Source organism: Ictalurus punctatus, chromosome 26 (assembly GCF_001660625.3).
Source record: "Ictalurus punctatus breed USDA103 chromosome 26, Coco_2.0, whole genome shotgun sequence".
Lineage (NCBI taxonomy): Eukaryota > Metazoa > Chordata > Actinopteri > Siluriformes > Ictaluridae > Ictalurus > Ictalurus punctatus.
This window is the reverse complement of record NC_030441.2, coordinates 15,345,451-15,455,005: the sequence shown is the minus strand read 5'-3', so window position 1 is coordinate 15,455,005 and position 109,555 is coordinate 15,345,451. Positions and strand designations below refer to the sequence as shown.

Here is a 109,555-nt window from a genome sequence, read left to right as displayed (position 1 = left end):
TTCAGGAGACACGGATGTGAGATATTAGATGAGTCTTTTCACCCTGAATCCAAAACAGGTAAGGTGATGATGGGACTGTCTATAGGATTATCTCCATTCCATCATGAGAACATCCTCATCATGAAAAGATATATATGCATACTAGGAGTACAATGCAATGGGACCATCTGTATCTAAATCTTTAGTGCTTCAAATATTTGTATATGTGCTTTCCTTCATATGAATATCTAAAGTGGAAGTGGTGTAAGCTGAGAAGGGTCTCAACCTCAGCATCGCTTGAGTTCGTAACTGGGGCCATCAGAGATAGGGCTACGTTCTCAGCATACACTATTGAAATGCATACATTAGTCTCATTGCATATCAATATTTATTTGTGCAAAGTTTTTTTTTTTTTTTTTTAATGATTAAATTCCTTTCATCAACATGGTGGTCTGTTTTCACATCGGTTAGCCGTCTCCTATATTACCTACAATGCTGTTCGACTACCGGCGGATAGTGGTGCAGTGGGAAAGAGATCGATGCGGCAGCGCTTTAGTCTGCTCAGCACTCTCGCCTCCTCGTTTGTACGCTCTGCTCAAAGAGCTCAACTTCCAAAGCGTTCTTGCTAATACTATCTCGTAGCTCGCTGACTCGCCAAGCAGAGACTCTGCTGTAACTCAGTGCAATTGCGTTGTATATTTGCGTTGCATCCTGGAACCTTCGCTGTCTCCATTATGTCTACGTTGGATTTCTTATTAATATGATGTTGAACGTTAAAACTGGACAATGGGCACAGTAAGTGTCTGATATAACAGGTAGTGCAAAAATATAACAATAACGATATAATTAAATAAATAAAATGCTGTGAATATAAACATAACATACTATGACATAGTATTCAGCAGATTAGCTTATACCATATGTGGACAAAGCAGTTATTGCGGAAGTAGTTTAGTATGAGTGTGTGTGTGTGTGTGTGTGTGTGTGTGTGTGTGTGTGTGTGTGTGTGTGTTGGTCCAGTCTCTGATGGCTTGGGGGAAGAAGCGGTTACATAGTCTGGCCGTGAGGTTCCGAATGCTTCGTTACCTTTTTCCAGACGGCAGGAGGGTGAAGAGTTTGTGTGAGGGGTATGTGGGGTCATCCACAATTCTGGTAGCTTTGAGCAGCGTGTGGTGTAAATGTCTATGATGGAGGCAAAAAAAACCCCCCAATGATCAACACCTGACCGTTATCCCTTTAGTTTGAGGTTGTTGAAAAGCTAGTAATGGCCCCATGTGACGTCGGAGAGACGTCAGAGAGCCTTTTAGAATACCTTTGACCAAAGAAGAACATGCTGAAATCATTCTCATGGCTGGATCGGGAAGTTGTCTCAAGGTCGCGATGAACTTTAACCTGAAACATGGCAAACACGTCACACACAGAAGACTGTTGCCAAACTTGCAGACTTACCGAGAAGAGGACATCCACGAACATCCACCAACGAAGACACAACCAACGTGGTGCTGATAAACATAGTACCCTATGTTTTTTCTCGGATTTTCTCTGTAGACTGATGTGCTGAAGTCAACAATTTGCCGTTACACCTGTCACCAAGTGTGTTGTCATTACATCTGAGAACAGACCGCTCACTTCTGTTCACGGAGACGTCCAAACATTACAGAATGAATTCCAGCACACAGGAAAACACTGAATTATTCGTCTTCAGGATTGTTTGTTTTTTCCTGGAACGCTGTTGTAGCTGCTGTACTGCGCTGAAACGATTCATTTTTCCATCAGACAAATTTGTTTGGCTCTCATATAAATTATACCTCTGTCCAGACTCCTCAGCTGTAATCTGCATGGATTTACTTTCCAAGTGCATGAGATTGTTATGTGAATATTCACAATGTTCCGTGCAGTATGAACGAAATGCTCACATTCTTTTGTACGCTTTTGTGCTTTCTACTCACGCCTGGATTGTATAAAGCAACAACACTGCAAAAAAAAAACCCCAAAAAACAAAAAGACATTCTCAACCAGTCAGAATGACACAAAGTAACGGTTCGATGAGGCTGAGTACAAGTGTAAAGGTTTGCACGGGTCAAAACACTGACAGGCAAGAGTAAACCAGGATAATCCATAAACAAAGGACAGAGAAATGTAGTGAGGGTCAAAACCAGGAAGAACAATGATATACAAAATTTTGGACTTTAAAAACAACACTTTAAAATAAATGCAAGACTTTAAGACTTTGTAAAGAGACAAAGTAACAGCAAGGAATAAATAGACCAAAGAAATCCAGAGTGAGACACAGAACAGGTGGACACAGTCAGGTAACACGCTAATGACAGGATGGGGAGGAGAGAGGACTACAGCATGGCAATGTAAACTAAAGCATGTGAGGTGAACTAAAAGCAAAATGATAAGAAAGAACTGCTGAAAGAGGGAGATCGTGACACTTAAAGGTTTTGACTATTCTGCTACATTCTCATTGGTAGAGGGTTAACTGAAGAAAAGATTTGCCCTAAGCAGTTGCCATATTGGTAACAATGAGCAGTTACAACCAAAATCGGAAAGAACATAGCAGCATGAAAATTTGTACACATGGGTTTTTCATTTATTTATTTATTCATTTATTTATTTTTGTGGTCAGTAATAATTCCTGTATAACACTTAAGACTGAAATGACAGGTCACCGGGAATGAGCTCAGCTCCACCAAAAGAAACATGAGCTCCCCTGAGAGCAGTAAAAGCTAAAGTGTGGGTGGGTTGTGAAAGCGATAATTAATGAACATTCTCTCATTTCTAACAATACATTTCTACTCCTCGGGCATTTGGTATAAAAATAAAAATGAAATGAAATTGAATCAATCTCCAACAGCTCTCACAAGTCTCTCTGCGTTCTGTTTTACCAAGGCAAGAGCTGCAAGAGTTTGTAAAATACAGCTGCATGTAAATATAGTTTGCTTGCATTTTATAGTCCGATTTTCAACATTTTATAGCACTTCCATAAACAAGTCTAACAATTATACTAAGAACCTTTGATAAAGCCCATATTCCTGAATCATTACAACTGTGCTTATAATTCTTTGTAAGTTGGTAATAATTCCTTGTGAGCATGTTTATAAACTCTAATAATGCCTCATAAAGCTCTAATGATATGCTACAAATAATTCCTTATAAAAACTTATAATAGAGGTTCCAAAACTTTTTGGGCTAATGACCTCAAATGGATTATGAATTATCTGCAACTGCAAGATTTTAGCCCCTCTACATTTTTTATAGCAGATTTATAATTTAGGAATTAGTACATTCATATTCAATACTTGAGTGTCAAATTTAAGAGCATACATACTATATATATAAATGAAATATTTCAAGCCTTTTTGATTTCTAATCCAGTAAAAACTTCTTGTAGATGTAAGTTATTTCTGCTAAAGACAGCAATACTAGCTTCTGAGGCCAATGGTGTACTTACGTCCATCCATCCATCCATCTTCTATACCGCTTTATCCTTTTCAGGGTCACGGGGAAACCTGGAGCCTATCCCAGGGAGCATCAGGCACAAGGCGGGGTACACCCTGGACAGGGTGCCAATCCATCACAGGGCACACTCACATACACATTCACACACCCATTCACACACTACAGACAATTTGGACATGCCAATCAGCCTACCATGCATGTCTTTGGACTGGGGGAGGAAACCGGAGTACCCGGAGGAAACCCCCGCAGCACGGGGAGAACATGCAAACTCCACACACACAGGGCCACGGTGGGAATCGAAGCCCCGACCCTGGAGGTGTGAGGCGAGCGTGCTAATCAACGTCATCAATAGGCACTGTTTGTCCAAATATGTCAAAACAGCCGACATGGATTTCCATGGAATGTCCTTATTTTTTCACATGATTTTATAATATATTACACTTATAAAAATTTGTGAACGTGATAGAAAGTGTTACCCATGTGAGTATATGAACCCTGGATAACAGCCATAGGCTATGAGAATCACCTGGGCACATGTCCACCATATGTAGGTAAGGACTTGGATGTAGGTAAGGTAACCTGAAGTCCAAATCTGATCTCATCTTCTGGTTCAGTAACATATTACTTTAGTATAATTTATACTAAACAGCATTATCTCATATCCTAATCAGATTTGACTGAGCTTGAGAGAAGCAATCTCAGGTTTAATTAAGCAGGGCAGCCCAATTTTCTCTGTACCTAACCAGGCATTAAAGGGGAAGGCTTTCATTTAGTTGGGAAACGCCTCCAAATGTGTGCCGCATATTACAGATCTATCTGGAGTAGCGTGTGATACAGAAGCTCTATGAAAGCCCGCTTCTACAGCAGCGACAGTTCAGTCATTTACGGGCCTTCATGACAAATATTTTCGTGCTAAGAACAGGATTAAATAAGATCGTCGAGGACGTCAATAAGGTATTTAGTATCCTGTTTAACTTTCCAAAAGCAAACCAAGACCAACCCTTTCAGACGTCTGTTTTTGATTTTATTCAGATATACAGTGGGGTCCAAAGTCTGAGACAACATTGAACATTTGAGAACGTAATAGAAGGTTTTTAGAATTTGTAAATGTTTAATAGAAAGAAAGTAAATGTTTAATATCATGAATATTTAATATTCAAGATTCTGCACTATTTCTACTGTAAGTCCCTATTTTGTTATGTTGATCATGTTAACTGATCAGATTTTTCCTCATGTCTAATCGCTTCTGTTAAAGCATGTGTTCAGATGACACTCTGATCGATTTGATCTAAAACGTAAGGATCGTGAGGTTTTGCAAAACGTGCGGCGGCCATGCCAGCTCGAGTGCACACTGTCAGTAAAGCCAAAAAAGGCATGGACCAACTACTAAGAAACTCTGAAATTCATGTAAATATTTAAAAGATTATACTTTTCACTCAAGTTGTTGTCGGTAATATAATTTCTAATGAAAATTGTTGTGCTATATTAAAAATTAATGCAAAATAGAGTAATAAAGTATTTTCAATAGTGGTTGTAGAGGTTTTTTTATTTTTAAAATTTTTTTTTAAGTACCATATATTGTAATTTCACAGAAGTAACCAGATCAATGAATAGATAAATATATAAGTGGTGCAATTTCATAACCTGTGAGTATGCTGGTCTTTGTTAATTGCATGAATGTCACTTAATGGATCATCATGATGCAGCGTATATAAACTATGAGCATAAATGAGTTTATTTGTGCTTCATAAATGAAACCTTGCTTTATTCCTTCCATCCACGCTGAAAAAAAAAACCCAATTGAAACCATCACAGACATTCTAATGGTTTCCATTACAAATACCATTACAAACCATCAGCTAACCATTAAAACCATTACCATTATTGGTTCTTAATAGTATCCATTAGACATAACATGCCACCATAAGATGGCAACAAATTACCCTTATAGACCCACAGGGAGCATTACAGTTTCCATTAGAACCAATACAATTCCCAATAAAACCATTACACATTCTATTAGGCTTTCTTTCTTTTTTCTCAGCAGGGATTATACAGGAACATGAGTCAAATATAATAGTTAAAGTCCATAAGGATAAAGAAAGCTGAACCATCCATGAAGATACAGGCCATCAAAGTTACGTAAGTCTTTTCGTAAAATGAGTGTACATAATTTCCATATTTTCTCATTCATCAATTTCATCTTTGGCTGTATATGTTTGATTAAATGTGCCTAGATTTGAGAGTAATATTTTAATAACCTGAAAACAGCTTGATTTGCTGTTAAATCAGCATTAGTACATTAGTACTAATGTTTGACAATATCTAGGACATTCTGCAGTGTGTAGGGAACACCCTCAAAACACACACACACACACACACACACACACACACACACACACACACACACACTAGTGATGTTGTGTAAAGCTTGATGATCAATGAGCTGAATGAAAGCAGTCAATATTTATGGTAGAAGTCACAAACATGGCCGTTAGAATGCAGCTGCACTTTATAGTCAATTTCTCAAGGTGTTAGTCGGGAATGGTGAAGTCTAGTAATTTTTAAAAGATAAATAGTTTTAGGACATATAAGGGATTAAAAAAAAAAAAAAAAAACCTGACATTTTGATTCGACCATCTGATCACCAGCCACCGGAGCTTGTTCCACCACAGAACTGCTGATTTATAGAATCTGATTGCTCAGCAGGTGTTGATTCATTTTCTATAACAACGACTCTGACAATAGTTCCAGCTGCAAGGCAAATCACAGGTTTCTATCAATGTATTTATTCTAATATGTTATCATATAAAACATTAACATCAACTTTGAGAGACAAGGGGAGTTTAGTGAGGAATCTGTTTGTGGCTGCTGTAAATAAAGTGATACCAGAACTAACATGAAATGCAACTATAAATGGTTAAATGTACAATGCGTCAACCTTTAATACATCATTTAAAAAGGTCATCGTTGAGAGTATAAGAAGAATAAAACATTTTGCGATGTGTAACCTGTCATCGAACATCTAAAAATACATTTTCTTTTTTTTTCTGTCTTTAATTAATTTATTCATTTTCAAATGGTTCATTTACATGTGATTCATTTACATGTGATTCATTTACATGTGATTCATTTTCATGAGATTCATATTCATGAGATTCATATTCAAGTGATACATTTACATATGATTCATTTACATGTGATTCATTTTCATGAGATTCATATTCATGAGATTCATGTTCAAGTGATACATTTTCATGTGATTCATTTACGTGTGATTCATTTACATGTGATTCATTTACTAATTTGCTTCTCTTTAAATCCAGTTTTAAACTGTGATATTACAAAGGTCTTTCCAGATTATTACTTGCTACACTGTATGAGATAATCCCACATACATTTTCATTGAAATCGTGTTTGTCGAAATTCGAAATTCTACAAGCTTTGACAGCTGAGACAATGATTTGTCTGATGTCAGGTATTGGGCAGATCTCTTCGTCTTGGAGGTTTAATGAGTAAAGGACAATCGAGGACAAAATAGCATTATATCGCTCACATTTCCAACATCATTCTGGATTTGTTCAGTGTTGCAGTGAAGGCCAGGTGTAAACTGAGCAGGCTAGGTATACAATAACTCTCCACTATTCGATGCAGAGGAGTCCCGAATTGAGTCCTAGTTGCACTCAAGATTACTTCCTCGTACCATCATGGGAAGACTTGTCTTGCTACTCTTGCCCTAAGATTTCTCAGTAGAGGTCTGGCTCCAGATTTATCTAAAAGTATGTTGTGTTGTTCTTTAATTAATAATAACTCTAATCACTGGCAAACCGCTGATGTATAAGAGGAATAAAACACTTTGCTGTTGGTGGAAAATGTTCAACTTCACTGTGAGTAGTAACTTTGCTTTGTGTCAGGCCGCATCACGCCACCCAGTCGTTGATTATCATAACGGTATTCCTTCATTAGCAAAAACAATTGCTAATTGTTTCATTCTTGCTACCGTTATATACAATCAGACAATCAGTTCTCTCTGCCCTGAAATTGTGAAATTCAGCTATCACAAGTAAAAGGTCCAGGTTGATGGTGTTGAAGCAAAGTTATGTAAACTCAATCTATAACTTCTTCTAAATGACCGGAATTCTTGGTACGAATAAATAACCTGTAACGGCATCTGTGGCCAAGGTTCGATTAGCTCTGTGGCCTCCGTATGATGAACTGGGATATATTCATCAGTTGGAGGAACTGGAGTAAAGACTATGTGTGTGTGTGTGTGTGTGTGTGTGTGTGTGTGTGTGTGTGTGTGTGTGTGATGTTGGGAGGGAGGGAGTTGAAGCAGAGTGATGTCCATGCTGCTGAGTATAAGGAACAATTTCTTGAAATGGCTTGATGAGTTCTCAGGTTTGGATCGATACATCACCTGCAGCCCATCTGTATGTTGCATTTGCTCATGTCATGGCCAATGTGGTGACTCTCATCATAAGGCCAACAAAAGTGGGGGATGAAAAGAAAGAAAGGGAGGAAAAAGGAGCTAAGAGAGAGAGAGAGAGAGAGAAAAGCAGGGATATTAATCAAAAGCTACCCCCAGACTCTGCTATCAATTTGGTATCAGCACTCCCAAATTGCTTAGCTGTAGCCACTGAGGCAGGCTTTCTCTCTTACTCCTTTTTGTAGTGCAACAAAGCATTCATGTATCTCATAATGGCAGTTTCTTTTCTTTCTTTTGTACCAGACGTGGCTCCACTCAGTTGCAATACAAGTTCTTCTCTGTACGCGTCTACGAGTGCTGCATGGCGGGAATGATTGTCTAGCAATTGCAGAGCCAAGTGGGAGGTCAAGCCTTGAAATTGGGACACACCGCCAGTGCTATTTAATTATATCTAAATGAATGTCAGGTATATAGACACTTTGATGGTGGTAATCATTGCTTCTGCCATGGCGGGACGGTCAATACCAGACTGTTGCCGTTTTGCTTCGGTTGGATAAAATAACCTCTCCATCCATGTGCTGAGACAAACATTCTTAAGGCTTCAAGCAGTACAGTACATGTTAGCGATATTGCTTCTTTCAGAATCAGTAGTGTTTAGCCAGCGTACAGCGCTATGCACTAGAATTTTTATCACAAACACTGCAATTGCAAACCCCCAGCAGCGCTCCTACTTTCCCCACAGACTCATTACCCACCTGCTAGTTGGCAGAAGCTGCTGGAGCATCCTGCTTCCCCCACTTGTTTTCCCTTGCACTCAGGCTCTTCAACATCCACCTGTGTAGAAGTGACCTCATCAAGATCAAAATCTGGCCCAAATCATGCACATCATTTTCCTGTTTTCCTCTAAGGTTCATGCATATTTGTGCATTTAGTACATTTTGGGAAACAGAACCAACTAAAAGCATTAGATAGATAAACAGACAGACAGACACATAGACAGACACATAGATAGATAGATAGATAGATAGATAGATAGATAGACAGGTAGATAGATAGACAGACAGACAGATAGACAAACAGACCGGTAGATAGATAGACAGATAAATAGATAGATAGATAGATAGATAGATAGATAGACAGACAGACATACATACAGACAGACAGGTAGATAGATAGATAGATAGATAGATAGATAGACAGACAGACAGACAGATAGATAGATAGAACCAACCCAGACCCATTTTTAGCTGAGGTCATTTGTGACCTCGAGTGATGTAACTGCTGTTGAGGAAGTGTCAGAGTCAGTGCTGTCATTACTACATCTGAGGTTTTTTTTTCTACCAATGTTGTTTACCAAAGTGATTGAGAAGGATAATAAATAGGGACTTGAACTGCTTTATTTGGCACCATGCGTTATTTTCTCATCTGAAAAAATACTCTAATTGTTCTGGATTATGTGTTATTCCTTGCTTGCCAGTAGCATTAGTGTGAGCAAATGCATGGTATGTTCTGCAAACCCTCCCTGTATGATAATTAACATTGGTCACATACTGTAAATAGAAACATTGTTCAATGTGAGCTTTCGGTAAGAAAGATATTTTTCCTGCCCATATGCTTCACCATTTTCTGACATTGTCATAACTTTATCATCAGCTGTCAATGGTACTAAATTGGCTGCTGGTGAGCAGATAGAGTATGCATTCTGAGACTGCTAATCTCAATCACAACCATAGATTTCTTTAATGAGGTGTTATTTTTTCAGAAATGAAATTGTATTGTCTATAACTAATTTAAGCCATTTTAAATAAGTCATAGGACAACCCCAGGCTAATATCGTATTTTTCTTAGGCTGTGGGGGGAGTCTAGCATTAAAGTAAAACAAGAGCTCACTTTTTTTTTGTAGGGCAGTCTGAAGTAACTCGAGTTTCTTGACTCCCAAAAAGAGGTGATGTACTTTAGTTGGAAAGTAGGTCCATTTACACAGTGCTTTAGACTCTTTTCACTCCTTATTCAAGGTGAAGGAGTCTCCTAAACTCATAATTGCCACAAGTCTGTGAAATTACCATCAAAATTACAGTCCACTTTTGCCTAATACATAGCTGTCGCTCTACTGTCTTGCCTCTAATGTCAATGACTTTTTCTTTAGTCAAAGACTTTTCCAGACACCAAGTTATCCATAAGAGTTTGGTACGATCCCAATTCCAAAAAAAAAAGTTGGGACGCTGTGTAAAATGTAAATAAATGTAAATAAAAACAAAAACGCAATTTTCTTTTTTGAGATTTTGAGATTTGCAAATCTTATAAACTCATATGTTATTGACAGTAGAACATAGAAAACATAGTAAAAAGTTTAAACTGAGTAAATGTACAATTTTAAGAAAAAAATAAGGTCATTTTGAATGTGATGGCCGCAACATGTCTCAAAAATTTGGGACGGGCACCACAAAAGGCTGGAAAAGTAAGTGTTGCTAAAATGAACAGCTGGAGGTTAATTGGTAACAGATCAGTAACATGAGCATGAAACCTGTTTCCGAGCCCTGATACACTCCAAAGAAAGCTTTGCCCAATTGAAAACATTGGTCTGGGACTCTCTTCCGCCAAATCATTCGGCAGGAGCTATCCGATCTCTGTGCTGCACTGGTTGGTTCAATGTGTGTCATACTACTTCGTGTTTCAGGTTTGATGATGATTGGGAAAGGGTCGTTATGTTGAGCAGAGGAGATGGAATGCTTTCATCATATATAAAACCAGACTTTTGCAGAACTGGAGCGCTGTAATTAGCTCATCTTTGTGCTACGAGTGCTTGTACTGAGTTGTCTTTGGAAAATTGTAAAACTGGCTAATGCTGAACAAGGCTAATACAATAGATACTTTATAATTTAATTTGCTTCTCTCATTGTCCTTGTGATGACACAGTAATGAATAGTTTGGAGGGTGGATATGTTAGAGAGCTGGCACTGTTACAGCTGAGCCCATCTCCAAAGTTGTACACCAGTGGAGAAACACAGCCTGAGGGCCAATTAGTTGCAAGCCTTTACTAGTGCACTTCATAAAATTGATGCAACATTGTGCTCTTCATTAGTAGGCAAAAAGGGAGTGGGGGGTTTATGGCGGAGCTGTGTAGCTGTGAGTGTGGATGGACTCGGGTGACCCAGAGATGAAATTACTAATATGAGGACGTATGAGGACCCATGCACAACCTCAGTAATTGAGTTAATTTAAATGGTCGGAGCAAATGTGTTGCCTTGGGTCATTTCATTGGCCCTAACTTAATTGTGTACCAATATCTGACTAATTTGCTTGCAAATTCTACAGCATGGTGATAAGAGATCTGCAGAATTAGGTCACCAAGCAAAGCTGCTGACACTGACGATGCAAATTAGCTGTACTTTTACATTTTACTTCAAATTAAAATGTTAATACTCTTTGAATATGTGGCAAGCTAGACCTGTTTGATTTCTCACCGTCGTCTTCAGATTTATCCTTACGTAAAATATTCTCCCACAGTCAGTCAATAAACATTTATACAAGAATGAATGCTATACTTTGTTGTCCCTTTTGGCCAAGCTGAGCGGGAAGGCAACAAAGTTTAATTGCCTTTTGATTGCAGTTCATCATGTTCCGCCTTGTCATTTTCAAATTATTGTCTGCAGCTGGAATTAAACTTTGAGCCAACAGTGCACTTGAAGATTAACCAACATAACCAATTACACAAATGCTAACAGCAGCCATTCCCTAGTATTAGCATAAATCATGCTAATGTAATATTAACTCACACAACACTGAATTAGGGAACTAATCCAGGTTATTAGGTAACAGTGTTCCTTCTAATACCTTTCAGGTTTTAATAGAATTTTTCGACTCCAATTTTTCCCCCTCAATATTTCCACCGTGGAAGTTGTAGATTAGCATCAACCCTGTATCCCTATTGGCATGCTAGCTGTACTAAATAGTATACGGATGTATGAAACAGTATGTACTAATCAGTATATGTGTGTGTAGTATGAATACAACTTCTGGACATACTATATCCGCCATGTTGGCATTGTCATGTGACCTTCAACATCATCATAAACACAAAAATCTTAAAGGAACCACCAGTTAAAGCAACCGCACTAACGGCAAAATGCACATCAGGAAAGGTAACTGAATTAGTAATGTAATGTGGGCGGGGTTAACAGGCTGAGGTAAATTCGTTACCGTTAGCTTGGCCGGCTAAGGCATGATAGAGATCACAAAAAAGGTTTCAAACGCTGTGACAGCTATTTTCTTGTTTCAACCTTCAACAAATTAACGATTTATTCGGGTATTGTTAAACAAGCCCTGTCTAACCAAGATTTCATACTTAAAAAGAGTCGACGCACTATTTTCCCATTATTTCCCACTATTTTAACATCGGTTGCATACTGCAAAACGTCACCGGAAGCAGTACGCCATCCGGGTATTTCTCACCTACTGTTTCTTGCCTTTGGAGAATTCGGACATACTACTGTACCCCTCTGGTGTACTGTTTTTCGCAGACTGTGTAGCAGGTTAGTACGCCATTTCAGACGCAACCATAGTATGTTCAAATGTGTATCCCAAAGGTACTCGGATGGTCTACTATTTCCGGTAAATTTTTGAAGTGTGGATCCGTGGAGACTTTTTCAGCTATTATTGCCCATAACTCCTTGCCTTGCGCGAAGGGAGGAGGACGAATTTTGTGCCGGTTTGCTTCGCCGAATTCAAGGACAGATTTTAGGGAGGTGTAAATGCAATATGGAAAAAATTAATAAAGGGAATGATAAATTAAATTGGCGCACGGTGGTTTAGTGGTTAGCACGTTCGCCTCACACCGCCAGGGTCGGGGGTTCAATTCCCACAGCTCTGTGTGTGCGGAGTTTGCATGGGGGGTCTCCCCGTGCTACAGGGGTTTCCTCCGGGTACTCCGGTTTCCTCCCCCAGCCCAAAGACATGCATGGTAGGCTGACTGGCGTGTCTAAAGTGTCCGTAGTGTATGAATGGGTGTGTGAGTGTGTATGTGATTGTGCCCTGCCATGGACTGGCACCCTGTCCAGGGTGTACCCCGCCTTGTGCCCGATGCTCCCTCTGATAGGCTCCAGGTTTCCCCGTGACCCTGAGAAGGATAAGCGGTATAGAAGATGGATGGATGGATAAATTAAATCATATCGTATAAATGATATTAGGGATAACGAATGGAAAACAGCTGAGACGCAACAAGGAGTTTGTTTACATGCAACATGCAACAAGCGTTCTCTTCCGGGCAACAACTTTCTCTTCCATTACATGACGTGTTAGTAAGTCTCAATATTTGCATACTTGCATACTCCTTTCATACACACTCAAAAGTATGTACTTTTTCTTAACAAAAAGAGTACATACTTTTAGTGCATAGTATAAGTATGCCAATTGGGACACAGGGACAGTCTTCTATTGTTAAAAGTGCTACACAATTAAAATTGAAGTGAATTGAATGGATTAAAAAAATTAATTGGAATGAGAACAAATATAATCATGTGCAATGTAATTAATTGTACATAACTGAATATACATTTTAATGCATTGTGCATGATTATATTAAACATAGTAATTGTATTATAGTGTTTATTATTATAACTTGTGGGAGAACGAGGAGAATCATTGCAAGGATCAAATCATAGCAAGACGGCGTTAATGTATAGCAATCAATTGTAAAAAAAAATAATAATAACAATTATATATATATATATATATATATATATATATATATATATATATATATATATATATATAACCCAAGTAGAAGTCAAAACTGAAACAGACAAGAAACCAAGATCCTGGGAAAATACGGCTCAGAAATGGACGATAAAAGTGACAGGACTTAGACAGAAATAAATACAACAGGGTATAAGTAGACAAAATAATCAAGGGCTAACACCCAACAGGTTAACACAATGGGTACGAGATTAGTGGCACGAAAGGAGATGAGACAGGACCAAAATAAAGGCACATGGCAAAACATAAATAAAAGCACACGGAAAGCCTCACTATGGGATACACAACACGAAGGGATAAACCTATAGACAATTATAATGTAATATAATATAATATAATATAATACCACAGTGCTGTTGAATTCTCGACTCAGATGTGGAGTCATTTTCTATAACAGCAGCTCTGAAAATAGTTCTGGCTGTAACAGGTGTAACAGGTTTATATTAATGCCCTCACTCTAATACATTATCTTTTCTGTAGTAACAGCTCATACACAGGGACTTGTGGTGAAAGCTCCACCATAATGTAAGCATATTAATAAATGTATTGAGAAAACAGACTATTTAAAGTCCCCATGAAGTCAAACTTGAAGTTTTGTGGCTTTTAGTATGAACATGTTCGCCTTAAGGTTAATCATTAAGCCAGTGCGCTCCAAAACAATGAGAACATTCACATTTAGAAGATATATGCATTGAACATTTACAGTCTATCTCTACAACCAATACGGATCGAGAATTTTGATAACTTCAGCTTCTCATCAGATTTTCTGTCCAATCAAATGCGCTCTAGAAACTGAAGTGTCCCGCCCATGACGTGATAAAAATCCATGGTACTAACAGTCAAGTATGGCTTAGCCTTATTTAAAAGCGGGGGAGGAGCCACTTGATATGTCCCGCCCTGACTTCCTGTTTCAGTGGACATTATGTCAACACATCGATTAATGCTGCGCATTTCAAGACGCTTCAACGGGACTTTAACAAAGATGTACATATACAGTGATCATCGATATGATGATGTTTTCTGTAAAACATTATGGAAGGAGTCTCCAGTGTCAGTGCTTTGTAATGGTTTGTAAGTTTTCTGCAAATTTCTGATTTCTCTGTTACATGAGAAGCTGCATTTTTTTTTTTTTTTTTTTTAGCTTTAAGTGAGAATAAAAAGGACAGGAAACAACTGTTTATAACTGTTATAATGTATATGATAACTTGTCTCATAGATGTTCCATCAAATTAAATGTAACTATAAACAGGTAAAAATTCATAAAAAAATGAAATATTGTAATATTTTGCAAATCGCCGTGGTATAAAAGTAATAAAATAGCTCAGTATGTGGCGTTATAGGAAAATAATAAACGTTGGGGTGGTAACACATATTTTGTGTTTTATTCTGTACGGTAAAATCATGGGTAATGGTAACTCAGAAGAGCTCTGGAATCCTGAGCAATCTTGAGCAAGGCTGTGAGTCTTGTCACGTTCAGTCTTTGTCTCAGTTTTGCTCATGCATGAGATAGCATTTTTCCATATTTCTGATTTGGAAGCTATTCCTGAATACCACATGCTGGAACCGAGACCATGGTGCCACATGTGTAGCAGGGTTAGGAGTGTGAGTGACATTCTCAAGTCTGGTCTGAAGTGGAAGACACTGGCAAAGAAGCGTCAACATTCTTCCTCTAGCTTGGGAGTAATAGAGACATCTGTGCTGCCTACAGAGCCATAATTAGGACTATGGTGATAGAGGAAGACAGGGTTTAATAGCCGTCTCTAACCTGGTGACACTTTGAACAGCATGTTAATGAATAATTCCTTTTGCTTGCATATTGGATAAGGGAGTATTCGAGCTCTGAACTGCACGTGCTAGTGCTCTAGCAAGTTTGACTAAAAGAAGTTTGTTTCACCAATCTGTTTGATCTTTCTCCTCAACAAGTTGTCATGTAAATTCTGGGAAGTGCTCAGTGCAGAGCCAGGCTCCTGGCTGAGATCTACCATACTAATTTTCAATGACTGTTAGGTTAAATGACATGGTGTGAGCAGGCCCTTTCTACTGAGGTGGCTCATTGCCTCAAGGAGCACTTATTAGGTTGAATACTGGTACTTGTGAGATGATTATTAATTTTTTAAAAGAATGCCTCGCTCCCAACAAGTGTACCAAGTGAAGACTCTTGGCTCCATCTCCCTTCTGCCCTCCAGCAGTGTGGCTTAATAATCCAACAGGGTCTGTTTCCTCCACTGTACGAAGGAACAATTCACAGACAAAGCCCTTAATAAACACCACTGGGCTTTGCGTTATCGTCCCCTCCTAACAAACAACAGTAAAATTCCAGCTGCGGCATCTTGGTGACCACATCTCTGCCAATTAAAATAGTAATATTCTCATTTCAAGACACAAACAAGCACAGATGAGCAGTAGCTGAGATACCTGAGTAGCTATGGACACCTCATCTCCAAGCAAGAAAATAAGACAATGTGCTATTTATTTATGGGAAGCGTGTTTGTGTGCATTTGGTCGTGTTTGGAGAATATGCCGATTGCTGTCCCTTATTCTTGCATGTAGCAGATTGGCTTATTCATTGCTTCAGGCAAAGGATATAGATAAAAGTGTCACTTATGCTTGATCAACAACTCTTTTTCTGAGGCCCTCAGAAATCTCCCTTTTCCGTGCCATGATACACGTCCAAAAATATGTATTGTGAAGATTTTAAGACTTTGATGGATTCTTGTTCTGTCAATAAAACTCTAAACTGCTAATCCTAGAGGTTCACATACATTTGCCACTCACAGATATGTAATACTGGATCATTTTCCTCATTAAATAAATGTCCAAGTATAATATATTTGTCTCGTTTGTTTAATTGGGTTCTCTTTGTCTACTTTTAAGACTTGTGTGAAAATTTGATGAAGTTTTAGGTCATATCTGTGCAGATTTATAGAACATTCTAAAGGGTTCACAAACTTTCAAGCACCACTGTACATTATAGCAGCTATAAACAGTCGTTCCCTGGGCAGGATTTTATCTCTCTCTTATAGTTAAAAAGAAGAATATTAAAAAAGGCAGCTTGTCGTGTTAGCAAGAAAACATTAAGCTCTCCATCTTGAAGACTTTATCTTGTCGGAAAACGTGATCTCTTACTGCGCTGACACTGGAGCCTCCTTCCAGAAGTTTCTCCAAACCGAAAACCTCACCATGTCAACAATTACATACGTTTTGTAATCGGTTTAGGTGTGCCATACAAGTCCTCGTGTGAGGTGTTATTACATCAGCAGTAATGTATTCGAAAAAGGCACATTAATATAGAAGATTAATAAACACCTTCTGATGAAACAGAATTGCGGCTTTAACAGCGCTGTGGTATATGCGCTTCGTAATCTTATATCGGTTTCCGAATCATCTCAAAAATACAAATGCAATCACATAAATACGAAAGATACATTTCACTACATTCCAAGTATTTGTACCCTTATGGATTTATACTAAGTGTTTTCCTCCTCTTGCGCTATCAGCACAAATAAAGAAAAAGAAATGCTTTCAGCACATTTATGTAATCTGTCATGAGGACAGCCTCAGCTTGATTCAGACAAACAGAAGGTGTTCTACATACATAAGGAAGTATTTAAAATGCTTGTGTTCAGTCAGAGTGATGCTCTGGTGTCGGTGTTTTGCATTGCAAATCTGCCCGAGAATTCAACTCTGTGCACTTTATAAATTTCTTCTTCTTATTTGTATCTGGTAGCGCCTCATTACTGTGGAAGCTGAGAAGTGTCTTTGAATATCAAGTAGAAAATGTAGAAGAAAGAATATATATATATATATATATATATATATATATATATATATATATATATATATATATATATATTTATATTTATATATATATATATATATATATATATATATATATATATATATATATATATATATATATATATATATATATATATAGTCATGTGAAAAATTAAGTGCACCCCTTATGGAAATTGTTGTTGTTGTTGTTGTTATTTATTTATTTAATTATTTTTTTAACGTATTTGGATAAACAAACATTTGATCCTCTTTGAAAAAAGTGCCTTTTAATAAAGGTGATACTCCATCAAATGACACCTAAAATTGACATACTGTAGTGATTTTCACAATTTAAATTAACAACAACAACAATAATAATAATAAAAAAAACAGATCAGTCACATGGAAAAATATGTACACCCCTACATTTATCACACCTTTAAATCCATATAATTAGAATCAGGTGTTCAAGATTGGGTCCCAGTGATTAGAACCTGCTCAGGAAGTGCAGGTGGAACCTGTCTTATTTATACTCCTCTCATATCTAGTGTTGGTGTTCCCTTTGTTATTGAGGTGTGTGGTGTCATCATGCCAAGATCTAAGGAGTTCTTTACAAAAAAGGTTGTGGATGCCTATGAGTCTGGAAATGGATTTAAAAAGATCTCCAAAGTATTTGAAATACATCATTCCACTTTAAGGAAAATCATCTACACATGGAAAAAGCCTTTGCAAGATTACAGATTGCCAATGAGTATATAGGCAAAGACCAGGCCTTTTGGAATAATGTGCTCTGGACAGACGAATCAAAGATGGTATTGTTTGGCCACAGTAACAGCAGACATGTTTGGCGCTGACCAAAGAGAGCTTTTCAGGAGAAGCACCTCATACCACCTGTGAAGCACGGTGGTGGAAATGTTATGGTTTGGGGTTGCTTTGTTGCCTCAGGGACTGGACAGCTTGCATTCACTGATTCAACTATGAATTCTACATCATATCAAACAGTGGTTGAACATAATGCCCAAAGGCATTTGTCCATATTTTGTTGCTAACAACTAACCAACACTCTTTTTGCTCTTTTACAGCTTTTCAAAAGGAAAGAAGTGGGACTCTTGTCTTCCCAGATGGCTGAGAGATTTGTAAGAAGATGCATCAACTCCAATTCTTACGTCTGTCAAACAGTTAAATGATTTTAATAAATGTCACATGAATCCCATGCAATGGTTTGCTTATTTTGTGAGCATTTTAGTAGAATTTTAGCACACAACCTGATTGCATTTTAGAATAATTGTAGTGGAAAAAGTATACACACATCTCTGTGGTATGTTTGAACACATCTTTGTGTGGAAATGCACGAACACCCAGCATGTGTTAAATGTACCTGTGTTGAAAGCAACACAAAATGCGTTGTCCTTAACTAGACACAGAGGTGTGTTAAAAATCAGCACATGATGTCTTAGTTATTTCCACAAAAATATGTGTTAAAAAAATAACACACAACATGTGATAAATGTACTGACACACTGATTGTGTTAAAAGCAACACAAACTAGACACGCAGGTGTGTTAAAAATGAACACACGATGTGACATCTGCTTTAAGAGTGTATATTTTCCTTATCCTGGTCTCCTTGGTGAAGAATCGCCGGCGGCTCGGTGGATTTTGATGACCCTTTTAGCTTGCATGATGCTGTCCTCATCTATGGAACAATCCCAGTCACAGTGCACAAAGAGTGTTCAGCTAAATGTACCAGGCTGTATACAGTATCTAGTCCAAGGTCTTGAATCAGAGAAAATAATAGACCACAACAGAGGTTATTTATTAGATTTCATTTGAAACCAGAGAAAGAAGCCTGCAACTGAGAGACCAACGAAGGCTTCTAGGAGGAAAAAAAACATCTTCTATTTGTACAAAGCCTGGGTGTCACTGATTTAAGCAGAGACTTGTGAAAGAGAGTGTGTGTATCTGTGTGGGGGTCTGTTTTTGTGTATTACAGGGACAGGTAGGAGGTAAAGACTGTTCACTATCACAGAATACGCTGCAGTTATTCTCTAAAGAACCATGTAAGTGGGTGAGTCGGCATAAATTGTATAACAGGATAACTATAAAATGTGGATTTGGGCAAGCTGAGCAGAATAGGAGTAGTAAATATATGCAATGAAATGCCATTCAGTTTCCATGTATTGTTTTGGGGAATAATTTATTCATTTTTAGATCATTCTATTTAGGAATCAATTAACTCTTTTTTTTTTTTTTTTTTTTTTTAAGCTGTCTCTAAGGGTTTTCAGTCAGCTGCATCATTCTAGTTATAATACATGAAGGAAACTGGAGTGTGAATTATGCAATGACATACAGCAGGGTCAGCTTTGTACAACGATCCTAGCTACATAATATAGTGCAAATACCACCTTCATTCTAACATCTATTTGATTTTCTTGCTTATTAAACATAACGCCTAACGATAATGTAATGAACATCACTTTTCCATCCATTTTCCGTACCACTTATCTGTCGAGGGGACATCATGGATGGGGTGCCAACCCATAGCAGGGCACAATGGTACACACACTACAGACAATTTGGAAATGCCAATCACCTACAAAACATCATAGCCTTCGGGTTTGGAGAGGACGCTGGCGCACTCTGGTTTTATTGTTTGTTTGTTTGTTTTTACTGCTGGTTTTCATTTAAAATTGTAATTCCCTTTTGAAAAGGGAACTCCACGTTGCGTTTAGCATAACACTATGGGAGCGCCCATAGTGTTATGCTAAACACAACGTCTCGTTCTTTTCTCAGGGAACAGGGTTACATGCATAACCTAGACGTTTTCTGCAGCTGGGTTGCTTTGTTATAATTAGATTTTATTGTTCGAACCTCACTTCGATCAGATGTTTTCGCTTTGAATTTGATCAGAGCGTGGGGGGGGTGCTAAATCCACACGGGATGTCGTCATGTGGCTTTTTCTGACTATTTGGAATACCCGCATCTTCCTTTTTATCAGAGACTTGTGGAAAGCAGTGGATTAAACAAGTGGATCTCACTATGATAAGCTACTCCTTCTCCGAACATCTCTCACGGCAACATCATGCGCAGTCCTGACATCAATGTTATACAAACTTTGCGCTCCGTGCAACTTTTCCATCAGCCCAGTGATGTACACAGAGGCTCTCATCAGAATCTCTGAATTACTGGAGCCGGCATCACCGTATCACGGTCGAGACGTAGGCGCTTGAGTTGTCATTATTCAATCTTGTCGGTTCAGTCTTGATGCGCCCTACAGTCCCTTCCGTTCTCTTCGTTCTGCCAATTCATTTGCACTTCAGCAGCCCTCCTGCAAACTTAAATCTATGGGGGAAAGAGCTTCCGCTTTCAGAGGCCCTAAGCTATGGAATGCTCTTCCTTTTACTATTAGAAATGCCCCAGCCATGGATTGTTTTAAGAAGTTACTTAAGACTCATTTATTTAAGGTAGTCTTATTAACATTTCTTAATATTAGTTTTATCTGTGGTTGCTGCTGTATGTTGTAATTTCATGTTTAGTCTTTTTAAATTTGTTGGTATGGTGCTTGCTGTTGTATGTTAGGTGTTTATTCAATCTTGTAGCACTTTTGGATGCACATGGACTTCACAGGGACTTGTATAGTGGACGCTCCATACCACCAGAGTATGTGTACAATTGATGAGATTTAAGGAGACGTTTAACCTTTATGGAAGGAGTCTCCAGTGTCAGCACTTTGTAACAGTCAGAAGTAAAGCTGTTTCTGTCTTCTAAGTGAAAGCGGGAGCTTACTGGTTTTTGCTGATCTTCAACAACATTAAATGTAACTATAAATGGATTAAAAGTATGACGTGTCATTCTTGAGAATTTATTAACATTTGTAAATAAAGCGCAGGTATCTGTACCAACGCTAGGTTCATTACTTTCCTATTATAACACAACCTCAAGTGTTTTATATCTTACTTAAAGCCTCAAACATGTTGCCTTCATGACTTAATGCTTTTTTCTTTTCTTTTCTTTTTCTTTTGTTACAATACTGACAAATCTATTGCATTTAATTTATGCATGTAGTGATACAACAACTGAAGGAAAGACAACCCACGTCTCCAAGTTAGGCTGTGATCCTGCCTTATATCATTAACTGTCAAGCTAACTGGAAAACTTGCTGTTATTCATGCTTTGGTTTTAGTTTTAGTGTTTGTTTGTTTTTTTTGTTTTTTTCCAGTTTGGTCAGCTAACTCTCAGATAGAGAATATAAAATAGATCATATTGGCACCAGAAAACAGGCACAAAACTAACTTAAGCTCATTACCCAAATTAAAGACTATCCAGCAACCTAGTAAAAGTCTACAGAAACAACAGAACAACAGAAATAAGACCATTACATCCCTCCATCCATCCTTAATATGTATACTATATGTTTCTATGTATGTAATATTGCTACAACATACATACTACATCCAAGATCCATTCTGATGAGGTTCCTTGCAAAATCTGCTGAGTCACCTTGACTTTCTATTATCCAGTTGTTCATTAATTGATATGCTCCGACATGCAGCATGCAAAGACACTCAGTATTACGGCAGTATCAACAGCACAGGCCAATATTCTGAATTTTTGTTTCAAAATGTCACCTTGCTTTTCATCAAAGAAACCCATTCTATTTATTACATTTGTACCACTGTACAAACTGCACAATGATTAGAGGTCAAATCGTACTCTAGTTACTGTATCCCACTTTCCCACTGAGGTTTCTTTCATATGAGCTACTAATCGTACACTGTACCAGTGGAAAACAGCACACTACATTAAAACCATCATCATCATTACATTTACATTATCCAGAGCGACTTACGTTTATCTCAGTAATACAACTGAGCCGTCGAGGGTCAAGGGCCCAGCAGTGGAAGCTTGGCAGTGCTGAGATTTGAACTTACGACCTTTGATCAGTAGACCGGCATCTTAACCACTGAGCTACCCCTGCCATCATCATCATCATCTTTGACGTCTCTGCAGAGCCTCTTGCTTTCAGACGTTCACAGAGATCCGCTTCACACAACAAGCCCCTGTTGCATTGTGGCAAATGGAGGCTTTAAAAATTAATCAGCTTCTCAGTAAGTTATAACCGAGGTGCCCAGACAAGGAAAAGTATGAAACGGGTGAGGGAGCTGGGGAGGGAATGAGTAAAGTGGCATGGAAATCTAATGAATGTAAAGAGAAGTGAGGGTGTTACCAGAGATGATAGATTTCAGAAGAGGAAAGAGAGAATACGAGGTGTAGCTGCTGCTAGAATATATGGTCATTTTTCATCACTAAATGAGGCCAAGAACTGTCTTCTTTCAATGGAAGAGTCCATTTGAGAATCATTATAAACAAGCGCGATTCCTGCCCCAATCGGCCTCTGTAGTCGTTTGTTTACAGCGATGTTCAAATGGTCTCTTCCATTGAAAGAAGACAGTTAATCACAGGGTTACCAGGGTCTTGGATTTTACTCCCAATTGGAGTATGTTGCTGCCAAGATCTTGTTCTATTGCAAATAATCAGAATTATATGCAAAGTGTGTCTATGATGTTAAGACCCACTTCATTTGTAAGATATAGTACAAAGACTGCGAGAGGGAAAGGTGGGTTAATGTCCATAGATCAGAAATGCATTGTAGCTCATTACTCTGACTTCTGTGTAAAATATAACTTTTGCGACATGAGCATTGTACGTGGTCAGATGTTAACGTCGCAAAACCAGACAGTTTAATGAGCCATATGGACCCTCAAGTTGCCTTGTCTCTCTCGCTAGCTCTTGTTCTTAAGCACATTCACACACACACACGTCTAATGCACAACTCTCATAAAGTACATGAGTACAATGTGTCTCTTAGAAATCCCTGGATCAAGACCAGCTCTTAAGCTCTTATTTGCTGTCAAATCATTCATAACCTCTTTTTTTTTTTTTACCTTACTCTATCCTTTTTGCTGTTCTTTCTGTTACTGATTACACTCCTTGTACTCATTAAAGGTGTAGAATATAATGTTTACGTGGTCCTAAACCAATCATATACTTTCTTAAAATAGCTTAGCAATCTTTTGAAAAACTGATTCGCAGCATAGTCATGCAGTTCATGTAGCTTATTTCTGCATCTTTCTGGCTTTGAAATTACAGTGCATTTAGAAAGTATTCACACCCCTTCTTTCTTTCTTTTTTTTTATGCTAAAATGCTTCAATTTTTTTTTCTCACATCAATCAACACTCCATACCCCACAATGACAAAGAAAAAACCATTTTTGAAAAAAAGAAAAAAAAAAACAAACTAAAATATCCCAATATGACAGAAGTATTCAGACCCTTTCCTATGACATTTGATATTTAGCTCCGGTGCGTCCCATTTATCTGGATCATCTTTCAGATGTTTCTACACTTTGATTGGAGTCCACCAGTGGCAAATTCAATTGATTGGACATAATTTGGAAAAGCACACACCTGTCTATATAAGGTCTAACAGCTGAAAATGCGTATCAGAGCAGAAACCAAGCCATGAGGTCAAAAGAACTGCCTGCAGAGCTCAGAGACAGGATTGTGTCGAGGCAGATTTGATTTAATTTGCAAAATTATCACAAATCTGGTTTTTGCTTTGTCATTATAGGGTATGGAGTGCACTGTAATACCGGATAGTTCATTTACCTCAAAAAATTTGAGGAAACTAATTACCTCAAAATTTTTAAGTTGATATATCAATTTCTTTAAACCAAATACACTTAAATACAACAAAAATGTAACTCAAACTTGTTGTATTTAAGTGTATTTGGCTTAAAGAAATTGATTTATCAACTTCAAAATTTTGAGGTAATTAGTTTCCTCAAATTTTTTGAGGTAAATGAACTTATTCGGTTTTACAGTGTGTAGATTGGTGTGGGATTTTTTTCATTATTTAAAAAAAAAAGTATTTTAGCAATGCGAAAAACAAACAAACAAGGGGTCTGAATACTTTCTCTATGCACTGTACTGTAGCTCCGAGCTGCATTTAAGCTGATCTTCTCAGCTCTGCACTTTTGTCTTAAAAGGCCATTCATAAGGCTAACACAGTTTCAGCAGTGGTTTGTGGGATTGGCTAGGTGGTGAGTGTTAGGTCACCAATTTCTTGCGGTGCATATATCCCAAGAACTTTGCAGTAAAGTTGAGGAAATAGTCGGTTTATGGATGATATGGATTATTTGCAGTAGTGCAGCAGCCAACAGAGAACATCAGGTAGTGCTCAGCTAAAGTCTAGTCTATCTCTGCTGACAGCAAGAGGTTAAATTGGGTACAAAACCATTTTGGCTGATCCAGTGTTCGATTTGTTTCAGACAGTAGGGAATGCCTTCACCAAGGCGCACTATCCATCATTGGTGTTGTTTTCACTTTATACAGTGTTCAAATGAAGCTACTTTACTGCCATAAATAGTAGCCATAGGTACATACACAAATAATGATTGCTCCAGCAGAAAAAAAAAATTAAATAAAATCATCCTGCACATTCTCGTAGAGACCAATTATGTACTTGAATGATGTAGCTGAGTTTGAGGAACTGTAAGAAATCATACACCATGCTGACAGTTTTGCCATTTCTACCAACTGTTTTCCTTTATTTCCAGGGGCATAGTGGTAGGGTTCATATTTAATTGAAAGAAAATAAAATAAAAGCAAAACAAAACAGAAAAAAACATACAGTCTTTATTTGGAGCACTAAACAGACACAGATACAGGTTAAAGGCATTGTGTTACACCCTTATAACAGGAGCAATATTGTCAAATACAATTCACCATGCAAGCAGCAAAGGGCTGTAAAAATGACAAATGTCTCCTTTAAGTACTTTTCAACTGTTTTTTGATGCCCTCTCAGTGTTGACCATTAACATAGATGGTGTATTTATGTGACATTTAAGACTGAACAAGTTAAAAAGACACCGATTTCATTTCCTATTAAGAAATATTGACAATTTGATCATTTAAAAATGCATAGCTTTAGCTAAACATTTTTCAGTAATAGAATTATTTTTTTTTGTACAGATCCTAGATCTATCAGTGAAGATATATCTACAGCTGCACAGCTGGGCACACAGTAGCCTTATGTACAGTACCTAAAACACGTGGGTGGAAAAGGCATTAAGATTTCTGTCTAGGGGGAAAAAAACACAACAACAACAAAAAAAAAAGGTTGGTCAAACAAGCCAGGCACAGGGTACACAGGAAATGAGAAAACAAAGAGCTGTAACATAAATTGTCTCAGTAATGGCTTAGTTTGCAAGTTTCACAAAGACCTAATATTCACACTGAGTAGGAGGATGGAACGAAAAGATACAGGAGAATCAAACTAGACATTGTGGGAAAAACACTTCTCTAAACGAGCACCATACCCATGGTGTAGCATGGTGGTGGCAGCATCATGTTATCTGTTACTGTTATTGCCATCTCTTCAGTATTGCAAAACTGCTTTGAGAACAAAAACATTATTTTGCACATCAATGTGACTGTCACAGTTACCGAGTACCAGATGGAAGAAGTCTTCTTTTTGCTCTCTGGGTAATTTGCCATACAGCTCTCTGACTGTATCTCTATACTGCTAAATAAAGTATACGTATTATTCTTTTACAGAAATTCTTCGAAACTGCAGCTTTAAGAGAAGTCAAAATGCATAGCGTGCACATGAGACGTCTTTATAGACATTGTTTTTGAGAGTTCACATAGGTAGCCTGGTGACCAAAGCCTGCAATGTGGCTTCAAAATATAAATAAATATGCTTAAAAAAAAAAAAAAAAAAAAAAAAAAAAGCATGAAAGATAACTACAATAGAGATGATATGTACTGTAGTTTAATGTCAACATGTGAAGTTTTATGCAGAGAGCTGTGTTTCTCAGTAACTAGCCTATTAGCTAGGACACTATTAGCTAGCCAATGAAAAGTACAATATATGATGTTTTCTCTTGATTCTTTGGTAACACATTACAATGGTGTTCAATAACCCACAGATAACTGTGCAGGGACTAAGCAGGGATGAATGAGTAGTATTAACACCTGTCAATAATACTGCATCATGTAGTAAAGAATACTGGGTAGTTTCTCAGTAAGTAATAATAAAGAAATAGTGTTAGTTCATGATGAAATCATCAACAATGGCTGAGGCTTATATATCTTTATTAACGAACCTAAATTACAAACCTTAACTGGCTAATTTACCAAACGTAAAGGTGATATAACTCAGCATGGCAAATTTTAAAGGCTGATGTTTCATTTTTACACAAGACACCTCATTCTGCATACACATCTGTAACTCCAGAAAAAGACAGTTGGAAGTCTATTGGAAACGTATTCAATTTTTGATAGCACTTCCAAACCAGTACTTAAGTACATTAACACGTACAATTACTCATGTATTTTCCACCCATGAATACACCACTATGTGTACGTATCTTGTCAAATATTACTGAATGAATATTGCTCCAGGAGGTATACAAAAGTCAGTAATTATTGCTGAGTTCATAATGACTTATCAAAGCATTACTATATTCTTACTGAGTAACCGTTTGTTGTTAATAGTAGTATCTTTATCTATAGGTGTTAATATAGTATTACTCATTCACTCCTGATTAGTCCCTGCATAGTTATCTATGAGTTTACAGCATAGTATAACTTTATTAACTCTTCTTTGTGACACAAATGGTCCCCTGTGTGGTTACTCTTTACAATAAATATGGTTACATATTTGAAAGTATAATAATAAGAGCTTTTCTGTCAAGTGTACATTTCGGATGCACTGTCGAACTGCGTTCTTGCCTTTTTAAGGAAGTTCATTAACTGATATAAAACATACACTAACATAAAAGTATTTCTAATTAGACATAATTTTCCCCTGTGCTATAGTAATCCTGAGCATCTATTCTGTTTTTTTACTTTCCAAGCATGTTCTCACATTTTAATGGCTCACAAATTCATCCCTATGGCAACATAGGAAAGGTATGTAGCAACAGCTAGATTTGTCTTTTTCCTTCCTTTTTTTTTTTTTTTTTGCCTGCATTAACCACACTGTGTTATTTCTGCACTGCTCCCAATGGAGTGATTTCTTTCTGGGGTTTTTTTTCACCTTGTTTTTTTTTTTTTTTTGCTTTTGCTCCCGTTGCTTTACTGTTATTTTCCGCCTGCTTGGAATCAGTCGATTAATTTTTTACCAAGACGAGGGAAAGTAAGTTCCGGTATGAATATTAGGCCCAAGAGGAAAGCTGGAAAGTTTGTGTAATAATAATGCAACGTTTCAGCGGGACATTTGCATAAAAGCTGCTGACAAACCCAGCATGTGGCCTTCTGGTGACCCTGTTATTGTTTTTTTTTTTTTTTAATTACAGTATGTGGGTTCGTGTTACTAGATCACTTAGTACTCATAGTTATGCTAGAAAAAAAATGAATAATGAAAGGATAAGTGAAGCAGAAGAGCAGCCTGAGTTCATGCATATCACCTTCTGCTGTGTTTCGCTCGGGACTCGAGCACATTTGAAAAACAAAACACACAGAAGTAGTTTTTGTTAGGTTTATTTTTATTTTTTATTTTTTTTTTAAAGTTAATTCATCACTCAGTAATTATTTCATTTATCTTATTATCATATTATCATTTATCACCTTTTTTAAGTGATCCAATCAATCTGTTGGTTAATTTCTTTCTTTCTTTCTTTCTTTTCATTGAATCATTCATTAATTCATTTTTCTTTCATCTATCCTGCTCTCCTATGCCACCCTCTATCATTTCTTTCTTTTGTCTATTCTTCTTTTTTTTTTCTTTCAGCCACAATTTGTTTCTTTCATTTTTCCTTTAATTTTTTTCTATTGCTCATTTTCCCTCTTTCCATGCCTTATGTCTAATCAACTGATCCAATCAATCTGTCTGTTAATCTATTTCCTGCATCCACCCTTTCTTTCTTTCTTTCTTTCTTTATTCTTTCTTTCTTTCTTTCTTTTCATTAATTAATTATTTTTTTCTTTCTTCTATCCTGCTCTTCTATACTGCCCTCTATTCTTTTCTTTCTTTTCCTTTTTGATTATTTTTTAAAAAACAAATTTCTTTCATCCTCCATTTTTCTTACACCCCCCTCTTCATTTTCTTTCGTTGTGTTTATTCCTTACTTTTTTCTATTGCTATTTTTCCCCTTTCTCTCCATCCAATACTTCCTTAATTTATTTCATCACTATATTTTCTTTCTTTCTTTCACTTTCTCCCTCCATTATTTCTTTTTTTTTTGCTTTTCTGAGTGTTTATATGTAGGGCAGGCTGTCTTATGCTGAAATCTTACAAGAAGCTATCACTAAGAGAAAAAAAAAAACCACACTTCCTTGTCCCAGTGTGTCCACTTAGTCTCTTTTCCAGATGTCTCTTTTTCTCTGTTTTTCTCCCTCAGATTGTGTTATTGACTGTCAGAGCCTGGCATGCTGCAGAAACTACAATCAAAGTTCTTAAAGTAGGTCTGCGCCCACGGACTCGAATCGACGATGAAAAAAAACCTCCCTCGGCAGCTGCAGAACATGCTCTCTCCTGCTAACGGATTTCTATTTGTGGTGCACTTTGGACATTAATTAATTCCTGCTGATTTGGAATTCATGAAGAATGGTGGGCAACATCTTTCACATGGGCAACACTAGGCCCCGCCTGCGCGCTCTGGTGTCTTTTACAGCATTTTTACCTATTATTCATTTCATCTGACATGAGGTTTTGTGAGGAGCGTGCCGCTGTAAACAGCAGATGTGAGAAGGGAGATAAAACAAAACGTTTTTTTTTTTTTTTTTTTTTCGTATTAGGCCACACATGGCAAACTATATTACATATTCTTTTTTGACACATTCGATATAAACTCATTTATTGACAGCCAGTCGCATCTAGGCACCATATTTTATACAGGATCTTACCCGAGTCATAAAAAGTCATAGTCTTGTAGCTTATTCGTTTTTATGGCTGTACTAATGGCCCAAGATAAATTAGATCTGAAGTTCTGTTTGCTTCTTTATTTATTTGTTCTCAGTGCTTTTTCACAGAACATTGTTCATAGTGTATTAAAAGATTGCTTGATAATAAGAGACGAATATGACAGTGGTCAAGCATGGTTTAATTTTGTCCAGTATTCATTTCATCGTTGAATTCAAAAGTATGAGAACAAACCCCGCCCCTAACCCTAACTAATATTATTATAGGTGACATGGTGGCACAGTGGGTAGCATCGCTGCCTCACACCTCCCTTGTTTGATATTGGGTTTGGTTTATTTTTGTTTTTTGCATATTCTCCTCATATCTATGGTTGTTGTTTTTTTTTCTTCCAGGTCCTCTGGTTTCCTCCCACCACTCAAAAAGATGGATTTTCTATGCTAAGTGGTTTCTAGGTGTGGAGGAGAGTGTGACAGTGTGTGAGCTGGACTGGCGTCTCATTCAGGGTGTATTCCCACCTCATACACAGGGTCCTGCGTCCACCGTAACTCTGAAAGTCGAGACGAATGAATGGCTGAGTGCATGTAGAAATAATACCTGCAATTAATTCACATATCCTTCGCCCGTCCAATGAAAATACACTTTAATCCAAAGCGATGTTCAAGTGAATCCAATCCATAAAACTGTCGCGTCCCAAAAAACGGATCACGACAAAGGATTCATGTCAGCCCTAGAACTTGAACTCACAACACCCAAGCTGTGTTTATGAAGCTACTGAGAGATTTTGGTCATGTTCTTTATTTGACCATTTTCCTAGTAGAAAAATTAGGACTCAACAATGCTAGATTTGGATTTAGGTGACCTGAAGCTAAACATCCTCAAGGTAAATCCTCAGCTGGACCTCTTTCATGGTTTTATTCTGCTTTTCAGAGTGCATAGACCAAGATGTCGAAGATTCCACTACACAAAGTCGTAGTGAAGTCTGTCCACTTGGCGGCCATCTTGGCAATATGCCTGGGCAGTTCGATCAGGCTTCAATCTATTTGAATGAGACCTGCACATGCATCTGTTTAAGTAGCTGATGTGGTGTTTTCTGAGCATGTCTTAACCAACAATGTGATTTGCTCTTGTTTTTCCACAAATATTAAATCAATGATAAAATATAGCTGCCTTGCTGAGCACTACGCCCTGCCCTGTTCAGATTTTAAACAGTGAGCTGTCTGTACTTGAACTGTTCCTGCTTCTTCCTCTAAAGATGGACTAGAGTTGGAATGAGGTGAGGTGAACCTAAAGTGCAAATCCTCAGCTGGGCCTCTTTTATGAGTCTGTTCTGTATTTCAGAGTGAGTAGACTAAATCTAGATGATTACAAAACAGTATGCCTTCCAATGTTATTGACACTTTTTTTTTTTTTTTTTAAAAAAGCTATTTTGCAGACTTTGTGAGGTGGGCCAGGACACTTCTTGTTGGAAGAGAGCTTGTGTACAGCTCAGCCATGAACCTTGAACACTGCTTTCCAAACACAAGGTTTAAGCTTAAACTTGTCCACATTGTAGCTGGTCTGCTTCAGAGTGTTTTTGACAGAGATTTTGAATCATTTATTAGCATTATCTCCCTCCCATTTCCACAAGGATGTCTGAAAAGTACGTGTATCCATCGTGTCCCTGTAAAGAATTCCAAATATATCAGAACACTCAGACTAGTTATCATGTGTTATCTTTTGATCAATGGTCCTAAAAGTGTTGCAGTAAGTGTATACAGCAAAATCACTATATATTGCCACTATTATGTAAGAAAAACCCCCTCAATGAAATATTGAATGTGTCCATAATGGTGCCAACATTAAATGAGTGAGGAAGAGAAAGAGTCATTGCACTGATTTAAATTCACAGTGAAGGCAATGCTTCAGTTTTTCCCAGAACGCATGCTCAACGTGGAGGCGGTATTGTTTATAATCACACCATGCCCTTTCATAAATTATTGCCTACACAATTGCAGCAAACCAAACAAAAAAGGTCTAACAGTATATTTTAACCATTAACTTTTTAAGTTTTAAGGTCAAGACATGTTATTTGCTCCGCAAATACTATAATTTCGGAATTTTTCTATCAGATTTCCATCTTAAAGTATATTTTGACTCTTAAAGAAAGAAGAACGACCGCATGCACTAATGTCTGGCTTAAAGCGACTTGTGCTACCGAAATACAGACTTTCTCTTTATCTCCGTGTCTCTCTTTTTCTACAGGAACCTACTGGGGGTAAAATATCCCACAGACAACCTTTAAAGCACCCAGGAACCAATTCCCTTCTTCTTAGCCCCTCTTCACACGCCACTCCCAATGCACAGAGGCTCCCTGGATGCTTTAATGAGCCTGACTTCCGTCTAATTAATGAAGGGAAAATGGGGATATGGCTCTCTTTTTTCTTCCCCCCAAGCCTTAATACATCTGATGGCTCATTAAAAGCCATTTCGTCTGCAGCCCTGTGATGCTATAGACACTCCTGCTGTGAAAAAAATGGTTCCAGGAATGAGGGAGATAGGCCAGGGTGGGTTATAGGCCTGTGCCTTTTTCCTTCAGATCCCTTGTTGCTTGTATTCTGTTGAGAGGGTAGAAGATTCAGAGTCCCTCAGCTCTTCTGGCAGCTGAATAAAAGGGCAACATTTTAAAATTTCCATCCCACATGGGACATTGATAATTTATCCCTCTGCTAGTTCTGATTTCTCCGGGACGCATCCCCCGTTGTCCTGGAGACTATGAGGTCAAAGCCAGAATATTACAAACACTGTTCAGCCATTTCCTTCACTGCAGGATTTTTTTTTTTTTTTCATGTACAACATTAGCAACCACTCGAGACAGTCTTTGGAGACCTAGCTATGCAGCCTGCTTTTATTACCTGCAAACTTTCTTTACCAAGAATATGTATTCTGCTCATGAATAATATGAACCGCAACATAACCTCCAGCGTTGTTTCTGGCTTTAAAACCCAATAAGGCTATGAACTGCAAACTCTCCATTTAGCTTGTGCTAAATAGCTTAGTGATTAAATGCAATGCAGGGTCTGTTTATCCCTAAATATGATCTGTGAGCCTTTGGTGGAAAGACAAAAAAACAAAAACAAACAAAAAAAAAAAGCCATCGACGTTTATCACCATTTAACACCTGAGTGCTCATTTTTATAATGCTGCAACAAAGGTATGCATTTCTGATTAATAGTCAGAGATATAAATGAGTTTAAATGTTAAACACCGCCTTGGCTCATTTTTCACCCAAGCCATTGTTACTCTGATTTTGCTGTATGAAACTGGCTTGTCAGTGTTGGTGTTATTATTCATTTTGCGTTCAGTGTTCGGCATCAGAGCACTCGACGTCATCGCTCATCGCTTAAAATGGTCTTCAACATTTATTTGCAGAACTCTGCGGTGAGAAGATACACATTACACAAACACATCGATGCCCATTAGCTTGCCTTCGATCCCTTCACTCATGTATGACAAAGTAGCTCTGGCTGCCATTGTCATCCACACAAGAGCCACGGGAGTGTGGTTTAGTGTTTAGTTCCATTTGTGTTATACTTAAACTACCATCCTCTGGTGTATAATACAAAAGGGCAGGGACAAATCGGTGTCCTTTAAGCCTTGTTCTAAACCCCACACAGCAAAAGAGGCTATTATGCTTCTGGACTCTGTATCTGTTTTCTCATCCTCTCCAGGCCATCACCGCAGCCTCTCGAAATCTCGGCACACCTCGAAGCCTTTTGTCCTTTTTCATCGCAAGCGAGCTACTTCACGTTTTAATGCTCATATAACCGCTCATGATTCGAGTATGTCATTTGCATGCAGATTTCGGTGTCCTTCTGTTCTCCATATAATTGTCTCTTCTCTTGCTATGAACGATTCCTACACTTCATTTGTCCTGCGTTGCAACCTTGAATTTCCAGTGCATTCAGGAAATATCTTAAGAATGAACTGCATGAACAAAAAAGCAAAAATTGAGCAGAGCCTTCTTTTGTGTAGAAGTCTTGCAAATTTTCACTAACAAGAACTGACTGCACTTGCTGGTTATTATACATGTCAGTTGACACTAAATGGATTGAGCAGGAGATTTTCATTTACATTGACATTTATATATTTGGTAGACGCTGGTATCCAAAACAAGAATCATAATCAAAGCACCATCAAGGAACTAGATTAGGTGTGAAGCTTTGCAGCTCCCAATGACTATCAGTCACAGGCTACAGCGGACAAGCGACAGACTCTATTCATTGTACATGAGTTAAGTTCAAATGTTATAGGGTGACAGGTCCTTGTATTCAGAGTTGGGTTATGTAGATGCTTAAGTTGATTTTCTGCAACAGCTCTTCAGATTATGCAAATGACCAGGGTGTAGTCCATGACTCCAAGGTTGCAAGGTATTTCTTGATTAAAAGTGTCTGAGACCACCATCTTTAAACAACAAGCTCTTGCCTTTAAACCTAACAAAAATCAGGGGGCTAGAAAATGTTGACTGAAGAAGCAAATATTTTCGTTGCTGTCAAGTGCAATACCTGAATATCACCCAGTGAAGGTAGCTGCTTGTCCAGAGGCAACTCGAAACTTGAACAGATGTTAAGGTTTTTAAACTTTCAGTACTATGACAGACTTCATATAAAACCATAATGAACTTTACTTTACAATATCCGTTGTTACTCAGATGAGTCTGGTTCCTCTCTAGGTTTCTTCCTCTTAACATCTTAGGGAGTTTTTGTTCGCCAGCGGTGCGTAGTTTGCATGTTCCTCCGGGTACTCTGGTTTCCTCCCCCAGTCCAAAAACATGTATGGTAGGCTGATTGGCATGTCTAAAGTGTCCATAGTGTATGAATGGGTGTGTGAGTGTGTATGTGATTGTGCCCTGCGATGGACTTGCACCCTGTCCAGGGTGTACCCCACCTTGTTCCCGATGCTCCCTGGGATTGGCTCCAGGTTCCCCCGCGAACCTGAAGAAGGAGTAAGCGGTAGAAGATGGATGCATGAGCAGCTAGCAGAAACCACTGGAGATTGATGAGAAGATGCATAACATGGGCATGCTTGCATTGGTTGAAGACCCCGTTTAATAGTGCTTACCCGAAGGCCGACGAAGAGTCTGGACTATGATTTGCGTTCTGATGGGTAAGGCCTGATCTTCCTGGTTTTGTAGATGCACTTTAACATGACCAGGACAGCAAAGCAAAATCATTCATCAAGTCATACATCAAGGAAGGAAACTTTTTAGGAGAAGGAACAGCAAGTGAGGCCAGGGAGGACAAACTACATGGAGATAGAAAATGTAGGTTATGTTTGAGGTTTGTGATGTAGTTGGTTGCTGGACATTTGAGGACGTTGACAGCTCATGGTCTAGGTGAATGTTCCTGCCGCCCTGTACCATGACTGGGCTATATTCTTTTGCAATAGATGATAGCGGAATCCAACTCACCGATGACATTTCCCAGCAGAACTGGTAGGTGAGACTTTTATGTATGATTAAGAGGATCTGTAAAAGCATTAGTGTTTTATTTAAAAGAACTCTTAGAGATCAAACCTGCTTCTGGCTTGGTTGAACAAGGCATGTGGGGAAAAAAGAGAAGGTGCTGGGTAGTTGTATTCTTGCAAATTCATGTCTCAGTAAGTGCTAGGAGTTGAGCGAGTGACTGGGTGGTAAAGGCGGGGTTGGAATTAGCAAATTGGCAGTTCCATAGACCAACAGTGAATGATGCTGACAGCAACTGTGGATCTCTGCATATTCTCCTGTGGATGTACAGTAACAATGATTGTAGTGAAGAGAAGGAGTGTATTGAAGCATATAGTGAGAGGTGGACAACCAGGTAAGAAGAGGAAGGGAAAAGGAACTCAGTTGAGTGAGGTACCTTGTCAGTAAAATGCTTTGGTACACTTGGAGGTGTTCGTATAAATTTGGACTTCCAACCATCAGGCCTCACACAAGGGCTGAAAGTTTCACATCAGTGGGCATGATGGCTAATTACAGCTCACAGTGGGTCGGAACCAATCAAAACCAACAGCAGCTACAAAGCTAGAGGGTATAAATAACCCATCAACTGTGACAGTAATAAAACAAAAAGCCTAGATACACTAGAATAGCTGTTCTAATGAATTGTTAGTGATAGGGACACTCTATAAATGCATCACTAATTGTGTTAGGCTCTGAAAATAAAGTTTTGAAGTTTAAGTTTGTGTCCAATATACACCTTAATTCTCATGCAAATTTATATATTACTCCCATGGACAGCAGAAAAAATCAAGCAGCACCATGTTTGAACCTCAATCCAGAAACACATTATCCAGCCAAATTGCCTTTATACATTTCTTGAGCCACTGGTGGTCTGAACATATTCAGCATTCCTGACAGGGCTGGATTTCAGGTTGGAGATCATCTATTGTTGGAGTTTGTTGGTTTAATTGTATATACAGTACCACACTGAGACTGCTGTTGTGTTGTTTTCACGTGTGAGAATCAACAGTCAACAATCAACAGCTGGACAGAGACAGCAGCCTACTATTCACTGTGTTAGTTCAACACCTTGGTCAGTGACACAAACATTCACCTTCGCTTGCCCTACTTATTTCTGTAGCAGAGCCAGGTTTTTTTTTTTTTTTTGTCAGTGACCCCAATTATCCAAATCCCCAACACACACATACACTTCAGTTTAGCAAAGTTAAAAGATATAGTCAAAATCTCATGTCAGCTGCTTCATCCATCCTAGATTGATTTGATTTGATGCACACAAGTGTACTAAACCCTGTGTCCCATATAGTATTTTTCTCAAATGTTACGAACAGTTGGGTTCTTCCCTTTAGTTGGGTTCACATTTTGTGTTATATTTTCATGAGAGAAAAGCCCCATTACACCAAAAAGCATCATGACTAAACATATATGAGGGAGTCTAGCATTCAGTTTTTCACAGTGTATCAGTTAAACGCCTACAACTACAGAGAACTCTGTTTCCCAGAATGCAACATGGCCTATGAATATGGCCGCCATGAACTATAGATCCAAACAATGGACTCGGTCATGGTGAGCTGATTCCTAAATCACCCACACCTGAGAACAATCACACCTTACAGTATTTAAGGGACTCGAGTTCACATTCTCACTGCGAAGTATTGTTCAGCGTGTCCATACCTGACTTACCAAGCTGGTGAATGTTTCGTTGCTATTCTGCTTTTGATCTTTGCTCTCTCCCTGGTTTTTGTGTTTTGGTTTAGCCCTTGTTGTTTGGTTTGCACACTGCATGAACTTTCTTGTTTCTGGATTACAGCCTTGCCTTCTGATTTCGATTTTTTGTTTACCTGTGTTACTTTAATAAACTCTTTCTGCATTTGCATCTATACCCGCTAACCTGTTATGACTCATTGGTTTAGTAAATATAAGGTGCACCCGTTTCTAAGGTGACCCCCACGTGGGGTTGCGACTCCACGGTTGAGAACCTATGTTCTACACATTCCTGAATTGATCCATAGACTGGACTGCATTTTTATCCAGACGCTCACTTTATCACTCATTTGCTATTTGAACCTGACCGTGTACATGGACCCATTCGTCATATCTGACAGTAATTAATCTCGATCTGTTCAAAGCACAGTGAAACCAACAGCTTTGGCGAAACTGAAAGTTAATTCCTACCTGAGGCTGTGTGTCCTTCCTGTGTGATAGATTTAAAAAATCAAACTGTTGTACAGAATAAAACGGAATGTGTGTATCATTACTGAAAGTCTTCTATCCCTGCCATTTTCAGTCCATAAAGCTCTGCACGCTAAATGAGGCCATCAATCACGATCATGAAGTTCTCTAATGTGAAATACATAAACTGAAACCAAATTAAGTCACGTCTTAGAGGAATATTACCATCTGAGTAGTTGGAATATTTATTGTTAGAGCTGATTAAGTAACGGGATAGTGGTGTGATTTTTGTCCTTTGTGGGTCTGTGCTCCAAAACATGGTTTAAAAATGAAACCATGACTAATGTTTTTTCAACTGTTATACGTCAGCTGTGTTCCAGTACTCAGACAGGTGTTTGATGTACATTTAATTATTTCTTTCTTTCTCACAAACCGTGACATGGTCTTTCTTTTTTTTTTTTTTAAGGCTTAACATTCCTCTAATTTGGTCCTTTTCCATTTTCTACCCTCCTGCTAACTCTGTCCTATTACACCAACTACCCAGCTGACAAAAAAAGGTCTCCAGGACATCCCCTAAATGGCCTCTAAGGATATCCCCTAAATGGCCTCTAAGGATGTCCCCTAAACGTTCAACGGACGTTGAAGGGGACGCTCACAGGACGTCCAGCGGGCATTTGGGAAGCTTAGGGGACTTTCGCTTTAATTAACACATTCGGTAATGTTATGTTTTACGTTATGACTCTGATGTCCTCGGAATGTCTGCCAGCGAACGTTATTAACCGGGCCAAATGCGGACCTAAGTGGATGTTCGCGACGTCTGGGGGATGTCCCCCGTTTGCTGGGTAGGAGGGTATCTAGCTGCTTATCATCAACACTTATGTCACTTAACGTTTCCTTATCCTGATCTCTTTAAACGAATTACTCCGTGAAGAATTTATGTCTTTTGTTCAGCTTGGAATCCTCCGTTGGCGAGTTCTCCAACTACTCTGGTCACATGTTGACAAAATTACGGCCAAAGAAATCTCTCCACAGCAAATGAAGGTGATACCAGGGCTGGTGTTTCTGTGGTAAACAATCTGCTGTAAGTCTTACTGGAAATCAATTTGCATTTGCACGTCACGCTTCTGTTGTTTGTGCACACGACCTATTGTCCAGTTTACGTACCAAAACATGGTACAGTAAAATAATCTCAACACCACCAGCTAAGTTTTCGATATTTTTTTTTAGTATAGTAGAATGTTCTGGAGAACTTCACATGCACTACACTGTACATATCATCTTACTAAACGACTTAAATGTCATCAGATAAGTGTACAGTGTGCGTGTCTCTCTGTTTGAGGTCCTTTTACCACTGCAAGCTTGTCTCCACTCACTCTACCACCCCTTCACATCTTCATGACATTGATTAGCAGGCTGCTTTGAATTCCTTCCCTCTAGCGTGGGGTTCCCGTCAGGCTTGCTGAGTGCTGATATTAACGCCAGGTGAAACTCGTCACACACACACCTCCGCTGATTACTCCCGACAAGTCCTCACTCAATCACACACCCACACCCACCAAGTACTAAACACCCTGCATGTTTCTAATTGTACATGCTGTGAGGCCAGACCCTTATGAGACCACTGTAGTGCATTAGGCACTTCAGCTGCCTTCGCATCTGCCTTGCATCATAGGCATCCAACTCAGTTATAGACTGCCAAAACAGGCACACAAATCACATTAACGCAAGCAGTTCTTGGCGAAGTTCATGATTAGAGAGTGCCATCCATCTGTATGGGTAAATGAGATCCCTCTTCAAGATTGCAAACAAGTTATTTACTCGGGGCGTAAAGAAGCTAGTCTGTAGGCCGGGGCTCAACAAATGATGTCCAAGCACATCCTTGGATTAGAGATGGTTAGAATTTAGTATAATGAATTGTATTTTTCTGTGTAGTGTATAACTTGAAAGGAAAATGATCCTCTAGTGCAGATGTCACCAAGTCTTTTCCTGGAGATCTACCTTCCTTCAGGTTTCATATCCAACCAAAGAGATTTTTAGTAGCTCAAAAACTTCTTGAGTCAATAATTAGATGGTCAGGTGGGCTAAAGATGGTTGGAGCTAAAGCCTTCAGAAAGGTAGATCATTTTTGTTATGGCGGAATTACATAAAATTCCTTTATAACAAAATGTCCTAATAAGTAATTAGCATAATAACATGAATGGAATCAATAGTTACCCTTTAATGCTCAACCATGATTAGCATTAACCTATGGCTAAATTGTTTTGCTTCATAGTGATACTTTGTTAACATGTTTGACTAGTACCACAGACTGTTTTAAGTTTGACCCAAAGAATAAACATCCTTCTCTGACCAAACATTCTATAAGAGTTGCTGAATTACAGCTATTACCACCCCCCCATTTGTTTCATCAGTGCTGCTACACTACATTTTTAAGTACTCAGTTCTATGCACTTTGCTTTCCTGGGTCCAAATCCAGACCACTGTCCACCAGTTGACAGCCCATGTTCTAGTAGATAAATGTCAATTATTAAAGGATGCACTTTTCCCAGGCACTGTCTAATCATTTCACACCAACACTGGAAGTATTTGTATAAAAAGCCAGAAAGGTAGTGGTCTTGTTCATTCACTGTCTCGTAGGCTCTCAATTTACTGCCATCTCACCAAGCAAAAAAAGCATCAGACTGTCCAAAGCTGGGGTCATGGAGTGATAGTTAGGCCATTCTGGTATCCCAGGGGCTTTAGGAAAAGGAAAAGAGAAGATGGAATCGTTTGTAAGGTTATAAGGTCGAAAAATTTGATCAAGGGTCTTTTGACCATGACTGACCCCGTGGGTAGTTATTACTTGGAAAACAAGTGAACCTGTACTTCCGGATTGACCCAGGAGTGGATGTTATGAGCAAGACACACACACACACATTCAGAAAGCCACTGCATATAGGCTGTGCAACTGACAGACATAAAATTCTCACTAAGATAAATTATAAACATACATACATACTGTACAGCCGTGTGCACACTGAAGCTTGTAGTGCATTGTTTTTGTAATGTGCAGGAGTGAGAGGCAGGATGCAAGTAGATATTTTATTGCAGGCAGTCCAAGTATCATCACCAAAGTCCACAATCCAGAGTGGGTCAATAAACAAGCAGGAAGCAACAAACTAGGCTCAACCATATTCACAAACTGGAATAACAAAGAAGAAGAAACCAATTGGAAATCACAAGAAGGCTTCACAACGAAACAACTGAAATGCAGGGTAAAAATAGACCAACTAATTAAGGGCTAACAGCAAACTGGTGAACACAATATGTAACAGACCAATGACAGGACAGGGGTGGAGACAGGACCAAAACCAAAACAAACACCCATGTTAAAACAAACTAAACCATATGGAGAATCAATGATAACTGCAAGAAGCGTTATGCACCATGCACTTAAATTGGAATTCGTGACAGCTTTCTGAAGTGTATTGGGTGAAATCCAGAAGTGAGGTGCTAGCATGTCCAGTTAGTTTACGCTCTCGAATGAGCTGATGGAATTCACCAGTATTTTTATGTATTCCAAAAACACAAACGAATTTGAGCTTCCTGTGACTTTCTAACATTAAAACAACTGGAAAGTTGTCTTCAGAGCGTTTTCACAGTCCTTCATATGAGTAAAATGCGTCAATCTTTGTCTTACGTAACAGATTCATTTAAGGACTACGGGTTTGTTTGATGTGTTACCTTTATTACAAAATACAAACCCTCTAACATCTAATCTGTATGCTCTTCCTATAGCTAGTTTAATGATTAAATCTAGCATTAGACCTCATCAGCATGCAGACGACATGTAGCTATTATCAATACTTCAAACGTAATGTCTACAAGTCCACTGACATTAATTAAAAGATAGTTGCATAATTTCCTGCAATTAAACTGAGACAACATAGGATTTTCCAGCGAATTGAAAATAAGCGGTAGGGATAAGATATACTTGTTTATCTAAAAATCTGTAACAGCAAAAACAACACTTATTATTATTATTTTTTTTAATAATAACCTGAGGCCTGATTCATGAAGCCAGTTTCGGTGGCTGCCCAGGGAAGTTTGAGTTTAGTTTGAGCAAACTCAAACTCTTTTTTCGTTCTCAACAAGGTGGGCTGGTTTTTAGCAGGTTTCATCGACATGGTAACTTACGCTACACAGCTAATAATCTGGCTAAGAAAACCCTAACCCGATTTGGACCAATCAGCTGTGAGCAAAGTGATATAAATCAAAGTTAACCCTTTAGTGTTTGTAGAGGTGGCTTGACCGTTTGTGGAGCTTGAAGCGCAAATAATAAATGCACTTTGAAGGGAAAGAACTTTTAGGGACAGACACAATCCCCTTGCTTTTCCCGATGACTATCAATTTTCGGCACATGGTCTAGTTGATCTTCGCTGTCTTATTGCTTTATGGTTCTTTGCGAGTGGTACATATTTTCATGCAGTAGCATTATTTCTGTCCTAATATACTGTCACAAACTGATATATATTTTATCAATATGTAATAATTGACATTTATATTTGATTAAATGGCATGAAATATGTTGTGGTTATAAGATTTCAATCCACTTATTCTCATTGCGAGTTTCTAAAAGTAAACTTATAGGCTACATTCACACAATCAGCAATTTTCCCATCACTTTGGCAGTGATTAGTGTAATGCGGGTTTAAATTCCTCATATTTCCGCATAATAATTTCTCGCTCTTCAACCGGAAATATGCACACCTGCTTTTTTTTTTCTTCTTCCATGTTGAACGCTAATGGCTTTTTGCTGCAACCGTCTGGCTTTTATGTGCACACGTACGATGAGTAAACATTGATTCAGGGTTAAAATCTGGGTTGATTGAGAAAGTTGATAACCAGCATCATGAAAGCTATTAACTTTAATTAACCCAGGTCTCTGCTTAAATAAAAACCAAATAAACCCAACACAGAAAAAAAATAAAAAATCGAGCTGAATTAAACATGGAGTGTATTCATGTGGTGATAAGAAACGTGTTGAGGGGGCATTGGCAGGTCAGTGCAAACTGAGCACATAAGAGCAAATAAGAATAGTCTTCATCCTACAGGGGACAATGTTAAGTGCTCAGACAGTCAAGAAAGCCAGGCTGAAATTTCAAAATGTGAAACGATTGCTGGGTAATTCACTCTAATAATAGTTGTCGGATTTAGAAGGCTTAGTGTGTCGAAGGGAAAGAACATTTAGGGACAGACACAGTCCCCTGACTTTTCCCGATGACCATCTGTATGAAAGATATCGATTTTCCGCAGATGGTCTAGTTTATCTTTGCCGGCTTCTTGAGCCGCATATTAAAAATCAGACATGCCGCTTTTACTATACCGCAAACTGTATGTATTGATTGTATTGCTTTTTGCGGTTCTTTGCGAGTGGTAAATATTTTCATGCGGTGGCATTATTCCTGTCCTAAAATGTCACAAATTCAAATTTATTTTATTAATATGTAATTAAAATAATTTACAGCTATATTAAATGCAATTATATGAAATATGTTGGGGTTATAGTGCGCACGGAGGCTTAGTGCTCAGCATGTTCGCCTCACACCTCTAGGGTTGGGGGTTCCATTCCTGCAACAGCCCCTGTGCAGAGTTTGCATGTTCTCTCCGTGCTGCGGGGGTTTCCTCAGCATAGTCTGGTTTCCTCCTCCAGTCCAAAAACATGCATGGTAGGCTGATTGGCGTGTCTAAAGTGTCTGTAGTGTATGAATGGCTGTGTGAATGTTTGTGTGATTGTGCCCTGCGATGGATTGGCACCCCGTCCGGGTGTACTCCGTCCTTGTGCCCCATGCTCCCTGGGATAGGCTCCAGATTCCCCGTGACCCAGTAAGGATAAGCGCTATAAAAAATGGATGGATGGATGTTGGGGTTATAAGTTTTCAATCCATTTACCCTCATTGTTAGCCTATAAAAAAAAAAACGTATACATTTACAGAATCTGCCATTTTCCCGACCTGCAGCGGCCGCAACAGTGTGATTGTTGTGATTGGTATAGGTTAAAACTCCTCATATATTCGCATAATAATTGCTTGCTCTTCACCCGGAAGTATGCTCACCTGCTTTTCTGTCCACGTCGAACACTATTGGCTGTTTGCTGCAAACGTCTGGCAGTACTGAAGTGTGAGAACTTGAAAAGAGACAGTGAAGTGTGCAGGTGTAAGAAAAACAGCGAGAGACAGAGCGAGTAAATTGAATACTAAGTTAAACTGCCAAAGCTTTTTTGAAGCTCGATGACAACTCCTCTCAGCTTGATGCTTCAAAGCCCAATACAACAGGACCCTTCTTCTTTTAAGTGCTCACCAATAGGCCCATTTATACACCCCGTACATAAAGCACACTAATTGCTCTGGGTCTCCGTACCTCCCAGTCTACTCTGAAAATTCGCCCCCCGCGCATTATTTCTAAGGAGGCTGTGTTATGATGTAGTATTTCACACTATAGTGCTCCAGACTGCCCTTCCTGCGGTGTGGAACTTAAAGCAAAGCTTCCTAAGGCTTCCCGTGATATGTGCTGAGAATCGCTGATCAAACCTTGTCCCAAAAAAATAAATAAATAAATAAACGATATACCATTGTCCATTGTTATTCCTGTCTTTGCATTTCCACGTGTATAGCACTCACCTTCAAACTCCAAGCGCTTTCAAGAGCACAAGGACACTCGAGCCAACTCGATGCTGAATAATGAATGAATCTGCATTCCCATCCAGCGGTAATTATAATTATATAAGAAGTAATTGAGACCACTGGATGTTTAATATGATTAGGCATGTATGACTGTGTATTACAGAGGCCTCCTCATCATAGTTCCATTTTGTTATGGAAGCAAGACACAGAGCTGTTATGTATGGCTGTGTGGGTGTGTAAATGCCTAATAGTGCTGCTATTTAATCCATAGGGGCGCGGCTGCACTTTTCCTTCGTATCTTTGCTGTCTTTTGTTCTTCAAATCTCTCATTTTTGTCTCCCGTCTGCTAAATGTGTTCATTCTTTAATCGAGCTCTTATGAATAGCTCTCAGCTGTTTCATGTCTGATTTAACCCATCTAACCACAACTGCAAAGCATCTTATCTTTGTTCTCTAGGGGCAAATAAATACACTTCTTTTCCAAAGTAGGTTGGTTTTTGTCTATTGTTCTTTGGTTTCTGTTTGGAAGCTCAAGATATCATTATTCATTATGAGAGAAGTTGTTCATTGGCTTCCATCCAGCAAAAATGCCCTAGAAGTGTCTCTGTACAGTTATCTTTGGGTTGGGGGTTCGATTCCCGCCTCTGTCCTGTGTATATGGAGTTTGCATGTTCTCCCCGTGCTTTGCGGGTTTCTTCTGGGTACTACGGTTTCCTCCCCCAGTCCAAAGACAGGCTTTGTTGGCTGATTGGCCTGATTGGTGTATGTTTGTGTGTGTGTGTGTGTGTGTGTGTGTGTGTGTGATTGTTCCCTGCAATGTGTTGGCACCCCATCCAAGGTGTCCCCCGCCTTATGCGCCAAGTCCCCTGGGATAGGCTCCAGGCTCCCTGTGACCCTGTGTAGGACAAGCGGTACAGAACATGGATGGATGGATGGATGGATGGTAACATTTTCTGTACTGAGACGTTTATGGATTTTGGAAGGAGTCTCCAGTATCAGCACTTCGTAAAAGCTGCGAATTTGCATTTATCACCAGGGGAAAATCATCGAAGAGGGTGATTCCACATTTTGCAGTTGGGTACTCTTGGCACTTGGAACCCCTGATTATATTAAACATCACAAGCAAGTCCATTTTACCAAATGAATAAATGTCACATTTCCATAGTCTTACATGTTGGACATACTCCTCTTTATGATGCATTAAAGCTCAGTGGTGAAGAAGCACTTTAAAGGTACTTCATGGACTTCCACTTTATTGGATTCATTTCTTCCTCACTTGAACCATGGGAACCCCCAAATAAGGCTTGAAAAGTCAGTTCATGCACACCACAAAGTTGTACGTTTGTCACAGGGCCGTTTTTTTCTTCTTCTCCCAAGGCCTGGTTAAACCCGGATGGAAAAGAAAGGCTGACACCGAAGATGAATTGTGGCGTTCCAGTTCCACCCGTCCGTCTGAGCTTGGCTGGAACAGCGGAAGCGGGAGTAATCCGTGTCTCCTCTCACTCATCTTTTTTGCTGTGATCTAAACCTCTTCAGCATGCCATGTAGCACGCAGCTTTCGACTGTTCTGTTGTATCATTTTTCAGCCTCTCAGTAATGCGTCTTCCATTCGAATGGACTTGTCTTCTTCCATTTCTTCGTTCTGACACATCGAGTCTTGATTCCCCACTTTTCATCTTCAGGCACATCATACCTCTCACTTCCTGTATGCTCCACTCCATCTTATTTATTTGACTTGGTGATTATTCACCCATATCATTCATAGTGGACTTTAATTGAAATCATGGTGCTGACTGTGCACTGCATGTGCTTATGTTGAGTGCTGCTCTGTGCCTGTGCTATATTGTACACCAATATTTGTATTTGTAGCTGTTTGGTGCTCTAAATATACATACGAGTTCAGATTTAAACCCAAAGTGGGTATGGCCTATACCTGAAGGTTTTTTTTTTCTTTATTAAATATTAACCCTATCAATATGCCCCTGGAAACATGGGATGGGGGACCCAGAGGTAAAAAAAAAAAAAAAAGCCAGCAGTATCAGCATGCTGTATGAATGACTCGTGACTCTGACAGTTCCTCAACCTCAGCTACATCACCCGAGTTTTTAAAAATATTTATGTTTGTACCTGCGCATGATATTTTCTAAGTAACTGGTTGTATTTCCAACAACATGAACCAACTAATGGCTTAATTTACAAAGTACAGCGACTTTGACTAGGCTACTTCTAACCCACGATATTCCACTTCTCTCACATACAACCATAATTTCTGTCAGTCGTCTATCTGCCAGCATGAAAGAAGTTTGCCTTGCTATTTTGACTGCCTCACAATTGAAACGAATGTGTGTCCGTGAAGAGCTAACAGGAGGAACTGCTAAGAGGCTTACAGTATGATTGACAATTGAAGTAAAAGTCCAGTCCAACAACAACAACAAAACCAGCAGGGGTGTACAAACGACAGATATATTTTTCACTTCTTTATAGACGCTCCAGTGTGCTGCCCAGTCCCATGCTTTAGTTGGCTATAAGCTTAAAAGTAACTTAATATGGTGAGCTAGTTAAGTGCATTAATACAGACTGAGGAAAATGATCTTGTCAGACAACAGTGTAACCAAAATCCTAATTGTGTCCTAATAATGTTATACATGTAGCACAAGTCACTAAATCTTTGGTGGACGGTTTGGCTATGAGCTGAGGTGTTCTGTGCTTGCGTTGTAAATAAAAGCATCACTCGACTCTGGCTAGCATCTTTATTTTCTGTCAGGGTTTTTAACCATGAAGTGACATCTGTATGAAGTGACTATGGTAGCTGAATTTCACGCTACAGTCATCCAGATTGCTCTTCGTGGCGGGATTCAGAATCGTGTAGCTATAATATAGTTAAAGTCCATCCATCCAGGATTTTGTGATTTTGCGATCGCAGAAATGAACGCAAGATCAAGCAAACTCCACGATGTTCGGAGGAGCGTTCGATTTTTCAAAATTAACGCAGATGTTCCACAGACTTGGGCCAAGGCACATCATGTGACGTCATCACCACACGCATTCAGCCAAAGCCCTCTTCGATTCTCGTGCTTAGAACATGAGTACAGCTAAAGGTCTCATTTACCAACAAACATCACTGCGAAAGAGCGTGCGAAACTATTTCATGCGACTGCAATTTCGCCAATTCAAGTAGTTTTCCAGAGAAAAGCACACACACACACACACACACACACACACACACAAAAAAAAACCCTCTGAGAGTTGAATCGCAAATTTTGAAAAAAGCCGTAGCAAAATCAAGCAGTTTTAGCCACAACAATCACAAAAAAATCTCCTCAAAATCCTGTATGGACTGTATAGTCTCCATCGCATAGTCTAAGTAAATACACCGAATACAAACTTTTTGCCAAAGTAAATATGAGGCAGAGTTTACTTTCATTCTCTGATTATTAAAGCTATTTCTTCACGATGAATAAAAAAGTTAATAGCGTGGCCATGAAATCTGATGGTAATTTGCATAGCAATTATTCCAAGGTCTTGTTTTCTTTTGGCTGATGCCTGCATGATGTTAAACCTCACCTAGATGGTTTAAATGAGGCATTACAAACCTTACAAACCTTGCGGAGTCTGGTCACTCAGAAGCACTGCTGAGTTTTGCAGGACACTCATCATCCACTTTATTAGGAACACGTGTACACTTGCACATTCAAGCACTTATGCAATCAGCCAGTCATCTGTGCAGGTCAATCTCGGCGACTTTGACCGCGGCATGGTTGACGGTGCCAGATTTTGAGGCTGGTTTGAGTATCCTGATTTTTACACAGAATGGTCTCTCACAAGACCAGACAGTCTTTTTCTAATCTTCAAAAGTCCATGAGCTTGTGCCCACTGTAGTCTCAGATTCCTGTTCTCAGCTGACCCGAGTGGAACCCGGTGTGGTGTTCTACTATCGAAGCCCATCCACCTCAAGGTTCAACGTGAGATGCTTTTCTGCTCTAAAGTGTGTTCATTTGACTTAGTGTAGCCTTGCTGTCAGCTCAAAAAAGTGTGCTCATTCTTCTCTGACCTCTCTCATAAACAAGGTGGCTCCGCCCACTTCTACTCACTGGAGGTTTTCTCTGTAAACTGTTTTGTGAGACTGTTTGGCGTAAAAATCCAAGGAAATCGGCAGTTTCTGAAATACTCAAACCTGTTGTCGATCTGGCACCAACAACCATGACCATGGTCAAAGTCACTGAGATCACCTTTATTTCCCCATGATGAGGTTTGATGTGAACATTAACTGAAGCTTTTACGAGATGGATTGCGCTGCCGCCATATGATTGGCTGATTTGATAACTGCATGAAAGAGCAGGGGTAAAGGTGTTCCCGTTCCAGTGGACAGTGAGTGAGATGAATCAGTTATTTGTATCATGGTGTGAGTGTCAGTTTCATTTTTCTTCTCAAACAGGTGATCAAAACAACCCATGGTTCAATTCACACATTTATGAGTTGAGAAAAGCAGTTGTTTAGATGCTCTCCCACGCATCGGCTTCACTTGTCACACCACCTGCTAAGTCCTTTTCTTCACTTTTTTTTTTTTTTTTTTTTGTCGTGTACACAAGCAGTAACATACAAATGCCTCTTTGTTATAACCAGTCGTCTTGTTCTTCTGGTGTGTTATGTGCTTGTTCATCAAACTAACACATGTATTGCAAATGCACTTCATTGTTTCAAACACTCTTCGAGCCAGGACGTTTTGTTCACTTCGTGTTGCAAATCTGTTCTTCATGAAGATACAGATTTTTTGTGCTCCAACCCAAACACACACACACACACACACACACACACACACACACACACACACACACACACTCAGGCAGCTCTTGCACTTCAAACCCCTGCCTTCAGGTTTCCTGTGCAGAACAGCATGTAAAAGACCCATGGGTAAGAATCACGCTGAAGAACAAGCCTTCCAGAACCCCACCCTCAACCCCCACCTCGTCTTTAAGGATGAGAAGATGAAAGATCCATAACCTACACAGAGTAAAAAAGAGAAGATGGAAATGTGTTTCATCCCTGAGGGTTCTCACAGAGAGAGCAGACAGTGTCTCGGACCCCTCCGAGGGGAGAAGAGCGACGTACAGCAGCCTAACCAAGGTATGAAAGATGCCCGGTCGCTCAGATCCTTTTTATTGGATTACGCTGCATGGAACTTTAAAATGTCTTTGGCATTTTAATAAAACCCTCTGGGTGTTGAAGAGCCGAAAAAGCAGTTTAATGAAAAAAAAAAAGAAAAAGAAAAAAGAATAAAAATCGGACGAATGAGAATTAGGAATGATTTGCTACCTGACATAACAGGAAAAACGGAAACAAGGATAAATGAAACGCTTGATTATGTACATGACGATAATTGAGGATTTACACTGCCTTTGGACAACGTATCATTGGTGTGTTAAATATAGAAGTAAACCATTACCGTGACTAATTTAGCAAAGAGGGGGGTAAAGTGCAAGAGGAAAAAAACGTCGATGTGGCCTAATGGCTTGATTGCGCTTAATTGAGCAGCATAATCAAAATCAGTTTGGGTGCCATTCAAGCCGTCGGCGCTGAGAGCGCATAATGAGTGCGCTGAGAGATCAAGGCTTGCGATTGGCTCACTGAGCTGTACCAATCAGATTACGCTCGCGTTCGATCGAATTTCCAGCAAAGCATAACGAGCACGGCCAAACTGCTACACTTTGTTCTGAATCATAATAGACAAACAGAGCATTGTTTTCGTTTTCTTTATATTGATTATGAGATTGAACTGTACGTTGTAAGTGTCTCTTCTTTTCAGTTCATCACTTGAAACATCTCCAAGTAAAAACGAAAATCAAACCTAATACAAGTGTAAACCTGGTATTAATTACATAACAAAAAAAAAAATCACAATGACAAACTTGTCAACAGTGTTTACATGGCTCATAAGAACTGAGCTTGATGCATCTGCTCATAACAGCTTAATACCATTTTAGATCGACCGATTATGAGAAAGCTGAGGCATGAAACAGCGTTTAATCGTAAGCAGGAAGGCCAAAGAGTTCGGGTCTGAAGTCCTCCATGCTGTCGAGCAGCAGCGTTGCTTCCTGTGTAAGTCTGCGGTCCATGTTCTGATCGGGAATCATGACCACTTGCATGTCAGCCGCCAAGCCTGCTTTCACTCCATTGGGTGCATCTTCGAAAACCAGACACTACAGAGAAAAAGACACGTTTTCACCATTAACTCAAATTTCTAACGCTTTAACCCTTGAAGATCAGTCAGTGGAGTCCAGTCATATTCATCTGGGGCAAACAGAATTCACAAACGGGATGTTTGAAACAGTTTTTGGCTTTAAAACAATGAATATGATCTTTTACGAAAACAGAATAAGGTCCCTGAGTACACATCTTACCCAAAGAACAGTCTGTAGAACAGAATACTTGTAATTTCTCCATATCTGGATTCATGAATATTTCATTTTGACACTTTGCATGTGGAAAAAAAAAAAAAATCAATATTAAAAATATTTTGTTTACTATTTCAGTGCGTGCCAAGAAAAAAACTAATAAAATACAAAGCATCCTTTGTTTTTCCTTGATTTTCTTTTTCAAATAAACAAACGAATGCATTGATGAGATTTGGGTTTGAGGCCAAGAGATGAATACGAGACGATGGGTCAGAATGTCCTGAAAAAGAAGGAAACCACTGGTTTACTAACAACGAGACATGGAACAGGTTGACCAAGAAAAAAACCACAGCAGTTGATGACAGAAACATTATGAGAGCTGTGAAAGAAAAAAACCAACAGTTAGTGGCATCACCAACTACCTCCACAGGGCAGGGGTGAAGTTATCATAAGCCACCATTCAAAGAAGACTTTGAGAGCAGAAATATAGAGAGCATACCACAAGATGGAAATCACCCATGAGCCGTAAGAATCGGAAAAAGCCAGATTGGAATTCGCAAAGAAAGACAAAGATGAGCCACAAAACCCCTGGAACCGAGATTAACCTCTACAAAACTGATGGAAAGAAAAGATCTGCTCATGATCCAAAATATATAAGATCATCTGTGAAACATATTGGAGGTAGTGCCACGGATTGGGCTTGCACGGTTCTGTTTCCGGAATAGGCTCAGTAATCTTTATTGTTGATGTCCTCGTGATGGTAGCAGTAGAATGAAATCAGAGGTCTACAGAAACATTCTGTCTGCCAATTTACAGAGAAATCCATCCAATCTAATCACGAGGAACTTCATCAGGCAGCAAGACAATGATTCGAAACACACTGCCAACTCAACAAAGGACTTCATCAGGGGGAAAAAGTGGAAGGTTTGAAACCGGCCAAGTCAATAACCAGAGTTTAATCCAGATCAGAAGCATTTCATCTCCTGAAGAGGAACATGAAGGGATAACCCAACCCCCCAACCACCTCCAACCCCACCCCCCAACTGGACGGTCGTGAGTTCAAACCCCAGCACCGCCAAGCCGCCTCTGTTGTGCCCTTGAGCACGGCCCTGAACCCTGAATGTATAAATGAATTGAATGTAAGTCGATCTGGATAAGGTCGTCTGCCAAATACCGTAAATGTATAGCAAAGACAAAAACAAACTGGCCTTGCCATTCCAATACTTTCAGAGGGGACTGTATATTCACTGTGGATGAAATAGCTCTTATTGCTAGAGACGAATAAAATAAAAGTAAAGGATTAAAAGGTACTATAAAAGGTCAGTAAGGTTTCCATGATTGTGTCAAAGTATGCCCTTCATTCATCAACCCAGTTTAGAGAAAGCTTTGAAAAGGCTGCCACTGCAGTAAAATACTGAATCTATGTAATTACTCTTAGTGGAAGATCTAAACACATTTACTTTCTGCCCTCTGGTTTCCCTTTCTGGCCTCGTGGTTCTTATTATAAACCGGAGTATAAGACGTCATGCTGAGAGTTACCTCTTCGACCCTTCAAGATCCAGATGCCCCATTGTGGCAGTTCAATACGTGCTACAAGTTGCATCTTACAACTCAGCCTCTTGACAGGCAGTCCTGCTGTGAAACTACACACGAGGAGGGTGTGAGTTAACCCAAACTGGAACGAGAAAAATGCTCTAAGGAGTCCTTATAAGATATCGTGCTTCCTTTGTAAGTCACAAGCTGGTTTGTAGAGCGGACACGGAACTGCACTCGGGAAGAATGAAAAAAAAAAAGGTCAAATAAATGAACTTATTGGTCTATATGAATGGACTTAATTGCCTTTGTGTGATGTCACACCGAAGTAGAAGCATCCCGTATAAAAGGTCAGCGGAAAGGAGGCACACTTCAGAAAAGGAAGCTTCGCTTAATTCTATTGTGTCGAAGGGCCTCAATTAAAACTCCTAATTACACAAAAGAGCACTACGAATGACCTATAATCACCAATTCCCACAGTGTGAGAGCGGAAAAACGTGGGGGAGGGAGAGAAGAAAAACACAAAAGCTCAACATTGTGCAGCAAAAGCTAATATCGGCTTTGCCAGTGTCTGACGTTTGACGTGGAGCAGCATCGCTCTCTTCGTATTAGGGATGGTAAAGGACGACAGGAAAGAGATGGTAATTAGTCACGGCTTCTGTATGAATCAGTGGCAGAATGCGTGTCAATCATGCTGGCAGCTGAGGAGTGAAAAGACAGGGACAGTCACCCAAACACCACTAATTATGACAGCGAGAGCTGTCTCCGAAAAAGACGGTAAAGTCAGAGCTCCAGAGTCGACGAGGCACATATGCAAAACTTCAACAATCAACAGCACCTCAAAAGGTGGAGACTGGTTTAGGACAAAATTCAATGATTTCACTGACGTTAAACATATATAATCAAATAAGCTCAGATTATATAGATTTATGGTAAATGGTCTGCACTTTTATATAGCGCTTTTTTAACTTTAGCGGTTCTACAAAGTGCTTTACACTGTTTCTCATCCACCCACACACTCACATTCACACAGTAGCAGAGCTGCCATGTAAGGCGCTAACTTGCCCTCGGGAGCAACGTGAGGTTCAGCGTCTCGCCCAAGGACATTTCGGCACGGGAATCGAACCGCCAACCCTACGATTAGTGGACAACCCGGTCTACCACCTGATCCACAGCCGCCGTATTTATCTTGTACAGTGGCCCATAAGAGCAAAAATACGTGAACAAACCAAAAACGCAACTGCAATCAGAAAATGCGACAACCAAACTAAACACAACAACAAAACAAAAACATGAAAACAAATTCAGAAACACAACAGCAAAACAAAAACATGATAAATTCAGAAACACAACAACAAAACAAAAACATGAAAACAAATTCAGAAACACAACAGCAAAACAAAAACATGATAAATTCAGAAACACAACAACAAAACAAAAACATGATAAATTCAGAAACACAACAACAAAACAAAAACATGATAAATTCAGAAACACAACAACAAAACAAAAACATGATAACAAATTCAGAAACACAACAACAAAACAAAAACATGATAACAAATTCAGAAACACAACAGCAAAACAAAAACATAACAAATTCAGAAACACAACAACAAAACAAAAACATAACAAATTCAGAAACACAACAGCAAAACAAAAACATGAAAACAAATTCAGAAACACAACAACAAAACAAAAACATAAATTCAGAAACACAACAGCAAAACAAAAACATGATAAATTCAGAAACACAACAGCAAATCTTTTTCACTAGATTAACTAGACTGTAAAAGTTCAATTCTTAAGCCATGTCCAGTCATCAACAAGCATGTGTTTCCGTTTTAAGTTAATGATGTTGTGTTTTAGAATTTGTTTTTAGCTTTGTGGTTATGTTTTTTTTTTTTACGGATTGTTAATATGTTTTGCACTTACAGGCCACTGTACCCTTATCCTCAAGTACATTAAGTCGGCTCAACGGGTAGCCACCTCACCGCTCCAGAGTCCCTAGCTCAGGTTAAAGCTCATGTTCTCCCAATATCTGATTGCGTTTCCTCCAGGTTCTCCAGTTTCTTCCCACTTTCCTAAACATGCCAGTAGGTGTCTGTATCGAGCTCTGAGATGGACTTTTGTCCCATTTTTATTTATTCCTAATGTACCTTGCACGCAATGTTCCTGGGACAGACTCTGGATCTATCGCAACCCTTACCTGCCTGAAGCTTCCAGAACTTCTAAAAAGACTTATTTATGGGAGGTATTTTCACCTCTCCTTCAGTATACAATCAGTGTAAGCGTTTGAATGGACGGCTTCCTTCCTGTCTCTCTGCACACATTCAAAAGCCCATGCAGAATTATTTAGTGAGTGAGTAAGTATAGTATAGAGTGTGGGTAGACACGAAGTACAAGTGAGGATCTTAAGTTGCTATTGTGGGATGGAAAATGATGCTGCAAAATGCATGTGAAAGTACAGTGCTGTTGCACTCGCCAGTTTCAGCCAGTGGCAGTCATTTAAAAGGCAATTCATATACAGAATCACAGTCTTATTTTGATAGATAGAATACAGGGATTTAAAATATCTCTGCAAATCTATGTGGTCGGTCACAGACAAACCTCACTCCTTGGAACAGCATGTTTCTATCAAAATCTCAGGGCACAACTTTGAATGAAATCATCTCAATGGATTGACACATTGTGCTTGGTGTTGATTTGTTTACACTCACACCGAGAGTGTAGAAAACAAGGTAGACGTGTGAGACACATCGAGACTGACGTTTAACACTTGATCCTATCTATCTTGTCGACCAGACTCCGCCCACACACACAAGCCTTTAACGCTTACCATGAAGTGCTGGCAGCCGTGTATGATGATACAGACGCGATTTGACACATTAGAGGCCATCTGTGCTCCTGCGCTCTGGGAAAATGTCACATGCCTGATGACCAGTGTGTGTCCCTATGACTTATGGCTCTCTGTGGTGCATAAGGCATGAGCAAACAGCTATGGTGCATAAAACAGTCCACATAATAAAGACACACTCATGTGGGATAACACAACCGAAGAGAAAATACCACGAGTTCTGTCAGGCAGAACAAAAAAATAATATCTCATTAAAATTACCTATTCCTGTCAGTGGCAGTGAAGGAAGGCAAGCCGAGAAAACATGGCACAAACTCTCATATGGAGCACTGCATAATGTAGCCCTGGGGAACTGATTTATACATTCGCACTTTATGAAGGCATTGCAACTCAGATAAAGCCAGTGAGGACAATCGCATGGTTGTCTGTAACTCTGTAACTCCTTATATCTTCTAATTACTTCTTGAACCGATGGACTAGCTATATTTTTATATATATATATATATATATATATATATATATATATATATATATATATATATATATAAAGCTGTAAACGACAATCAAAGACAATCATGAGAAAAAAAAAAAGAAACAGGCTTGCTGGGAACCACTTATGCAAGACTGTTTCACTTATGTTTTAATGCTAAAACCACACAGGCTAAGACCACAATACACTTTTTTTTTTTTTTTTTTTTTTTTAAAAAGCATAATTTTAGTAGCATTAGAAGCTAAACAGTCGTCTACTACCATTACATTATAAAAAAAAAAAAGTCATAATGTCACATCAGTGCACAGGAAAGTAAAATTGGTGGACTCTGGGTATGTGTCATACATATGCCTATAAGCTTTGTGTGTGTTTGTGTGTTTGTCTGTGTATGTGTGTGTGAGTTTGTGTGTAAGAGAGAGAGAGAGAGAGAGAGAGAGAGAGAGAGAGAGAAGTCTGTAAAGAAGGATGTAAAACCTATTCTCAAGACAATAACAGATTGCACAGGCTGCATTTTTAAAATGATCGCTATGCCTGGGGACAACCCTGAGAGGGGATGGTGTGGAATGGTTTATTATCTGTGCTAAAGTAAAGACAGCACAGAGAGACGAGAGAAAAGAATAAGTCGGTTTATTTAGGCTTCAAGATGTGAACAGATGGCCACTGCATTTAAACACTGTGAGTTAAAACGATCTGGTCTAATATCTGGCCATCACGGCTTCAGTTCCGTCATTTAATACCCAGCTCCCATAAAGCGGGGGAAATCAGGTGGACTCTGGCCGGTTTGAAACCAGCTATTCATTCTGAAGATGAGTGGGAAGGCAGTCTGATAATCAGAGGCAATGAAGTCGATTTCCCCTGGTATCATGCCCAGACACCGATACAGTTTTACAGGTGGGTTGTACGAGGCCGAAAAGTCTCATTAATGAAAGCTTGGCCAGTACTTGATGGTGCGGCAAAGATATCATTTATCATGTAGTATTGCAAATGAGTCGCACAAAGGGTTGTATAATGTTGGATTATGGCTAAGGATGTAAATATTTTAGCTACACACACAAGTTCTGCACAAATTTTGGGGGTTGAGCAGCTCAGAGAACAGTGACACTCAACGTCTGCAGAGAGCTCGACGACCACAGAAGAGCACACTTTCATGGCATCGATGAATGTAGTGGTGCAAACAAAGTCAACAGTCCAAAACGCAGACCGGTGAACACAATACACAGATCGAAAGCAAAGCAACCAGACGCTGCACTTGACTTCAACCTCGCAGATACACATTAGGCCAGGAATACCAAGGCCAAAAATGACGCAAGGAAAGGATGGTCAAAGAAAACAAAGTAAAGAAGGCCAAGAAAAGGAAGGCCAAGGAAGACCAATGAAAGGAACAACATGGAAGACCAAGGAAAGGAACACTAAATATGGGGGCAGTGGGTTACTGATCGGAAGGTCGGGGGTTCAAGCCCCAGCACTGCCAAGCTGCCACTGTTGGGCCCCTGAGCAAGGCCCTTAACTCTCTCTGCTCCAGGGGCACCGTATCATGGCTGACCCTGCGCTCCGACCCCAACTTCCTGACATGTTGGGGTATGCGAAGAAAATAATTTCACTGTGCATATATATATGTGATCAATGAAGACTCATTATCATTATGACCAAGAAAAGGAAGGTCAAAGAAAACCAAGAAAAGGAAGGCCAAGGAAAAACAATGAAAGGAACACCAAGGAAAACCAAGGAAAAGGAACATCAAGGAAAGGAACAACATGAAGAAATGGAGAAATGGAGGCCAATGAAGTACAAAGAAACACTGCCAAGCTTGGTCTTGTCCTAGATCTGTCACAACCAGCAAACTATGAATAACCAAACCAGAGGTGAACCTCAACATCATTAGCATACCCTGTTGAGTGAATTCCTTGTCTAAACATTCCGTCGCTTTTCCTAACAATTCTCTCAGATGTCTGAGAACACTGGTCAGCACATCCGTAAAGCTTTATTGATCAAGCCATAAATGCAATTTCAGGCTGTTGCACACTTCCATGCTGAGGAAAAGGGCTTGAGTAACTCATCTTTAAAAGACATTTTACGTTGATATTTGCAGAAAATAAAAAAAAAAAAAAAAAAAACATTACCTTCTTTTACTTAAAAACAAATAGCTAAAAAAAGGGAAGAGCATTGGCATCCTGTATGTTTCAATTAATCTCTCGTCTTATATCTCATTTCCCAGAACTCGGCTGGCCTTTCTCCTAGCTAGATGAGGTTAGGATTTTGATCAATACAGCAAAGCTTCTCAGAAAACACATACACACAAACATACTTGAGTTCTGCAGCCCACACATTTTTCAAGAGGTTGTGAACTCTGTAAAGACTCCCCACTCAAGCTGCAGGTTTGATAAAGTACCCAACAGAGATTTGAGCAGTAAAGCCCGAATGAGGAAAATCCCTATATTGGGCCGCTGTACAAATAGATGAAAACACACACACACACACACACACACATACACACACACACACACACGCATATGCTCACACACCTATACAGCTTCTGACAAAATAGTTTCTGAAAGAAACCGACCATAAAAGGACGCATGCCCTTGTGAACTACACAATCATGATTCTGACCTTACTTTAATAGCTTCAGCGATTATACAAACTGCCCACTGAGGTTTCAGTAACAAACAAGTCTTTATATGCCATATAGAAAATATACTGCAACCACAGTTCAGCAAGCCAAATGCTTTAATGTTTATCGGATCAAATACAAAGAGACCCGCCAAATCTCAAGCATGTGCAACAAAGCTGACTGTGTTTCGGTCAGATTCTTGCTCAAATCGCATCATGTCTGAAATAGTTTTATTGCTGATAATGCTAACAAACAGGCTGGTGTGATAAAATGATTTTTTTTGTCCCTTCACGATCTTAAATAGCCATCATATTTAGTGACATTTACTCCGATTATATTATATTACCTGACCTGTTAACCACTTTGCATAGGAGTTCTGCAACTGAACGTCGGAGTACACAAGTTATCATTCAAAAACATTCCAAAATAACTATGTAAATCTAATGGAAGTAACCGGAAAACAGAGTTGTTTGATGGTGCATCACTCCTTGGAACAACCGTACTATCTAATGTCAATCAAATAACATCAATCCTGTTGAGTCTGGGTGATGTTCTGATGGCTGGCTTGTTTGAACCCAAACACAGCCATCTACCAATTATATCTAGTGTATACTTGTGTGTTCTACAGAATATATTTGTGAAAGTAGATGGACAAAGTAGACCAGAATTGTTTGTGGCAGGTCAGGAATGTAGGTTAAATTTCCCTCGGTGTCCCTGGGGTGCACTGACTCACTGGCTGTTTGTGCGGTTTTCTCAATGTGGTAAAAGGAATCAGAGATGTAACCCCATAGAAACCCAGAACCTCAATCAAGTCCAGACAGGATGTTGAAGGACACTGGGCCTGATGGACTACGCTGCATTTTCACCAAATCTACAAAACACACAATGATGCAAAGTGCACCTGTCTGCATGATAACATGCATCTGGAGAGAAAAGGGAAAAAAACATGGAAAGGTAATGCAAGAACTGGTGGAGACATGTGAAAAGCATCTGATTACACATTCCATTCAGTATAGTAAACACTATACAAATAGTCTTGGCCAAGTTTTGAGAACTATTTTCTTCAACTCTGGTGCTGGTTGTTTTGTTGTTGTTTTTTTCTGTATTTTGTTCACAATTTGGTCAACTGGCACTACTCCACATTCCCCACCCCACACCTCCACAAGCCACCTCTTCCCTATCAGACAACAGCTACCAACCCCAGTGGGTAAGAGCAAGCATGTGCTTCCTCTGAGGCACATGAAGCCAGCCTCCTCATCTTTTTGCTGTGTCCAGAGCAGTGTAAGGAACACTTGAAGGAACATGCTATCTGCCCTCTTCTGGATTCATAGACAGCCATGATTGGTGTCACTCTCATTGACAAAGGACAAAGAAGATGCCATCCTTCTCACACAGACAGCAGGGGCAATTTTGCACCCCTCATTCACGGCCACGGGTAGCAGTGGCATTGTCGGGATTTGAACTCACGGTCTCGCATTTTGAGTCTGCGCTGTGCCTCCTCGTGTACCTGTATCCAACCCAAAACCATTAATGCCACATTAATGCAATTAATGCGAAATCATTACTGTCACTTGATTGAAAAATAATCATAACAAAAATGCACACCGACCCTCTTTCAGCTGGTAATGTACTGGTATTTCCACAGATGACGATGGAATACAATTCGCTGTCCTTATGAGCGATGGCAGCAGAACGTAGCTCCCACCTGTGTACATGAACTCTCACTCTTCACATTAATCCAAATGGAACCCACCCTTTGCAAAGTGTGGTTCCCTTCAGGCCGTTTTCACCCAGGTGTTGACAAGTTAAAAAAAAAAAAGGATGGGGTCCGTTCCCTAGCCTCTGGTCAGAATAGAGATGAACGAGCCCCTGTTTGTTCATTACTCACCTGTGAGCTGGTGCTTCTGTACCTCGGGAAAGAAAGCCTACTTGGTATTCATTATCAGTAACCCTATCTAACATCTTCCCATGAATCAAAAGGAGTCCAGACATCCTCGTTCACACTCTTTGCTCTTACTAATGCTCACGTTGCTAATGCAAACCAGTCAGATGTAGCTAGGTCAATTCTTGGTTTTCTCCGTCCGGATCAGAAGCCACATACCGATCACGCTTGAGAAGTACGCTTGTATAATGATCAGAAATTAAATCTTGATCTAAGGCACCCTTTGAAGAACAAGCTCTCACATTTACGGATGCAAGAACGCAAGCGCAGACCCAGCCATCACATATGGTATGACCGGTGAAAAATGGAGAAAAATCTACAGTTGTAAGGTAGTGGTTTTATTTATTTATTTATTTATTTATTTATTTATTTATTTATATTTTGAAATGAGAACACAAGAAAGAGGATTTTACTTTATTTACTCATGTTTAACTGTTTCTACTTGCTTCATGACACAAAGCCTGGACATCAAATATTCATGAATCCAAGATATGAAAGAATACCGCAGCCCACTGCAGTACATTTCGACATGAACCGAGTCGACCTGGAAATACAGATGTGCACTCTAGAGCCTTATTCAGTTTTCATAGAAGATATGATAAAAGTTGGATCAGCATGGGAAGAAATTTTGGCATCTGGAAAAAAAAATCCTGCTGATCTCGTCCTCCTTCCCCACCCCTCTCTCCTTCATTTTAAACGTAGTGATCCCATACGAGCGATCTTTAATCTTCGCGGTAATTCCACTGACACACGTCCGGGTCATTCATTGATTAATCCTTCCTCAATTTGAGCCCCAAAAATGAATCTGAAATGATGAGAATTAGTTGAATACGACACATTTTTCTTATAATGACTGTTTTAAAGCTAAATAAATAAATAAATAAATAAATAAATAAATAAATAAATAAAATGCATTTATTTTAAAATGAATTTACATTAAAAAAAAAAAAAAAACAACAAAATTGCTCCTGAATGCTTCAATAAATGTGTTAAATTAGGCGTTTGGAAGCAATTAAAAAACTGGTCAATATACAGACCTGGTTAATGTGATCTGTTCTTGGTTTCACTAATGTGAATTTAATTGTATTTTTTTTTGTAGGTGATACAATAAACAACGCCGGCTTTGATACATAATAAGTGATGGGTTCGGAAATGCTTTTTACAGTTATTAGGGATCGTTTACGTCACTTGTGACAAGCAAGTCTGATGTTTTGTCTTGTTAAAAGTCCTCACTCTACGAGTTTACATTCGCCACTCTGGAAAAAAAAATGTCTCATGTAGGCGGGGCTTAACAGTGATTTACTAGATTTTCATTGACTAGTGAGATTTGGATCGACAGCTCGAGTTTCAAGTTGAGGAGGAGGAGGAGGAGGATGACGACGACTCTGATGATTGTGCCGCTCCTGAGAGCTAACCTCAAACGTTAATTACAAACTAGTACACTGACTAAGTAAGTAAGTGTAAACAGTATAAGTACACAGAGAACCGCATCCAGAACGCTCTTCAAAATTCACGCCACTGAAGTCTCTACTTCCTGGTCAGGGAGCTGTCGATCCAAACCTCACCAACCAAAGGAGAGTAAATCGCCGGTAAGCCCGTTGGAGTGAACGGTGAACGTTTAGAGTTTATGTTGAAGATGTTTTATCAGGTGGCTTGTATTGTATGATAGTTCTTCCTCTTGATATTTTCGCAAACAGCGATTTTGCAGTCTGCTTTCCTTTGATTCGTCATCATTAATTGTGAAATGCATCCAGATCACTGTCATGTCATGTCATGTCATGTCATGTCGTCCGGTCATTACCGTGACAATTAACGCTTATCTTACGTCAAACGCGATCACCTGGTATCTATGCATCCCTAGTGGAAAGCGTTCTCGTGTAAGTACTCGAGACTGCAGAATAATTCAAAGCAGAGGATCTGGCATTAATTATTCAATGGGTTTAAAGAAGGGCTGCTATCAACATGTCAAATTGTGAAAAACTGTACTGGTTCAAAATCAAGATTCCGGTGAAAGAGATTTCTCTTTAGAGATTTAAATGAGCATAAATTCCAGTGAGCGCGTTAGCGCCGAAAAGGTACGCAAATGCGAAACATTTAATCTATTCTTAACTGCAGCTTGAGGATATGCCAAGTGGTATAAAAGAAGGTTTACAATTTCACACCAACAGTAAGCGAATTGGGAGTGCTAATGGCAGGGGAATGGAGGGAGGAAGTGAGGAAGGCAGGGATGAGGAAAAAGAGAAGGAGGGCATGCTCTATTGCGTAACTCCAGCTAAGCTCTGAAAAGTAATGCTAAAGATTTTGATAAGAATGCAGTGGAGTGGTGCAGGTGGCAGGATTCATGCTAAGTATTCATGCAAGCCTGCCTTTTATCTCTCTCCCTTTGTCTCCCTTTTTCTCTCTCCATCACGTTCGGCCTCCTTCTGTCATTGTCTGTCACGTCTGCACGACGTGACCAACTCTTTCCTTCGCTCTCTCTCTCTCTCTCTCTCTCTCTGAGATGTTTCTGCAGACTGAGAGGTGCATGTGCAGTTCACCTGAATTCCCGAGCACCTCACCTTAATAACTTTTTTTTTTTTTTTAAAGAAAGAAACGAAAAACAAAGCGCTGGAGCTGTACGGGTGCGACACGACGCCTTCTAAGCCAGATGAACAAATGTTTCATGAGCGGCAAGACAAAAAGAGATCCAGGATCAATGGGTTCCGATTATGACTTCAGCCCTCTGGGAGCTTCGCTTGTGCGAGAACCCCCTGGTGAGACACTTAGCTGCTCGCCTAACTACTTTTAAAAAAGAAATCCTTTTATCCGTCTAAATGTCTCGTTTCCATTCCTCCTGTATCCTCCTCTAGTCTTTTTTGTCTCTTTCTTGTTCTTTCTTCTTTTTTTTCCATCTACATCTACTATTATTCTTGTCTTTTTCGCTCTTGCTTTCTCATCACATCGGTGTGCCAGCGAGGGGCACAACATCATTCACGATTCCTCTGAGCACCATGTGGAGTCTCTCTCTCCTTCTCTCTCTCTCTCTATCTCTCTCTCTCTATGCACCGCATTTATATCTCATCAGGAGAACCGCAGCACTATTTAACACCTGGCTGCCCGTCGTCCTTCCTAGATCTTCAGGAAAGTTCAATCATTTAAGATGATTTATCAAACATTTCAGTCCTGAAGTGGCAGAAAGCAAAATTTGTGGCAGATCTACTGAATTTAAATCAAAATGCTCACAGTGAAAAACATACAAACAAGCAGGTTTGCATAAAGTTTTGATCACAATATAAGGAAGCAATAAAACATGACTGCTATAGGAAAATATTGCTATAATATACAGTAGGAAATCATATAGGAACATGCCTGGGAACATTGTACATGTGGAAAGGAATCACAGTGCACTTGCTTAGGATCAGGAGCATCACGTTAGAACTACAGTGTTGATTGGATCTATGTGTCTAGAAGTGTCATGGTGTAAGGTTTCTTTTTTTTGTATTTACACAAAGTTCTCACCTTGAGGTGTATGAGTAACATAAGGTTGTAGCTTGGGTTACTAACCATGTGTGTGTGAGAGAGAAAGAGAGAGAGAGAGAGAGAGAGAGAGAGTCATGTAATGGGTTTGAGAAGGATACAAGTGCTGTTAAGAGCTTTATTGAAGAGAGAGAGGCCGACAAATCCAAGAACGCAAGGCAAAGCCGTGATCAAAAACAAATGAGGAGTCAGGCGATTAGCAAACGGGCATAAACTGGACTTAGTCAAGAATCGAGAAACAAGGACGAGAACAGGGCAAAACCATGAAACGAAAAAAATGAGGATCAAAAGGCTTGGTGCGGTACAGATACTCGATACCTCGTGCTGAACAAAGACACGTGAGGGGTTTAAATAATGAACGTAATTAACTGTAAAACAAAAAACAGCTGTGAATAACGATGACACGTGAGCGAGACAACCAATAAGAAGACAGGGGCAGAGACAAGACATAAACCATAACAAAACACGAGTGTCAAAAGTAAACAAAGTCAAAGTCGATGAAAATCCAGAAGCGTGTGCTGTCACGCTCCGGGCAGTTCATGTGCACTGGATGCTTCAACACTTAGCACGAGGGGAAACGAGAGAGACAGAGAGAGAGAGAGACAGAGAGAGAGAGAGGGGGAGATCTTGTTTTATAAGAAACAAAAATGCATTTAAATTGTTTTTTAGCATAATAAAAGCACTCTAATTCTGCAAATCTATGAACCTGAATTCATAATGGAGTTCAGCTGGATTAGACACAACCAGGCCTGATTACTGCAAACCCTATACCATCAAATCAACACTTAAATAAAACTTTTTCAATAGCATGAAGTAGGGCTGCACAATTAATCGGATATCGATCACGATTACGATTTTGACTGCCCACGATTAAATTAACATGATCGACTGCGATATTAACATTTAAATTTCGTCCTCCGTGAAATAGAAAACTCCGCTGCAGATCAAATCAAGCGCTTCCTACACTTACAGCCGATCGCCATAGAGTGGCGCAGGGATGACGTCATTTTGTAACGCCAAAACCAGCAAACGGGGTTAGCATTTTAGCACTCGAGCGGCCAGCTTCGCTGCGCGCTCCAGGACTTTGCACGAGGGGAAATCATGAAACTAACATCATGCAAAATTGAACTACAGAGGTTGTCGGGGACATTAAACATCATCACGCCGAACAGGAAAAACTCTGCAGATAAACTCAGGGCTCTACAGTGCGATCATTTCACTCTTGATTGAAAAGTATTTTGTGCAACTGTGAATAAATATTTATTCGCAGCGGTATGAGTGACCTGTTCGGAGTTGTATAATACAATCGGAATAAAAACTACAGGCAGTCCAAAATGCATCTACACCGCGCGACAGTTACTTTCACACTGCTTTTCATCACCTCAGTAAACCGAAGAAGTGTGTAAATACTGCAGAGGCATTGCGTGGAGTAATTAATAATAATGCTAATGCTACAAGGTGGGTTTAATTCAAACTTCTTTATTAAATAATTCCTCACCAATCATAATCAAGAGTAGCAACTGTTCGGTCTGTAAACATGCAGTACGCTGCTGCTCTCCTTCACTAACTCTAATTCACTTCATTTAAACTCACGGTTGCCAGATATCACTATAACTCCAGTTTCCATGTTTTGATTTAACCCCCCCCCCGAAACACAACATTATCAGCTGACATGGACACTGTACTGGGGGAACCGATCTAAAAGGAACAACTGATAAACAAACAAACAGAAAACTAATAAAATGTAAATATCAAAAATGTGCTTAGTTATAAATAAATAATTTTATATAAAAAAATAGATATTATAATAACTTCATAAAATATAAATAAAATGAGAAATGAAATGATGTGTAATTACTATGGGTTGCATTTAATATCAATTTGACATTAAGCTTAGTTCGCTATCTCCTTAGAAAGCTATTAGCCTTTTTCCTAATATGCATCATGCTTGTGTTAGTCTACTTTTAATTAGGACTCTTTGTTGTTTAAGATATTTTAAAATACATATTTTGTGCTTGTTTATTTATCAATTAACCAACAGTATTTATCATTGCTATTATTTTAATTTAATTAACAGTGACCATGAGCAGAGAGCTTACATTTAACTGTTTATGACCTCCTGATTAAAGTTTAAATAAAAAAAAGACTGGTATCTGGATCGGTTTCGGTCGTACAAATCCTGATCGGTGCATCCCTTAATGAACACCATTGAACTAAAGTTCTTTGCAATGAACTCACCCAATCACATCCTATATTAGATTATTCAGATATATACACAATATACACAGAGCGGTTCGAGAACTGACTCCAGCCCAGAACCATGACAGTGGAAAATGTCTAATAGTGTAGCTTTATATATATTTAAGATGAGCAGACTTCAAACAGTGAACATTGAGGTTTATTATATTCGTTTACAAGGTGGAACAGGTTAACCGTTGTTTTTTGCATACAGTCTGTAAAATTAACTGAAAATGTTAAATTTAGTTTATCAGAAGGCAAATTAATGTGTCTTGGCTCACACTATGTTCCTAAATTCTGTCATAATTGTCCAGCTCAAATTTTCTCATGCCTACTTATATTTACTTATATTGTGGCACATTAACGTTACCATCTCTAAAAAAATAAAAATAAAAAATGTAAAAAAGAAGAAAAAAAAAAAAAAACACAACAAAAACCCTAAACTTCAACTATGCTCCTAAATTTTTGTAATTAGGAGCACAAGTGCTCCTAAAAGAAATTGTCTTGCGTCTCTCCTCCTGTAAACACTGTTAAAGATTTGTACATTAGCAGGAATGTAGCACAACATGGAGGTGAAAGCAACGGTCTGTTTATTTAAATGTGAAAGTGCAATCCATGGAAGAGTGGTGAGGTGAAAACCACTGCTAACCCAGAAGAACATTAAGGCTCGTCTGAATTTTGCCAAAACACTCCTTTATGATCCTCAAACCTTTTGGGAGAATGTTCTGTGGACTGATGAGTCGAAAGTGAAACTGTTTAGAAGACACGTTACATCTAGCATAAACCAAACAAAAATATCATCATACCTACGATCAAGCATGGTGGAGGTAGTGTAATGATGTGAGGATGCTTTGCTGCTTCAGGGCCTGGGCAATAATTTAGGTTAACATGAATTCTCTACCAGAAAATCCTAAAGGAGAATGTCTGGTCTTCAGTCCGTAAGTTGAAACTCAAGCGCAAATGGATTACGCAGCAAGACGATGATCCAAAGCACAGGACTAAGTCCTAGTCCCAGAAGTAAATGAAAGACTGATCTCCAGTTATCGGAAGCAGTTTGGTTGCAGTTATAAGATCTAAAACTATTTACTATGAGATATAAACAAAAAAAGAAGAAATCAGATACTTCTTCACAGCACTGTACGTAAGAAGTAAAATCTTAAAATCTTGGATCTTGAAATGTTAGGTGAAATTCTCCCTCACACCTTTTATTGTTAACGCTTTGTGTTTCACTTTATTAAGTGATCATGTTGGTGAAGATATTTGAAACTGCAGACACATGGATTGAACATCCCAGTTTTAAAAACTGTTATTTTTTTCCCCCAGGAATCAGTGTCAAGGTAAACATTTAGTAAAACCAGGATCTCTCTCTCTCTCTCTCTCTCTCTCTCTCTCTCTCTCAATAAGTATATTGTTCTTACACACACGCGCACACACACACACTCTTTCACAGTACAACTTGAGAGGCGTTCACCTACGCACAAGACTCATTAATGGCAGAAAGAAGTGGTCTAAAGAGGGTTACAAATTTTTTTTTATCGAGTTCATGACGACAGTGCACACTGCCACAAAAGCAATAAAACCTACGCAATTAATGGAGACGAAATGAACGATTTGCCCAAACGCCTGTTGACCAAGAACATTATCAACTTACAGAACTACACGGTGTGCGACTGTTTCCTCTCTCACAGTCCCATCTTCATTATTCACTACAGGTATGCCTTATGGGTTCTGTGCTTCATGAAGAGGTTCTTTGAAAAGGAAAACGTTTGTAATGTTCTACACAGAACATTTCATGCCCTCTCTACAGACTTTGACGGTGGCATGGTTGTTGTTGCCACATGAGCTGGTTTGAGTATTTCAGAAACTGCTGATTTCTTAGATTTTTCACACACAACAGTCTGTAGAGTTTATACAGACTGGTTCAGAAAAAAATAAAATAAATCATCCAGCGAACGGCAATTCTGAGGAAGAAAACTTCTTGTGATGATAGAGGTATGAGGAGACTTCTTGAAGATGACAGGAAGGCTACGGTAACTCCGAAAGTCTGAGTGTAGTAGGCTAGTTTAGCCTGAGTGTAGTTGGCTAGTTTAGCCTGAATGGTCTGAATGGTCACAGATTTCACTCTATAGCCTGTAATCTGTGTTCTGGAAGTGAAAGACTGAAGTTTTAAATTGAAAAATGAGAAAGTAGCACTGTATTAAAAACAGAAATGAGGATCCTGAAAGGATTTAGTCATACAGGAATCTCATGTCTTAGCGTAGCACTACGTAATTTGTCTTGCATGGTAATGAAAATAACTTAGCAATAGTTAAGTAGACAACTTTAAGTAGACAAAGTGTTAGCTTAGCAATATGTCGGGAAAACACAGTTTGTTTGAACACCTCAAATTACCCAATTCTGAGAGAGAGAAGAAAATGCTGGCAGATATTATCCTCTGATCACAATGTTGTCGTGCAGATGAAGGTTGATTTATGTGTGTTACTATGATATAATTATAATAAAGACAGTGAGAGAGAGAGAGAGAGAGAGAGAGAGAGAGAGAGAGAGAGTTTGACATTACTGTTACAGTTATTGCTCTGTGTTTCTCCTCTCCCTGTGGCGAATACTCCTTCTCTTTTTTTTATTAGGTTTTACAGCATTGTAAACTGAAACGTGTGTCTTGTTAATCCCCATCTGCAGATGACTTTCCTGTCAGACTTCCTTAGCGCGTTTATACAAGGCAATTAAACAGAAAAATGGGAGGCTTTGAGTAGAATAAATCTGCTAGGGTTTTATTTTATTATTTTTTTTCCTGTAGATTCCCTCTCAGCTACCCGTGTACTGGGCTAAATTAAACAACTCTACCATTTGATTTTAACCAATTACCTTCAACAAACTCTGCTGCTGTGTTTGAAAATGCAGCGTTTATATAAAATGGTGGGTTAATTATTACAGATGAGACCATGAGAATAAAATCAGTTGTACTTGTGCCGTGGAATACAGTAATTAGAATAAGTAAACCTGTTCAATTTGACCGAATGTAGACTAAACAGTCAAAAACAAGTTGGACTTGCTGCTAAATATCTCTACAATCAAGTCACATTTCTTAGTTTCTTAGCCAATGCCATGTGAGAGAAATTATAGACGTATGACATGAGACGAAGAGATAAATTTACAGTGCAAAAGTTTGCACCCCCCATGGTTTTTAAAGAGGAATGTTTGGATTGTCCAAATATGCACCGTGACAAACCAATGCAAGAGACAGAATGGCAATTATTCAGGAAAGATGAACGCAATATTATCTGTTCGGAAAACTTCTGACTCTTACACAGTACTGAGGTCTGAGATGTCAAAAAATGTTCAGAAAACCTCACCCTATAAAGAGTTATATTCGGCTTCAACAATTATATGTTTTTCTTTGTTATATAACAAGTTTTTAATCAGTTTATTATTAGGTTTAAAATCATGTCACGCCGCAACTGCTAAACAAAGTCCTGTGAATTATCTGTTGCCATAGAAACAACAATGTATTAGAATGAGCGTATACATCGTTATAAACCTGCTATTCGTCTTGGAGACGGAAGTACTTGTCAGAGCTGCTGTGATGGAAAATGAATCACCACATTGTGACGGATTGGAATAAATAATTCTGCAAGGCTGTGGTATAAACTGGAAATGACAGTCGTGAATGTCTTACCTGTTCTGGGTTCGCCGGGGGGTCAAACCTGCTGGCACACACCAAGAACGAGTCAGGCTGAGGCTTTCCATTCTTCACTTCTGGGTCATCTCCGAGAACGACATGGTTGAACAGGCTGAAGAAGCCTTTATGGCGGCTTGTCTTCATCTGGAAGGTCACGCCGGCCGAGCTGGTAGCCACGGCGATGGGGATTTTGTGCTTATGGAGATGTGTGACCAGCTTCTCCACACCTGGTCATTGAAATGGAAATACGGCCTGTTAGAACAGAGACGGTCAGGACGGAGACCCAAGGGCCATAACAGGTGGCGTCCGATTGGATTTACACTTCAAGTTGGAAACTGTCACGTAATTAGAAGCGCTCCTTGACCCGTGCTTTATTATCCTGAACACTGAACTGATGAAGATGGCTTTTTAAGAGGCGCCACATTACTTTGTTCTGCTCGAATGTGCATGGACTACACATTACCCTATACCAGGCACAGGCTCCCATTATTATTTTTTTCTGCTGTGAAATTCATGCTCGGTGAACAAAAGGTAAAATGAGCTAGCTCTGGGGTGCCTGCCCAGATCGCAGCGAAAGGTCACAGTGGTTGCTCGAGCTCAGAGGCGCTCTGCATAATGCGCGCTGCTTTATCAAAAGTTAGTTAAGCGCTAATTAAGAAAGCACGAGCGCTAGAATCAGCGATTGTCATGACCTTTCGCAATTACTTCAGCAGCCTCTCTCTCTCTCTGATCACGCTGGTTTTACAGTCATTCATCAAATGCAAGTTTCTCAGCATATATAACTGCAAAGCGGTAGATGCAGTCCTGGAAGCAAGACGGAAGAAAGACCACATCGCATTGACATTACATTTACATTTATTCATTTTCGTCCAAAGCGACTTACAAGTGAGGCCAGTACAAGCATCTAGCTGATGGTTAAAAGTCTCGCTCAAGTGGCTAAAAATAGCTCTCTGGTTGACCAGGGATTTAAATTCACAACCGAAATCTCCTGTAAAGTACCTGGCATCAGTGAAGCGGAGGGGAAAAGACGTTCCTGTATTGTTCTGCTCTCTTCCAGCAGCTCCTCGCTCGTCATGGGCAGTTCCAGAGAGTCTCGGATGATCCTGGCCGCGTCCAACGCCTTCTTTCCCATCACTGTGGACTTGACCTCCCATGTGTACGTCTTCCCAAACCGATCACAGATCTCCTGGAAAGAGAGTGTGTACAACCTCTCTGTATCTGCACAGTAAGAGAAACAGATAGTCGATAAACCTCGCCAACGATTGTAAGAGACAAGGTCTCAAGGAGGAAATAAAATGTAGTCCAGGCATGCAGCGTTTCTCACGGAGGATCCGATCACTCCTGTACACTTTTCTGGCCACAAACTTCAGGATCAAGGGGGTTGAAATCTGACTTGTTATTCACACGTAACTACAGACATTCAACAAGAAAACAAACGCTGATCTTTTCTGCGCAAGAGAGAGTCACTGAATTAAAAAGAGTTCATAGCATCGTGTCTTGAAAGGTGGTTTAGGAGTTTTGTCTGAAACAGTGAGCAGGGAGTAAGACTATGCTACTATAACTGGAGACATATTAGATCTCTTTAACAACTTTATTTAAAAATAGAGACTAGCAACAAATCTAGCGACATTTTTTGCACAGACATTAATGAATGTCCCAATGACCAATCACTGATCACTACTGTTCCCAAGATCAATCACTGATCTTCACTGATCCCAACAATCACTTAACCATTGTTCCCAAAGATCAATCACTTATCACTATTATTCCCAAGACTCAACACTGATCAACATGGTTCTTAACAACCAATCACTGATCAGCATGTTTCCTAACAACCAATCACCGATTACCACTGTTCCCAATAACTAATCATTGACCACCATTTATCCCAACAACCAATCACTGATCAGTATGGTTCCTAACAACCAATCACTGATTACCATTGTTGCCAACAACTAATCACTGACCACCATTGTTCCCAACGACCAATCACTGATCAGCATGGTTCCTAACAACCAATCACTGATCAGCATGGTTCCTAACGACCAATCACTGATTACCACTGTTCCCAATAACTAATAATTGACCACATTGATCCCAACAACCAATCACTGATCACCATTGTTCTTAATGACTAATCCCTGATCACCACAGTTTGTCTCACTCTCATTTTTTCCCCCTTTGTTTTAAACTCTCTCCTTGGTGATATTTACCAGTAACAAAAGCAAGTCACTTTTACCAAAACCATTTTCCTTGGTGTCTATTTCCTGACTACTCACTGCCAATGTTTCTTTATGTCTGCCTTCTTGATAGCCATGATAATATTTTGTCAATATATATTTTGCAAATTTATAAAAATAGTATATTCTGATAAAACTCTATTCTATTTAAAGTGTCTTAAGTGAAAAAAAAACCCTTCTTTATGAAACACCATTTGATGAGCAAATGGCCATGACGACTCTACTAATATACGAATTATTCTGAGATGTCATCCGGCGACTTCTAGCAACTTTCAGGGCATGCATTAGATACTTCCCCCTGAAAAGACTTAGCAGCCCTGCTGAGATGAAATATCCACATACACCAGGTACTGCACCAAAGGTTCTCCTCTCGCCCCCTCAAACCCATCGATCACTGGTTATATTACTTTTGTGCCTCACTGAAGCAGTTTTTGGAAAATGGCCCAGGCGAGGGCAAGACCCCAGTGACAGGACACGCAACTGCACTCCAGGCACACGACTTTACTCCGTGTGCCACCCAGAGCCCGAATGAAATACAATTATTATACACACTGGTCACGAGGGCACATGTACAGTCTGAGGGCAAAATGGCAGAGGTGCAATTGCCTGCCCTGTAGCACACTTCTATTGCATATGTGATGTGCTAATCTGGTCTAACACTCTCTCTCTCACACACACACACACACACACACATTTTAACTTGGGAAGTGTTCAAGGGGACTAATTTAGCAAGACTAGAATACAGTACAGAAATTCAAAAGTCTCAAGGCGTAACCCAATATTGATTCCTAACATTACCTAGTAGTACACTAGATAAGGTGGTAAAGCCATTACGTCATACGCAATGCAGTGTGCGCGTACAGGAAGTAGTGCACGTCAAAGGCGGAAGTGTTCAGCTGAACATTGATCTGTCAAAGGAGGCCAGGGAGCAAACATTTTAGGTGTATACACAATGTAAACCAAAAAGTAGTATTTTGGAAGTGATGCCGGCACACTTACGTCATAACTATTAGTGTTTGTTTATTCGTTTGAATGGACGTGCCCATTTATTTACAGCTAAACAAGAGAAGCCGGTAACCCACGAAAACTCTTCTCGAGTAAATAAACACATCACCCACCTAACAACAACCCGTCCATGTCGAAAAGCACATGCGAGACCGGTTTATAAGATGCCATTGGAAAACAGTAACCTTATTTTTCACGCACACACCTATAAGCTGTTCTTATCATATACAAGCTCATAGGAAAGGCGAGTCAAGTCTATTACACCGGGGAAAAAATGGTGGCCAAAAAAAACTTAACGCGAGAGGGTATCGGGTAGTTTAAACTATAATTTTTATCAGTTAAATTAATTATAATAATTCAATTCATTTTAAGTCATTATAGAGTTCTTATGAATCATAAAACGTTTACGCTTAAAATTATTTACGTTTAAAATATGTCTAGATTTAACAGTAATAACGGTCGAAACTCTGATATACTTATAGTGGTCCAACATGTTTCCGCAGTGGATTATGGGAAATGTAGTTGCTATTTGCTCGGGAGCAAGCAGAATGGCTCAGTTATACAATATACTAAACAAGAAATTGGGTTGTTTTTTTTTTTGTTTTTTTGTATGTTTCTTTGTTTATTGTGAATATATTATGTGGCATAATATACGATGATATATATGAAAATAAATTTAGAATGAGGCTGGAAAACAGCACTAATTTATTCCACATCAAAATACACACATCTCTTTCATATTATAATAATTATTATTTATTTATTTTTTAGCATTTGTTCTTAGTCTTTCTGTGTGGCTACAGTAATTCATAGTGTTCAACTATGTATATTTCATTGGTGGGCTGCTGCACTCACAGACAATAGCCTCTTAATTATATAAAAACACAGTGTATCACGCAAATGAGTGGGAGTCAGCCTCATGTAATAATTATTGTGAATCATTTCCTAGCATTAACACACAACCACTTTTCATCCACAATCAGTGGCTTATCCACCGAGGGCATTAAGCTTATTCCGCTTCTGGCATCAACAAATACCTGCTAATTTCTGCTGTTAATGATGCTAGCGAGGATCTCGTGTTGTGCTTTTGGGATTCTGCTCAGACGCCGGTCTGAAACTCGGTCAGCAGGTGCTCTGTTTTGCGCTCACCCCCTCAGCATCCACGAGGATGGATCACGGTCCGGGGAAAAGTTTTTTTCTGAAGATCTGCCAACAAACCTGACAGGCCCCATTCTGTACTCCATAGAGCTTTCACTGGGTAATTGGGAGCGCAGTGTAAACGGAGTGTGTCTCATTAATGGGACAAGGGAGGGGGGCAGGCTACGTCTGGGGAATGGGAGGAATCGTCCTACATGGAGCAGCTAATGAGGCTCTGGATTCCACATCTAATTGGGGAGGCTGTGATAGAGAGACCCAAATGCAGCACTCATATAGCTGTCAGTGGAAGATGGAGTGATGTGGCAGTGGAAAGATGGAGTGATGGTGCGCAGGAAAGCTGGATCAACTAGTCTAGAGCACAGATATTTCCCATTAGAGATCAATAACGAACATGCATCCATCCATCCATCTATCTATCTACCTACCAGTCCATCCATCCATCCATCCATCCATCCATCCATCCATCCAGAAATACAGAAATGTTAAAAACTAGGCAGATTGTTTCAGTTCATAATGTTTAAAAGCAGCTATTCATTCATTAGTTTTGATTTGTTTGTTTGTTTTTGTCATGTCCTAACATGCTAGCCCTCAAAAATGTCAGGTTTTTCTTGGCTAGCAGTCAGCTAGTAATGGCCTATAAATATGTCACTTTTTTATTTGTTTTATTGATTGATTGATTGATTGATTGATTGATTGTGTTTGCTTGTTTTTGTCATGCCTCCATGTGCAAGCAAATCAGCCCCCAAAAATGTGCAAATTCATCTGTATTTATTTATTCTCATATCTTTCAGCCATGATTTGCAAGTCAGGAGAATGGTCCAAAAATGAAACAATTATTATTATTCCCTCAATTCTATTATTTCTATTATTCCCTCAATTCTATTATTCTATTATAATATACTATTATTCCCTCAATTCTAGAGCTGTCACAGTACTGGGAAAACATCTGTCCTGATGTTATCTTGGTAATATTTCCAGAACCATTGTTCTGATTATTTTTCTTTTTCTTTTATTCTTAAAAAAAATGTCAACTCAGTGTGCATTAAATTATAATAGCTTGCAATAAAATGAAGAATATGTTTATACTGTCTCCAAACTCTGACAACTAAAGAAACACCAACTTCAGGGAATTGGGCAGGATAATTCCGGCAGGCTGAAAGGCTTTTCTTTTTCAAAGTATTACATGATGCGGGTGTGACAGAAAAGGCCATGCGTTAGTTCTTTTTCTATTGTTCTATTTGCTATTTTGTCCTCTCAAGATAACAAAAGATGTTTTCTCTAGATTCAATATCATTTTATTTGTATAGTGCATTTAACAGTGGACATTGCCACAAAGTAGCTTTGCATAAATAAATGCATTCAAGATGTATGAATTTATCCTTATTGAGCAAAAACTTCCTGAGACAATATGAGGAAGAAAACTTGAGAGGAATCAGACTCAAAAGGGAACCCGTCATTATCTGGGTGACAATGAATAGTGCAATTATAATAATTCCCTTTTATAACTGTGTGCTACATGGTCAAAAAGTGCAATTGTGTAACCAGAAAATTCATTACAGTTTTCACATGAAGTATGTTTTGTTGAAGTTATCAACTGTTCGTGGCAATTTCAGTCCTAAAGCTAACATAGCAATATACCGTAGATCACGGCTTATTTTTTCCCTAATATGTTTATCCTGTTTGCCATTCGCCTGACCTTTTGCTTGTTTCTGACTATGTTTTTTGCCTTACGATTTGGATTTGTCTGCCTCTCTTCAAATAAAGCTCTAAACTGCACTTGCATCTGTTTCCAACACTCCGATACGTGACACCCTCCAGGATCTAGCGATTCTGCGGTCGCAGAAATGAACGCAAAATCAAGCGAACGACACAATATTAGGAAGAGCTTGTGATTTAAATAAATAAATAAATAAATAAATACCACAGATTTGGGCCGAGACGCGTCATGTAACGTCATCACAGCGTGCATTCAGCCAAAACCCTCTTTGATTGACGTGCGTCGAACAGGAGTACAGCAAAAAAGATCTCACTGCGAAAGACTGCAAAAAACGACTGTTTATTGCTGCTGTAACACAAGTAATAACAGGAGCGAACTTCTTTCCTGGTTGCTTGAGAATGTTAAACATAAGGGCAGTGGTGGCTTGGCGGTTAAGGCTCGGGGTTACTGCCAAGCTGCCACTGTTGGGCCCTTGAGCAAGGCCCTTAACCCTCTCTGCTCCAGGGGGCGCTGTATCATAGCTGACCTTGCGCTCTGACCCCAACTTCCTAACATGCTGGGGTATGCGAAGAGAAGAATTTCACTGTGCATATGTATATATGATTAATAAAGACTCATTATGTCATTATAACTATAAACGGATAAAAATTACCGTGCGTCATTTTTGTTATGAAAGTAACCTGACTTTGTGATTGGTGAACACACTGTTTATTAGTTTCATATAACAGCACACCCCCGAGTGTTTTATTCCTTACTTATTATAGCTTTAACATGACAACATCACATAACAGTGCACACTTTTACTGCGCAAAGTAAAACAAACACAATAATGAAAGTTTGAAGGTAACATTATTTTACTGAATTGGCAACACATCCTGGAATCTTTTTTTTTTTTTTCCAGAAATATAAGTAAATATAAATAATATACTTATTTCATCACCCATCATTGCACTTAATGTATCACCAAACATGTCATTTAGTGCTAGTGATTTTTTATCCGTCACAAAAGTGACAGGTTTAGTGTTAGGACATTTCCTATGGCACAAAATGTCACCAAATATGTGGTCTATCAGAGTGTAAAAACTTATATTATAACCCGGCCCTAGACCTCATCATTCCTTCCAGTAATGCCATTTTTCTCTAGTAATCTATTTCCAGCTTTACTTTCCGTGTGCTGACTCTGCAGTTCCAGAGATGGAGAGAGAAGGGACTGCGTTTTGACACACAACTTCACAGTATTTTGATACCAAGTGCTATTTGTGGCGAGCTCACGCAAGAACTTCTTTTTCCATAGCCACAGCGTCTCCGTCTTGAATTTCGTCCCCGACCTTACTCTCTTACCAAGTTTCCTTCACCATGATTTGAGGTTCCGTTCTTTGTTTTCTCACACAGAGGTCAACACGATCCTTTTCAATATTTGGAACCTGGACGTGAATGCTAACGGGGGACTGTTAGCATAAGAGTCATTTATCATATGTGATGATAACCTGTGTGTGTTTGTGTGTGTGTGTGTGTGTGTGTTTGTGTGTGTGTGTGTGTGTGTGTGTGTGTGTGTGTGTTAGCAATGCTGCCATGTTTTGATCAAGTAGAAATCCAATATATGAAGCTGTCCGTCCTTCACAGGAAAAACTCCATTACAAACAGTAAAAGCTCAATGTAACCAGCCTTACAGATCATTACATGTAACTGAATTCCACATCCCCCCCCCCCCCCATATTCATTTACAGTATTTACACACGTGATATTTTGTACACTTTTTCAACAAACAATTGATTCATTTCCATGTGTTTTTTTTTTTTTTTAGTTATCATCTAATTCATTTCCCAGGATTCATTTGTTTTCACGAGTGACTTTTTAGACGTGATTCATTTGTTTTCACGTGTGATTTTATTCCCCCACATGATTCAATGATGTGATTTTTTTTTAGGCAGTTCATTTATTTTCACATTTTAACATGTACGATTCATTTCCTCATCACATTCTTCTATTTAACATTATATTTTTACCTGACTCAGTTATTTTCACCCGATTCATTATTTTTTACAAGTGATTTTTACATGATTCATTAATTTTCATATGCGATTTTTTTTAAAAACATCCTTCCTAACCCCACTAACCCTAACAATAACCCCACTAACCCTAACCCTCAACCTTAACCTTTACAAACATGGTTCATTTATTAAGTTCATGTTATATATAATATATATACAAATATATATATATATATTTTTTCACATATCACATTTTTCCCTGAATGGTTATTTTACATGTAATTTTATTTCTTTTCTTTTTTTTTTCTTTTTTTTTTTTTTTTTTTACATTTTTCATTTATTTGTTTTCACAGGTGATTTTTACATCACTCACCCATTACACCGTTTTATTTACCATATATTTTCACGAGTTATGTGATTTTTCTGTCAGAGCATATATTCTTCATTGAAAGCATACACGAAAGAAGTTTGATGTTTGTGCAAGGCTCATGCAGGTTTATGTGGTTCATATGCAGGAGCCGTCGCTTTTTGTTGTGATTAATTACACGCTCAGTCTTATAACAAACAGATAAATCTGTCTATCCGCTCGACTGGGTCGGATGAGAATTACCATCTAATTTAGTCTGATTCCAGGCAGCCTACAAACACTGACCTTGATCAGCGTACAAGGCATATTAAACTTAATCTTTGGCATGTTTGACTAAATCGCTACTGAAACCTATCCAACTATCCACAGTCAATAAATGATGTTGATTGAGGGAAAGTTAACATGCCTAATTTGCACAGAACATGTAGAAGTGCTTTCCTTAATCCTGTGACTAAGTAATGAAGACTGAATCCTGCTGCTGACTTTTATATGAATGAAATCAAGCGGATAATCAGATTTGAAGCACTGATGGTTATTGTGAGTTACAAAGTCACAATGGTTTTTAGTCCATCCGCACTGACTTCCTGTCATGACACAGAAGTTTGTCTTTGGTGCAAAGTACAAGTCATTTTCTCACCAGTTCTCTTGTTACAGTAGTTAGCTTAAATGATGTCGAACCTAGCAAACGATATATGTATTTCATTGCTCCGGATTACATTTCTTAACCGCTTCTTGTCATCTTTTGCCAAATTACATCAGAATTTCTCACAATCAAGAAATATTGCATCACTCCCTAATAAGAAACGACCTAATGGTTTGGCATCAGTCTCTAATGGTTTTAATGGAATCTGAGAATAGATAGTTTGATGTTCAAGGATGAATTAATTACATTGTTGTGTCTTATTATTATTTATCTACCGACAAATACATGACTACCAAGGAGGTCATATGAAATGTGGGTGTGCCTTGTAATTAGCCAACCATTGAAGAAAAAAAAAAACCTATGAAAAGAAGGTTTTATCATGACTGGCTTGTTCTCCATGAAGATTTATGAAAGATGTGCAAGGAACAATGGAGTTATTTACAACTGAGAGGATACATAAACTTTCGAACTCAGTTTGATTCTTTAATTATTGACATCTTAAAGGAAAAACCCACCCCGAATGACTTGTAAATTCATCGTTCTAAGGTTTATTTTGGTCTGTTTTGGCTTTGGCTAAAGTTTTCCTAAATTACCCACAGTGCTGTACGACTACCGGCACAAGTAGGATCAAGATCTTGCCTTTTCCCTAGATAAAGACAGTGATGCAGCAGCGCTTTAGTCCTTTAATCTGTCTAGCTCTCTCACCTTTTCATCCGTACACTTTACTCAAATAGGTCAGGTTCCCAAAAGCTTGAACTTTCATGCTAATGCCGCCATCAGCGCCTCAGGCTTGTCATTTTGTCATCTCATAGATCACTAACTAGCGGAGAGAAGTCTATCCGGTAACTGTATCATATAACTGCATTGACTTCTGGAACTTTGAGTACAACGTTTGCTGTCTTCAATACATCTACACTTGAATTCGTATTAATACGATAAACATCTCACAGGAAAAAATCAAATACAGCAGAAATTTCCCGAGAATAACTAAACCCATCAAAATATTTCAATATAAACATATTTAATGTGATTTAAGTGTGGAGAGTTTGTTGTTATGAATGAACATCAAAATGTCTTTTTATAAATTAAGAAGTGTATGCAAATTTTTCAGCATTTTGCAATTCTGTCTAGATTCCATGAACTATCTACTGTATATACAGTACGTCAGGCGCTTTCTTGTGGCCTTGCATACAACCTGAAGCACCAAGGATGTGAAGATCACAGAAGCCACATCTTAATTAAAACCACAGAATGTTACGATAAGGTCACTGTTGTAATGATTCCTTCAGTGCAGATGCTGATTCTTGGGTGCGTGGAAGAGGCAGGAGTTGCCGGCGTACAGTGGAGATAAATTTGATCCGTATCGTTTTAGCACACTAAAGAGCTTAAATGTACACCATCGGTGTCTTAGGCTGCAGGTTTTTTTTTTTTTTTTAAACATGGACTCGCATGCAAGGATCAAATCAATTCATAACATGACTGACGGATGACAGAGGGAAAAAAAAATATGCAGAAAGAGGAACTGAGGAATTTTGAAGAAGGGAAGGGCCATCGAAAAATCATGTGGCAACAGCGCAATGTATAAAATCATTCAGATGCAGGTGAAGAGATTCAGTTCATGCTTACATCAAACATCAGAATGGGGCTGCTGGTGTCAAATGGGCTGGTTTGAGTAAAAAAAAAAAATATCCAGTTCTGCATGCAGAAACACCTTGTCGATGAGTAAGATCAGATCGTTTTGAGCTGACGGGAAGGTTATGATAACTCAAATAACCACTCTTTACCACCATGGTGAGCAAAAAAGCATCTCAGAATGCACAACATATTTACATTTGTGGCATTTGGCAGGTGGCTTTATCCAGACCAACGTACATTTATCTCAATTATACAACTGAGCAGTTGAGGGTTAAGGGTCTTGCAGTGTCAGCTTGGTGGTGCTGGGATTTGAACTGACAACCTGCTCAGAAGTCCAATGTATTTATCCAGAGAGCTACCAGCACCACATATTAACTCTTGAAGCTGATGAGCTACAACAGCAGATGACAACGTCAACCTCCTAGTCCTGTCAGGCAAGAACAGGAATCTGGGGCTACAGTGTGCACAGGTCACCCAAACAGGACATTTGAAGATTACACCAGGCTACGTTTTTCCAATCTTAGATCCGTTCATAGAATGACCGATCCAAGTTATTACATATTACAAGCCTCTAGTGCAGGGGTCATGAACTGGAGTATTTCACCAAGATCTTGAAAATAATGAAAAAAAAAAAAATAAAATAATAATATAGATTCTGTATTTCAGTAACTCTAGTTTTCTAAACACGGCCCAGATTGGCTACTGTAGCAGATCCTCTGTTGTGGGTAATCCAATCACATGCATTAATGTAAAAGATTTAGCTGAAGGCAGCTCATCAGTCCAGAGACTAGCTACAGGGCTACAGACGTTAGCTCAGAAAGGGGGGAGTTTTCACAGACTTTTATCAATTTTTCATTTTCTTTACCCTTTCTGCTCTGATTAGTGAACTGACAATGTGGTTTGTTTAAAAAAGAAAACAAAAAATCAACAGACGTCTATACTCATATTAACTTAATCCCTCTGTTCTCTGAGTCTAAAGCTGAAAACAACCACCTAATGATCAGCTTGGGTTGAGAAAGTATTAGCAGAGGCCTTAAGATTGTAACAAATATCCTCTGAAGGGAAAGCATCAAGGACAATCTGTAAGAGCAAATGATAAACAGTATTGGAACACAACCCAATTCTGCTCATCACAATGCAGCCCATGACTATTTTACATCAGTCACTGACAATAGACAATTGGTTTTTTTTTTTTTGTTGGTTTTTTTTTTTTGGAGAAAAAGAGGATATTAATGTATCCTACATGAAATATTCATAATGCGTCTGCTGTCGCTGAGCAAACAACGAACTCTTTTCACTAACACCATTTCTCTTATGCAAACGGAAGGCAATTAACATCTGAACTATTTATGTGATGCAAATGAGCTCGCTAATTTGAGGAGCTGATTGGTATCATCACTTTAGCAATTATTTTTAGGCTTGAGAGGTATTAGCAATCACGCTTTAGGAATGAGAAGAAGTGCAAGGAAATGCAAATTCTGTGGTGTGGGTCAATGCAGTGGGCCACTGGGAGAGATTTAGCAGTGTGTGTGAGAGAGCGAGAGAGAGCGAGAGCGAGAGAGAGAGAGAGAGAGATAAAACCATATTTATTTACTGTATATTTATTTCATTTTCTTTCAAGCTTATAAAGATACTATTGTAATAAAATCAGGGAAAAAAAAGATGGCCTAAGTACCATTTCTTAGCTTTCTGAAGAAAATGTGATATAATAGACATTCAAAAAAAAACAGCGTGGTTCTGGTGCATTGGGTAGTGCTGCTGTCCCATACTTCTGTTGTCCTCAGTTCAATCCTGAGGTTGTATTCCTGTCTGTCTGGAGTATTGCATGCTGTCCCTGTGTCTGTGAAGGTTTCCTCTGTGTTCTCTGGTTTCCTCCCACATCGCAAAAACATGCCGATAAATAGATTGTCAATGCTTTAAAATGGCCATTCGGGTTGTTTTCCCACCAAGTGCCTGGAGTATTTCTCTTCCTGTATTCATTCATGCAGCCGACATTCATCCATGCTGTCATATCACAGCAATCCAGTGACTACATTTCCCATCCTACAGCAATCAAGTGACTACATTTCCCATCCTGCACTGCGGTCGACAAACATGGCCGCCATGGACCGCAATTCCCAGAACACTCATTCATTCTAATCACGCACACTTCCATCCAATCTCACACTCAATCACACCACAGTTTCAAAGGACTTTCGAAGCATTCACTCTTTGTGAAGTATTGAGTGTTATCACCATACCAAACGTTTGTACCCTGTTCCTCGTTTTGATTCATGTTCTTTGATCTGGTTTCTCGTTCTCGATCCTTGCCTCGCCTTGTTTATGCCTGTTTGAGGATCGCCTGACCCATTGACCACGCTATTGTCTCATGATTTGGATTTGTCTACCTGTCTCTCTTTATTAAAAGCTCTTATCTGCACTTGCATCCTCCATTACGTTAAAAAACGTGGCATCATGCAGCAGAAATAACGTCTCTCTAATAGACACCGGGTGCTTCTGCAAGTCCAGCATCCGTAAACAGAGTCTAGACAGCAGGCAACTTTTTCGACATTTTCTCAAACTAAGGCTGTAAGAGAATACACTTTCAGTGTGGATCATTTACCGCAGCTACTCGGGTTACGTGCCGGCCTAGTATAAATTCAGGATATTGCTATTCCCCTGTCCGTTTAATTCAGGAGCTTTGTGTTCTCGCAAATAAAAAATAAGCCTCTTTAAAAGGCGTCAGGAAATGGAGAACTCTCCCTCTCTTCTCTCTCATGAACTATCTCTCTCACTCTCTGTCGCTCTCACAGTCTAAGTTACCTCACACAGACTAACTGGAGCTCCAATTAAAAAGGCACACTTTTCCCTGTTAAGGCATGCTTTTCGTTTCACCAGGCTATAAAAACACTCAATATTCAAATCCGCCGCCTGGACCGAACCTGAATTACTAATCAGGATTTCAGACAAGCAAGTGGAGCGCCGAGCCACCGGAGTGAAGAGGGAAAATTACACTTATCCTGATGACTTGCACCAATTTTTATTTAACTTAGAGCAAGCAGTAGAGGCTTACATGAACTACAACATTAATACCTAATTCAGTTTTATGGAACTATAAATATAATAATCAGAATCAGACAAATATTTGACCACAGTGACTCATCGAATTGGCTTCATTTTTTTCCCTTTTATTGCTATTTCCCTTTATTTCCAAATAATACTGAAGACATTATGATGTAACATATGGAATTATACAGTGACCGAAACATTTTAAAACAAAACAAAAAAAAACTATAGATATTAATTAGATTGATTAAAGTAGCCTTGATGACAGCTTGGCATTCCATCAGCTTCATTAGGAATCACCTTAGGTACGTTTTTCAAAAGAAGTTCAAGCCCAATCCGTTGGAAAAACACAGATCTCTTTGTTAACAACAACCTGAAATCAAAACAATTCATTCGCATTAATCACTCAGTCAGTAATCCACTAAAGTGTGGCTATTTCTGCCCATTTATGATTAATCAGATCATGTGATGTTGTATCGCCCCCTTTCCTAACGATTATCAAAGGAAAGAATACTGAGACAGCTTGAGTTACAGTACTGACTATCAAGGATAATACGTCATCCTCCATGATTTACTTCAGACATGCATCTGAATCTGACTCCATGTTTTGTTGTTAAAGCCAATCAAATTCAAGGTGTTTCTTGTTACCCAGGTGTGTCCTGTTAGTTTTATTGTTTAAACAATACATAGCTCTGAACATCTACTCTTGGTTTTGGCGTTCAGTTTTACCCGTGAAGACTGCAATTGTTGTTAATAAGGATAAGCCAACATGAAGATCAGAGAGCTGTCTACGGGAGAAAAGCAAGCCATTTTGAAGCCGAGAAAATCAATCAGAAGCATTACGCAAACATTGGCCATAGCCAACACAACAATTTGGAATGTCCTTAAAAAGAAAGAAGCCACCGGTGTACTGAAAAGCAGACACCGAATGGGTCAGACTAGGAAAACAGCAGCAGTTGATGACAGAAACATTGTGGGAGCTGTGAAGAAAAACCCCAAAACAACAGTCAGTGACATCACCAACAGCCTCCACAGGGTTGAAGGTATCATAATCCACCGTTTGAAGAAGACTTCGAGAGCAGAAATAGAGTTTTATGCAAAAAATTTGGGCACCCCTGATAATTATCATAATTTCATTTAAAAATCTGCTGGGATTTCAAAGCAGCATCTTCATTTGCATATAATTTATACTTTATGGAAACATGAACGTTTCAGTTCTGAAATAACATTTATTGAATCAACAGAAACAGCGCAATGTGAGACATAACAAAAACAGACAGGTGCAAAATTTCGCCACCTCATCGGAATTATCACAGCAATCTTTAATAGAGCATCCTTTTGCTGAAATAACAACATATAGGCACTTCTTATATCCATTGATACATCCCTGAATTCTGGCTGAAGGTATTTTGAACCATTCTTCCAAAAAAATGCAAAATGTCTCCAGTTCAGTCAGGTTTGATGGTCTCCGAGCGTGGACAACCCGCTTCAAATCATTCCATAGATTTTCGCTGATGTGAACAAGTCTAGCATTTCGCATGGAATTCAAACTTAAATCCATTTGAAACAAAAGGGATGTGTATAAATCTTGTAGTGGTTTGATTCATTTGAAATATTTCGTGGATAGTGCGCATACATAAGCGACAACAGGGTCAGACTATAAACGTCCTCAGAGACAAACTACAAGCGACGTGATTGACTTGACGGTTTCTACGGAAATATATCACATTGCTGTAAAAAAAAAAATCAATAAATAAAAAGGTGTCCAAATTTCCATTTCACTTTGTCTTTAGGAGCATACGTGTGTCGCCATTTGAACTGAATATAAGGTGACACATCAGGATATTCCAATCTGATATTATGATATCTCAAACAACTAAAATATTTTTAATAATTCATTTTTAAGTAATGATCTTAGTAGTGCTCACACTCTTGCGGTCTGGGCAGATTTCAACATTCAAACCATGATCTATTACTTCATCTCGCTCCTGACATTCATATCAAGGCTGCTGGAAATCGATTGCAATCTAAACTGACTCGGAAAAAAAAAGGAAATGATAACGTCCGCCTTGATATCTCCCGTTAGCAGAAGTCATGTGGAAATGAAGCTATAGCACTGCCTTCAAATTTCTCTGAACTCCAAGGTGAGCTAGAGTAATAGAGAACTTACACACGCGGACGTGTGGGAAAAGCGCAGACGTGGGGGAAATCACAGACAAGCTGGAACGTGGGCCACAGAGACAAGTCATAAAGAAATCATGAGGACGTGGGATGGGAAGCTTTCTTGTAGTACGTGAGAAGATGGCAGGAGGAATCGACAAATGACCAGCAGCGCATATTAAAAGCTGATGGAGCATACGACAGCCATCTTTCACCGAGGTGACGGATACTGAAGGGGGTGTGCACGTTTCTGTGGGGGATGAGAAAGTACGACCGTCCGAAGCTTTGACACGAGTGCGCGTGCACGTGCATCCATACAATCCTTCACACTAATTAAACAGATGGAGGTCTGCGTGCTTCAAATGTAAAAGCGCTCTCCTATCTACTCTAACGATAATAATTGTGATTACGACACTCAACGCTGTGGCTTCTCCTGATTTTTAATTACAGCCCAAGCTGCCTGTTAAATGGAAGGGAAGAAAACGGAGAACTACAGTATATGTTTACACTGGGAAATTTATGTGGAGTATGATATTAGCCATCTTTTAGCTCACATTAACTGCTGCTCATTGTTTACAATATCACTGCATCGATTAATGTATTTACAGCATGGATGACTAGCTAGCTTACCTATGTATGTTTTCATGAGTCGAAAACTGGGTGTTTTGAATAGGGTTAGCTCTTGTATTTAGTGCAAAGTGCCTAATCTAGCTAACTAATGCTAGCTTGGAAGTTACACAGGCTTATATAGCTAAACCTCAAGAACTAACCGTTTTGGCCAATTCGTGAGTCATGTAGTCACTCTTTCAGATACCAACCATTTCCGGACAGCTGAGAGTGTACACTGGCACAAAATATACGTCACAATATGGTGGAACTCACTGAAGCGTGGTTTGTGGTTGATGCTAAGTGTAATTAGTGTAATCTTAGTCACTTTATCAACACATCTGAGGTAAATGTTCATATCCTCTACAGTTTGATCATGTTTCCACTATTATTGTCCATATAAAAGATTAAATGTCTCTAAGGGGGGGTCGTATCTATGTTCCTATGGGTCCTATGTTCCGCAGATTTATATGGCACATAATGAACATACAGTATGGTGATTTAAAGCTGGAGTTAGGCTTCAGCATAAGTGAGAGTATGAATGTAGACTAATAGCTATTTTTAGAGCAGCACAAACGAGGGGTTCAGCATGTGCAACCTAGTTAATTTCCCAAGTTCAAAGCTTTCATCAATTTCAAGTGGCCGAAGGATGGATTTTTAAACTAATGTATGCTGTCATTCATTTAAATGTGTCTTTGGTGTTTAAAGTGAATAGAGCCCTGGGAAAATGAGTCCTGACTAGGGTTGGGTATCGTTTCAGTTTTATCGATTTCGATTCCGATTCTTATCGATTCTGATTCGTATCGATTCCGATTCATATCGATTCCCAGTTTCGATAAAAAGGTGAAGTCAAATGAAGTCAAACATTTAAATATCAGTCATATTTATTCTGTTTTTCGTGCGGCAAAACATTTAGTTGCAGCTGAATGCCATGAACAACAATCAGCAAGCTACATAAAAAAAAAAAAAACGAGGACTTGTTTTAAGAGCTGTACGTGTGCAAAACTGTTCAATTAAAGTGCATTTAATATACAACACTTGTTGGCTGCAACCAACGACTGAAAAGGGATGCAACCCTTTGACTATGAATGTTGTGGTTGACCTGTGACACTCCTCGTTGCAATCCATATAATTGCAAAATCCTTTCCTGAAAACTTTCCCATGGTGGAAATTATACTGAAAAACACTGAAAAAACAAGTAGAAACCATCATAGAAATGATAATGGTTTCCACTACAAATACCATCACAAACCATCAGCTGTTAACTATTAAAACCATTACCATTATTGGTCCTTAATGGAATCCACTAGACATAACATTCCACCAATAGAAGGCAACAGATTACTAGTAGAGACCCACAGGGACCATTATATTTTCCATTAAAACCAATACAACTCCCATTATAACTATAAAAACCATTACAAATTATAGGATGGTTTTTATTGTTTTTTTTTGTTTGTTTGTTTGTTTGTTTGTTTTTTGTTTTGTTTTTTTAGCAGAGATCAATAATTAAATGGTTTCCTTTCTTAAATAACACATTTTTAATCTTTTATCAAAATACATGGAACATTAATACATTACAATAATTGCAATAGTATTTATCATTACAAAAAAAAAAACAAACAAAAAAAAAACTAAATCCATTTTACTGTATCCCTACTCTCCCAAGTGTAAAAAAACTCCCCAGATCACATTCTGTGTGCTTTGACTGGTAATTGAAGGAAGAAATGGACTTCATATGAAACATGGAATGTCTAACACACATGGGCATGAATACAAATTCCCAAGTATTAAGGCAGGACCCACCTTTTATTTTTCTACTCTTTATGAACCATCTCGCACTCACGGTCGGTCACACACAAGTATGTACAACCTAAGAATTGCATTTCAGGTCACATTTCTGTAAAAGCTATGCCACTTAGGGACACATCATGAGAGATACTTAAGGGTGTTCCATTTGCACAGTATAGCAAAGCAAAGCCACAATGCAGTACCGAGTGTGTGTGTGTGTGTATTCTGGTGCCGTGTATGCCACCGTCATGACAGCAGTGTCAGGACGTAATGTGCATCTGCCTGTCGACTCGCTCAAAGTCATCACTCCGTGAGGACCTCTGTGCTTCATGAGCAGATTTGTTTTCCACGTGAACAGATTTCATTGAGGAGAATCCATCTACCAAGATCGTAAACATAAACCTCAAATCTGTAATGAAATTGCTAGTGCAAATCATAGGCATGTCAGCGACGCTCTTTAAATCAAGTGCATCCGTAGCATACATATGTGTGATTATGCCTGACAAACATTTCAACATGTTTTCCTCTGCAGAGAAAAGAGCAGACAATCTGTTTACTCTAAACTCACATCTCACGTCTAAGCCTGAGGGCAGTTGTTGAATTATGTCAAGACACGTTTAAAATACATGACTAGAAACTACAGGGTGTCCTAAAAGTCTCCATACACAGCTGTTTACCAGCACCACGTCGGCTGTGCCTTCGTCAGTGGATGTTCGTGGACGTCCACTTCTCGGTTGGTCCGCAACACTTCCAGTCTTTTTGAATTTGGTAATAAGTTTGGCAACAATGTCATATGTGATGTGCCATGTTTCCTGTTAAAGGTCTTTGGAACCTTGTGACAGCTTCCTGATCCAGCCATGAGAATGATTTCAATACGTTCTCCTTTTGTCAAAGGGGTTCTTAAAAGCTGTCTGGAAAATTTTTATATATATATATATATATATATATATATATATATATATATATATATATATATATATATATATATATATATATATATATATATATATATATATATATATATATATATATATAAACTAAGTATGAAAAATTTTGGAAGACATTTTCCAAAAAGTGATCATTTCCCCTATGTATGGAGACTTTTGGGACACCCTGTTTATTGGTGGTCTGCACTAAATCCATGTTTCAGAAATACTAAGGAAACACTAAGAGCCATGGTCTTAATGGAAAACAATCAACGACAGAGTGACGTGATGCATCCAAGGTCTCCGTCACAAATGCAATATCGATTGTTTTCCAGTAGCAGCACATCCCACGCATCACTCCAATTTGTCAACAATTACAATGTTTCATTTATGAAGGAATGCCACATTATACATCAATATTTGATCAATTTATAGTTATATTTACTGTTGTGCAATGTCCGTGAAGGTTAGTTATCAGTTGTGTCATAGTAGCTATAAGAAGTCGTTCCCTTACCAGTATCTCCTCTCGCCCTCTCTCTATCTCTCTCTTGCTCTCTTCATCCCTCTTCATGTCTCTTGTGACGTTAATAAGACAAAACAAATGCAGCACAAATTCCTCTATCCTTAACAATGGCAGAAAATGTACTCACTGTTACAAAACACTGACAATGGATACTCCTTACTTTTTTTTTTTACTCCCTTTTTTAAAAATAAATAAATAAATAAATAAATAAATAAATAGCTTTTTTACATAAAACTTCATGTTAAATATCTGTTCATTGTTCAACACTTCTGTGGTGTGATTCAAGTTACATAGCGGTCTTGCATTGCTAATTGAAATGTACAGAATGTATCCTCAGGGTCACTGGCTGAACCAGCCTGCCTGTTAGTGAGTAACTGTGCATATATCGCTGTTTTTTTATACTGTACAACTGATTAACTATATTCATGTAACAGTCCTGACTGACAGTAAAGCACCTTCCCTATAAAATCCGCTGCTTAAACTTGATTTATAAGTTGTTGGGTCGGATGTTAAGACACATCGCTGTTCTTCACTCTTTCTTAAAACAGGCTAATTTTGTAAAGTGCTTTCTAAGAAGGCTTGATTTAAATGCAAAGGAATTCCACAGCACACGGTGACAATGCACCAAGGAGCACCCCCGGCCCTCGACACACAAGATTTGACGAGCCTTGACCACACTGGTAATTGGTCTCAGTTGCTTTTGACTTCATTCAATTAAGGACTCTCTCTCTCTCTCTCTCTCTCCCTCTCTTTCTCTCACAATGGCTGTACATTGGGAGATCTTTTAGAGGTTCTTTGGGTTGTGTCTCTTTCATAACATTGATTGCACAGGTAGATGTTGATCTGTTATGGCATTACTGCCTGTCTGGTGCCCATAGGATTACTGCTCTTCCTTCAGCCTTATCACCATGCCTAATGCAACCACAACCATACAGGCCTCCGCAGTGACTAAGGCTGTGTCAAGCCCCACTGGCACCATTAATGCATTCTCAGTGCCACCGGTTCCATACGGCATAGGTCAGCTGCAGGGTCATCAGCCAGGTACCACCGCTCAACAACGTTGCCCTCCTTTGACCCCGGAACATCTCCTGGAGTCAGAGCAGTGGCAGGGATGTCTCCATGCCACCCCCTGCAATTAGATATTGGGTCAGACCCCAACCTGGCTTTTGCTCCCTCTTGTCTGATCTGATGTTGCAGGTTGATGTTGGCTGTCCCTCCACAATCTTGTGCTTCCCTAGTGGAGTCGTAATCCCCTGAATATGGTCATTACCAGGAACCATTTTGGTAAGGGTCTTAAAAGATAAGTTTTTCAGTAGAACCCTACAAGAGAGGGTTTTGTCTTTCAGAAAATCTCGCAAATAGAACCACTTTAAGACTGTTGTGATGCCATTCTTACTTACTGCCATTTTTTTTCTTTATCTGATCATTTTTTTTCAGTATTTAGCCATCGATGGGCACAAGAGTTGGACCACGTAACTTGCACGTAATGTTCCACCACGTTTGACAAAATAATAAAGATTAGCAGGGTACTCAGTTCAGTCATCTCGCCTCCCAAAAAATATACTGGTACCTGGTGCTAAATTGCTCTGAGGTGTGAATAAGTGTGTGAATGTATGGTGCCCTTTGATGGACTAGATGTGTATTCCTGCCTCACAACCAGTGTTCTAGGAATAAGATCTATGACAGCTCCGGCCAGGATAAAGCACTTACTAAAGATGGATGCATGAATGAATATTTCTTTATTATATTCAAGCTTTGACCTTCTCTTTTTGTATATCATTGTTTGTTTGTTTGTTTTTTTTATCAGTTTGACCATGCACCTATGATTCATCATTCACTCATCATCACCAACAGCACCACCAACAAAAGAAAACAAATCAGCTCCCATTTTTATCTTTCTGTCAATTACTTTTTGCACCACACATCCCTACGGTGTTTTCTGTATTTAATAGCATTAATTTAGCTTTTTATTTATTTATTTATTGACACATATCGTACGGCCGTGTTTAATGCTAATAAGTAATGACTTATTCTAAAGTCACATACTCCAGCTCACGCAAATCTCTCTCCTCCCTGTCGCTGTTTATTAGTTCATATCTACTGCCAGCAAACGTCATCACTCATCTCTTTCACATGTGCATCAAAGTAGAACGCAAACAGCATTTGCGAGCGCCTAATGGCAGCCACCAATCATTGTTTAACTGGGCCAGCCATCAGCCGAGCCATAACATTAATTGACTTGAGCGGTTCTGTCCTGAGGCACAATTAGTTTAGGTGGCTTCGGAGACGCCAGAATAATACGGATCAATGCGTTTTAGTAGTTTTGTTTGTTGATTTTGATTGATCGTGTTTGCATTGACTTTGAATGTGGTTTCTCGGCGAGGATTGGCGGGCAAGTGGTTTTGGGGGGCTGCAGACATGATGCGACCGGGAGTGTGTAATGTAATTGCCTCCCCGTAGAAAGACAGGGACAGCTTGCAAACAAAAGTCTGAATAAGTCTGACTGAATAATAATAATACAGAGTTTCTCAGGGTCATGTAAGGTCAGTAAAAGGGCAATTAAAGATAGTCCACTCCATGCAGTGTGAGCAGAAAGGCATCTTTCTGACACAACTAATTCGACTTCTCAGCACAAATTGTAAGAAGAGCACATCGCAGAGAAAGAGTTTTTAGGGATAGACAAAATCCCCAGGCTTTCTATGATACTTACTTGCATGAAAGATATCGAGTTTCCGTGGATAGAATCTAATATCTGTCAACTTCTTGAGCCGCACATTAAAAATTTGACATGCCGAAGCTCTTACTACCACATGCTGTATGTATTGCTTTGTGGTTTTTTTTTTTTTTTTGTTTTTTTTTTGTGAGTGGTACATATTTGCATGCAGTGGCATTATTCCTGGCCTAATATATTTTCACAACTTGATATTTATGTTTTAAGTATTTAATTAAAACTGTTTACATTTACATTGAATGAAATTACATGAAACATTTAGGGGTTATAATTTTTCAATCCGTTTATTCTCATTGTGAGCCTATAAAAATATTCTGCATAATATTTTCTGCTTTTTTTCCACGTTGAAGACTATTGGTTGTTCGGTGCCAACGTTATGCTTTTATGTGCACATACTTGTGGATTTCATAGCTGAAGGATCAAAGCCTGAGTTGACAGAGAAAGCTGACAACCAGTGTCATGGTACCAGTAAAACCTGACTGGATTGGTTTGATTTTGTCAACTCAAAACTAATCCCGTATCCCTGAGTTCGTTCAAGTACCTTCACGATACAGGCCCCGGTTTGGCCATTGTCCTCTGACCTCTAACCTCTCTCATCAACAAGATGTTTCTCATGGGATCTTTTATTGTTTTTCGTACCATTCTGTGTAAATTCTACAGATACAAAATCCCAGGATTTCAGCAGTTTCTGAAATATTCAAACCAATCCGTTTGTACCAACAACCATGCCACGGTGAAATACACTGAGACGAACTTTTTCCCCCATTTGGATGTGTAATGTGTACATTAACTCTTGCCCTGTATTTGTACTATTTTATACATTGTGCAGCTGCCACATGACACATGGATAATTGCATGAATGAACAGGTATACAATGTATACTATTACAGTGAGCTGTGAGAGTATTTCCAACATGCAACTAAAAGGGTGCCAATAATTGTTGCACACCTATATTTAAAAAGGATATTTTTCATAAACCTGTGTTTTGTTTGCAATTGTTTGATATCCATGATATCCATATATATATATATATATATATATATATATATATATATATATATATATATATATATATATATACATATTGTGGTCAGTAAAGCATATTTGTGTTGACTTTGATGCATGTTTTGGATCATTGTCCTGCTTGAAGATCCAACCACGGCCCATTTTAAGCTTTATATATATATATATATATATATAATGCTGGTTGCGAAACTAAGTGTCAAGACTAAGCAGATGAATCATGAAGTCTGATGTGCCCTGTAAAAATGCCCAAAGCAACTAGACATTATGTATCTAGGGATTCCCTTTATTGAGGCCAGCGTTTGTTCATTTGCATGTGTTCTGATCTCTACAAACAGCACAGAGAAGAAGCCATTTGGCACTTTTATTTTTATATTCAATTCGTGATCTAATTAAATAGTGTAACATATTCCACCCCCGCATTTGAACTTCGTCTTCATCTTTTGTACATTGAACTTAGCTGATGAGCATGTAGATCATTTAAATTTCCTTTTGAACTTGATGACACAGTGACCAATTAGTTGCACAATATGCTCAATTAGGTTCTGTCCCAAACATTGGAATGTATAACTTCTTACCTCCCGAATTCACAACAGTGATGACTATTATATTTCAATATTCATACATCATTTGAGTGGTTGACTGTGTGAGATACTGAGGACATATTTGTCTTAGCAACAAGCTAGCCAGCAGACAACAAGAAGTCATGTTAGCAACAAGCTGGCCAGCTAAGGTTAGTGATAACTCTAATGTTGATGATTACCTTCTCAAAATAGTGATTATTATTGTTAATGTTATAGACCTAACCATTAAATTCATAAATGTGTCTACAATCATTGTTACATTTTCAGGTCGTTAGCGACCCGGCGTACATATCTGATATGGATGGATCTCTAAAGTGCCTCAATAGTATAAAACTGTCCTAATATTTGATCAACAATGACAAAATAATAAAATACAACACATTTCATTATATTTTGACATTTTTTTTTTTTTTTTGTAAGCGAACAGATTGAAAAAAATATAAGTATTGTAGCATTTTCATTCAATCGTTTCAGTCACCATAACAAAATTACAATATCGTGTATAATTTTCATGGCTAAAAACAATATTATCAAGTAATATTATGATGTGGCACCTTCGCTTCTCCTGGTAAATAAGCATCGGGCTCATATTCAGGATCTGGAGCATTCTATATGTTACTCTCAATAAGCTACGATCGTGTTCATAATCATCAAAATCAATATTTTGTTCACTGACAGCTTCATCATCAGATCCACAGTGTCATTTTTTCTGAGCTCGTCCGCACCAGTCCCGTTGCATTATGGGATTGTTCGACTTGTGTAGTGTCCATCGGTTGCATATAACGACATACATAGACTCTGCATTGGCTGCTTTGGCCCGTTGCTGCGATAAGTCAACATATCCACCATATTGATCCGAGCAAGTCTGCCCTATAAACAAATACAAGTAAACAGGGGAGCTGCGGTTTTTCTGGATAAAAAGCACAATAACGTTTACATTTCTCAAAAGATTTCAATTGTTTATGATCTAGGTGGAGTGCAAAAAAACAGTTCTGTCTCCAGTTACTTATATCGATAGTTAGACTTGGAAAATTATTCATTGCCATGAGTAATTGTAAAAACTCTCGCTTGTCAAGCATAGATATGTTTTATTTATCTTAATAATAATAAATTCTGAGACGTCCCTAATGAAATATAATTTAATGTACATGAAATGTCCATAAAGTTTTTTTTTGTTTTTTTTCATTGTGGAAATGTCTTCAACTCCATCTTTTAGCTTTTCTTGTGCTCCAGGTAAGAATTCTTTTAACAAAGCTCGTTCATTTTTAAATACTGAGTAAAAAAAAATTAAATAGTGCATCTTTTAGTACTAATAATTGACCATCATTGGACCAAAATGGAACAAAATCGGCAAAGACAAATCAAATAGTGAGACGTTGGCAGTCAGTCTGCTTTCTATATTTTATTAACAATAAAAGTATACAGATATACTCCAAAACAGACTACTACAAAGATAATACTTTATGGATCCGGTAAAACATTTACAGTTACAGTGGTAAAAACAGTTTTGTGATGATACTAATAATAATAATAATAATAATAATAATAATAATAATGAGCCACATTTTGATGACAAGCTATTCAATTATTATAGCCTATTGATACACCTATCTTTTGGAGGTGAGTGGGGAAACTGGAGACAGGTGGTTTATCTCCATTTCTAATCCTGACAGTCTGATCTGTCCTGTCAAAGTCCTCCTGCTTGAAGTGTTCACTGCACAGCATGGAGGACTCACTTGCGGAAACACCTTCCCTTCTTACAGGTACTTCCCACTGACTGCTCAACTGTTTCTCTTTGGGAAACCTTCAGAGTGTGAGAAAAGTTAACTAGCCAACTAACTACAGTAAGATTCACAACATGTCAGTCGCTCAGCCGAAACGAGGAGCTTGTTATAAAAGTTCGGTTTGGAGAAAAACGGCAGTATATAGAAAAATCTTGATTATGGGCAATTTAGTTTATAATATAATAGACTTATTACTGTTTCCCAGTTTATGGTTAGATAGATAGAGAGTGTTTATTGGTCACGTATACGTTACAGCACAGTGAAATTCTTTTCTTCACATACCCCAGCATGTCAGGAAGCTGGGGTCAGAGCGCAGGGTCAGCTATGATACAGCACCCCCTGGAGCAGCGGGGGTTAATGGCCTTGCTCAAGGGTCCAACAGTGGCAGCCTGGCAGTGCTGGAGCTTGAACCCCCGACCTTCCGATCAATAACCCAGAGTTTTAACTGCCAAGCAACCACTGACAATAGTTGCAATTTACAATTTAGTTTATGATATAATAGACTTATTATTGTTTCCTGGACCAATATGGCGGCGACATTGACATATGATCCAGTGGTCAATGCAGCGTCTATGTATGACTATGGTTGCATACTCTAAAATCTCGCCCGATGCAGTACGCCATCCGGGTATTTCTCGCCTATTGTTTCTCGCCTTCTGAGAATTCAGACACTCTACCCCTCAGGCGTACTGCTTTTCGCCTAATATACAGTAGGTAAGTATGTGGTTTCAGACGCAGCCTGGGAGTTGTAGTCGTCGTCGGCTATGTTTGTCATCTGCGGTGCATTCTGGGAAATGGACTCGCTGGTTTGCTGTGACATGACAGCTATCTTGCTGGCAGTGTAGATTCTAAACATTAATGAATGTGATTTAAAAATCCCTCTCAGAAATCCTGTCAAGTTAGCTCATCTTAATTAGCTGGTTAATAGCAGCAGGGATTATTATGGATATTTTGTATATGACTTAAAAATCCTTTCAGAAATCTTGTCAGGTTAGCTCAACTTTTCAGCAAATATTATGAATATTATTTAAAAAAAAAAAAAAAAACCCTCTCAGAAATCTTGTCAGGTTAACTCATCTTCGTTAGGTGGCTAATATTAGCAGTGAATCTTATTTTAGTAATATGACTTAAAAATCAGAAATCTTGTCAGGTTAGCTAATCTTATCAGTAAATATGATGAATATTATTAAAGGGTTTTTTTTTTTTTTTTTTTTTTTTTTAAACTCTCTCAGAAATCCTGTCAGGTAGATCATCTTAGTTAGCTGGCTAATGTTAGCAGTAAATCTTATGGACATTTTATTAATATGACTTAAAAACCCTCTGAGAAATCCTGTCAGGTTAGCGCATGACAGCTAGCCAATAATGTAAATAAATTCATCCATTCTTCTTGAAGACTTCCATATATGGTCTCATTTACCGTCCACTCAGAGCCACTCGCATTTCCATATATGGATTGAAAGACAAACTTTCCTTGGCCTGTAATCTCCAGACAGACAATAAGGAGCTTTTCTGTGGTTTGTTCTCGGTGTTAACCCTGAATGATCACCCTTGCTGATTTTGAGTATGATTTGCAGAAAAGCCTCATTAAAAAGATCTTAACTGGCAGTGATTTGAAAATATGAGAAAGCTCGGGAAAGGATTAGCATTTTTTATCCGTAGAGCTCTTTTTACACTGATGTGGACAGAGATATCCTGGACAAGGCCTGAGATTTAGTTTTGTTAATATACCTGATTTGTACTGCTTGCATTCCAGTGCTTGATATTAGCACTTAATTGTACCTGTGAGCTTCAGTAAACAGAACTATAATCAAATACGATGGCTAAGTCGTTACCGTGGTAATGCAATCTGCAAATCGGCTCACAGATGGAGAAATACAGAAGCTAAGTAGACAGAAATTGAGCTGTAGACAGAGAGAGAGAGAGAGAGAGAGAGAGAGAGAGAGAGAGAGAGAGAGAGATGGCATCCTCTCTTTGATTAGACATTTCATCCCACCTTCCTTTTAGAATGCATGGACACTAAAATGAAAGGAAAAAATAAATCAGACTGCATTACGGTCTCTCTCTCTTTCTCGCACAGCCGGATTTTGCATTCAAGAGTCCGATTTGTATTCATTACTGCTGCTTTAAAAGCATCTCCTCGACATCAGTGCCTGCTTGCTTTACATGCTGGTGCTAAATCCCGTCCATCCTCTGCTCCTCCACTATCTGCTGCATCGATTTCTCGTTCAGCGGATGGACCTTTCGGCTCACCGTGTCCTGCTGCGTATATCATCTATGGATCTGATGGGTGGAGAGTGGCAGCTTAAGAGACCATGCAGTGATTTCTATTGGAAATAAAATACATAGATATAAATGAAAACAGACAAACCAGATTTGACTCTGAATACTTTATTAATGAGAATGAATAACTGGTTATTGGAAAAACTCAAGAACAATCATACAGTTGGCAAGCAACTAATTGGATGTGCCACATATTTCATCTATTGTTCCCTAGAGCAATGAAAAAAATAAATTGTCCTCAGAGTACTAAGAATGAACACAACATTAGGAAGATATAACTGAATTTGGAAACGAGCTCCAAAATAATCATAAAATTGGGAACGTTAGCTCGCTTACTAGTAAACACGGCTAATTTTTAGTATTTACCCACAGCAGTCAGCACAACCTTAGCTCACTTCAGCTAATTTTAGTATTTACACACGGCGGTTAGCGTAACATTAGCTCACCTCTGCTAATTTCATGAATTTTTGTATTATTTACACACAGCGGTTAGCATAACGTTAGCTCACTTACTAGCAAACAGGAAAGCTTTAAAGATTAAGGTAAAGAATTTCGGTTAAATAAAGTGTCCCTAACTGTCATTTTAGCAAGATGTGTCATTTTAGTGAAAATAGTATTAACTTTTTAATAGTATTACAACATTACTTACGGTATTACCATATTGACGATACTACCTTTTTAAAAAAAAAAAAAAACAGTGGCATCTGGGGTATTTTGAAGCTTTAGTATCGCGATACTACTGTAGTACCGTATACTGTGCAACACTAGTTTTAAATACTGTACACTTCATTAATACACCAGAAGCAATGTAAACACAGCAACACAGTCAGTTTACCCACACATGAAATGACATTTGATTAAATACACCTTTGAATAATGTTTATTCAATCCATGACACAAAAAAGACATAAATTAGCAGAAATTAAATGACCATTTAATGTTTTTCTGACTGAAACTCGCTTTTCAGCCTCAGTCCTGAAATTGTAACATGACACACTATGTTTATTTCTTATTAATGTTTTTTTTTTTTCTTTTCAGAAAAGAGAAATATGATTAAGGAGCGACAGATTATAGCTGTTCGAAATTATTTTCACCATTTTTTTTTTTACTCCATCTTGTTACTTTCAGGCCAAAAATGTCTTGAACATAAAATCTGTAATATTTATAATAAAAAAAATATGTTCCATTTTCTTGTTCATTAGTGAAATTGTGCCAGTTACATAAGCTTGCATGGAAAAACTACTTGTAGTCTTAGTGTGATACTTTCGGAATGATTTAAATAAGGAATTTTTTTTTTTTTTAAATTATGAGGTGTTGTCGTATGTAGGAAAATAATCAATGACGGGTTGCTGTGACGCGGTCTGACAAGAAGCTGAGGTATCGTTACCATCCTGAGGTTTAAGTGTTTTATTCTTCTTTTAGTACAGCAATTTGCTGACATTTACATTTTTTCATCAATAAAAACACATGCAATGTTTGTAGAACGTCATTCGGTTTCCTTCTGTCTGCTGAAGTTAATAAGACAAAAACTCTAAACACACACACACACACACACACACACACACACACACACACACACACACACTAATACTGGAGACTCCTTCTATAAACGTTACATACATCTCCTAACAGAAAACTTACAATGCTTTTTGTTGTTGTTAAATAACAAGATGTTGTTTCATCAGTTTATGTGGATGTCTGATTGGGAATTAGGTTCTATAGTAACCAGAACATACAGTATTTGAATAAGTGTATTAATATAATGGATTTATTGTCAGAGCTGCTGTTATTAAAGAAAAAACAAAACAAAACTTTTGCCCAATTCGAATTGAGAATTCAACAGCACTGTGGTATAAAATGTGTTATTTCGGTCCTAACAGAACAGGTTAGTTTCAGCTTTTCTCTTTCTCTCCAAAGGTCACATTGTTCAGTTCTCTCTCTCTCTCTCTCTCTCTCTCTCTCTCTCTCTCTCTCTCTCTCTCGCTCACCAGGCTGGTATAGTTGATGAAGCTGTGGAGTTTGCTGGTTAAGGACAAGCCTAGAATAGGAGCTGGCTGGGAAAATGCCTGAGCATAAAATCAATACAAGTGAAACGAAGGCAAGCTCTTCACATTTTTACACAGAAGACTAATGTACCCTTGATCTGAGCAGTGCGTATGTGTGTGCGTGTGGTTTTGAGTATGCCGAGGTCATCAGAATGCACAGTTGAGTGGGCTATTGCACTACAGCTTTGACCACATTTCAGTACGGAATGAAAAGAGGGCATAAGAAACGCCACTGCATGCAGTGTTATTGATGAAAACATTAGGACTCAATCTGAGAAACGTTGGACGGATTTAGCTGCAGTAGAACGGCCCTTCTAGCTCTGATTATCACTGCAACAGGGCGTTTTCGTATAAAGGGAAAGTAGTAGTGCGTTATGTAAAAAAAAAAGTCCAAGCTGATTATTTTTTTCATCTTTCTTAAAGTAGAGTAGCGGCTTTTCCAAAGTGCCTGTACTCTTACTGTGTGTGAACCTTGAACCATGAAATTCTGATTCTAATCACATAAATAATACCAAAGTCCATGATGCCATGTATCCTAACAAAATGTCCAGGTCTTCTGGCAGAAAAACAACCCTAAGACTTTAAAGAGCCACCACCATATTTAACTGTGGGTATGAGGTACTTTTAACGAACTGAAGACGCTTGAGGGTTTTTTTGGATGAGAGTAGAGGCTTTTTTCTTGAAACCCTTCTAAACAACTTGTGGTGATGTCGGTGACTTCAGATTATGGTTTTGAAGACTTTCTGACCCCAAGACGCAACTAACTTCTGCAGTTCTCCAGCTTGATCCTTGGAGATTTTTTGTCCACTCGAACCATCCTCTTCACAGTGCGTTGAGACGATATAGACACACGTCCAATTCCAGGTTGATTCATAACATTTCCTGTTGACTGGAACTTCTTAATTATTGCCCTGATGGTGGAAATGGCCATTTTCAATACTTGTGCTATTTTCATATAGCCACTTCCCATTTTGTGAAGCTCAACAACCTTTTGCTTCACATCACAGCTAGTGTCCTCAGTCTTACCCATTGTTATGAATGACTAAGGGAATTTGACCTATGTGTTACCTCATATTTATACCCCTGTGAAACAGTAAGTCGTGGTTGAACAATTTCCTTTTCCTAGTCACCCAGGTGTACTAAAATAATGTTATATATATATGAATGGAAATACTTCAAAAATATTTTTCTCATATTAACTCATAGGGGTGCCAATAATTGTTGCACACCTATATTTAACAAAGATATTTTTTTGTGTGTTTTGTTTGCAATTGTTTGATACCCATGAGAGCAGCATATTTTTGTTTTTGTATTTAACAAATATCAAAAGATAAAACAATAAATTTTTCACAGCCTTTTTGCTCATATTTAAAAAGGGTGCCATTATTAGTGAAGTGTAGATATATATATATATATATATATATATATATATATATATATATATATATATAGTGTGTGTGTGTGTGTGTGTGTGTGTGTGTGTGTGTGTGTGTGTGTGTGTGTGTGTGCAAGAAGTACCATTTGGGATACTACATAGTCATGTGACCTCCATCTGTCAATCAAATTCATATGGTTCCCTCAGAATAACTTCACACTGCATAATTTCCTAACAGTTATGCGGAACCTGAATCTGAATACGGGAAACTTTCCCAGTGTAAATATGTATATGTTTTTTTGAACTTAAGTTGCCACGGATAATTAGGCCTCAGTATTTAATCACAAAAGATATAACAAAATTGTGTACACAATATGTAAATGTGTTTTCATTCATTTATTTAGTTCTGAATTATGCATTTTGTATTGCACTGACATGTACAGTATGGGATTGACCCACATGACAGACTTGGGGATTTCTACTCTGGGCTTCACGCCACTTTTCTTGCACCTTTGTTAGCATCAGTGTCATGCTGACTGCCCCAGTAACACTGCTATAACATTTTACTCCTTTTTTCGTGACAAGGACCTGTCAGAGTTTTTTTTTTTTTAAATGAAAAAAAAAGCTGGACATTTTGTTCAGAGGCAACATCATGCTGAGAACCTCTACACTGAATCAATTTTTTTCCTGACAGTTTTTTCCTTATTTCTAACACCGGACCTTGTCGTATCTTAGGGCTTTTTATTCTGTTTGAGTCAAGGCCTGCTGTTAAGCTCTCTTTTATTCTTTTAGTCTATCTTTACTCTTCTACACCCTAACAATGACAGCTCAGCGATTAAGGTTACATTCTAGTGAAGGAAGTCAAATCTCAGGGCTACCCAGAGACTCTTAAAAGCGTGGATGATGTTCTCTATCTGTATTCTAAAAATATCTTATGAATTAATAAAAGCAAATATTGTCACTGTAACGTCAGTGATGTTGAGCAGTGGAGGACTGGTTTTGCTTCTAAAGTATGGTCACATAATGCCATCTGTATTTGTTTCTGTATCAGTTTAGTACTCCGATTATGCACTGTCAGCTTTGTATGTGAATTCTGGCTCTGACAGTTCCTCAACCTCAGCTATATCACTCGAGTTAATTATTTGTCTCAGCTAGAGATGAGATTGGAACTGTTTAATTTTTGTTTGCACAGTTCTCTATGTAAAAATATAAACAAACTCCAAGCCTAATTTAAAACAGTGCGACCCTGACCAGGGAGTTACTAAGGATGAATGGATAAACTGCAAATATGCATGCATGAAGCAAAAAATTAAATAAAATAAAAACTCGCAAAAACAAAAAAGAAAAAAAGAAAAAAAAACAACGACCTAGAAACTAAACTAAACAAATACAGGGTGTCCTAAAAGTCTCCATATATAGGGGAAATTAACACTTTTTTTTTTTTTTAGCAAAAATGTCTTCCAAAATCTTTCATACTTTATATATATATATATATATATATATATATATATATATATATATATATATATATATATATATATATATGCCAAGCACACCATGCCAAGCACACCACACACGACACTGTTTCCAAACTTATTAACAAATTCGAAAAGATTGGAAGATTTGCAGACCAACCGAGACATAGACGTCCCATTAACGACGGGACAACCAACGTGCTGCTGGCAAACGTAGTCCATTATGTATGGGGCACACTGTAGAGTATCTCTTAGTGTATTTGTGTCTGTTTCTTGAATGGTAAATGGTTTGCACTTATACAGAGGTTCCACAAAGAGCTTTACACTGTTTCTCATTCACACACAGACTCACACACCAATGGTAGCAGAGCTGCCATGCAAGGCCCTTAGGAACTTAGGGTTCAGTGTCTTGTCCAAAGACACTTCGGTATGTGGAGTCATGTGGGCCGGGAATCAAACCGCAAACCCTACGATTAGTGGACAACCCGCTCTACCACCTGATCCATAGCCGCCCTTGTTCCGAATAATGTATTCAAATTCAGTTACTTCCCTATTCTCAAACCATGGTTCTTCCGAGAGTTTCCCACCACTGTCACTTTCTTAGAGAAATCATATAGAGTTTTTTTTTTTTGGTTTTTTCCCACCACTGTCACTTCCACCTTGCTTATTAGACCTTTAGGCCTGGATTTCTATACAGCTGCTTTGTGAAACTTATTATTAAAAAAATTAAAGTAAAATTTAAAAATTTAATTAAGGACCTTCAACCCAATCTGCACTTGCTTGTCTGTTTATTTATAAAAGTAACTTTTACCTCAGTTAAACTCTTAAAAGTGAGCTCAATCAAGCAATTATTTTAATTTTAAGACAAACACTAGTGTCAATTGATTTGGCAAATCTGGATTACATTTCTAAAGACTCTCTCTAAACAAGCATGGCATGTTTATCTCTTGCCTTGTTTTTTCATGATGGATTGGAAGCCACTAAAAAGCACTCGAGGCAGGAACCGCAGGGAATTTGGGAGAACTCCTTCTGAGACAAACTGCTGTGGCTTATTGCCAGAAAACACACTCTCAATTCTTCCAGCGGCGATTCCGAATAATGAACGTGACAGGATGCAGCTTCTCGCTGTGGCAAAGAAATGGGACGCTTTCATAATTGGGGGAGGTGACTCGCCTCGGTCTGTAGGCCAGGCAGATAAGTGAGAGAGACTATTCCAGGAAGTATTACTTCTTTCTCTTGACAAGTTTAGCAAATATAGAGCTCGGGGAGTGAAAAAGAGACGGCTATCCACATTAAAATTTCTTCTTAACTCTCCGTGGGAAAAGATTTCCAAGAAAGAAAAATTTGCTGGAAATGTAACGATGGAACAATGAGTTTTAATAATGCAGCACCAATTAGTATTATGTGAAGTTTGAATAATTCAAATGTCATATAAGCCTACGCCAATTATATGTATTTATTTATTATTTGGCATTGTAAAATTTGTTGAAATGAGAACTATGATATTTACAACTCTTACTCATGCCAGTCTTGTCCCTGAAAGCAAAAATCTAATTATTTTTCTCATTAAAACCTACTCATTATCCATACATATATGTATACTATTTGAATATGAGAGACAGGATCATTGCTGACTATCTGGTCGTGAATCCCTAATTAATTGCAATACCACAAAAGAAGCAAAAATGGATGTAGTAGGACGAGGCCAACAGCAACCGTGACACAGATCTACCTCGCTCCGAAAATTAGCATTGAGATGGAGGTCTAACTGAAGCAGATTAGAGCCAAATGATTGACAAGTCAGGAAAAAGGTTCTAAAAAAAAAAATATAGAATAATTATAGAAAGATGATTGAACAAAAGAAATGTAAATTACTGTAGGCGAAAACAGCTTTGAGCTTAGAGTATGATAACTAGCAACTTTGGAGAGAAAACATTGGATGTATTATCTTAAGAAATGCTTCTTACTGATATGTGAAATACATATTGTGTTTCATACTGATATGTGAAAATAAGGTTGGCTAATAATTAATGGGTGCATAAAAGTTTCCGGCAGTGAATGACGTGCTATTATTCAGCATAACCAGTTGTCATTCATTATCAGCAAAGTTTTCATAGAGGTGTAATTTTTCTTTACAGGTTAATGTGGACAGTTTTGTAACAGTGCCTAGATTGGTGACCTCATTTATAAAACTGTGTGTGGATTCCAGTGTAAAACTGTGTCATTTTGATATAAAAAAAAAAAAAAAAAAACATGCATTGTCTGCAAGAGATATGTCATCAATCCCCCCTATAAAGCCCAATCAGAGCACTGATTGATGAGTGTAGTTCCCACCCCAAAATAACCATGAATGGTGCTGACCACACCACAGATCATTTAGTCGGATAAAATGTGTAAAGCAAAAAACTGATCTTTGTGGTATTGTTAGCAGTGTAATGCACTGCATGTGCAGAATGAATGCTGGTGTTCTTCATAGTTTACTAGTGTAATAATGACTTCAGTCAACAAAAGCAACCAGTATTTCTTATACAGTGTCTTTATTTCATGTAAAGCACAATTTATATTTGGAAAACCAATGAACGCCGCTAAATGGCTTTTTAGTTGGCCTTATCACTCTGTTTCATAAGACTGACATGACGTGATTCGGGCATGATGGAGATTACAGACCAGTCCGCCTGATCTTGCTGAAAAGAATTGGTTGGCAAAACCCACAATGTTTTCAGTTTTCTAATAGTACAAGGATTACTTTTGATTGTGTGTAGGTTTCTTTGATAGACACCTTTATTCAAAGTGACTGACAAGTAAAGCAACAATCCATGCAGTTGCAACTCTCTGTGATGATCTGTTTAATTCTGGCTCCAATTTAAACACAACTACAGAATGGAAAAACTCTCATCAGTCAATCAGTCAAACAAACAAACAACCAAATGATCAAGCAACAAACCAATAAACAAGCTAATTAATTATTAAAAAAAAAAAATCAATAAGCCAACCAACTTGTATAAATAAACTACAGTGGTGCTTTTGGAATTTTCTATATGACATATGACATTGACTTGGCCATTACAAAACATTAACGTTATTCTTACCATTCTTCGGTATACCATTCTTTGGTAGAATGACTTGTGTACTTAGAAACATTATCTTGCTGGAAGCCCCACTTTCTCTTGCGATTCATTTCATGAACAGATGTCCTGACATTTTCCTTTAGAATTCGCTGGTATATTTCAGAACTCATTGTTCTGTCAATGACGGCAAGTTGTCCTGGCCCAGATGCAGCAAAACAGACCCAAACCTTGACGCTACCACCACCATGTTTCATAGATGGGATACGGTTCTTATGCTGGAATGCAGTGTTTTCCATTTGTCCAAACATAACACTTCTCATTTAAACCAGAAAGTTCTATTTTGGTCTCATTTGGCTTGTCCACATGATCTTTAGCAAACTGCAGACAGGCAGCAATGTTCTTTTAGAAAAGCTATAGCTTTCTCCTTGCAACCCAGCCATGCACAGCATTGCCGTTCAGTGTTCTCCTGATGGTGGACTCATTAACATTAGCCTTTAGTTGCTTAGAAGTTACCCCAGGTTCCTTTGTGACCTCACAGACTATTACATGTCTTGCTCTTAGAGTATTCTTTGTTGGTCGAGCACTCCTGAGGAGGGTAACAGTAGTCTTGAATTTCCTCTATTTGTACAGTCTGCCTGACTGTGGATTGATGGAGTCCAAACTTTTTGTAACCTTTTCCAGCCTGATAAGCTTCAACAACTTTTTTTTTTCTGAGGTCCTCAGAAATCCTTTGTCCATTGGTCATGCCATGTACACTTCCACAAACATGTATTGTGAAGATCAGACTTTAATAGATCCCTGTTTGTTAAATAAAACAGAGTGCTCACTCACATGATTCTCATCCAATTGATTGAAAACACCTGACTAATTTCACCCTCAAATTAACTGCTAATCCTAGAGGTTCACATACTTTTGCCACTCACAGATATGTCATATTGGATCATTTTCCTCAATATGTAAATGACCAAGTATAATATTTGTATCCCATTTGTTTAATTGGGTTATCTTTATCTACTTGTAGGACTTCTGATGATGTTTTAGGTCATATTTATGCCGCTAGATAGAAAATTCTAAAGGGTTCACAAACTTTCCAGCACCACTGTAGGTATAAATATACAAGCAGACAAAGAAGCACATTTATTAACAATCACTCAACAAATCAACAAACAAACCACCCAAAAAATAACTTTAATTATCAATCAATAAAAAAAAGAATTATCAATCATTAGACACGTCAATAAACCAAACAATAAAGAAACCAATAAACAAACAAACAAATTGAAATAGTCATCAAAAATTTTATCTGCCATCAAAAATAAAGAAAATAGCACTCATGCAGACTCTAGTAAACTATCTATCTGCTTTTGTGTTTCTTAATTGTTATTTTTTGGGGGGTTTTTTTTAGTTTTTTTTTTAATGAAAAGTGTGTATATTTTCTATGCAAGCACTGGGATTTATAAAAAAAAGTAAGCTTGTGGAAATGTGCATACCATCACACATAATCTCGACTTTTACTGATAAAGTAGCTAAAATAGTTTCAGTGTCGTTCTGGTTACTGTAGTGACTTAAAATTAATGAGGTTAATCTAAAACTCAATAACTAAAAACTGTTAAAAGTACTGTTAATATATATATATATATATATATATATATATATATATATATATATATATATATATATATATATAAACAGCAATCAAAGAGTTGTTGTAATTCTTTGGCAATATGCAGGAAGCCCCATTGATTACGAAGCAGAACTGAAATTACATTAAATGTAACTTAAATTAAACTAGAAAAATAATAAGCTGCATTTAGACTCAGATAGAAAATGAGAAGCGATGTCATTTTTGCTCTGGTTATCTTTTCATCATTCAATTAATATAACTTACTGAGCACTTTAAATGTTTAATCAATGCCAAAAATCATTGTTTTGCAATGAATTGTATTATTTTGCAACAAACTTCCTGTAACGGTGTTGCAGGACAACTTACAGTAATGTACTACTGTTTACACCAAGAGTAAATAAACATTTTTAATATTTTAAAAATGTGCTCATGTTGAAATCACTGATTCTGAAACCGAGAGTATGCAGCGTGGTGCAGAAACTCCTTACACTGTAGCTTAATGGTGGCTGGAGGATATGATATCTATAGCAGCATCTGGAAGGTCTTTGACCATGTTCTCAGCAGCATCTGAAGATCGGACTCACCACTGATCTGACTCTAAATTTACTGAGTGGGATTGGATAGCGATGTGCAACCCATGGCTCTGAAAGCACTCTTCACACAGCTCTGGTCACAACAGAATTCACTCCGAGGAGTTTATTTACATTTTACTTAGCTTTACAGGAGAACACAAATAAATCTGGGTTTTCAAAACTAGTCTCATGTACACCTTTCCGCTTCATGCAAAGTGATATTAAAGAGTAAACGGTCCATTAAAGCAAAAGAACAACTTACCCAGCGTAGTCTTGTGCAATTGACTGTGGAATTTGGTTTCATCTAGTCAGAAATGTTTTTAGCAAAGGACATTGAGTGGGTTTTCTCCCATATAAACTCTGATCCCAATATGAGCATCAGTCCTGCCCTGTACTCTCTTTTCTAAACAGCTCCCAAAGATCTACAGTAAGACTGGTCCAATTCAACTTTCCCAAGCAGCCAAACTATCCACAAAACTGTCCCAAACAGAAATCTTTCCTACTCTTTCCTACTTTAGCAAGTACAAAGCAAAGACTTCTGAATTCTCATTATTTATTTCATGTTGAAGTAGGAATAAGATGTTTTGACTCGCACCAGTGACGCTGAGAAACACACAGCTGGAACCGTGCCAGAGCTGAGAGCGCTTTACAACACAAGGTAATTATTTGTTTAAGTCGGACCAGCATGAGGTAAAGGGTCAAGTGCCAGACTTAATTGTGCATATTGAAAGGAAAAGAGCCTGTGGCTATGGGAACACGTGCCATTTTCACGGCAATTGCAAGCATTCGCTCAGAGAATGGACAAAAAAAAAAAAAAGCCCCGGAAGGGCCTTAACGGATTAGCCGTGTGGAGAAAAGCCAGTTCAGAGAAACAAACATGCAACCACGGGTGGCAGCGTGATTGCAATCTAATATAATGCTCCTTATCTGGCGGAGATCATTTCAGGTCAGTCAGTGTCTGTTAATCATTTTAGGAAATTAGCGCTGGTCTTGTTGAAACATCCTTCATTTTTCCCCACAAGACCTTGCCTATCAGAGGGAGCCATTTAGGGTAATTTGGGAGTAACGTTCTCTTGACCTCTCTTGAGTCTATCAAGGTGATTTTCACCTAGTTAAAGGCCAGTAATTAGAAATTACAGAGTCGCATCGTCAGAGTCTTTTGTCACTGAGATTAACTGTCGTACCTTGAGTAGATAATTTTATCACAGGTAAGAGCAAAGACAGGAAGAACAGGAAATGGCAGAAGGTAAAAAAACCCACAGTGATTTAATTATGGCACAGTCAGTTTGACAATTACAAAGTGTTTTAATCACTACATTGAATTAATTACTTGAAAAAAGCTACAGGAGGGAATGCAGCAATTTTCTCAAATGTCTGCTATGGTAGGCGTGGGAAACATGTTCTGGATTATAATGGTATTATGTGGCAGGCCATCTGCAGCATAAATGAGTCATTATGCATCGCTGAGGCATGGCATGTGAGCTCGACTGAATAGAAATCTTTCTTATTTTTTTATTAGTTACTGATGTAGGACTCAATACCTCTATGCTGATTAGGGACATATATGTATATAAATACAACAATATGACTGAACAGATAACATGTTCTAAACAGATACAGATATGTATGTGTAGGACTTTATTGTGCCAGTTTTTATTTTCATTCGAGCGAGGAGTCAGATATGAAGTCCTTGGGACAAATAAAAACCACATTCAATAATGTGAATGTGAACAAAGTTAGTTAGTAACTGCCAAGTAGGATACTAGTATATTATTTATTTTTGGAAATAGAACCAACTAGATATGTTAGAAAATGTCACAGGTACTGTGCACATCTCTATTAAAAAAAAAAAGTTTTTTTTTTTTTTAAATAAAAAAAAAACTTGTCGTTTAGGCCACACCCACATCAGATTTAAAGCCGGACACAGATACGAATTTTTGGAGCACCCCTCATATAGATACAGATTGTGGCATCGCGTTACACCGAATGCTGATTTTGAGCTGATTAGATTACAAAATGCTGCTACATTGCAATGTTGTTTTGCCTTTGACACTAGAGACTCCTTACAAAACACGTTTAAATCAGTTTACTGGTGTATGGACCTTCCACCATACACGTTCCTCTTTAAGTTGTTATTATACAAATGGTGACCTATTAGAATGAGCCCATTAATTATAAACCTGTGATTTGAATTAGAACCGGAACTACTTTCAGAGCTGATATTTTAGAAAATTAACCTTGTGACCAATCAGTATCATGACCACAACTGGTATGAATAGTGAACCTCAGAG

General features: G+C 38.5%; 1 protein-coding gene across 2 annotated transcripts; it reads right to left on the bottom strand.

The window, feature by feature from the left end:
- Nucleotides 1-6,543: 6,543 nt before the first annotated feature.
- Nucleotides 6,544-72,413, bottom strand: pudp (pseudouridine 5'-phosphatase). Of its 2 annotated transcripts, XM_047151133.2 has the most exons (5): nucleotides 72,255-72,413; nucleotides 69,896-70,114; nucleotides 68,894-69,123; nucleotides 8,626-8,704; nucleotides 6,544-7,972 (listed from the first exon to the last, which is right to left on the bottom strand). In XM_047151133.2, the coding sequence occupies exons 1-5, from the start codon at nucleotides 72,310-72,312 to the stop codon at nucleotides 7,890-7,892; spliced, it is 669 nt and encodes a 222-aa protein (XP_047007089.1). In that variant the 5' UTR covers nucleotides 72,313-72,413; the 3' UTR covers nucleotides 6,544-7,889.
- Nucleotides 72,414-109,555: the final 37,142 nt, after the last annotated feature.

Excerpts from the sequence above, each read along its gene's own strand:
- pudp (XM_047151133.2), bottom strand. The coding sequence starts at position 72,312 with ATGGCATCTTATAAACCGGTCTCGCATGTGCTTTTCGACATGGACGGG. Across the intron at positions 70,115-72,254 it reads CATGGACGGGTTGTTGTTAG|ATACAGAGAGGTTGTACACA; the intron begins GTGGGTGATGTG and ends CTTACTGTGCAG. Across the intron at positions 8,705-68,893 it reads CCCCGGCGAACCCAGAACAG|GTGGATGTTGAAGAGCCTGA; the intron begins GTAAGACATTCA and ends ACTTCTACACAG.